General features: G+C 49.6%; 4 protein-coding genes across 4 annotated transcripts in view; 2 read left to right on the top strand and 2 right to left on the bottom strand.

The window, feature by feature from the left end:
- The window catches only part of STYXL2 (serine/threonine/tyrosine interacting like 2), a 22,478-nt gene extending 3,578 nt beyond the window's left edge, over positions 1-18,900 (bottom strand). The window contains exons 1-6 of the mRNA XM_033094144.1: positions 18,189-18,900; positions 17,380-17,510; positions 7,812-7,906; positions 5,640-5,871; positions 3,230-3,447; positions 1-1,090 (exon numbers count right to left, since the gene is read on the bottom strand). The exon at positions 1-1,090 is cut by the window's left edge and continues 3,578 nt beyond it. Coding sequence (XP_032950035.1) covers positions 1-1,090; positions 3,230-3,447; positions 5,640-5,871; positions 7,812-7,906; positions 17,380-17,489 — 1,745 coding nt within the window. The 5' untranslated portion in view covers positions 17,490-17,510; positions 18,189-18,900. The remainder of the gene's footprint in view (positions 1,091-3,229; positions 3,448-5,639; positions 5,872-7,811; positions 7,907-17,379; positions 17,511-18,188) is intronic.
- A 2,520-nt stretch (positions 18,901-21,420) lies between these two features.
- GPA33 (glycoprotein A33) lies at positions 21,421-41,356 on the top strand. Its single transcript, XM_033094014.1, has 7 exons — positions 21,421-21,617; positions 31,454-31,608; positions 32,164-32,380; positions 37,513-37,665; positions 39,433-39,552; positions 40,254-40,377; positions 40,828-41,356. The coding sequence occupies exons 1-7, from the start codon at positions 21,575-21,577 to the stop codon at positions 40,928-40,930; spliced, it is 915 nt and encodes a 304-aa protein (XP_032949905.1). The 5' UTR covers positions 21,421-21,574; the 3' UTR covers positions 40,931-41,356.
- Positions 41,357-50,356: 9,000 nt separating this feature from the next.
- MAEL (maelstrom spermatogenic transposon silencer) lies at positions 50,357-65,109 on the bottom strand. Its single transcript, XM_033093176.1, has 12 exons — positions 64,907-65,109; positions 64,571-64,663; positions 63,232-63,331; positions 62,151-62,306; positions 60,905-60,946; positions 58,676-58,800; positions 57,878-57,932; positions 57,616-57,757; positions 53,091-53,153; positions 52,178-52,310; positions 51,454-51,529; positions 50,357-50,902 (listed from the first exon to the last, which is right to left on the bottom strand). Exons 1-12 carry the CDS (start codon positions 65,036-65,038, stop codon positions 50,712-50,714), a joined length of 1,308 nt encoding a protein of 435 aa, XP_032949067.1. The 5' UTR covers positions 65,039-65,109; the 3' UTR covers positions 50,357-50,711.
- An 8,480-nt stretch (positions 65,110-73,589) lies between these two features.
- On the top strand, positions 73,590-128,257 carry ILDR2 (immunoglobulin like domain containing receptor 2). The gene is made up of 11 exons (XM_033092654.1): positions 73,590-73,620; positions 74,979-75,518; positions 88,469-88,801; positions 89,676-89,795; positions 106,655-106,711; positions 109,413-109,559; positions 110,779-110,955; positions 118,872-118,985; positions 122,791-123,007; positions 123,987-124,569; positions 125,766-128,257. Exons 1-11 carry the CDS (start codon positions 73,590-73,592, stop codon positions 125,799-125,801), a joined length of 2,355 nt encoding a protein of 784 aa, XP_032948545.1. The 3' UTR covers positions 125,802-128,257.
- The last annotated feature ends 13,516 nt before the right edge of the window (positions 128,258-141,773 follow it).

Here is a 141,773-nt window from a genome sequence, read left to right as displayed (position 1 = left end):
ACATCGGACATGCTCTTCCCACGATCGGCCTCCTCTGTGCCTGGCTCGCCGCTGCCGTCTCCTGCCTCCAAGTCTCTCTTGTGGAATCCGAATTGGATTCTTTTGATCTTCCACCTTTCCAGGGCGGTGAGTTTGTCCTTGTTCCTGCTGCAGAAGTTGTAGAAGGAGCTGGCCTCAGAGCACACACTCTCCTCGTCATCCTCTCGCGCCCGGCCCCCCGCCTCTGAGCCCACACCCGCCTCCTCTCTCCTGCTTCTGGAGTGGTACCTCCGGGCAGCTTCCTTCTCAGTCTCCAGGAGCCTCTGGCTCCACATGTCCCAGGTGCTGTCCGTGGACATGGAGTCGGAGCGCTGTCTCCCACCTCGGCTCTGGCTGCTCATCTCCAGCTGCTGTTTCAGGACCCGGATGTCACGGCTGCTGACGCTTTCCGAGGTGCTGCTCTCACTCAAGGTGTGCCTGCGTCTCCTCCCCGCGCAGGAACCGGCACTGCCCTCCTCCTCCTCTTCCTCCCGCCTCTCCCACGTCCGGCGCTCTGCTGCCTGGTACCTCTCGTTTCGGCTCTGCCACTCTCGGATGATGGTCTCCACATCCTCATCCTCAGACTCCTGCCCCCGCTCGGCCCAGGAGGCTGAGCACCTGCCGGGTCCACCCCGGGGGGCCTTGCCTGGGGGGAGGCTCTGCCCCTTCTTCCACTCCTCATAGAGTTTCTCCTCCTCATCTTCGTCAATGAGGGTGAGGGGCTTGGAGGCCCGGCTGGTCTTCCCCAAGGAGGAGCCGCTCAGGTGGCTGGTGGTGTCGTCCTCCTCCTCCACGGTGAGGTGCTGCACTCCTGCCCCCACGATGCTCCCTGAGTCCTCGCCCTCCTCATCTGCACCCCGGTCCCGGCCACAGTCCTCGTCCCTCTCCTCCATCAGCCTCTCGTTGAGTTCCCGGAGCTGCTTCAGGAAGCCGTCGTTGGGGTAAATGGCCCGCTTCCTGCGCACGGTCATCAGGGCCTCCAGGACGGCCATGCTGTGGAAAATCATCAGGTAGGCCACCACCAGCACCGCCGACCGGCTGACGCCCATTTCGCTACTGACCAGGACCTTCCCTGCAAAGAAAGCGCAGGAAATCATGACGCTGCCACAGCACATCCTGTAGTTTTCTTTTGTTTTTGTTTAAGTAATGTTTTGAGGTGCTGGATTTCATAGGTTTTCTTTGCCTCTGCTTTTCATCCATGCTCCAGTGAGGGACAAGCATCACTGTGCCCGTGTCACAGATGTCACACAGAGCAGTGAGGCTGCTCTGTGTTTGGGGAAACATTGTCTGCACCTGGGCAGAGACGGGGGTGGAGGGGGACAAAGGAACTAACCACTGTGCTCACTTTTGAAACACTGGCATGCATTTCTTTCTCCCCACCAAACTGAGCATGAGAGGAGGAGAGATTTAAAAAACTGGGGTGGGGGAAGAAAGAATGAGGCTAAGGTGAATGAATCACAGAGATGTGGAGTCTTGATGCTGAAAAGCACCTAAAGTCACAGTGGAAATTCACAAGTTCCCCTTATAAAATCCTAGATGCTGGATCATCCATCATCCAGACTCTGCTGGATGCTTCCAGTGACAGAGAGCTCAGTACCTCAGACACACACACACACACACACACACACACACACACACACTCACACTCACTCACTCGATATTTAGATCACTCTAATTTTTTGAGAATTCCTTTACATGTTAGGTAGGGCAGAGTATAACTTTCTGGAACAGACACTCAGGGCTCCCACGCTGCTGTTCTGGGCTCAACCACGCCCACATCTGCCTGAACCTTCCAGACAAAGGTCTTTAAAAAGGTCACCAGCATATTCTTCACTAAATTTTGTTTTTCTTTTCCTGGCTATTCTGGGTCTTTCGATCATTACTCGAAGATCGTTTCACGTTCCACGACTATACTAGCTAAACTCTCCCAGGGCAAACTTTAACGTATCAGTTTTTTTCTTAGGAGTTTGTGTCAGGATGAAGCAAGATACTTCAGGTTTGGACTGACCCTCAGAGTCGAGTGGGCCCCCACCGCCCTCATTCTGGGCACTGGGCCTTCACTGGTGCCATCTAAGCTTGCAATGGGGGTGGATATGTCACACAATGAACTCAAACTAACTTTTATATCAACTGAAACTTATATTTTTTAAACACTGCTACTAATTGTCACCTGTCTCTTATCTTGTAGCATATTTTAAACCTAAGGACAACTTTACAAATTCCTGCTAATGGTTTTAGTGGGTATAACCTGTTCTTGAAATTCTTGTAGCCTAACAGAAACTTTTGCAAGTCTGGACTCTACCATTCAATAGACCAGTTATCCCCTGGCCGCCCTGTCTGCTTTGCTTCCTTGGTAAACATGACCAACTCGTCTCCTATGCCTTCGTTCTAATGGCTGTTTAAAATGCAGCTAGGGACCTCCCCTGGGGGCCTCCCTCCAGGCTGCCATCAGTCAATTGGCCAACAGTCTTTCCGGATGTTTGTAAATCAGTTGAGTCCTGTCACACAGTAGGGGGGTGACTTTTATTAGTATATCTTTGCACCAGTTAAGACCATGCCTTTGTCACACAAGAGGTCAGAGACCAAGGCAAGACCTGAGGGGACCTTAAGGACCTGTAACGCTCAAAGGTGCTTCTGCCAAGGGCCAGTGGTCACTAGGGGGCGGTAAGTGGGCAGAATCCAAGCTGCTAAGGACCATCTATCTACAGGTTGGTGCTCTTCTCTCCGCCCACCTCCAGCTCAGGGCTCAGCTGTCCGTCACCACGGACCTCTCCTTAACGGTTGCCCAGGCCACAACCCACCACTGTAGGTTCCACAGTCTCCCTCCCTCCCTTTGGAGGGGGAGTCACAGGCCAGTGCACTTCCGGCCACCACTAGCCAGGCGTCCTCACAAGGGCACCCAGTCACCATCTCTGCCTCACATTTTTCTTTCCTTTCTTTTTAGTTTTTTTCTGCCTTCACTTTCACAGAAGTTTCAAAGGCCAGAAGCTCTGTCTGCATCTGTCATCCCAGTGCCTAGAGCAGCCTCTGGCATGCCAGCAACTCGATCACTACTTCTTAAATGAGGGATTGCCCTTTCCTCACCGCTCTGCTTACAACCAGACAGACTGCTAATCGTGGGGAGGTTCTCAGCACGTTCCGCCCCCCGCCCCCGCCCCCGTGTGGCTTCTCTGTGGAATTCCAGCGCCTGCAGCACGCAGAACCCCCTCACCTCTGTAGGTCAACAGGGCTTCGTCCAGGAACTCGGCGGCCTTCCGGAAGTGCTGGGAGATGTCCACCTCGGGAAAGTCGTCTACCTCCACGCCCAGGTACTGGATGTCCAGGCCGGTGTAGAATTCGGGCCCAGTGTAGACGCCGGTGCCGTGAGCAGCATTCAGGATGTGGGTAATTCCCAGCCTCTTCAGCCTTCCCTTGTTCACGGCCACACTCCTGAGGAGAAAGAGGCAGGGACGTTTGTTCGTTCGTTTGTTTGTTTGTTGCCAGAGTCAGAGCTAGAAAGCTGCATTACCCCCGAGATCAGGAGCCTGCTTCTGCCGGGTCAGGAGGGTCACAGCTGGCCAGGGCCTCCTGCTCTGCTACCCGATGCATCTGGGGCTCACTGCAAACATGGTTTTAAAAAGGGGGGGTGGCCAGTGACTTGCCCCAGTAAAGGCGAGGGGGCACAGGAACTGGGCAGGATGAACTGGAGAACAAGAACCATGTGGAAGGAAGCCTTTGAATGGTCTAGAGAGCTTGGGTTTAAAATCCCGTGCCTTGGGAAGAAACATTCATCAAGACACAAAAGTGCAAAGATAGTAATCGCCTTAGGTGTGCTTCACACTGATCTGGCATGCTATATTTTTCAAAGTCCTTTCACATGCATTATTTTATTTTATCCTCATAATAAACTGAAGAGGCAGACAGGGAAACTATTTTTATTCCCATTTGAAGATTATAAAAATGACTCAGAGAGCTTTTATGACTTCCCAAGACTACTGGAGAAAAAGACTCTCCTCGAGAACTGCTGATTCAGGTTTCTAGCTCAGAGCTCTTTTTGCGGCAGTAGAGTAAGGGAGGCCCCAAGGACAGGGCTACCCCAGAAGGAGCAGAGGCCTTCAGCTGGGGACAACTGGAGATGCCTGGGGTCCCTGGGGACCACGACGTGAGGGTCTCTGGGTCTACCGAGCTCATTAGAGATCACTTAGATTGGTGTCCAGCTCTGGGAAACGGGTTCTGGGAAGCTGATTATTCCATGGTGGAGAACAAGACCCAACGCCCACAGGTCTTTTCCTTCTTGTCCTCCTGGGGCCCCAAGTCCTCTCCTTTGCTTCGGGATAGATGGGTAATGACATCGGGAGAACTTCTCATTAGGGAGTCAGTGGATCTGCAACAATCAGGCCCACAAACTAGCCTATTGGTACCACTGAGGCACTTGGCAGGGCCCTGAAGGAACAGATGTGAGTTGTTTGGGGTTTGTTCTGGAAACCACTGATAAACTTTAAAAATATAACGTGTTTGTTTGTTGGTTGGTTTCCTGGTTATAAAAACAAATGTTTACTCTAGGAAATCTGTACAATTCAAAAAGAAACCTAAGGAAAATGAAAATCACTTGTAGAACCACCTCCTAGAGAGAAGTGCTGTTAACATTTTATCGTATTTGTTTCTAATTTGTTGCCTATGCAAAAGCTGTACACGCACACACCTGTATCACTCAGCTAGCACCATCGTGTATATATACGGTACCCAGCTGATCCTCTTAGTGTACTGTGAACACCTTCATGTCGGTAAATACATATACAAATCAGTATCGGGGCGGCCCGGTGGCTCAGGTGGTTAGAGCTCCGTGCTCCTAACTCCTAAGTCTGCCGGTTCGATTCCCACGTGGGCCAGTGGGCTCTCAACCACAAGGTTGCCAGTTCTATTCCTCAAGTCCCGCAAAGGATGGTGGGCAGCGCCCCCTGCAACTAAGATTGAACACAGCACCTAGAGCTGAGCTGCCGCTGAGCTCCCGGATGGCTCAGTTGGTTGGAGCGCAGGCTCTCAACCACAAGGTTGCCGGTTCAACTCTCACAAGGGATCGTGGGCTGCACCCGCTGCAACTAGAAAACGGCAACTGGACCTGGAGCTGAGCTGCGCCCTCCACAACTAAGAATGAAAGGACAACAACTTGACTTGGAAAAAAGGCCTGGAAGTACACTGTTCCCCCAATAAAGTCCTGTACCCCTTCCCCAATAAAAAAATCTAAAAAAAAAAAAAAAAATCAGTATCATCAGTAGCTGGGACTGTCCCGTGATATGGCTACTACAGATGTCGTTGGATGGTGGTGATTGTGGGGTGTGCTGGCAAGGCTCTGGGCAGGAATGGAGGCCCAGAGAAGGCACCGGGGTAGGGGCAAGGCTACGACAGAGAGCTCTGGTGGGAAGGCCGAGGGGCAGTGAGCCCGCATTTTGCTGGGGGGCTCTGCGTGCAGATAGGTGGGCTGGGCCTTTCTCCAAGGCAGGGGCTGGGTGAGAGGTCAGGTAGCACCAGCTGTCTGGATGGAGCTACTGGGGCCTTTGGTGAGATCTGGGGAGTTTCACCTCTCTCGGGCACTCCCCAGAGAGGCAGCACAAAGGGTCGTGACCCCCAGCAGCTAGACTCACTTCTCTGCTATGAAGACGTTGGGCCAGACCTCATCCACCTCGTTCCAGGGGGCCTCCAGGCGGTCTCCGACCAAGGCGCGCTGCAGGTCTAGGACAGAGGGGGTGTTGTACAGGCTGGTGTCGTCCATCTTCTCCCGGACTCGGTTGTACAGGTCTTCCACCATCAGCTGCTCAGCGGACTCCAGCATGCCCGGACACTCAGCATTGGCCTGCAGGCCCCGCGGCTTGAGTTCTAGAGGGGACAGCCAGCACTGTCATCAGAGAGTTCGGTCCTGGGGAGAGCCTGCTCCTGGCCCGTTTGCTGCCAGGACTCTGGACATGGGCTGAAGTGCCAGGAAGGACTGAGGGAGGCCGTGGAAGGCCCGGCCTGGGCCTGCCTGGACCCTGGCCGTCAGGACCAGCGGCAGTGCAGGTGTATAGGTGTAGGTGAGGGGAACCACGCCCCCTTTTCCCCCCGTATTTCTCTCCAGCTGGCTGAGAGTCTCTTAGACTGAGGTCCCTAAGTACCTGGCATACGCGTATGTCCGACTCATACTTACAACTCCCATGATTCCCCTACAAAGTAGAAGTATTTACTAAGTGAGTAAATGGCATTCTTTCCTAACATAATTCACTCTGTTACCGGTGTGACTCCTTTGCGTACGGAATGCAAAGAACCCTGGGAAAAGGAGAACTTTCAGCCCCACTTTTGCTGGCTCGCCTCCAGTACGCACTTGGTTTATGTGTCCGCTCCTCTTACCATCCGCTCCCCTGGGGACAGAGACGTGCGTCTCTGTCCCCAGCTCTCCCACAGGCACACGCTGGCCCTGGGCTCCAATTCCAGTCTCAAAACAGCACGCAGGGCCTTGCCGCCAGGCCAGAGAAGCTCACGCACCCATTGAATTCAAATTCTGCTCATCCACATCTCCAGTGGACCTTCATCTCCTCCTCCTAATCTATTTGCTCCCAATCTATCCACTTTCGGGGGAAGTAAGAGATTTCCTTTCTCTAAGAAGATCTCCAAGAACAGTGGAGAGCCAAACCGTCCCCCGCACCTAGCAGCCAAGAACATTGAGCAGAGAGAAGGAGAAAGGTGGTCCAGCAGGAAGGATTCCCTCTGTGCTCGTCATGTCCCCTTGCCGGCACCTTCTCCTTCCCTGATGGGTGAAAGCAGGACGCTTGGCCGGTCCATGTGACCCAGCCCAGGAAAACCTCTGTGGTCCCCGAGCTCTACGGAGTTTAAAGAGAGATGAAGTGCTCTGTGTTCTCCGCACTTGCACTTCATGTCCGTCCCCGGCTCTCCTAGGGTCTTACAGAGCAAGTGAGAGAGCGCCTCTCCTTTCCTCGCTTGCTCAGAGATCTTCCCTTTGCTACAGGTCAAAAGGAACGCTCCCCAGGGCCTGACAATGTATAGCATTGTCTTCCTGGGCCATTTGCATAGCAGGCGTTGTTCTGATCTTTCCCTTCCTGGTTTGAAGACAAATGTCCCAGCGCCTGCGCCCCGCTGGCAGCTCCTACCTTCCCTGTCTCCATCTCCGGGCCACACCCCAGCCTGTTCTTATGCGGCTCCCTCCCTGTATCCCCTCCTTCCATTTGTCTCTACCACCTGAGGTTTCTTCACAAGAACATGAGGCCACAGATGTCCCTTCTGAGCTGTCGGGTGTGTGGCCCAGACAGGCTTTCAGGAAAACAGAGGGCTCTTTGACATACATTTTACCCCTCGATCACTAGTGAGCAGGGCCATGTTTTCAAATATCACCTGATAACACTTTCCTTTCTCTGCATTGTTTTTTAATTTCCCTACGACCCTTCAGCCACTAAGACTACTGAAACTTAGGCCCAATACCCCAGAGGAGGGGACAGACCTAGAATATGAAGAGCCGTTGCTCAGCCTGTGGTTTCAGTCTAAATGTTGAGTGTTCACAGCAACCCACAGACTTGAAAGTGAAGCTTTCGAAGGCCAGAGATGTCTTTCTCAGAACGGCTAAAACTGGCTTTTTATTTATCAGGAACCAAAGCCTAAGGAGTGGTCCAGACCATGAAACGCAGAGCAGGGTGAGGCAGGATGGAAAGTCAGAGAAATTCCCCGTCACACAACAGGGAGAAAGACCCTCCCGAGTTGGCTGGTGCCGGAGCAATCTAGAGATGAGCCGAGGACACGCCTGACCCCCACCCGGCTTCTGACGGCATTACCTTCACTGATGATCCGTTTAGCTGCCACAGCCGAAGACAGGTGAATGGGATCCATGAAAATGCTTTCCGTTTCTGCCTCGGAGACCAGGGAGTACCTGAGAGAAGAGGGGATTCAGGTGAGAGGACTCTGGCAGCAGCTGAAAGGCAGGCGTTCTTTTTACATGAGAAACCTGGATCTGCTTTTAGCCCCAAGTGGGAAACAGTGCGAGAGAAAGGGACCCTGACAGGGCAGGACATGGGGTGCTGGGGCGCAGTGGCTCTTGCCTCCAGCCCAGAGCGGGCGCCTGTGAGAGCTGAACGACATGGTCGTCTGCCTTGTGGAGGGAAGAGGGTCTGTCTGCGTTCGTTCGGCGGGACTCGTCCTGACAGAGCCTGACTTTCTCTGCTGTGTTCCCGCCCTGGGAGGTCCCGCTGCTCATTGTGTTCTCTGGTCCCTGTCCCTCTGTGATCAAGACTATGGGATGCCCATCACTGTACCTGTACCAGGTCTGCTGGATTGGTGGCTTGGGTAGCTGCCACCATTCCCTCCGTACCCCGTACCTTCTCCCGGCTTGTAAGGCAGTGGGCTGGGGAAACGTGCCCGCGTGCCCACATGCACAGACCCCATTCTGACCACAAGGACTCAAGGGTCAGCCTGAGCCCAGTCAGGCAATGAAGTGACTGAGGCACATTTCGACGCAATTTCCCGGAAAGAATTCAGCTGAGGTGTCGGAGGGGCCCTTGGAGGAACGTGGTGAGTCAAGGGCAGAAACAGGATTAGGACCACAGTGGTGGGTGTCCCCCTCCCTGGGGGGGGGGGTCTCCTCTTTTCCAGCGTTGGGTCTTTTTTTACTTAGTCCTTCCTTTAGATCCAGAGAGGTTAAAAAAAGCAAAAGCGAGAGGCTCACAGCACAGCTTTCTGTTTCTATCACAATTCCCTCATGCTGTCCCTTTATATTCAACCCCTCCCTGCACCTTGCCCACCCCCCGCCGTCACTGATCTGTTTTCTGTCCCGACAGTGGCCTTTTCCAGAATGTTGTGTAAATGGAAGCATATATAAATGGCATCTTGTAGCTCTGGCTTATTTCACTCAGCAAAATGCATCTAAGAGCCATCCATTCTGTGGCATGAATCAATAACTTGTTTCTTCTTATTGTCGAATAATATTCCATTATGTAGGCACCTCAGGCTATTGCGGTCACACTGTCATGCTCCTTGAGTCAAGGCGGAATATTCCCGAGAAAACACTGATTCTCCCACTGCCGGTTGGTGGTGCTTTGGGTTCCGGTCTTCTCCCTCAATCTGCCTGCGACTGTTTACTTTCCAGAGTCCTCACACAGCTGCCGAAGGATCCTGCCCAGGTGTTACAGGGGCAATCCATGCAACAGTCCAGGGGGAGGGTGCATTCACCCCGTCGCCCAGAGCCAGAACCTCTGTCCCTGGGCTTTGTGCTCCTAAAAGTCGGAAGTCAATATGTTTCCTGATCCTCGTAACGGACCCAATTTTATCTTTATGGAAACCCGTAGGATCCGGTTTGGGTTCCTAGCGTTTAGAAATTTCCCAGTGATGTTCCTTGGTCTGTTTTCATCCATCGTGTTGGAAATGGATACCATTTTTGAGTCCCTTCTATGAACTGAATCCTGACAAAACTCTCACCAAATAGGTATTATTATTCCTGCTTTAAGATGAGGAAACTATAGCTCAGAGAGGTTAACAAATTGCCCAAGGCAGTGAGCTACAAACACAGGGGAGCCCTGCTCTAAATCCAGTCTTCTCTCCACCACAAGACACGGATACCATTTAGATCAGAAAAGGGAGGCGAGTCAGTTGGTAAAAGTAACCCCAGCTGGACCCCCAATCCCAACATAGACTTTGACGTCTGAAAAATACTTGTTGAAACCATGGGTGGATGATGGAGGGGGATGAACTGGGCTGAACTGAGCTGAGTCCAACTGAACTGAACACAACTAAAGTGAGCTAAGTTCAGTCGAATTGAGTTGATTTGCAGGGCAGTTCTCTTAGTGGACATAATAGCAGAGTCTACCCTTGGCAGAATGGTGTGTTCAGGGCTAGCGAGGTTGTAAAGAAAGAAATGCCTTCGCCAGGAGAAAGCAGTAGCCTGTGACTCTGCCCAGGACACAGCGAGACCTGCCCAGGCCACGTGAGGGACAGCACCATGTGACATCACCATGGGTAATTCCTGAGGGATTTTCCAGAGCGGTTGTGTAGGATCATGTCCTTTCTAGTACCAAGCAGTCCTGTGAAGAGAAGATGCATTTTCACATCAGCGTGACTGGGGTGTGGGGGTGGATTAGGGAAGAGGTGTGTGGGACATTCTCCATGGATGCTAGAACCAGAGAGGTCTTTCGAGGTCTCATTGCTTGGTGAAGGAAACAAAGACCAGAATGCCTGGTGAGGGGTGGGTGTGAGTTCTGCAAAGGTACAGACAGGTGGTCTTTACCCCTGTATTTCCAGCATGTGGAAGGTGACCAGGCAGCTTTGACCACTAAGTGAGTGGATGGCGAATGGACAGATGGATGGCACAGGCAGGGCGTCCACATGCCACCCTGGGGTCCAAAGCCCTGCGGTCTCTGGCCCCTCTCTTTCCAGCTTCAGCACTGGGTTCCCTCTGCCTCACTCCTTTCCAGCACCTGGTCTTCTGGCTTTGCGTCCTTATCAAGTTTCCGTCTGCCCGGGGACTTTGCAGGGGCAGTGTCGCTGCCCAGATGCTGTCCTCCCCTCTCTTCCCATCTTTCAGATCTCAGGTCAATCATCACCTGTTTAGGAAACGTCCTCCCTCATCTCCACCTCACCTGGCAGCAGCCTCCTTTCCTTCCGGCACTTCTATTAGCTGCATGTTCACATTTACTCATGAAATCATCTGATAAATACCTGCCCCCTGTACCAGACCACACCCTCCATGGGGCAGGACCTCGGGTGGGGATTCTGACGACTGTTGGGTTCCCAGCACCTGGCCCACATCTGGCACAGAGCAAAAGCTTAATAGATAATTTATGATTCACTGACTGGTATCATATTTAAAGGAAGGGGGCAGTTGTAACACTTAGCAACACATACAAGTGTTTATCGAGTATCTGCCACGTGCTCATTAGTTGGGCACTGCTGGGAGACCAGCAGCAAAACCAGGGTCCTGGCTCTGTTCTGTCCCTGCCCTCTGCCCTCCTGAGGCCAAAACATACACAGCTGTGGGGCCGGTGCTGGCAGTTAGCCGTTTTTCTTACGGTGGATTAAAGGTGGTCTCATACCTGTGACCCTCCTCACCTAGGAAGGTAGGATCTATGTCTACGTCCCTTGAATCTGGGGGTCTCTCTGACTGCTTTCACCAATAGACTACACCAGGGTGACATTGTGCCAGGGTCTGAGCCCAGTGTAAAGGGCAGCTTCCGCTTCCTGGCACTCGCTGTTCTCTCTCTGGAAGCCCTGAGCTGCCGCAAAAGAAGCCTGACGACCCTGAGACCACCAAGCCGGAAAGGCTGTCGGTCAGCAGTCGGTGCTGGGCTCCCAGCCAGCCGCCCACCCCGCCGGGAGCCTCTTAGAGGCGGATCCTGCACCCATCAGCGCCCCCACGCGGACACCACGTGAAGCACAGGCAGGCTGCCCCGGCGAGTCCGGTCCAAATTCCCCACCCACTAAACCGGGAGCAAAGTAAAATCATTGTCTTCAGACATTACGTTTTGGGGTAATTAGTAAAGCAACAGTGAATAACGAGAACAGGCTGTTCCAGGGCTAAGAAGTGAATTTCGAGCAAACACCAAGGCACTCTTCTCCCCAACAGTGATACAGAACCTGATAAATATCAGTGACCGACCCAAACCTGCCGCAGTTGACACGTAACAACAAAATCACGCCCATATGAGAGAGCGGGCCCTGCCCCGGTGTCCGACCCCGTGAACAGTAGGCCTGGGATTCAGGCCACACTCAGTTCTCATAACACTAGCGTCAGAGCCTCAGATTTCATAGCAATGTCACATCTCCATTTCAACAGGATTTACTAAGGGAGATTAATTCTTTCATTTATTAAAAATTAATATTATTTATCCTATTATTACAATAATTGTTTTGTTTCTTAAGGGTCAATACTATGTAAAATTGGGGGAGATCAAAACAGAACGCTGCCAGGGTAATTGGCCAGAATGCTTGGTTCCTGGAGGCTGACCAGGCGCCTCCTCCAGGCAGCCAGCCCTTCCTTGCTCCCACAAAGCCAGTTATCTTTTTTCCTCTGCCAGCCTCCAGGGCTCTGCGTTCTGTAATCAGTACTCCAAGCAATGGGCACAAGGTGAAAAAGACACAGGAGGAGCCCTCACCTGTCAGGTGAGCAGAAAGGTCTGGGGAGATTCTCAGCAGGTGGTGTCACAGAGATCCCAGCCTGGGCCTGTCCATCTGCAAGCCCTCCAACGGGCCCTCTTCCCTAAACAGCGTTACCTTCAGATGGTGTGGATTTGGTGTTAAGTGACACACACCGGGAACTGAGAATCTGTCCTAAACACACCTAACCTCCGAGGCTGGGCGTCTGATAGGGGAGCACTAGAATTAGATATGACGGAGAGCATCCTCCTTTCTTGTGGGTGGACAAGATGCAGTTCAGCAAACGAGCCAGCAAGCAAGGAACCCCACTTAAAGGTCCCACTCAGGACACTTTCCAGAAGACCCCCCCTCTGCAGCCCCACGCGGTGTCTATTCCTGCTGCTGATGCAGAAACGTGAGATCAGGAAACGAAGCTCAACATTGTCCAGCGTCGCACACAGGGTGGGGTTATAGTGTTTTTATGAGTCAACTGCTGTGAGAGGAGGAGACGGCCATCCGATGGCCATAAAACTGTTTTGCCACCGACGACGGGGTTTACGAGTCTATAAAGAAGGTGTGGGGGGAGGACCGGGGAGGACTTGGGGGAGAACAACATCCCTGCAGCGAGGAGCGGGTCCTTCGTTCTCCATGGAGGAAGCAAGGAGGAAAGAGACGAGACCCAGCTTCTATCTGCAAGGTCAGTGAGCCGGTGGCCCTGCAGGGTTTGATATATGACCATGTCAGTGCCGCCACTGCATCCCGGAGACAAGTGAGATGACACTCACACCCTGGTTAGAATCAGCAAAGGCCACCGTCCAAAGGACAGGCTGGGAAAGAGAGGGCTAGGATCGATGTACACCTCATTCCAGGACCAGAGAGAGGCAGCCAAAAAGCCTTGAGGGGGGACTTGAAAGAGAAACTAGTAAAGCAGAGCCGGACAGACTTCCTGACCCAAAGCAGAAGACGGGCGTAGCTTTCCTTAAACCTGTGCTTTTCAAAATTGCAGACTGCGACCCATTAGTGTATTGTACAATCAATTCAATGGGTCGTGGCCAGCTTCTGGGGAAAAAAAAAGAAAAACAAAACCAAGAAAGGACAAAAAGAATAGCACCACCCATCGTAAGGATAAGTATAATTTTGTTAAACCTTTTTTGAAGTTTTTGCTTACCTGCATACTATCCGCTCTGAGCTGAGGTATGTAAATGGTGAGTCCTACTATACATTATAGTCAGCATTGTTTGAAAGCTACCACCATAAACCAATTGACAGGCTGTCCAGACACAGGAGGAAGTGGAATTGGGGTCCTTCAACCCCGACCGCCTGACAGCTGATCACTTCCCTTCAAGGAATCCCCTGGAAATGACATGGAGGCAGAGCCCAGAAGACATGTGTTTCTTGATTTGCCTTTTGCAGAAAAGGGACAGATTTCCGAGCTCCCTCTGAGTGTTCGTTCACCCCAGAGAAAGTGACCATACTTCCAGGCTCCAAGAAAGGAGAGAAGTTAGTAAACGAAAGCAAATTGATTTTTAGCCAGCTGCTTCCAGCAGGCTTCGTGAAAGAACAGAGGCAGAAAAATCTTCACGGGGAAAAGAAATATAAAAGAGAAAGGGTAGGTAGGAGGAGCCATTTCCTAGGGCCAGCCAGAGCCGTCACTCCATGCCCCCAGGTCCTGCCCCCAGGTCCTGCCACACCTGCCACACCAGGCACTCAGACCTCACTGCAGGACAGGCAAGCGGAGCAGTTAAGAAACTTCACTGAAGGCGGAGGCGAAATGCCACCACAAGAGACAGCCTGAGCAGGTCACCAAGGAGTTCCAAATTCTGCAAAGGCTTGAAAAAGATCTGAATCCGAAGAGCCAAAGCAAGAAATGGATTTCGACTTGGAAAGAAATAAAGGGAAACAGAAAAATGTGACCCGCCTTGCACCTTTGCTGCCATTTCTCACTGTTTCCCATCTCCAACCAAGAATCTGTGAAGCTCCATCACACCGAAGTAATAGGCACTTAAAAAAACGCGTGTTCCCTAGGGCAGTATTTAAAATATATACCAGACTTTATTTATCCAGCCTACCATTAATGGGACAGTTCATCATGTTGTTTAAACATTCTATACCCTTAATGACTGTTAGCTGCTGGAACATTCTGGTACTTCTGGTGAACATATGTGTAATACTTATTTCTGTTATGAATGTATCAGGAGTGAGCCTGCTGGCTCACAGGACCCACATATGCTTAGTTTCAGTAGATACTACGAAGCAGTGTTCCAAAAGCTTGTGCTAACTTACGCGCGTATCAGCAATGAAAGGGGGTTCTGATTATTTCGCATCCTCATTAATATTTGCTGTCATTGGTCTTACTTTTAGTGTACTGAGTATATAGTAGTACTGAGTTGTGGTTTTAATTTGAATTTCTATACATCTTTTCGTATTGATTTCTAGCTTAAGTCTCCAATGGTCAGGAAACATGTTTTATATGATTTCAAGCGCTAACAGTTTGTTGATATGTGTATGGCTCAGTGTATGACGTTTTGGTTAAATGTGCCTTGTGTGTGTGACAAGAACATATAATCTGTAGTTGTTGGGGACATGTTCTAGAAACGCCGAGGAGATTCCTTTTGTTTATTGTTTTGTTCAAATTTCCCATATATTTTAAATTTATTTTTCAGTTACAGTTGGCATACAATATTACATTAGTTTCAGGTGTACAACATAGTAATCAGACATTTTTATACCTTACAAAGTGGTCGCCCTGATAAGTCTAACACCCACCTGGCACCATACATAGTATATTATTGAATATATTCCCTATGCTGTACCTTACATCCCTGTAACTATTAATTGCTCGTTGTAAAACTTGCTATATTCTTAATGATTTTTTTTGCCTCATTGTATCAGTTGCTGAGATTGTTTTGTAAAATATGTACATTTGAGTAAGATTGTGGATTTTAATTCTTTCTTTAGTTCTGTCAGTGTTTCATGTGTGTTGAGGCTATGTTATTAGATCATAGAAATTGAAAATGATTATATCTTCCTGGTGAACTGAACCTTTGATCTTTATGGAACTTCCCTCATTGTCTCTTACCTTAAAGTTACCTGTAACTCTCTCTTGTTACCTGTAATGCTTACCTTAAAGTCTTTTTTGTCATTAAGAAATACATCAAGATTGAACATTGTATGTAAGAAAGAACTTTCGGGTGTGGTTTCTGACTCATGGAGTTGTGGCTTACGGAGATCAGAGACCTATTAGGTTTCTGAAGGGATCATATGTTTAAAGAAACCGTGAGCCTTAAAACAGCCCTGGGCACACCAGTGTCCATACGCAGGACAGCCAAAGCTGTCTGTCAAAGCTGTACAGTTTTCAAGGAAGACACTCTCCAACCTCACTTCAGAAGTGGCCGTGGAGGATAATAAACAAGGAACAAAGGCACAGAGGGTGCAGCTAGCAGGCAGAGGGAACAACACACCCAGGAATGCCACCCCGACAGCCAAACCAAGGTCAAATCTAGGCGATCTCCCCACTTCTGGGGCAGAGAAGGTGGACAAGTTCATTCGTTATGTGCACTGACAGCTGCTGTATCTCCTACCACTCCTTTGATCAAATGGTCAGAATATAAGGTGCTGTGTTCAGACCCGGGGAGAAGGTGCACGTCCTCCAGACGACGGGTGTTTGAACTCACGGCTGGTAAAGGGGATTTTGGGTGGTCTCCCTTAGGAGGCAGTGAATGCGTTCCACGCGTGGGGACAAAGGGCACGTGAATATTAACCGCCTAGAGGGTAGACTGGCGCTGAGGCCGGGGTATATCACAAGCTGGGCTGCTCGTTTTCCTGGGCTCGTGGACCTCATTTTCCATCCTCCTCACAAGAAATCACGGCCTTGCTGAGTTCCCACCGATGGAACACGAGTGGAAGCAAAACGGCCCTTTTCAGGCCTGGCCCATGAAAACCTCCTGAGAGATCCCTCACATTTCTCCCCATGTTTCTTGAGGCTGATGAGCATGATTGCTTCAGCTGCCATTAAAATCACGGCTTCTGAGGACAGAAGGAGCCTCAGTTCCCGAATCACCGCTCAGGCCCTGCTCTGAATTCCTTTGAGTGAGAAGTCATGTCTGTTTGCTAGGGCACAGCACTGCCCTCTCGACGGCACAAACCACCTCTGCCTGTCTGGGGCTGTGCTGGGGCGGGGGCGGGGGGGCGGGGGGTACATTGAACATCTCTCGATCCAGACAGCTTTTCTAAGGGATGTCATGCCGGATTTGAAGGGTCGAAGCCACAGTCTCCATGTGGACAAAGTGCTGGCCCTGAGTGGTGAGCACCCCCACCCACTCCAGGGGGGAAGCCTTTCGAGCCCCAAGAAGCAGGAGCCAGCAAGACCCCAGGAGACCTGGGGGAAAGGGAAGCACGTTCAGAGGAAGTGTGAGGTCAAGTTACCTTGAGATATTCTAGTTGAGTCTTTCCTTCCCTTTTTACAGATAAGAAGACACAGTCTCAAGAATTAAAGTGGATTTTCACAGAAACTCAGTGACGGAGCTAAGATGAGAAGTCCCACACTCTTGCTTTAGCGGGCAATTAAGCATTCCTTTGATGTCTCATGGTTTTTCTTAAAATTTCATGAAATTTTTTCGTTCTACACCATACTGTATTCTCAACGATTTTATGTAAAAGAAAGTTTGACACTGTCATGAAATCAGGGGTCTCTCCAGGAAGGGGCAGCACGTCTATGAGCCCGGAGCTCACTGCCACCTGCCCCAGGCCGAAAGACACAGCTTGATCACAGATCGAAATGATCTCAGTAGAAAAGGCTGGTCTGGGCCTCTTCCTGTCCTGCCGCCCCACCTTCTCTCCCAGTCTGTGGTCCACAGCCCAGATGAAGCCTCAATCCTCACGAATCAAGCACGGCCCCCCAGGTACACCTGTCAGCCTCCTACCGTCCTTGGAGGTCCAGGCCCATTGTCCCGGCCTCCAGGAAGCCGCCTATGTCCCTTCCAGCTGTTCCTGTTTCCTATGTCCAGCTGTTCCTGTTTCCTATCCCCCCCCCCCGCTGCACCCCCCGCCGGCCCACCGCACACTAGACCCCAGGCACGTGAACGCTAACACTCCCTGTGCCCATCACAGGGCAGTCGGCTGGGGTGTTTGCCTGCTCTAGAAAGTGTGGCACAGAAAGAGCAGGGAACCATGTTGGTTGGATGAATGCACTTCGGGTGATTCATGGGGCTCGCTTCTATTCATGCTCCCCGGCCCACCCTGGCCCGGCTGGAGGGGTGTGGACCGCAGCACGTGCACACTTACTGGCTGGGGGAGGGGCTCCGGAGGTACCGGGCCTGCACGGCCCTCACGTCTGCTTCATCCTCTTCACCTGGGACTACCTGCTCCTCGTCGGGGTCCCCGCCAGTCGCCATGACAGCCGGCCCCGTCAGCCTCTGTACATTTGGCAAGAAAAAGGCGGGTAAGGCATCTGGTGCCGGAGGTTGGGAGGGGGGAAGGGTGTGTCAGTGATGTCACCTCAGTGGAACTAGGAATGGAAAGGCCATCACATGCTAATACCCTGCTGGCGAGAAGACCCACGGCCACAACCAAGTCAGACTCGGCCCCGCCAACGTTCCCAGGACAGCATGAGGTACAGCCTGGCCTGTAAAGAGCCCAGCCTGGAGTCTCACAATTTAAGAAGTGACAACTTGGTTACTTCCACAGACGCCACCAAAGAAATGGTGAGGGCAGCCAGAAATTTGCCTAACCTATACCTAAGGCAGTTGAAAACCAGTGAATTCCCTAGACCAGAAAGATCTTTCTGTTGAAATCCCTGGGCGTGTGTACTCATATACACGTGCGTGTGCGTCCACATACGTGCACACACACACATACCTGCACTCACACACACACCGTTAGTCTCTGTGGGGGAGGGGCAGCTTCAGGGTCCTTAACCGAGGCCATTGGTGTCCCTGCCTTCAGCGCAGGCGCCGTCCCCCAGCTATTTAGGAACACGAAGTCCCCAGGGAGCTGGTCCCAGACATGGCGGGGCCCTGACACTCAGGACAGAGCTGCTGCCCCTTGGCGTTAAGTCCTGGGCCCATGGGACAAAATGAAGGGAGTACACTCACCGCTGATCTGCCTGTATCTCCACACCCAGGGACAGTCACCCAAGGACTGAGGGACCGAGATGCAATGGCCAGACGCCTTGACCAGTGAGAAGGACCAGCTCTCGCCCGTCGTCCTCGGTGGTGCGTCTTCTCTGAGGGCAGGACAGCTGTTAAGAGGAAACCTTAGCTCCCTTCTAAATTTAGCAGCTGGCCGCAGCCCACAGGCAGATCTCCGAGGAAGGAATGCAGGCAGGCTCAGGACCCAGACCCAAAGCGGGGCCCACTTAACTCTTTCCCTCCGGGCTGATTCACTGAGCTGAGCAGCCAAGCTGGGAGGAGAAGTTCGCGCTTTGTAGAGGGAGAGACCTCAAGGAAAGCTTTTCTTTGGGCTCCCTCTCCATACTGTGCAGCATGGGTCTGCCTACTCAAGGTCCTTCCGGAACACAGTCTGAAGCCAAAAATCTAGAAGAATGAAACAACCTGTACCTCAGCCCCATGTCAGCTCAGAGGGGGCTGGTAAAACAATACCTGACATGCAGAGAGGGGTGGAACCTGAGAGGTGTGGGGAGAGCACCACAACGCCACCAGAGGGTAGGCAGTGCTTGTGACCAGGGTTAATTTCTCTGAACAGATGACGCTGGGTAGCAAACTGGATACTAGCCCTCCAAAATCCCTCCCCCATACTCACACCCCTTGGTGATGGTCAATTGGCAACCTTGTGTGATAAAAAATTCCATGAGCTTCATAAACTTCAGATGAGCTCACAACTCACCCTGCAACTCTACACCTCCGCCCACCATCGCTGATCAAAAAAAAGTCCAATAGCCCAATAGTTCACCCCCTGTGCCACACGTCCTGTGATTTCCCATCCATCCATCCATCCATCCGTCTGTCTACCCATTCATAAACACCTACTATGTGTCAGGCATTACGCTTGACCAAAATTAGTAATTACATAATTCATGCTTAAAATGGTCTTCCTTCCTGGCGAGGCGGAACAATGCCTGGCGCACAGTAAAATTAAAAATTGGCTGAAGAAATGAATGAGCTCACAGTTTATTAAGAAGAATGGGGCACACGTCAAAAATAACTCAAGCATAAGGCAGACTGTAATTGGTGTCCTGAGAGAGACCGAGAGCGCGCCGTGAGTTCAAAGGAGGGAAAGAGTCCTTCCCTTGAAGAAGTCAGGAAAGGCTTCGCAGACGAAGAGATTGTATCTGAGCTGGCTTTAAAGAACGAGTGGGATTGTAACGGCAGACACGGTGGGGAAAGGATTCCAGAGGGGACGCGTGGACAAAGTGCTGGGGCAGGAAAGTATAACCTCTGGGTTGCAGAGATGTCTAACTCGGTCAGAGCATAAGTCGCATATTTTGGGAGAGACTCTTGGGGAGGGAGGCTGTGGTAGAAAAGGAAGACTAGAATCTGTATACACAAAATAGCTGTGGAAGAAACTGACGACAGTGGCTGCCCCAGGGAAGTGGAACCAGGTGACTGGGAGACAGAATTGGGAGAAGACTAACTTTTACTCTGTGTTTCCTTTTGAATATTTTGAATTTTGGATGTATTCAGATGAATAAATGTTAAACAAAAAGTTTGTTCGCAATGGAACTGGGCAGAAGGGAGAGCCCAGTGCTGTTTGTCATGGAGGATGATTCTTCCTGTATCCCCCGCATAGAACCCCACCCCACCTGGCACGTGGTGGGTTTCGATTAGTTACTTTTTTAAGGAATGAATTCCCCAGGGAGTCCTCCTAAGAAAAATTATTAAATGACGCATAGATATGTTACCTTAAAAATAAAAAGGCCTTTCAGAGTGAGAGGCAATAAGCATTTAGTTGAGATCAATAAGAATGGCCATTCAGGACGCACTGATTCAGGCAGAAGCCAGACAGTGTTCCAACGAGGAGACAAAGGCCCGGGGTATTTGTGAGAGGCAGGAGGTGAGCAGTTTCATCGATAGACGGCAGGCGTGCGCAGATAACACAAGATAGTGATGTTAATCCTAAACATGCCTTAAAATCTCAGTCCGGTGGTCATAAAAACTGTTTTCTTGTTATCTCTGCAAACAGTTCTGTGGGACTCAATGCTGCCCTCGGCCCAGCCCAACGGTTATTTTGCCCTGTTTTAACGTTCCAAAGATTTGAAGCATAAGATGTGCAAGGCAGTTCTGGCAGGGCAGCCCCGGCGCCATGTAAAGTGGCTCCATCCACATGTTGATTAACAGTGGGAATGGTGCAGGAAGGGACAGGAGAGGCCTGCAGGCGCCATCAGGCAGGGCCAGGTGCATGATGACAGCCCCCAGCAGGGAAGGAGGTGGGGTGAGGGAAGGTGGACCGCCAACGCACTGAGAGAGACAAGTAAGAAGCTGGAGGAGTGAGGACTGAGGGCTTTGTCCGCTCTGTCCCCTCAGTGACCCCACCTGACCCTGCAGAGGGTGACATCTGGGCCACGGGAGTGGTGAACTAGAAATCAGAACACCACTTAGCAGCTGCGTGCCTTGGAGAACTCACTGAACTTCTCGGAGACGCAGATCCCCGCTTATAAAACACAGAATCCTGACCCCCGGCTCCCCACTTTGTTCCGACCACCCAGTCTAAAGGGGAGCGCGTCCCCTGGCCCACTTCGTTTTCTCTACCGTGTCCCAGGCTATGTTCTCCCCGCAGGACGCTCACTCTTTAAGCTGAGGAGCAGCCATCCCGGGTTGTCTGAGATTGAGAGGTCCCAGGGCCATGGGACTTTTGGTTTTAAATCCGGGACAGTTCCAAGCAAACTGAGCTGTGCAATCACGGTTTTCCTAAGGCTGCCTCCTGTGTTTCCTTGGGTACTGCCTAGCTCCTGACCCGCCGGTCGGCTCTCTGAGGGGAGAGATTTCCTGCGTTCTCACGACTGTGTCTCTATCATGGGGTGGGATGGCGGTGTGGACAGGAGGGGCGTAGAGGACACATCATATGCTGCCTTGGGGTGTTTCAGGGACTGTGGGTAACACCCTTCTTTTATTGGCTTCGGACCCACTCCTCTGAGATCAGTTCCCTTTTCATTACGAGGTGGCAATTTCCTGTCTGTTCGCCCAAGCCCACACCTTGGTGGAAGCCCAGGACTTTGTACACCTGCCCAGCAGAGAGAAGGCAGGGAGAGACTTTGGTTCAAGGGGAAGGTGTAGACGGTTCCCACTGGGGCCTTTGCTGGGGTGGGTGGAGCACAGGTCCAATCCTATAGGTGAGCTCACCTGCCAGTCCAGCTGAGGGGCGGGGTGTGCGGCCAGACTCAGCAGAGGTGGACAGGAAGGGGAAACGACAGGGACAGAAGGCTGGCCTGGCCGGGGGCTGTTGTAGCTTTAAACAGTCAGCCCAGACCTGTCTGGGTTCCGCCAGTTCCAGGCTGGGCTGGAGGCAGAGCACAAGCAAGACGATGGTGGGGACACCGTGGCCCGGGCTGTGGACACTCTGTGTGGGTGAGTGGGCTCCGGCCAGTGCTGGGCGGTGGGCAAGACGTGGGCGCTCAGCTCTGTCCCCCAGAGCGTCTCCAGGGAGGGGCCCCAGGGACAGCTTTGCTCCTGCTGGGCGGAAGGACACATTGTGTGTCCAGTCTAGCACCCAGAATCAGCATGTTTTTATTCGCATTATTAGTAAATGAAATTCCAGCCTATGCCTGGAATGAAGAATTCATAAATTCTCAAGACCATATTTTCTGATCCCAAATCAGAGCATAGGATCAGACACGAGATCTGACAATTGGGGAGAAGCATTTGAAATTGAGTTTGTCCTGGAAAATCAGGATGGATGTACCTAGGTATGTTCCGCCTTGGGATTTTCACCACTGCCTTAAAACCAGAGAGAGAAGCAATGGTCCGAGTGTTACATCCGTATCACATAGAGGGCAACTGAGGCAGAAAGACAATTCTTACCCCGTGTCATTCCCAGAGCAAGAGAAGACGTAATCCTTCAATAAATATACCAGGCTGGCCTTTTCCAAAGGCCCAAGCTCCTCAGCCTTTGACACTCTGGTCACTGAAAACTCGGGAGACGGGGAATCCCCAAAACAGAAATCAGACAGTCGCCGAAATACAGCTGAATCCAAAGCAGGCACTAAATAGCCAAGCCGCTGTGTGGGACCCACGGAGCTTCTCGGGTTAGGATGGAAGGCTTGCCTTAGGTCCTGAGAACGGGGAAGGGACGCTGAGTGAGGGGGCTGGGAATTTTAGAAGTACATTTAGTTCAGCGTATTTGGCAACACTGAGAACCTCACCAGCTTACAGTTTAGAAGCTATGGCAGGATCCAGGGATCTGGGAAGAAAGGAGAGGAGGTGAAGGGTTCTACCAGGAAACGTGGGAGTCCCTAGCTTTGGGACGGAAACTAAGGAGGCTCTGGTTAGAGCTCACCTTTCAACTTGCACAGGCAAGCGCCGGCCACGGGTCTGCCCACCTAGGCGGTTCTCCCAGGCCCCCAGACTCCCCCATCTGTCAAAGCCTGGCGTGGGGCCCTTGGGTGGAGGGCAGCCTTGTGCTGGGGAAGGGCTTGGAAATAGAACTGGCAAAGGTTGATTCCCTCAGGCTGCCTCAACCCCATCAGGTAGGCCATCAGTCATGGCAGAGGGGCCCTTGTCACTAGGTGAGAGGGCCTGGTTGGCTCATTCCTTCGTCCAAACAGCTCTTTACTGAGCATATCGTTTGTGCAGGCAGCCAGGAGGGCGGGTCTGGAATGCTTGCAGTAGTGAGGGAACCTGTGTCAGTCATCCGGTGACTGATCCAGATGGGAACAGGGAGGGAAGCTGAGAGGAAGCAACCGTCCTGCACGCGGGGGCCGGGGGGCAGGCTACTGATGTCGCCCACGCTGCCTGCCTCCCCCACGCCTGCATTTGTAGTCTAGCTGCAACCCATGCATGAATAAAAAGAAGGGATTTGGGTTTAGGAAAGAAAAACCCCAAGCAAAATGCTCATCCAGCTTAGAATGAAAAGTGGCCTTAATTTTGCGTTGCCTGGAGGGGTGCAGTTTGCCTCCTCCTGTGAGAAGGCACGTGACCCCTGGGTGACCTCAGCCAGTGGAATCAGTTCTTGGGTCTGTGTTCAGATACACAGACCGTGTGTCTTCTGCCCCCACCCCCAGCCGCCCCAGCCCAGGACCACCTTTGCCTCTACATCTTAGAGGAAGGGGCTGGAGCAGAGGGTGGAGGAACCCCGGCTCGGTGGCAAGCTCAGGATGTGCAGTTTTCCAAGTGGAAACATTTGGGGGAGAGACAGCCATTGCCATGTGCAAGTGAGCAATGAAGACCCTCAAAGGTCAAACCTCAGAGCAATCGGTGGCACTGCCACATGGCTCAGGAGAGGGAAGGTGCCAGAGTAAGAAGCAGGGAAGCTGGGGAGGGCTTCCGGGAAAAGGTGGTGCTTGAGTTGGGTTCCAGAGGACCTACCACCTTCGCCCGTCTTCCTTTCTCCATCTGAACTTGCCCAGAAATGACAGGTTTTGCTGATGTCCTGGGCAGAGCCACACCGAGCTGATGAGAATAAGCCCAGGACACATCGGACTTTGGGGAGGCAGAAGCTATCACAAGAGGTCACGGGGAGGGGACACACACAGAAGGCAGCCCATCCGAGAATCGCAGACCCACGCTAAAACCGAGTAAATGCCAGCCTGACAATTCTAAACAACGGCAGTGACAAAGTACTTCTCCCTCCTAGGGCACGTGCTCCCCCTCTCCTACTGAGGCACGCCAGCCCTCACAGGTACTGGTGGGGGCAGCCCTCGTCCTTCACCACCTTTATCGCAGGCCTGTCGTTCATCTCGACAAACCTCTGTTCCCTAACCTGTGACACGGACAGGATAATCCGTAATGCATAAAAATGCACGTTGTCCCTCCCAGAGGTTACGGATGGCAAATGAGCTTGTAGATGGAAAGTCCTTGGCAGAGAACCTGGCACAGAGCAAGGTTCGGTAAATGCCAGTTACGGTTGTGATGCTTGCTATGATTAGTGTGAGCAGGTGTCCATTAGGGGAAATGAACTAGACAGCTGTGTGCCCAGAAAGAGAGTCACAGTCACTGTGGACAAACCCGAAGTTGTCACCCCTCCCAGGGGCTGCTAGAAAACAAACGCTCCAACTTGTGCACAACACCAAGGCGTTTCCACTCCAGGAATTTTTTTCGGCCATGAGACTCCAGGCAAGACTTGATGTGACGGAAGGTACAGCTAAGGAACCGAGACTCCTAAAGAGGAACCCACCAGGGGAAAAAAATCCCTGAGCAGCTCTGCCCGAGTCATTCAGATCTTTGAAGATGTCACAAAAGCCCCACCTTCCAAGCACTAGAGGAAATTTCCTTGAAGCCTAAATTAGAAACACTTAGGAAAATATTGCTTTACTTAGAGAAACAAAGGAACCCATCATCCCAAAACATACCAGATGAAAAATACATTTTTTTCTCCCCCCATCTATATAAATATCAGGAAAGCCTTGGATGCTTGATCTGTGGTGGGGTTTTGATGGGAACAAAGTTTTCAGGTTCCTGGCCTTTTTGAGGCTCTCAGGATGTTTTCGAATCCTTCGCTGCGGGTCTTGGTCAGAGCCAACATCCCCAGGAGGGTAGCTTTCGTTAAATGTCGCACGCTGCCCCCTCTGAGATGCCATGTTTCTGTTAGTCACCCGGGCTCTGGAGCTCCCTGGGCCCTGCCCGGTCAGAGGGCGGCAGATCTGAGTCAGCGTCACTCGCATGGCTCAGCGCCAGGCACTGACCTGGCCCAGGCTGAGCGCCTAGGGCCCAGCCGGAGACGTGCCCATCTAATGGGAAGCAGATAAGAGAGTGTGTGGGCCCTGAGGGTGGTGCGAGCCTGCCAGTGCACTGCAAGACGGGCGACCCGGACCCCCTCTGCTCTGAGGCTGGGAGCCCTGAAGGCACTCCAGTCCCCAGGGCCTGGCTCCCGCCTGACGCCTGGGCAAACCCCACTGGAGCCTGAGCACAAGTCAGAGCCAGTGTTCGCAGGGAGGGCTCCTGTGCCTGGGGCAATGCGCTGTCTGCCTGCGGAGATGCGATGCAGAGATGCGATCCATCGGGAGCAAAATGGCCCCGGGCTGGTCCAGCCTCAGGGGAAGGATGTAATGACTGGTTAGCCTGAGACGGGAGGACGGTGCTTTGCGGCAGTGGCTAGCAGCCCTGGCTGCCCACTGAATCATGGGGAGTGAAAGTACAGCCAGCCAGGCGGCCCCAGGGCCTGAGAAACTAAATCCCGAGGGTGGGACCTGGGCGCCTCTGTGATTTCGAAAGTTCCCCAGGCAACGCGGGTGAGCACTGGAGGCTTAGAGCTCCATCCTGGAACCTGAGGAAGTCCCCTGTTCCTGCCTGGTACTGGGCCTGGGACCTGCAGCTCAGCTGTGCCCTGTTGGCCTGCGCCCGAGTCCCTGGAACTGGGCTGGCTGCTCATCTGACTTAAAGAGCGAGAGTGCCGTGGGGAACACAACCTGGGACGTGGTGCGAGGCAGGGCAAAGGGCCCCCCACTTCTGGCCACACTGGCAGTGACGTGACTCCAGAATTGCTCTGTAGGAGAGTCTTGGGGGCTGGAGTGGGGGGCAGATGGCAGGATTTGTCCCTAACTGCCCTGGAGGAATAGCGCCGTTTGTACTTGGCCTGGACGTGTGTGTGGGGTCATAGTGGAAGGCTCAGGATATCACATGGGGGGTCACACACCCCAAAACCAGCCGCTTGGCTCTGTCGCTACACACTGGCTTGTGTCAGTTCCCCCCAAGCCCCGAGCCCTGCACAGTGCTCCTCCCTCTCCCACTGTCTCCTGGTTCACTCCTCATCCCCCAAAGGCCCTTCCTCGGGACACCCTCTCCTCACCCCTTGGTCCTCTGTTACACCCTGTCATCGAATGTGTAACACTTGTAACTATGGAGGTTTTGCTTACATTTATCTGCGATCATTTATTTACTACCGTTTGACTCACTCACAGGACCAAACGCCAGGGGAGCAGGAAGTGTGTCTGTCTCTGCTGGTCACTCCCCACCCGTCTCGCCCCGGCGCCTGGAACACGGGCGCCCAGCAGCCATGTGCTGGGGGCGTCAGCGAGTGAGGGCCCACTCTTGAACCTCACCAGGCAGCTGGTCTGCGTTCAGGGTCTCCTCGCCTGCCTTTCCTCCCTTCCCTCTTTCCCCAGGCAGTCCCGGCTTCTCTCCAAGTGCCAATTTCCTAATCTCATTTGCTTCCATCAAAATGTACCCACCCTGAGTCTCCTTCTGGGGTTCAATGGAGAAGAGGGACTAATTAGGGAAATGGAGGGAAATGGACTGTCCTGCACGTTAAAGAAAGGGGGTGTCTCTCCCCGCCCCAGACATCACCAGCGCCTTCCCTCAGTGCTGGGAATTCCAGTAGTGGAGGGGACATTTGACATGGAGGTGAAGTTTAGCCCACGTTGGCAGCACTCAGGTTTCATCCTTGCCTTCTCTCTGCCAGCTGAGCTTGTCTCTGTACTCAGATCACCTGCCCAGAGCAGCACCTGTCACACTTGGACCCTGCCTTCTTCCTGCGGTGCCTCCCTCCCCTCGGCCACCCAGTGACCTTTGCACTGCTCTCTTGTTTTCTGCCTCGGTGAGTCAGGGATGCTATAAATGCCCAGCAGAACATGGCAACAGATGGACGTCCCCACTCGGACTGTCACAAAGTTCACTGGGAGAGAAGCATAAAACGTGGAGGGCAGGGCCCCATCAGGACTCTCTGCCACACGTCTGCCCGCCGACTTATTTCTGTCTGCCCTCATGGGAACTGATGACACCGGCTGAGAGCAAGGCTGGTCCTCCAGCGACCCGCCCCGAGCCCTCCTCCCCTCGTCTCCCCACCCAGGCTGGGGCCCTGCTCCATCTGGCTTCTCAGTCTCTTCCTTCCAGAAGCTCCTTCCCTACAACCTACAAGCGTGCTCAAGTCTCTCCATTTTCTAACCCAGAGGGGACTAGAGGAGCCTTCTCAGGATCCTCGGTCGCCCTCGGGGTCCACGTGAGCTCCTTGACACGGCGGACTGCCTTGCTATCTCCACTTCCTCACTTTCTGGCTGACTTACAAAACTAACACGGCTTTCTGGTTACAAGAGTACCGCACGTTTGTGGCAGAACATTTGGAAACTAAAAATGCACAAAGAAGAAACCCAAAGTTGTCCCCATGATCTCAGAATCCAGAGACAACTGATTAATCCTGCATTTGGGTGCATTTTCTTCCAGAATTTGCTTTCTCTCTGTGATGATGTAGAAGTGGGTACTGTCGTGTATATAGTTTTGCTTTAGCGCCTCATCTACACAAGTTTAACCTTGTGAATTAAATCCCTTGGGGACTATTTCAAGTCCCACCCCCTCTGAAAGCCTTTCCCTTACAATCCTTCTGGTCCACACACAGCCCCTGCCTTCTCCACCCCACCCCCCAACTCTTGCACTTAACCATTAATTAGGCTCCATTGTGATGCTGGCTGACAGTGACCTCTAACTGCTCCCAGGACAGGACTGTGGTGCGAACCACTCAATCAACAAGGTCTTATTAGCACCTAGGTCTGTGTAGACATCATGTGTGGGGGGAGAGGGGGGAACTGGCAAGTGGTGGGTACAAGAGAAGTCTGAGATATGGACCCTGCTGGAAGGAGCACGCTCTCTGGTGAGGGAAGGAGGCCTGCACACATGGACACACAGCAACATGAGAATTCTGTGTGCGTGGGATAGACACTGCCTGAAATGGTTCAGAAAAGCCAGCAAAGAAAACGAAAACTTGATAAGATATACACACCCCCTATGTTCGTCACGGCATTATTTACAGCAGCTAAGATATGGAAGCAACCTGGGTGTCCATCAGTACTCAATAAATGGATAAAGATGTGGTCCATATATACAATGGAATACTATTCAGCCATAAAAAAGAATGCTATCTTGCCATTTGTGACAACATGGATGGACCTAGATGGCATTACGCTAAGTGAAATAAGTCAGACAGAGACAGACAAATATTATATGATTTCACTTATTTGTGGAATCTAAAAAAAAACAAAACAAACAACACAAAACTTAAACAAACTCATAGAGACAGAGACCTAAGGGGTGGTTGGTTGCTAGAAGGGCGGGTGTGGCGAATGGGTGAAAAGGGGAAGAGGAATATAGTCAGTAATATTGTGATTAAGTGTGCACGGTAACAGATGGCTACTAGACATATTGTGGGGACCACGTCACAGGGTATATAAATGTTGAATTGCTATGCTGTACATCTGAAACTAGTAAAACACTGCATGTCAACTGTACTTTAAGATGATAGATAGATAGATAGATAGATAGATAGATAGATAGATAGATAAAAGGAATGCCAGCACCGTAAGGGTTGGGATGGTCCCGGCGGGCTCCCGGAGGAGGCAGGCATGAACACACCTGCGTTCGTTTTCCCGGGGCCTTGCACTAAACCAGGGCCTTAGGGAAAAGTCATTGAATCAACCGGAATTTACAGATTCCTAAAGATCCATGTTGAACGAAGAGTTCAACAAACATTCACTGATTTCACACCCCCTCCTCCCGCCTCTGGATCCCTCCGACCCGCAGCTGCCAGCCGGAGAGCCTACAGAGGCCATTTCCACCTGGGGAGATGGGACCAAGCAGCCTGCAGGTGTGAAGGGCCCCCCTCTCTCCAGAGACCAGCACTTTCTCAACCCCGGAGCATGTGTCTACTCCTCAGGCAGGCGGAGTCCCTTCTGGCCTCCTTAAGAACACGGTTTCTCTGAGCAAATGCATTTTCCTAAGTGGAGGCATTACTGCCAGTTTCCCAAGGGTTCCCATAATGTGCTGTGTATGCCTCAAGCAGCCAGTTCCATCAAGCATTTCATTATCTTCCGTGGATGTATTACTTTCCGGTTAGCTCTCAAGAGACAGTTTATTATCTTCTTAACAAACCTTAATTATTTACAAGCAATCATCGAGGCTTCAAGCTGGGTCTCCACGCCCCAACCCCTTAGGGAGGTCAAATGACCTCTCCCGCTTGCATCCGGGGCACTTGGCTTCCCCTGGCTGTGGCTCTTTGGGGCTCCTTTACTGGATTTTTTGGCATTTCCCAGCAATCTGTGGGATATAGGGCCTCTGACCAAGTGTCTCTGCTTGTAAATCCTACCCGTGTTTTAAGCTTGAATTCTCTACAACTCACGCACTTGCTGTCAAAGAGCATGTGTGAGCCCTCCGATGTGCGAGGGACTTTGTTGAGCCCTGGGGATGTGAAGATGAAGAAAACACGGCATAGCAGAGGAGGGAGACATGACACTAGAGAAGGCTGGTGAGGTCCGTGTTTACGTGCCAGGGGAAAGGGTGTGTGTGCTAGACACGTTAAGTCATTCTGCCTTCACAACAGCCTGAGTCAGATAATATTATCATCCTCATTTTATAGTTGAGCAAGCTGAGGCACAGAGAAGTCATTAAGTTGCCCTAGGTCACACAGCTAGGAAAATTAAGAATGAGGGTGCCAGCCTGGGCAGTTTGGCTCCAGCATTTGTGCTCTTGGCCACCCCGCCATACTGTGTGATCAAGGTTCACGAGACAGAAGCACTAGGAGGCAGGGAGTCATGGTAGCAGGTGCCACCAAGGACCGAGTAACCCACTCTGCTTGGGAGAGTTTGGACATTTTGTGTAGGACAATGTCCGTGCTAAAAGCGCTTCTGAACTATTAGTAAGTAGCACTTTATGGTGAATTAGCTTATCAGATGGATGCATCCAAGGAGCTCAGCCGTGAGAAGAACGGAGCAGAAGGCAGTGAGGAGGGAGGAAAGAGTACTTCTGGAGCATGGAGGGCACAGCTCTAAGGAGGCACCAGGACGGGAGGACTGCGACTCCCGAGCTGGGCAACTGGGCAGCAGATGCCCAACCTAGACCTGTACAAGAAGTACAAAGGCTGGTGATTGGGAGGCTCTAGATAGTTCTAGAATTTCTCCACTTGCTACTTTTCTAATCACGGATTAGAGGTGCCACCCGGGGCTCCTGTCTCACCCACTGAGCAAGGGTGCAAAGATCCCACAGAGGAGAAAACGAGGGCTGCAGAGGGAATCGTTAAACTTATGGCTAAAGCCAAGAGGAACGGGGTTTGTTTCTGACGGAGCTGCCAAACCTGCTGGTTACAAACAGCAGAAGCCTGAGTGTGTGGTGGGAACTGAGTAGGAAGAAGTCTCGCCCCAGGACTTTTGTTGCCAGTCTCGTCAGAACAGGAGGACTCGGTCTGAATCCGGGAAGGATCCCCAGTGACGGCTGTGGGCACCAGGGTCTCAGAGACGCGGTGAATTCCATCTAGGATTATGGAAAACGCGCGTTCCTCGGGCACAGGACCCGCCTTCCTAGGTCCTTCTCAGGTCTGCAGCCCGCGGCTGACAGCTCTACCTTTGTTCACGGCGTTTTCCCCTTTGTGAGCTCTTACTCACGCATTCATTTCAGCCTTTCCCCTCACGAATCTCTTAACAAGATGATTTTTAGCTCACTGTCATAACGCTCTCTAAAACTGATCTCTTCTTTAGTTACAACCATTAGCAACGACTATTCCTGTCTGAGAGTTCGCCCAGGGTGACAGTGGATGGTCATCTCTTGTGATTAACTTCTTACCAAGGATGGGCCTCACGAACAGACCATGGGACGAGAAAGCAGAAGCGCTTCAATATGACGAAAGGCTTCACCCTCGTAACTGACGGCTACTGAGCACTGATTGTGCCTTAGCACCCATTCCCAAGAGAGACGGCACTCAGGTCACTCAGTCTTCCCTCAACCCATTTTTCCAGCGAGGCTGCAGGTCCAGAGAGCACAAGTGAAGTGCTCCGCGTTAGGCACTCAGTCCGTTAAGGAGCGGGACCTCCACACGGTGCATTCTGGTCGCAGTGCCTGTGCCTTTCAACTCCATGCCACGCGACTTCCCGAAATGGCCACAGAGAAGTGGTGCGCTGACGTGGAGTCGTACAGATATGGAATGAAAGTGTCAAAGGGACATTTCTGAACTAGAAGAGAGGTGGGCGAGGAAAAGGACGGGTGGTGGGAGGTGGGGCTGAGGCTCAAGGCCAGGCGTTAGCCACTAGACAACGCCCGGAACTGGTCTGCATGCTGCAGGATGGGGGTGGGGGGTGGACAGAGGTCCACCTGTTGGTGTTCACCCCAAACGTGGAGAACAGCTGGTGTGTCGTGGCTAGGATGGCAGTTGTAGGGTCTTGCTGTGGTGGGAGGAGGAAAGATGTCACCGAGCACTCCCTCAGACGTCCCGTGGGCAACAAGCAGGTACGGCCATGTCATTTACTTCTCCCTCCCACTTCCCACTTTCTTTCCAGTCTGGGCGACTGTCAGCGCCATCTCTGTGGAAACCCCACAGGAAGTTCTTCGGGCTGCTCGGGGAAAGAGTGTCACCCTTCCGTGCCACTACCAGACTTCTTCCTCCGAACGAGATGGAGTTGTCAAATGGGGAAAGCTTCTCAGGACTCACACGGTAAGGGTCTTTAGAAAGTTGGGGGTATTGTGGAAAGGAGCACAGCTAGGAAGTAACTGAACTGGGGTTTGCTTTGATCTTAGTACCATGTTGTGTTTGGTGAATGATGTGTGTATCAATGAATAAATAAACTCCAGAGGCAAGAATTCAGTAAATAAAGTGGCTTGGAAGCCACGGGTGGCTGCCTAGCACAATGCCTGGCACGTAGTAGGTGCTCAGTAAATACTAGTTGAGTCAATGGGTGAGACTGGACAATGGAGTGAAATGGGGTGGGTAAGAGAGATGCCGGGGGCACAGGGGGAGTGTGCTGGGATCTGAGAAGAGCCCACTTAGCCACATGTGTTCCTGCAGTGCAAGCTGCCTCCCCGGCCCAGTCTTTTGATACTTTCATTAAGTGAATGTGCACGTTGTACGATGGGCACTGCATTCGAGGGCTGTTTGTCTCAGGGGTTGGTATATCAGCGCCCCTGGGCTGGAGCTGGGGGACAGGGGTGGTCAGGACGGGCTGGGAGAAGCCGTGCCAGGGCCTCAAGTGGCCTTTCTCCTTCCTCTCAGGAAAGCGTGTTCACCTGGACATTTTCGACCCAAAGCTCCATCCAAGGTGAACTGTATAAGGGCCGTGTCAACATTTCGGACAAGGTACAGCAGTCAGATGCCTCCATCACCATCGACCAGCTGACCATGGATGACAACGGCACGTATGAGTGCTCCCTCATGCTGATGACAGATCTGGACGGCACCACCAACTCACGCGTCCGCCTCTTGGTCCTGGGTGAGTGTCTCCATCACTCCTGGGAGGCAGGAAGCAGGTGAGGCAGGGAGGGGGTGCAAGGAGGAGAAGCAGCCTGGTGGTAGGACAAAGCCAGAGGCAGCAAAGCCTGACCAGGAGCTAAGACTCCTCCCCCGGCCCTGTCTGTCTCAGGGCAGGGGCACCGCGCCTCCTACTGGAACACAAGACGACTTTGGGTTCTCCCGGCATGGCAGACAGTTCCCTGGGGAAGAGGAGAAGGCCCAGGCGGATTGTCCCTGGGAATCAGCCTGGGAGACCCTGTCTCTGCTGTCCAGTGCACTTCCTGGACAACTGTCCCCTTGTTCATGCCGAACTTACTAAGGAGAAGAAATGGGAAACCCTAGGTCCTGTTGGAAAGATGCTCGCTGTGCCTTGCTTTGATGCTGAGGGCCAGTCACGACCCTTCCCGGTAGCGCGTCTGTCCCTGTCGTCGATTCAGCAATCAGCAGAAAGCGTTCACATCACCATCTCCTACCCCCAGACCCCAACAATGTGCCGTCGATCAGCTTCTACTGCCTTTGAAGTCCGTCCCAAGATGGAACATGCTTTTCACACAAATAACTTCGTTTTGGAGTTTATAGTTTGGGACGGCTCTGAACCATCACCTATATTAGTGTCTCCGTTTTGTAAATGAGGCTCAGCAAAAGGAGGCACCTGGCTCAAAGTCAAAGTTTTTGGGAAAACCTTAGTGAGCCCCAACTCTATATCCAACAGAAGAAATGGCCAGCACCCCGGGAGAGAGGGAGCAACACTTTAAACCAAAACGATGCATCCCTTTTCTCCTTTATTTTTTCCCCTTTGCACTACTTAGTGGGATATAATTTTTAATTGCATAAGGTGACTGCCTGGCTTTTTGAAGCATTGTAACGAGTCAAACAATATAGCTCTGGAGGAAGAATGACTGACCGTCTCCCCCCTCCTACCAAGGAAGCAGCAAATGGTAACACTGACTAGTATTCTTCCACACTTCTCTCCACGTCCTTTCAACACACACACACACACACACACACACACACACACTTTTTCTTTCCATTCCTTTTATAAAAAAGAAAGATCATATTCATATTATAATGACTACTCTGCAACTTTTTCTTAGTTTCACGCTAAGAAAACTAAGCGATCCATCCATACAGATCTACCTATTAACAGTATATAGTCCAACCCCTGGATGGTCTATGATTTATTCAAGTGCTCCAGAGTGATGGACCGTCTCATGCTGCTTCCACATTTTTTGGAAGGAACAATACCAGCATGCCGACATGCAATACCTGCATATTCTTTCACTGTGTTGTTTTTATTTCTATTGGGTAGATTCTTCAAAGCAGGATTTCTAGGCCAAAGACTACGCCTTCATTCCACGTTAATCCATAGTGGCGGATTACTTTTCTCAAAGCTCGTTCAACTGCCGCGAGCATTAGATGTGCCTGCCTGCCTGTTTCCCCACAGCCTTACCAGTACTGAACGCTTTCGATCTTGATTTCCATAAATTGCGTTAATTTGCTACATGAAAAAAAATTCAGTTCCGTCTATGTCAACATTTTAATCTACCATCCAGTAAGTTCCACTCCCACCCACCCCCGCCACCGCCCGCTTCCCGAGCTAGAACCTGACCTCGTACCGCCGGGGACCAGCAGTGGGAAATGAGGTCTGGAGTCTGTTCCCTCACTCTTCTCAGCCCACCACCTCTCACTCTGTCTGGCTCCTCGGAGGCCATGGCCAAGGGTGGGGGATAAAGGGAAAAAGGAAAAGGCCTGTGTGCCGCTTAGGCCACCTGCAGTTCTCTCCTGGCTGTCACAGAATCTCAGTCTCTGTAGGATGACTTAACTTTTCGATGTCCCCGCTCTTGCAGTCTGTAGCAGACGCCAGCTTGCCAGTTATGTTTTATCTCCCACGGCATTAACTTGTGTTCTGCCCTCCCTGGGCCCACGCCAACCCAAGGGCGAGGGACAAAGCAGCGCCAGGCCTGAATGTGTCCGTCTGCCCTCATGTGTCCACAGAACACTGCATCTTGGACACATCACTCATTGATAACTGCGATTCTTAACTGCTCTTCCACACTGAAGGTTTTGCTGAGGGTCTGGGACACTGAAGCCCACCCCCACCGCCCGGCCTGTGAGGGCATTGGCCATTGCATTGCTCCTGGGTTTTCACGGGGAGCTCTGAAACATCACCATCGTACTTTATCAGCTCCTAGCACCTTTACAGCTGTGTTTTAGCTGCCCCAGATAACATGTGGCGTGCTGTCATGTGTTTTCCTACCATTGAATCAGGGCCCCCGCTTCTCTGGAGGGCCCCCAGGTCAGAATTTCTAATGCATGGAAGGTTGCTGGAATGGAGTTTATTTCTGCTCTGCCCTCCCGTTCTCCCACTCTAGCAACTTTAGTCCAAACACAAATAAGCAAGTAGTTGTGTCAGGTGATCCTGGCCTTTTCAAAAATACTAATTTTTTAAAAATAAGAAACCGAAAAAGAACATTCTCCTATATTACGAAGCTGTGTTCTCCATGTTTCTTTCCAAGCCCCACGCACATGCTTATGTATGTACATAACTGACTCTGCAGCCTCACAAGTCGGTACTTTTCTCTTTTCGTTCCATGCCACACACCGCTTCCTGCTGTCGCAGCACTTGGCTCCTTGAAGCTCCATGCCACTGCAACAAGCAGATGCATGGTGCCCTGTTCCTGCACTGGGCACTCAGGCTGTTTCCAATTAGAGCCGTACATAATGTTGCAACGAAGCATCTTGTGTGCACAGCACCCAATTTTAATTTGCATTAGCTCCTTGGAGAGAGTTCACCAAACCAAGAGAACAAGGGTTTTATCTAGTTTCTCTTCCTCCTTCTCTCCCATACCCCCGGCTGAGTCCCCAGCTTCTCCCCACCTTGTCTTTCTCTGCGTAATTCTGTCTCCTGGCTCCCCTCAAACAACTCCCATCTTTTGGCAATAAGCTGGTTGGGGGAAAGCAGCAGGACCCCACTTAAGTGTGAACGTTTGGTTCCCCCTCCACTCCCACGGCTGCTGCATCTTAGGAGATGAACTAGTTAACTCCAAGGGCAAGGGTACAAGTTTAACGTGAGGTTATGGGACTCGTTAAGACCGCTGTTTTACTTTAAGAAAGAGAGAGATCATTCTGTACTATATGTTAAGAAATCCAGCATAATTATTTCTTAAAAAACAAAGTTTTCTTTCCAAATGGCTCTCCTGCAGGCCAATTTTTAGGCAGAAGGGCTTTCATTATGCGGGGCTGCCAACTCGGGCTGGGTGACCTGACAGTAAACTGAGGCGAGCAGGGCACTTCTGGACTGACCGCGGAGAGGCACCTGGCCTTGGGACCTGGCCCAGTCCCGGAGGGACCGGCCGTCCCCCAGCCTCTGGCGCCCCCTGGCGCCCGCGTAGGGAGTCGCAGGCTCTGCTGAGACCTCCAGCCATCGCGTCCCCTGCTCCCTCCCTGTCACTCCACTAGCAATAAGTTTTCAGTCCTCCAAGGCAAGTCCTCTTGCCTTCTCATCATCCAATGACTTGTGTCTGGGAGGGCGGACCAACCAATTGAGATTGGAGATCTCCGGGAGTCCCTGCAGTGGGTGGAAGGGCAGCTGGGCTAGAGGGATGAGGTGCATCCTGAACAGCTGCCCCCAGAACTTTGAGGGGAGTCGGCCCGCAGAGACTGCAGTTCCCTCTCCATGCTCAGGGAGCCTGCACCTGTGTGATCTGGATTGCAGAGTGGGCAGCACTCTTTACTGGGGCAGGCAAACCATCCAAAGGGGCATGTAAAGAAAGAAGCAGAGGGGACAGACCTGCCACCAATTGGTTTCAGAATAACCCTCTCCCTTGTGTGACCTCCCTTCCCACCCCCAAGGACACTGCCTGAGGTCGCAGGCATACTTTATGCTGCTTCTGGCCTCAGAGCCTTTGCACATGCTGTTCCCTCTGCCTGGAGGGCCCTCATCTCTCTCCCACCACTGACTATGGCCTGCGCCTCTCTCTCTTACTTCAGGTTGCAGCCCACGCTGTGACTGAGCTCATGTCCCTCGTCCGTGCCGTCCCTGTCCCAGCAGCCCTGCCTCTTGCCGAGCCATCATCCAATGGCTCGTCCTTTGTCCCCACTGCAGTGTCAGGCATACAGTCGGTGCCCAATGAGGTCTGTACGTTAACGGTGCCGAGGTGCTGAGTTGGGAGGCCCCAGCGTAAGGTCTTCAGGAATTCCGGGAGAGCCGGGCAGGATGTGAGTCATGGGGGCCTGTTGGTTTTCGTGCCCTCCTTTCTGTGGGCTGCGCCGTCCTAATCTGCTTGTCTGCTCCCTTTCATCCCTTTGGTCCTCACTCCCCCCACCAATCCCCCCCAGTTCACAGCTCTGCTCCTGCCAGGGGGCGTCCACCATCTTCCAGTCTCTCAGCGCATTGCATTTTATCAGCAAAGCCCAGGAAGAGGGGAACCCTTAACCCAAAGAGAACCTCCCCGGGAAGTTCCAGCTGGCGGGCTTTAGAGAGAGGGCCGTCCGGCTAACCCAGGGGAGGGCCAACTGTGGCCAGGTCCACCCACAGCCTGCTTTGACGTGACCTGCAAGCTAAGGATGGCTTTTCCATTTGTAAAGCGTTATTACCAAAGCAGAAGCAGTGACAGAGACCACGGCAAAGTCTAACATATTACCATTTGGCCCTTTACAGGGAAAGTCCGTGGTCCCCTCAATTGACAGGTGGGAACACTGAGGGGCTGAAGGACTCATGTCAAGTAGCACAGATGAGTCACTGGCAGAGGGCGCTTCTATGGGCAAGAGCTGTGGATCTGGGGTGAAAAGACGGGGCCCAGTCCCAGCTCTGCCTGGACCGCCGCCAAGCCTTCCCCTGGGTCTCACTACCCCATCTTCACAATGGTGATGACTAAACTAGCCGTGAGAAAGGATGCCTCCCACTGCACATGCTGCTTCTGTGATGGCGACAGGCCACTGAGGGGAGATTTTGGGTGGACTGATCCTGGACCATGACTTCTCACCTCGAGGCTATGAATTTCTCTGCCTGTGAACAAACAAGGCAGCATGTGTGTGTGTGGGGGGTGGGGTGGGAGTGGCTGTCACCAAGCCCCACCTGATGCCTGCCTTCTCTTTGGCCCCTCCCTGCAGTGCCACCCTCCAAACCAGACTGCGGCATCGTGGGGGACACCGTGATTGGGAACAACATCCAGCTGACCTGCCAATCAAAGGAGGGCTCCCCGACCCCTCAGTACAGCTGGAAGAGCTATGACCTCCTGCACCAGGAGCGGGCAGGCGCTCCAGGTAACAGGCGCCGCAGGGAGGGCGGGGCCACCACATCAAGATGCAGCTGATTGGCCAGGGCTGCCAGGGGAGACCTGGGGCTGACCAGTCATGTCTCCCTGAAGGCTGTCCCTTTCTCTCTACCTGCCGTCCACGGTGCGGTATCTTAAATCATCTCTTCAAGCACCGTTTTCTCATAATAATACCTATCTACCTACCACCTACCTCATAGGTTATTGTGAGAAAGAAAAATGATTTCACGTGAAGCACGTAGTGGAACCACATGCTAACTGGTTTTCCTCATTCCCCATAAGTCAATTCTCTGAAACAAGCTCGTGGGTGGGGTTTTGGTTTGGATTACGATCGTGTCCGAAAGTATACATCTGAGACCCAACTTTAATTCTGTGGCTCCACTCAAGGCTGGGAATTTCCTGTTCCCATGCCCTCTTCAGGCCAGTCCGTCTCAGACTCCCCTGGACCCCAGTTCCCCAAACGCGCCCCCTTTTCTGGCCACACCCCACCACCCACCAAGGCTGCTATGAGGGCCCCTCTTTCTCTGGGACGCAGGGATGGGGATGGAAGGTTCACTCACGGTTGCCAGGAGATCACTTTTGTCCCGGGTAGCTTGGTATTTGACTTTTTGGTCAGGAAACAAACTCAAAAACACCCTATATAGATATTCTACTGTCATCATGTTGGGCCCATGGGACACCCCGCAGGGACCCCTCGGTCTGACGCCCACTGGCGGCCCGGTGGCTGCCCCCAGTTCTCCTGGAGATAAGAAAGAGGAAGCCTGAGAGGAGCCCTTGGTTTAACTTCTGGGAGGTCTCCAGGGGAGTGCGGGTGGAGAGGGAGCAGGAGGCGAGCTGTGGTGTCACTGGGGGTTCTGAGAGGACAGGAGGGAAGGGGAGGGAAGAGCGTCACGTCCTGGTGAGTCCGACGGGATGAAGGCAGATTGGGGCTTGGGTCAAACCAGGATGAACTGTGTCACTCTACCCTTCACTCATTTGGGGGCAAAACAAAAAACTTCTTAACAGTTTGTAAACCCATCCTTTGAACCCAGAGCTTCACGTGCTGCAGGAGTAGGAATGAGTCAAGGAAGAGCGAAGGGTGATTTCTGCGGGCGAGGGGTGGGCGCGGCCTGCTGCCAGCAGCCAGGAGAATCTGGGAGATCAGAGGTAGCGGCCGAGCTGGCTGACAAGCCATGGGACTGGGGGCGGACAGGAAGTTGACCTCAGTGCCTCTGGGAGGCCAGGGAGTCCCTGCAGGAAGTCTCTCTCCAGCGAGGCACTGAGGGGAAGGCAGAAGGCCACGGTCCTGTGCGTTTCCCTTCTCGGCCACCGAGTGGCACCACTGTGGCAGAAATGTTCGTTTCAGCTGGATTTCAGGAACCACTAAATCCTTTCCAAGAAAAGGGGCTCGGGATCAAAGCAGGTCTTGGGGCATCGGATATGCACTGGTTAATCCCAGAGCAGCTTCTAATGTCCACTGTTTGCTTCGAGAACGGGAGAAGGGCGGTGAGACAGGCACTATTATTATTCCCATTTATCAATAAAGAAACCGAGGCTCCATGAAGCTACGTTCCTGGCCCAAAGTCACACACACAGGAAGTGGCAGAACCAGGCTTCCCGCTCAGGGTGCCTACTGCCTTGCAAGCACTTCAGACTCCTGCAGCCTGGAGGTGGGTGCTTTCTCTGGATCACAGGTGCCGTGGCGGTGCTTGTACCCACCCAGGAATTCTGGCCCGCGTCCTGGCCGTCTTCTCACCCGACTCTTCTTCCTCCCCAGCCGTGGGGCAGACCTTGTCTCTGAAGAACATCTCCTCAGACATGTCGGGGTACTACATCTGCACATCCAGCAACGAGGTGGGGACGGAGTCCTGCAATATCACGGTGGCCGTCAGACCTCGTAAGAGCTGCTGCGGGTGAAGGGAGGGAGGGAGAGCTGGGCAGAGGACAAAGGTCAGAAGATGACTAGCTTGGTGTCCAAAGAACCAGCTGAGAGGGGCAGCAGTGGCCGTGAACTGGCAGCCTCTTTAGGGTCCCCCACTGGCTGGGTGGCTGGGGTGACCTTGGCCAGACGCTCTTACCCCCGGCTCCCCTTGGTTCTTTGGAAGTAGCACCTAGGACTGGCTTCTGCAGACCTGCTGGGTCCGGCCTGCCCTTAGGACCACTCAGTGGGCAGGCGGGAGTCCCTGGAACCAGCTGCCACAGTCTGGATCCCATCCTTTGAGCTGGGACACTGACCAGCTCCGGGATAAGCTGAAGTAGGAACCAGCCTGGCTGAGAGCTGAGGATTTTCCTGGAGCCTGGGTAGCCCAGGGAGTATAGGGATGCAAAGCGATCGCCCTCTGACCTCGTCTGTGTCTCCATCCTGAAGTGTCCCCAGTCCTGCCTGGTCCCATCCTACAAGGCCCGGCCAGAATGCTCCCAGAAGCAGGCGGCTCTGCTCCCCGGGCTGGGAGGAAGACGGGGGCTCCCGGGGCTGGGAAGGACCACCTGTGGCACTGGCGGTGTGGGGCCCCCTCCCAGCCGTGCTCGGCTCTGGAGCCCGGGCTCGAGTGAGGGACATGGCTGGGGCTGAAGGTTCAGCTGCTCTGTCCCTTGCAGCTTCCATGAACGTGGCCCTGTACGCGGGCATCGCGGGCGGCGTGCTGGCGGCCCTCATCCTCATTGGTGTCCTCGTCTACTGCTGCTGCTGCCGGGAGAAGAGTGAGGCCGAGGACGCCAGGCCGTGAGTGCTGGGGCAGCCTGGTGGCACGGGTCTGGGCGGACTGGCAAGCTCCTCAGAGCCTCTGCCACTCACACCCTGGGGGACAGCTGCCATTTTTATCAGCCCCGTTTTATGGCCGAGAGCAAATGATTCACGCAAGTCTTACAGTGGCACTTCAGGCTGGACTTGGCTCAGGGCCCATGGGTCTCAGAGCAGGGCTTCCTGTGGTGCCCAGGCCAAGTGGGGCGGAGGCTCTGCCCCAGCAGGTCCCTCCTTGTCCGGTGCAGCCAGCATGTTTCCGTAATGCCCTCAGCTCACAAGTGGAACATGTCGGTGCCACCTTCCTGCCCTCTCTGAGCCCTGCCCTTCCGCCCAGTGTCCCTTTGCAGCTGGATGGGTGGGGTTGGCGGGTCTTAAGGAGTGCCAGGCCCAGCTCCGTGGGGCAAACTGTCTCTGTCCTCACTGCCGTAGGAACCGGACTATCTACCGAGAGCCTCCAGAGCAGCTGAGCAAACATTCTGGAGGGGAGCCTCTGCAGGAGCTTTCTGGAGGGGAGGACACGGAGGAGTATTAAAGGCACGGAGACCTGGAGAGCGGGGGCAGCTAGTCCCCTGACCACGCGGGCTGACGTGACCAGGGCCTGCTGGAGTATGGGGGGAGGATTAGGGGTTCAGTCCAGCCTCCCACAGCCCCTCTGCTCCCAGCCCATTTTCTTGACCCTTCATCCCAGCACTAATGGCACTTCCACCAGTGTCGGCAGTGAGGGGTGTGGCGAGACCTGGCTCAGGTGATCTCACTGGTGACTCACCTGCCCAGTGATCCCTCCCCACTGCCCGCCGCCCCCGGGACCAGGCCGCAGCCTCCACCTTCCCTGGAGCGTCAGGAGAGTAGGAGCTGCCCGGTCACTGCGCGCCCGGCACCCACGGGAGCGCCTGGCAGAGTGTTTGTACACCATATGTGTTTGTTGAATGAATGAAAGAATAAATGAGTCATGAAGGCCTCCCTTTTATCTAACTAAAGTGCGAACTCCTCGCTCCATGGCCCACGCTGGCCTGGCCCTGAGCTCCCTCTGCAGCCACATCTCCCACAAATCCCCTGTATATTCAGACACTCCAGGCGAGGACCACCTCCAGCCGTGCCACACGCCCCCCATGGGCTCTGGTTTCTGTTTGGCTGCCCATGCAGTCATCTCTGCCTGTCAAAACACCCCAGCTGCCCCTCCAGGCCTGTCTCAAACCCCTGTGAATTCTGGAACCCTGTCGGATCTCCCTCACAGGGGAGCAATCTTGTCTCTTTGTCCCACACCCATGGCGGGCCAGATGGCTCAGCTGTCTGAGCTCCTTGCCACACGGTCTGGGCCACACCTCTGCTTTCCCCGGGCCCGCAGCCCTCCTAGCAGGTACTTCAGCTTAATTTGAGAAACTGCTTTGATAGGGTAGTCTCCCCGACCCGACTGTGGCACAAAGACGACTCCCACCCAAACCCATTTGCTCGTAGGAGCTGACTGAAATGAACACACGCGAGCACGTGTGCAGGTGGCCCAGGTTTCTCACGTCACAGTGAATGCTCTCCAGGCCCGAGTAACTGACACACCCACGCTGCCTCCTGATCCCTAACCCCTGCCCTGCGCAGCCGGCTCCTGGCAGCTGCTACTCTGCTTTGCTTTGCTGGCTGGGGGTCACGCTGCCCTCCCCCCGCTGTCCCCCACCATTGGTGGATGGTTTCTTCCACCCTTAGGAGCCCAGGCAGTGTCATGGCTGCTTAGGCCTCATGGCCCAGGGGCCAGTCTCACCCAAATGCTATTTACTATTAAATAAACATTGTGTTTTCTGGATGGTCAGAGAAGCAACTCTGTCAACCTCTTGCCCTTTTGTGATATATTTTGTTAAATCCTCTGCTTCACTCAAAAGGCTGTCAGTGGAAATGCTGCTTTCTTTATGACGTGGGGTTGTTCCCGCGGGGTGGAGCCTGTGCCTCCTGGGTCTGTACCTACGTCCTGGAGGCCTCTTCCGCTTTCTCCAGAGGCAAGGCGACAGGGCTGAGCAGGGGAGCAAGGGCAGATCCTGTGGGTCCCACTGCTGTGGCCACAGGGGGTCAGACCATGTCAATGCAGCTGCTGGGACAGGACAGAGCCCTCCCTGCCTGGCAGTACCAGTGAGACACGTGGAGGAGAGTCATCGAGAGATGCCCCCGCCAGGACAGCAGCACCAACGCAGGAGTGGGCAGGGGAGGGAACCCCATGGCCACTGTCTCCTCCGCTCTCCCATCCTGCCCGCCTCCCACTGGCAGAGCCCAAGTAGAAGCCAGCTGGCGAGGGACTGGGCTGTGCCCTCGTGGGGATCAGCTTGTTGGAGCCCAAAGTGGGGAAGAAAGGGAGAGGACAGAGGTGGGGGCAAGGAGAAAGCTGGAAATGAACAATGACCTGCACCTCTGCCTTCAGCTACAACCCGCTGAGTGTCCAGGTCCTAAATCCCTTCACCCCACCCCCATTTCTGCCCCTTTTTACGGGGTGGGGATAAACACATTCTAGTTTCTAGGAGTCAAAGCTCATTCAGAGGCGACCCAGTCTGAGTTCCAAAAAAAGGAATTCCAGAAACACCCCTACCCTATTTTGGGGGCCTAAAGAACAAGTACCATCGTGTCCCTCCAGTTCCAGAAAACGGGGGGTTGATTCCTCCGATGGCTGGGCCTGCAGCTGCATCACGGAGGGGGACGCGGCTGGAAGGGACTGCAGGAGTGGCTCGTATGTGTGTGGTCTATACGCCAAACACATGCAGGAAGGTGTGGGATTCTGCAGCGCCTCTCCACTGGATGCTTTCCCTTGTATTTTTCTTGAAATAATCTCAAATTTACAACAAAAATGTATACGTACAATACAAAAAAAAAAGTTTCCTGAACCTTTGAGAGTAAGTTGCCAACACAATGCCCATCACCCTAACCATATATATTTCATGTGTATTTGCCCCTCTACATGCTTCTCCTACGACTCGCACGCAGCCATCAAAACCAGCAAATCAGCATCCTCAGGCCTCATTCACGTTTCACCCAGTTGCCCAGTAACGTCCATTAGAGCAAAAGAACCTACTTCAGAATTACTCACTGCATTCAGCTACCATATATGTACTTAGTCTCCTTCAATTTGGAACAATTCCTCGACCTTTCCTTGATTTTCATGACTTTGACGCCTGTGATGATTACAAGCCGGTTATTTTGCAGAATGTCTCTCATTCTGGATCTGCTTTTCCTCAGAGTTAAACTCAAGCGTCTTTGACAAGAATATCACAAGACGTAGCTCTTTTCCTTGCAGCCTATTGGGTGACATCGGATTTGATCAGCGACCTCTCCATCACTCTACAATGACTTGTCTCCCCATTGCAATTCAGAAGTATTTTCTGGCCAGGTTCTTAGAGGTTACATAAACATCCCATTTCTTCTTATTTTTTTTCATTTTTTTGAAGGAGTTAAAGTACAAGTTTATTTTAAATTATCACAGATTTTTAAAAAGAAGTCATAGAATTAGTTGGGTATTATTACATTATATAGTTTAAGTTTTAAAACATTTTTTTCTTTTAATAACTTCTTAAAAATTCACTTTCATTTTTTTATTCATTCTCAAAACACCTTAATCAAGGGACTTTTGAAACCAGGCATTAAAGGACAGCAGGAAACTTTTAATTTATTCATGAATTTATTACACCCCTGTGAACTCTTGCATTTCTGTTTTACCCACCGGGTTATAATCCATTGCTGTCATCATTTATGTTGATGCTCAAATTGTCTCCGAGTTGGCAGGGGGAGTCCCTTTCTAGGTGGCGTCTTTGACCTTTGACATGTCCGTATAATTCTTTGCACACGCCCTCACTTTCTAAGGTATCCCAGACTCATTTTTGTACATTGTTTCCCAGCCCTGAAATCAGCTTTCTCCAAGGAGCATTTGTCTCTTTTAGTGGCGAATGGTACCGTGGCCCCCCCTTACCTGAGGGGACACGTTCCAAGACCCCCGTGGGTGCCTGACACCGGGCAGCGCCGACCCCTGTCGGTACCACGTTTCCTCCTAACTTACGATAAAGGGCCACTTATCAGGCACCGTCAGAGACGAACAACCATCGCTAATAATGAACTAGACGTCAGGCGAGTGAGGTCTCCCTCCAGACACCTCACTGTCCTGCACTCACCCTTCTGATGACGCTGAGGTGACACGAGGCCGACGTGACAAGATGCAGGGAGGGAGGTGACGTGGGGCCGGTGACACGGCGTCAGGCTGCGAGGACCTGCTGACCACGTGACACGCGCTTTCCGGCTTCTCTTCGGAGCATCCGAACTGCCAGCGTCACGACCCCATTTACGAAGGACAATCAGACGCCGTGGCCACCAGCCCCGCGCCCCGGACAGCGGAGCTGACCCCCCAGAGGCTGTTTAAGTAACTCGGGGGGCGTCCGGGGCGTGGGGACGCGGGGCAGAGGGAGGAGCCACGTCCGGAGGGGCCTCGCGGGATTTCGTCCCGCCTCTAAGCGCGGGGGCGACTTAACACTTGTGAAGTGCTTGTTTCTGGAATTGTCCGTTTAAAATTTTGGACGGTGGTTGACCCGAGTGAACTGAAACCAAGGACGTGAAACCAGGGCTAAGGGAGGACGGCTGTGTGTAGTTTTCGTCTTTCGCGTGTTGCTGGAATCCGCCTTAGGTCCTTTTGAAAACAAGGTGGGTTTGATTAGCAATAAGTGAGAATAATGAAAACAGCTGGAGGGTTGGGGCCGGTTCGGTGCCTCCAGGGTCACAAAACCCAGGAGCGCAGTGAAGTCTCAGACGTGGAGGCTAGACCCTGGGCGAGGCTTTGGTGACAAAGGAGTGGCAGCCGTGGCCCAGGACGCCTTGGAAGGACCCGGAGGAAGAGAAGTCAGCGAAGGCGGTGCACGTGGGAGCCCGCGCGCGGCGCGTCTGCAGGGAAGCCCGGCGAGCGTGGTCCCCACTGGGCAGCGTACGGAGGCCTCTCTTTAAAAGTGCTTTACACACACCCGTCATGTTTCCATGGCGCCTTTTCCTCATAAAATCAACAGGAAGTCGTTCACAGTTAGCAGCCTTCACTGAACATACCTTATTCAGCGCGACAATTGTGTGTGTTTTTTAACTGAATGGAGACAGGACTTCCTGTTTTCAGCTAAAGTTCATCTCCCTCATTCCCCGCGGCCTTGACAGACACCTGTCCGCCTGTCCACCGCCAGGTGAGGGAGCCTCCCACCACTGTCAGGCTGAGAGCACATCCAGCCATGCGTGGCCCTCCCCGGAGCGCGAGCCACAGCTCAGGAGGCACGTGTGGCAGGAAGTGACATCGGCGTTCCGGAGGCGGAAATGGGTTTCTGCAGACACCTGGGCTCCTAACGGAGGCTGCTTTCCCTCCCTCCCCCACTTGGCAATCAAAGCCCGAGATGCTTCTGAGCGGTCTGCTGCGCTGCCCGGAGAGGAGACGGGCTCCCAGTGCCAACGGGAAATCGGTTCATGGCGCCCCACAAAGAGCAGACTGCAGCTGCTGCGAGTGGGGCTTTGCGAGGTGGACTCAAAGCGGCTCATCACGCCGGGCGTCCCGGAAGAGGCTTCAAGGCCCTGCTGAAATGCGAATTGAGCAACTTCCTAGAAAAACCAGCCTCGGTGAATCACAGCTCCTCAGTCTTCTCTGAACATCTTGTGGTTCCTACACACACACACTTGGGGTCGTCAGGGTGGGGACCTTTCATCAGAAGTTCAGGAATGGAAGCAGCATTGCTTTATACAGCGTAGCAGGAGGCTCGGCCCACCTCAGTGCTCACAGCCACACTGCCAGCCCGCCACACTGCCGCAGGTCACAGAAGAAGTGTGCTCGGAAGGCGAAGGGCCTTGTTAAGCATCGGGCAGCCGGTTAGTGACAGAGCCGGGGACCAAACTCAGCTCTAACTGTTTAAGTCCTGGGCTTTATGTGAGGCTGTTTTCTTTCAGAGAGCGATCCAGAACCCCTAAATAAAGGTTAGTTGCTTAAGTACACACAGTTCTACATCGCATGAGTCTCTGTCTTTCCCTGCAGGAAAAACCTACGTGGTTTATCAGCTCAGAACAGCCTTCCTCCTCCCACCGTTACTTTGATCTTCCTGCTCCCACTTGTCTCTCACTGGCTTTTATCCTCTCCCTTATGAAATGAGAAACATCCTGCAGTCCCTCTGAATCGCTTCCGTGACCCAGGAGAGCAATGTGGCTTGGCACGTAAGAGGAGGCCAGGCAACGGGCAGGAAGAAACAGTGCCAGCTCCCTGTACGGCCCAACGCCCCAGGAATAAGACGAGACCAAAGGGGGGTCAGTGTTGACACAGAGAAGACAGAGAGTTGGGTTTAGTGAGGCTTGGATGGTGCCAAACAATGAAAGAAACAGTGCATGAAGGAGGTGAGAATGTATGCAAGGGAGCGATCGAAACGCTTGATTATAATACTTGACTTCTCACAGTAAGGAGCAGAGTGAAGACAGAGCGTGGTGAGAGGGAGACGTGACTGAGTCAGTGGGGTGTCGGACCCGTGTAATAGAACTGTTGAACTTGGGGTGCCAGGAGGCATGAGCTAAAACCCAGAGGTGGGGGCAGAGCAGAGGCCGCGTCACATGAAATGCATGGCGGGTGGTGCGCTTGGTGGTGGTAAGAACCAGGCCATGACCGGGAAGCTGGCTCCTCACCCAGCTACCAAGGACAGCGGACTGAGGCGAAGGAGTCCAAGAACTGAGACATGGGGGTTTGGAAAGATCGTCTCCATGGAGACGGAAGTCACCGAGAACCATGGCAGGAGGAGCAGTGGAGAGTGACGGTGGGCCCAGCGCTGAAAGCACCCAAGACAGAGCGGGAGTGCTCTGGTGGGGCAGCAGGTGACACGGCCTCCTGGTGGGACACTCCGACCTGGAGGCTTTCAGGGCGGCGGGAGGGGCAGTGGTGTTTCAAGAGCACGGAGGGGCCGGGGCCACTGTCAGCTGCAGGCCCGGGGATGGAGCAGCCGGCAGTGGGCAGGACTGAAGGACGTGGAGGTGGGGTACTCTGAGAGGGGACATGCGGGGTGGGGGGTGGGGTACACGCACAAGAGGACATGCACAGGGGGATGCACCCACACTGCCCCTGGGCTCCAGATGGGGGGCTTTATGGGATGGGGAGGGCTGGGAGATGGGGCCAGAAAAATGTACTGAGCTGTACGGGGGTTCTAGTGTGGGGGAGAGGGAGGGGCGCTGGGTGGGAGGGGGCTGTGGGGTCCTGAGCCACGTAACACTCGCCAACCAGGCATGAGGGGACATCTCATCAGAGCATTGAGAGATCACAGGAGACCCGGGAGGCAGGGTGAGGTGGTCTTACCCGGAATTTACCGGGTGCCGAGAATAGTCTAAGTGCATTTAATCTTTTAATCCTTGTAACGACCCTACAAGTTGGATGTTGTTATCACCACTCTTACATGAGAAGCACAGAGAGGTTATGTAATTCTCCCAAGGCCACACAGCCAGTCAGTGGTGGAGCCCAGATCTGAATGGGGACTCTCTTCCTCAGGGCCCATGCTCCTGACACTAATGTGACACAATATGTGACATTTGCTGAACGCTGACTGGGCACCATCTCTGCGCCCAGTCCTCTGGGAGCTCCCTCAGAGGAGGGGATACAGTTCATTCTTTTCTCTCCTGCACCTGGTGTGATGCCAGGTATTCAGAAGGTGTTTAATAAATGTTGGAATGAATAGTAAGTAAATGAATGCATGAATTGAATGAATGAATAGATGAATAAGATAAACAAATCTGACTTTGAGGAAAGGTTGAAGTTGGGTTACAAATGAAATTGTCCTTTTGCCAAACAGATATTAAAAACTTGTTAGTAAGTACAACAGGGCGTAAGAGCACACAAATAGAGTAGATCAGGAAGTCAAGAATTAGGCCTAAATACACACAGGAATTCATTACATGGCGAGTCAGCATTTTGAAGTTAGTGTGCAAATGTGGATTATTTAAGAAGTGATATGGGAAACTGGTTAACTACCTGGAGAAAAATACAATCTGAATCCACATCTCACACTGTCACCAGGATACAATTCAATGGATCAAAAATTAAACTATAAAACAATGAAATCCTAGAAGTCTAAAAAGCATGCAACACATATATTTTTCATCTCAATGTGGGGAAGGCATTTCTAAATGTAACATAAAGCACCAAAACATAAAAGATTGATAAATCTGACCAACAACAACAAAAAATTTCGGCATGGCAAAAACCACAATTAATAAAGATAAAAGATATGCAGTGAGCCGTGATAAAACATTCAGAACTCCTATCATAGATGAAAGGCTTCTAAGAATCAAGACAAACAACTTAGTAGCACAGTGAACAAAGGACAGAAACACTTAACAAAAACGAAGTACAAATTACTCTTCCACGTGTAAAAGGTCCTCAGCCTCACTCATAAGAGAAATGGAATTGAAATTATGCTGCAATACCATGTTTACCGAGCAATCTGGCAAAACTCAATTCCAAGTCTGTTAACACACTGTGTGGTGCGAGTGGGGAAACCCTCGCACGGGTGCAAACGTACACACACACAGGACATCCATTCAGCTTGAGGAACAGCAGAGGAAGCAGCTCCACTGCACGAGCCCAGGGACGGGCCACACCCACACGATGCGAGCTGCTACTGTGCGTGTGGCTACAAGCTCCTGCTAAGAAGCGGGAAACGAGAATGCCACGGAACGAGCTCCCAGGGACATGAAGTGGGACAAACCAGGGGCAGAACAGTTTGCTACCATTTACAGTTTTGGAAAGAGAGGCTGGAGAATGTGCGGATGTGTGCGGATGTGGGGGACCGGGTGTCATGCCTGTCATCCCAGGGACTCCCGAGGACCCTCTATCTTTTGAATGTGTATGGCAATGTGGTACGTATTCCACGTAACAGCAGGGACAACTGAAAGGACCATCTCTCTGTCTTCCAGCTGGGGAGACAAAATGGACAAACACAGTGCTTGACTACGTGGTGGAAGTGTTAGCTGTCCCGAGAGGCAGGCATGACGTTATGCTTGGGCTTGGCCTGAAAGACACAGCTAGTGGAAACTGAGGCAGGAGCGAGCTGCTGTCTTACTGAAATAAATGGAACTGGAATGAGTGAACCAGCCTCCAAGTTCAGGTAGCACTTAGGCCTCCAACAAGTTTTTTGTTTTGTTTTGTTTTGTTCTGGTTAAAAGCAGGTGACTGAAAACGTGAGGAGTTCCACCAGCATGACAGACTCTGGCAAAATCAAGGGTCTACTGTTACTCGTTAAAGGCTTTTCAAGAGCTCAGCGCCCTCCTCTGTGGCCTGTTCCCATTAATGCAGCTGTGCCTGACACCACTGTGCGCCCGCCAGCGGGAGACAGAAAATGGATGTGATTTTTCGCCAGTTCTAGTACAAACGGGAGGTACTCCCGGGCTGTGTGGGCGGACTTGCTCTCAGCTCCTGGGGAGCCAAACTGATTTCAATTGCCCCCCTTATCTGTCATCTCCAATCAAGAAACGGACTTTTTAGATTCTTCAAACCATGATGTACTGGGTGACTAATTCCCACGGTGGCATCCCACTGAGGCAGGACTAAAAGTTGGGGGGTTTCTTCTTCTGAAAGCTGAGTAAGGACACAAAGTTCCAGTTCAGCAGCTGATAAGGACACCAAATGTCCCGAGACGGCATGCACAACCCTCTCCTGTCTTTATTTTATAAAATATTAGGTTGGTGCGAAAGTAATTGCGGTTTTTGCATTTATTCTTAACCTTTCAAATCGCAATTACTTTTGCACCAACCTAACACATCATCTCATTTTGGCTTCTCATCCTTCAAATGACTCCTTTTGCCAAAGTCAGCATGTTTTAAAGACTTCAACAACAAAACTTTATTTTTGTTAAAGGCTAATTTTCTTAGATACTTGCAATGAAAATAGCCTGCAAGTCTCAAGAGAAAGGTTCTGTATGTCATAATGGGAAGAAATAGATAAACACTATTTAAAAACCTTTTGTAACAGATATCTCATACCTTTATTGTGGAGGAAAAGATGATCAAAATATAACATTCCCAAAAGCACAACTCTGAAAACGCCAGCGTTGATCTTCCAGGACTCGAAACTTTAAAGGCGTTCCCATCATACAGTCAGGAAGTAGAACAAGCCCTCCAGAAAAAAGCAAAAGAACGCCCAAATCTTCTCCAACCACAATTACTTTTAATCTACGAAACAGGATTTCCTTACAATTGAAGTCGTTTTTCTAGTCGTGACATTGATCACTCGTGTGACCTGTGTGTTTAATATGACTGTAGTCAGGAGGGAAGCTGGGCCTGTTCTTTTTCCAGAACTGAAACAAGTACCGTCAGTCAGACAAGGAAGAGAAAGGTTTGTACCCATCCTTCTGGGACGTGGGAGGTGTGAGTGCGGTCTCACAGCTGGGGAACCTGTGCATATTGCCGGAAGAGCTGGAGATACTCTCTAGTAAGCGTGTGATCCCTCTTCCTCGAATACCGCTTTTTTGGCCGGAAGTCTTCACTCCGGAAGGGCAGTCACCTAAGATATTGAAAACGCAAGAAAAGCAATGTAGCCACTTCACATTTTATTACAAGGGGATCCCCGACCGAGCACGAGCATCCTGTAGTTGGCCTTCTGCTACACCGTGAATCAATGGGGATCAGTAAGAGATTCTCAGAGGTAAGGCAAAGGCTGATACTTCTTTTCGCCTTTAGCCCTGGAAACCGTGACCGAGGGTCTTCAGGCAGCACTGGGATTTCATGTCACTAGCTTTTAAACCTTCCCATATCCCGAAATATATCATCACATCAAAACTGTAAAATTATAGCTGCTACAAGAACAGTTTTTATTTAAATGCCCTGAACAAGCCTGAAGAATAAGTTAAACTGTATCAAAGTGACACAAAAATGTACACATACACATTGTTTCAGGTGACGATGCCAAATAAAAACCCCCACTCAACCAGATCCTTACGTCCGAAAATTAATGAAGAACGTCCGTCCATTTAAACACCAGACCCTGGGATCTTAATAAGCTGTAAGGTCCTCTGCTCTGTGATGTGCGTTCTTATAAAATGTTAAGGTGCTTACCAATAGGTGTGATTGATCTTTGTTCCTGATTAGAAGAGTTGAAAGGAGAGAATCCGGGACTCTCAAACCTTAGCTTCTGTAAGTAACAAAAAGAAAAAAAATGGGGGAAAATGCTTATTATTAATTATTGGAGCATCTACTACGATTTCAAATTACTCTTTAAAGAACACAAATTAGCTCCCATGTTTCCAATGTCTGATCCCCTTTTAAAGAGTAATGCTGTAGAGGGGGCAGAGGGTGGGCTCTGGAGGGGAATTACAGCCTGGATGTAGCAGAGCCTGGAATGAACCTCAGGAATTCCAGCTGCAAAGTCGCTCCCGACTGCCAGGCTGATAGTGAGGGTGGCAGGGAGGTTAGACAGCTTTTACTCAAACCCTGAATTGCATGTTACGCATTTCCAGAGTAGGTATTTTCAATTGTTATATTATCTACATTCAGATATGTAATTTTTGGAAGAAATGTCTGCATGTATTTTGATAAAGACTAATCGTCAATTTTAGTTTCCTTAAAACTTTGTTAAATATAGTGGGAAAATCTACCAGGAAGGAAAAGGGCTTTATGCAACCTCCACCTGGATTAAGAACTGACATTCCAGGAGGATTTTCAAAAACCCTTCAAAGGAAGAGAGAGAACGGGAACAAAGGCCTGGGCATGGGCGCTGCTGGCCGGGACCACCCTGAGAAGGGCCTAAGAAGAGGCCAGCGGCGCCCCGTCCACTCCTTACCTGGTAACGGCCTGCATCCAACACGACCATCTTGGGTGTCACGCTATTGCTGGCCTCGTAATCCTGGAGAGGCACGTGAGCCTCTGTCAGCTGGATGCCAAAGTGAGTGGCCAGAGAATTACTGATGCAGTACCTTCAAGAGGGAGGAAGAAAGACTCGTTACCAGGTCCCCACCTGAGTCATTCCAAGAACACTCATCCTTGAAACATTTCACATAGAAAGCACGTGAGCGATACTGTTCTAAACCGGGGGAAAAGAAATTTAGTGATTCTGAGAAGAAACCGGAATGGTAGCAATGAAAAATAAAACTGGTTGCCACTGGTATTTTTACTCAAGTATTTTCATATATTTTTAACCCTTAACACTCTGATTACCAGGTAAAATGTCAAGTTCATTATCAGGGAATATAAATGAGGGCAAGATGACCAGAATTCTCAAATGTTTAAGGCATGGAGAGGGCAGCATTAGAAGCAAAGCTACCCCTGTAAAAATGCTTACCGATCTTCAGAACCAACAACCAGCAGCCAGAAAGGGACCAGCAGCACCCAGACACCTGAGGCCCCTGTGCTTTTACAAGCAAACGAGACGAAGAGGGCCCCGTGTCTGAGCACCTGCACAGGGCCGTGCTGCCCTAACGACAGTGGGGTCTCACCCAGGAGCCTTGAAGGAAATTTCAGTAACTGCTGAAGGTTCACCCAAACCGCTAAGGTGGTAACTCTGCCAGACAAGTTAATGACATGGGTGGAATAATAAAAGTAACATGAAAGAGAAGCCCACTGTGTTTTAAAAGAGAATTGTGGGGAAAGCAGTGAATACTGATTCACCCCACTTGCCAAATCTACAGCAGGCAAGCAGGCGAGGACGTCTGGGAAGAATGCGGCATTATGAGAAGGGACTACTTTCTTCAACTTACGCGATTTTCTTGCAAACAGCTAAAGCGCAGAAGAGAATATCATTTTCTTCATGCCACTTGCACCTGTATAAAAAAAGGACTTTAATGTCCCGCCCAACCACAGCGGCACAGCTTAGGCGTTCTTACACGCCAGGTATCTAACTTACCTAGTGGAAATCATTTAAGAAAAACTGACACCGTTAGTCAACGATTAAGGTTTCTAATTGAACACACCAACATTTTTTTAAAACAGATTTTCTATGTTACCTCCTTTGCTGCAAATTCATGGCGCTATGCCAATCACACATGACCGTAACAGGTAAGTTTTACATTCAAGTAAAATGAGTGTTCCAGACGGATCAGTGACGGTGGTGAAAGCACACACCCTCAGGAAATATTTACCAGCACTGCTCTAGGCATTGAACGCAACACAAAAACTCTCTCCACACGAAACTGACTTCTAGTGGGGAAAACAGATCGAAAAATACGTCGGATAATACCAAGTAATGCTGTGAGAGGATGATACGTTCTAAGGAGGGAAAAACAAAGAGAACGATGATAGGAAATGTTGGAGGGGGTGAGGGCTCAGACCAGGGGTCGGGAGAGGCACCGGGGGAGTGTGTGATGGAGACCTCAGGAGGTGACGCTGGAAAGGAAGTGAGCAACAGCGTAATTTCCTGATGGAGCCACTACAGCCGCATGTCTTCCCAAAGACTGCATAGTCTGCTGACACTCAGACAGCCCTGAGCACATAATACCAAGCTGGCCTGAACTTGGCAAGAATCTTCACTTAAAACTACCAACTTGCTAAACCATTAAGTGTACAAAATCAGTTATCTGCACTTAAAGAAGTTACTTAACTGAAAGACTGTCTAAAAACAAGATTAAGAATTTCCCACTGCTTTTCCAAAAAGTGAGTCAATAAATATGATTCATTAAACTCTAATTCTAAAATGAAACCTTAGGTTAAAATTAAATCTAAGTTCTTACATACCCACGTAGAATCAAGAAATTTTAATTTCCAATTAGTTTTGCTCCCTGTCTAGAACTTAAATCCCAAGAGTATCCACCTCCTTATACACTTCCATTGTAGATCATATTTAAAATGAAAAGCAACTGAAAAACACTGCATTCCAGAATTAAAAGAAACAAAACAATAAGCAAACAACAAAATAAAACCATACAAAACTCTGACCCCAGGGAGAAATGCCTCCAAATCAACAGTTACACAGCTGACCCAAGAGCATCACCAGGTTGGGGCGCTGACCCTTCCCACCCCCCACGCAGTTGAAAATCCTTGTATAACTTTTAACTCCCAATAAATTGCAGTTGTCCCTTGGCATCCACAGGGGGTCAGTTATAGGCCCCCCGCGGATACCAAAACCAGAGGCGGCTCAAGTTCCGTATATGACGCGGTGCAGAACAACACCTGCAGTCGGCCCTACCGGCCCCGGACTCCCAACCACGAATCAACAACAGCACAGGTCTTCACTGAGAGTATCTGCGTAGAAATGGACCCTCACAGTTCAAACCCGTGTTGTTCAAGAGTCAACTGTACTGTGAAAAATGACACAGTTTTGATCTGTTTTCACTAATACTTATCCTCTTCCTCCAAATCATCCCAGCAATCCCTCTAAAACTGTGTCATGTGAAAAAAGGATTCATTCTAAAAATCTGTCCAAACCCAGAACGGCTTTGTTAAGCTATTACTATTCACTTTGCGGCCCCAAATCGAGCTCCAACTTGGATGCATCTCAAATATGTTTCTTTTAGGGAATCCACGCCAAAGTTGTGGGGTAAGGTCACGAGTGACTATGTCTTCTGAGTAAGTTCGACGCCAACACCCTCGCATGTACTAACCCAAACCAGAAAGGCCTTTCCATCTGGACATTTAAAAACCTTACATTAACTCCTGGGTTAAAGAGAATTGAAACTAGAGGGGTTTTTTTTTAATGACAAAATCATATGTCAATTTATAGGATGCACTGAAAGCAATGTTTAGAAGAAATTCACTCTACTAAACAATTTCAAACCAATAAACTTGGAAACCTATATAAGATGTATTTCCTCAAGAAGTAGAAGAAACCCAAACTGATCCCAGAAGAGTTAGAAAGCCTAATCAAATCATCTTCCCTAGAAGAAACAGAGGAAGTGATCGGGGAACTGCCCCACAAAAAATTGCCAGTCCCAGACATGGAACAGCCTGTGTGAGGAAACTTTTAAAACAGACGTGAAAGACCCAAAAGCACATTAGAACAAAAAGACATCTCTTATCTTGTCTTTGGAGAGAATTCAACATTATAAAGATTTCAGTTCTCTCCAAGTTAATTTACACATTTAATGCAATCCAATGAGCTTTTTTATGGAACTACATTGGAGTGAGTTATACTTCTGACTATATTTATTTTGTTTAAACCATGTTATTGCATCATACTTTCAAAAGATAAAATCAACAAAGATGGCAAAAACAAAAATGTAATAAAATTACTAAATGGACTTAACTGCACTTCAAATGAGTAATTTAACCACACTTAAAGGGGAAGGAGAAAAACCCAACCCAAATAACTTTTGAACAAACAACTTTGACTATTTACCTTCAGCCTAAAAAAACAACTGAAAGCAAATTCTGAGCTGTACTTAATATGTCTATTTACAGGGGTGTCACTTAACAATTCTGAAACGACTTTTAATGTATTCTAGGATTGAACAAACACAGAAAAATGCTAAGTGCCAGGTCTTTCACTCAGAGAAGGGAAATAAAGAAATAGAAAAGTGGAAATGAGAGACCTTGGTGGTGGTGGATTGGGATTGTAGGTTTAGTATAAACTCATGGTGAGATGGACCGACCTAGCTACATAAAAATGCAGGCGGAGGGTGTGTACATACATCTATTTCCGAGTTCTGTCCACTAAGGGGAACTGGAACCCATGATGCCCGAGTAGGAATGAGCACAGAGAGCCTTTCTCCTGAGTACTCTCCTCCAGCTACCGGAACCAGGCAGAGCTCCATGGGGAAGCGGCTAATACAAAACTGGACCAGGGCGAGCGGAGACGAGCCTGGAGCACATGGAGCCAGAGAGCACAGCACACTCAACAACGAAGAGGCCCTGCCCGAAGGACACAGAAACCACCGCTCGGAAGACGTTCCCACCGGCCATAAATGGAACAGTCTGAGCCTAAAATAAGTCGATAGTCACAGATTAGAGCTCACAGAATAGAACAGGACTCCATGAGTTCACACGCATGCAAATGAATGAAAATAATAAGTGAGTGAAAGGAAGAGCTCTTCCTTACAGTAGGATGCCAACCAATAAATGTAGAAGGACGAATCGGATTAGAAAATCACCATCTCACAAATATAGTAGTAACAGAGTCAAGCAAAAATCATCAACGGATGCTAAAACTAGCAGATTAAAGTTTGAGAAATAGAATATCTACCAAATCTCAAAATATCTCCCCACAAAACATTCCTTATAAGGTGATGAACGTTAACTTTCCAATGGAGAAACCTGGCCGTCGTTATCTCAGGTGGTCCGACTTATCAGTAACTGGACCAACGGGCACCCGCCTCCTGATAGGACACCAGGGGAAGACATCGCTTTTGCGCTACTGCTGCCAAAAATATATAAACTCATCATGAAGAAACACAGGCAAACTGAGACAGAAACGCTCGAGACAGTAACCGGCCTGTACTCTTCACAAATGTCCAGGTCATGAAAGGGAAAGAAAGTTAAGACTGAGGACCTAATCCAGGTTAAAGGAGCCTAAAAAGACATAACGACTAAAGGCAACAGGAGATCCTCGGTTGAATCCTAGGCTAGATTTTCTTTTTTTTTTAATGCTATAAAAGACGTTATTGGAACAACTTGCAAAATGTGAATATGGCCTTTAGGTTTGATGATAGTATTGTATCAATGGCAATAGCCTGTTTTGATAATTGTATTGTGGTAATACAAAAACCTTCTTCTTAGGAAAATCACATCGATATTTAGGGGTGAAAAGACACCATGACAGCAACTTATTCTCAAGTAGTACATGTATTTAGAAAGTTATAAAGAAAATGTATTAAAATGTTAACAATGAGGGAATCTGAGAGAATGGTATATAGGACCCTTTTTTGTGCTATTCTCGCAACTTTTCTCTAAGCCTTAAATTATTTCAAAATGAAAAATACTTCTGCCAATTTATTTCACTTACATATTTCTTACATGTAAGTACAAGAATTCTAAGTAATAAAACGTTTGTCTGAATAACTACATTCTTTCATCAGTATAGAAATTCTCAGTGATAAAACATGGTGTCAATTTAATTAAAACTGACATTTAGTATTTTTTGTTTTTTGTTTTTAGTGATAGACAAAGTAATGATGTATCCTACAATCAATGGAATCTTACATTCAAGGAAATACAATGATTCCAGGATTTCATAGAAATCCTGCCTCGATTTTCATAGAAAAATCCTGCCTACAAAGGCAAAAACTAATCCTATCCTATTTTCTCAGGGCAGAAGAGAAGTCACAATCAGAGTCACAAAATGCCCACACATGCCTTGTGTTGCTAGAATAATCCCACATGGCCACATCCAGGAGGCTGCGAACCCAGGTCTTGGAGGCTTCCTTGAGGAATTTCTGCTGGTAGATCCCCACAACAAGGTCCTCCACCGTGAGAAGTTCCAGATCTTGCCTGACTTCTTTCATTGGAAACAAAAAAGAATACAATTAGTGAATTTAGGTACGCAGAATACGTACATCCCAATGGAAACAAATGCAGATACTCCAATGGCCGTGAGCAGGGACCCAGTGCTACTCACCTGACGCCCTGGCCATGTGCTTCAGGCACCAGTTAACTCTGGCTCTATCATCAGACTGGAGAAGAGAGAAAAATCCACTTGCATTTTCTCCTACTGTGAGTTACTTTTAAATTAATGCTCTCTTTTCAAACGGGGGGGCGGGGTATGGGGGGCAGGGAGGAGAGAAGGGAGAGACTGAAGAGTTTGTGACAACTATAAAAACGAGCAACGTATATTAGAAAAGACGACTGCTGTTAAATACAACTAGTAACAGTTATATTGAAAAACAATGTTAAAATACTTTTTGAAAATTCCAGTGCAACTTAGGGTAGGCAAATGAAGACACTCATGTTCAGAAAAAGATAATCTATTTATGGTGGCACTAATACATAGTAAGATTAAAACCCAATTCTTCAACTCCTGTCTAGAAGAATTTAGACAAACAAAGTCTCTCTAACAACTGAAAAAAGAGGATTAAGGGATTGCTGCAGAAACAGTTTTGAGTAAGTGGTCATCTTGCTTAGAAGAACAGGCATACAGACTAGGACATACATTCTTCAGGGTAAAAAGATATTGAAGATAATTCAGAAGGAGAAACTAAGCACATGCGATATACCGAAGTAGAAATACATTCAGCTTTTGCAGTTTTCAAAACCCCTCTAATGTCAGAGACATTTAGAAAAGGAATGACACCTACTTACGTTAAAAACAATTCACAATGAACACGTTTTAACACGCACAGTAAATATACAGGCAAAAGTTCTTTCTTTGGGTTCCTCTCATGGATCTTTTGATATCTAAGTGAATGCCTTAAATTACCTTGCAGTAGATAGGTGGCCATTTCCCTGGGTTTGGATGAATAAATCTATAAAGGTTTTGTAACACTGTTGCTTGGTCACGCCCAGATTCAAAGTTTGAAATAGGAATCTTGTGACTAGAATCACCTGAAGGAAATAAACAGGAGGCGGAGTTTAAAATTTGACTAAAGTATTATGGAGTAGATATGGACGCAGGAATACAGAAAGAGGCTGGTGGGAAACTGATATTGAAGCACTTGGGCCGAGCCTGGTTATGGTTACTTTACATATTTTATCCCATCATCTATGAGGTAGGTGATAGATACATACTAGAGAAGAGACAACTGGTCACAGAAGTTAGTGCATTCCAGAGAGCTAAATCTGACATTTGGGGTCATTGATCATTTGGGCATTTACCAATTCTGGAAGACGAGATTGAGAGGCTGAGAAACTGAGCAATTTTCAACAGACCCAGAGCTAGTATGAATTAAAAATATTACTCCAGTACTACTATATGTATAAAAAATTCGTAATAAAAAGTATTCAATTGTCTTCTGGCTTCCATTGTTTATGCTGTGAGTCAATTATAAATTTTGCTGATGGTAATCTGTCCACCTCTCCCACCCTCACTTTTTGGTAAAGATCAATTAGAAACGGATTGATTATCATCAGGTCTGAACCCAATTTTAATCCTGAGACTGGATTAAGGCAATCGGAGATAGCTAGGGACTCCAGCTTTCTGCCAGAAGAAATCTGTCTTATTTGGAGAGAAAATAACAAGTTTTCATATGTACTGTTCAGCACTCAATTAAAAATAACCAGACACATGAAGAAATTTGGTAACTTAATTAAACATCAAGATAACCAACAGACTATAAAAATAGACCCTAAAAGAAAATCCTGGGATCAGTTACCAGACATAAGACTTTAAAATAACAAGGCTTATTATTAATACGTTCAGGGAAATAAAAAATAATTTTTATATTAATATTATAATAATAGAATAAAATTATTAATATTATATTAATTTTTGTTAAATTATACATTAAATTTCATAATTTCAGCATAATCACAAAAAAGAACCAAATATAAATTCAAAGACTGAAAACACATTCGTCAGGACAACAAACTTAACAACAAAATTAGGTAAGTTAATCTCAGTCATTGATATAAATGCACAAAGATCATGAAGCTAGTCCTTACTTTCTTCTAAAGTTTTATTTTTTTATATCCAAGTCCTTATTTCACCCGGAACTGACTTGCATATGGTGTGAGGCAGAGATTCAGTTTTACTCTTTTCCCACGTGGATAATAACTTGTCTCAGCCTCAGGTATTAAATAATCAATTTATTCTCCAATATGTAGTACCACTTGTATCATATGCATGGGTCTTTTTGATTATCTTATTCTGTTCTATTGGTCTGCTTGTTTTTCAGTGTCCAAATCATAGTTTGTGAAAAAGTCAAAGGACATAACCAAAAATGAATCTAAAATATTTTCTTCATTTATAAAGAACAGCATTATAAGTATTACAAAATATCTGATTATGGCAGATTTAAAAAACTTATTTCTAATTTCAAATACTTCTATAGCCTAGCTGTCTACATTGTTAAGTAATAAAAAATACTTTTAATCAAACAATGATTCTTTTGAATTTTAAAAACAAACCATGATTTTCATTCTAATTAAACAGGAAACTGGTTAAAACCTTAAAACCTAGTTTCTAAAAAAAAGAATTCAGTTCAAGAGCTTAGGTATACATAGGCACGTCCTTTGGTTGCAAAATACTTAAAACAAAAACCTGTTTTACTCATGTGAAAAATCAATTCAGAGTTCCTTTGTCTGTTTAACACTATCATTCTGTCATTTTTGAAGCATCGTATTTTTTTTTCTTAGTTTTGAATGGCCATTCCTATAAATGGCAAAAGATATAGCTAAAATGATATCCTTTAAAAGCCTTACCTCTGTACCTGACCAGTAAAAGCAGCTGACCTTGTGGCCAAAGGACATATGCAGAAAAAAAACCCCACAATCCCAGATAGGAAAAGGGATGTTATCCGATAAGTCTGTATAATTTTCAAGTTTTTAAGGATCATATACACCATCTACCACTCCTATGAAGAGTCTCCAACAATTAACTTGAGGTTATTCTTCCTCCCACTTATGTGTTACGTGTTTGTTTAAAGCAGTGAGTCTTAACCATGATGCACAGATACAACGCCTGGAATCCACACCGTTCCTTTATACTTACTTGCAGCCTGACAATGAAACCGAAATCCTCGTGGAATTTCACCTATAACACAAAATACTTCGTTGAGAGAAGCAGAAATATGGAAACTCTCTGGATCCTATAGCGGTATTCCCCAGGACAACCAAGTCATAACATGGGTAGCTAACTGTTGCTGCTATGTGAAAATACAAAATATCAAACCTTCATAGCGGTTTTTTAAACCAAAGGTATAATGACTATCAAAGAATTTTTGGCATACTGTCTAAGCTACTTTAAAAAGCAAGTTATTCCTTACAGAGAAAGAAATACTAGGTAAAGAAACCTTGTGCAAAAGGAGTCTTAGCAAGGGGTCCATGAATGGGTGTCAGGGTTTCATGAGGCCCTTGACAGAGCGAGGCATATGGTTTATCTATTTCTCAGGGGAAAAACGTCTCCAGATTCTTTCTTTCTAATGTTTTACAACCATATGGGAAAAGGTAGTTATTTGACTCATCCTAAGCAGCAACTTTCACAAGTGTGAGTGGATGATTACTTTTTCTGTCATCTAAAAACAAGAGAAAGTTGTGGGCTGTCTTAATGATTTTTAGAGCAAACGAAAATTAAAGACAAAACTAAAGATGAAGTTCTTTCCCCAAACTCTTCTCCTTTACTCTTCTCCCCACATATTTCTCCCACTTACCTTTAAAGGTATAATGTTTCCTTAACTACTGTCTATCCTCTTGGGAACTGAATCGAATCCCATGACTTTGTAACTAATTGCTTTTGACAGGAAGAAGAGCCCATTACGTATAAGGCTGTTTTGTACCTTCTCATGTATTCCTCAGAGCAGCTCTCCAACAGGCATGATCCCTGTTTTACAGATGAGCTAATGGGTTCAGGAAGGTTAAGTACTTGGCGCAAGGTTACAAAGCAACAGCAGCTTAAAAAACAGTGACTGCTGAGGTGAAGGACAGGGCAAAGAAATTCTTGAAAAGAGCCAAGGCATAAAAAGCTTTTAGAAAATTGACATGTAAAGCCGCAGGTAAGCCAATAGCAGGCTTTCTACCCTCCCAACACTGATGCTTACCTGAGGTTAAAAGCCTAAACCAAAAACTCTGTGTCAACACTTCATTCTTAACAGCTTTTCAACCATTATTATGAAGTCTTGTTACATTTTAAGAACTCCGCTGTGCATCAGCTTTCAAGAAAAATGTTAGCATTATCAAATAAGGTCAAGATAAAAACCATATTTTTTAAGATCCAGCATTTACTCGGCCTGGCTACTTACCCGGATGTATAAAACTGTGGAAATCCGCCGTAATACCTTCTTGGAGAGAATACCTAACACAGCCTATTTCACAAGGGAGAAAGCGCTGTCCGCAGTGAGGAGGTAGCTCGCCGTGGCTAAAAATGTTCAAAAAATAAAAAATGCCTCCAAGGAGAGCTAAAAAATAAATAAATAAAATAGTGAGACAACATGATCAGATGAGCATCTCAAAGGCAGAAGTTTTAGAACCACTTTCCTTGTGTTCCTATATGCCTAAAAGAGCTGGAAAACAGAAAACCCATCAGCCGTGCCAGATAAACGAACAAAGTGTTTACAATTACACTTATCAAGGACTAACGGTGTTAACCACTCTTTGCATGAAGCCACAAAATTATTCAAACTTGCAGACCACTCTATATAATTTAGCTATACGTAAGCCCCGAATCTCTGGAAAGATTTAAGAAAAGCTGTGACCCATATTCAACTATTCTAAGGCTTTGGGAAATAAAGTCAAGTAGAATCAGTGTAGAAAAACTGTGATCTAAACTATGACAATTTAGTTCATCATTTATTTTTTATCAATATACACAACTTATAAATTCTCTAAAGGAAGAAAGAAATGTGAGGATGTGAGAGGGGTCTGATTTACCAGGACTAATCGCACTTAAGGCTGATAAAAGTTTCTCAATCTTCAACAAAGTCAGAACACAATTAATAAAAGCAGCCAGAGGGGACTAGGAAGGACTTTTACTAGTGTTCTTTTCTAGGCTGACTCACTAATTCATTTCTACCTTTATAACTTAAATGTATTTAAGTGTCCAGCTATAAACACTTAAATCCATAAAGTACGCTTCATAACATATGACATGGTAGAAACCAAGACACTAGATTTTTGTGAAAAAACACAACTCTCCAGTGTTACTTCAACATATGCAAATTACCCGATCTCTTACAACTTTAGTGCCATCATACTTGAACACCTATAGTCAATTACCTTGAAATGCAGGACCACAATGAACAGAACACATACTTACTGATCGATACATCATAGTATCTTGAGCGCCCAAATTTATCTAAGCAAAACATTTTAGGATTACTCTACCTTGATCACTTTGTAGAGACAAGCTTGACATATCTGGGGGTGAAATGTTCTGCTTTGGTACAAGCATGGCTGGCCTCCTCAGTGGGGTGGACACAGGTCTCTAAAAAGGAAGAGAATGATTGACCACGTACTTAAACTCTTAAATTTAGAAAAACAGCTGCAAAATTAAGCACGCAGATTACTTTGATCACCTCTCTGGGCCAATGAACCCCATGAGTAAATACACACAAATTTGTCAATGACACCAACACTGAAATGCAGACAATGGCAAAATCTATAAACATTCCGAATCACAAGGTGAGTGGTAAACAATCGATTCAACTGTTGCTGAAAGCCCTTTGCCCACTACTGATAATCTAAACTAATCCTGCTGAGTCACATAACATGCGCCAGTGCAGCAGCTGAAAGAACATTATTCACCAAAATACTCTAATATTGTTTGGATTTTACTTCACGTAAAAACCGGATGGTGCTGATTCCAAGTCTCAGTGAGGTAAACATACAACACGGCTTACATTTTGAAAGGAAATGTCTTCTAAGACACCGTAGTAAGAAAAAGGGGGGAAAACATCAAGGCTCCCAAGTATAACTAAGCACAAATTCAACCGATTAGAGCTTCTACTCAAACATAAATCCAGAAAATAAAAACCTCTCAAACCTAAAACAAGCAAAGCTCTCTTGAATTTCAATCCCACATTGACAGTTTAAAATAAGGATGGAATTTCACTATGAAAGAAATGAGAGAACACGACGGGGCGTGGGGAGAAGACGCCACAAGTACCCTGCGTTTTCTTGATACAAATCAACAAGAGAACCAACTTCATTTCGGACTCTAACCTTCTACTACAGAAATTTACCCAAATACACTCTGTTAAACTCTTACCTGTAAGGCACACAAATATTTGTCAACATCTCAAGTCCTGTAATATCAATATTTTAAACACAGCAGGGGGCCTGGTTCTGGGCGTCACTTAAAGAGAGAGACGGGCCTAAACGGCTTTTAAACATCCAAAAAAAAAAAAGGTTCTTTTTATCATAAAAAAGGTCCTCTAGCACAAACCCCAAACACCACCAGTCCCGTGGCGGATCACGGTTCATCGGCTGCAGGTTTCCTCCTGGGATTTTCCCTGGCCGTCGCCACCGATGACACCAACGTGTGCCCTACTCATGGGGCCTGTTGGTTGTTGAACAGGCATTCTGACACCAGGGGAGAAAACGAAAACCTTCCAATCTTCTCTGGACTCATCGAAACCACCCAACAGTCCGCCCTTGACATTCTCCCGTTCGCTCCTCCAGGTGCCTGGGCGCCAGGCGGCGGCTGGCCTCGGGAGAACGTTACCTGTTTCTCTGAAGGCCCATAGTCCTTTCCCTGGGCGGCCCTCCACTCTCGAGCCATGTCTGCGTATTTCTCCTTTTCGTCCTCCCTCAGGAGCTTGGGAAGATGGAAGGGGAGACAGGAAGAGAGGCGGCGTGAGGCCCGAGTGCCCGGCCCGCGGGCAGGGGCCTGGGCATTGCAGGGCGGCGGTTCCCGCGGCGGTTTGCCCCGGCCGGGCACAAGGGGCTCTCTCCCTCCAGCAGGGGCCACGGGGTCACTGACCTCTTCGAGGTCTCCTTCCCTCCCACCTCACCCTCGCCTTTCCCAACTGCCCGCCCCTCGCACCCCCTTCGGCCTTACCGCCCAGTCAGCAGAGCAGTAGGGGATGGCATCCGCCACGCGAGCCACGGGCAGGCCTCGCTGCCGCAGTTCGGGGATCTTCTCTTGCACGAAGAAATAGTAGGCATTCCGGCTGGCCTTGCGGTTCGGCATGGCAAGCGTGGTCAGGCTTCGACCGACCTGAAACACGTCCAGCCACCCGCACCCTCGCCGGGCTCCCGCCCTTAGTAACCGAGGCGGAGACTGCGCGCGCAGCCCCCGCACCTCTCAGCCAATCAGGGAGCGGCGCGCAGCCGCATTGGCCTCACTGGGAGAAAACCAGCTGGAGAAGGCAAGATCCCTCCGCGTGCTGCGGTAGGGGCGGAGCGTGGTTCTGAATGCAAAACATGCTGATTGGCTGGGAGGAGGCGTGGGCGGGGGTGTTGTCACGCGGAAGGCATCGCGCGATTTCTGTGCTTTATTGCGTAATATGGGTCAAAGTAGGTAGAGAAAGGACGGCTAGCGAGTGCTTTAGTTCTTCCACGTTTTGCAACTGGGAACAGTATTGGGTAGGGGGACAGAGTGAGGAACTCGACTGACAAACAAGATCTGTTTCCTCAAGAAGTTTACAGTCTAATGGGGGGAAAGATGACAAAAACAGGTGACTCAACCAATCTTGTTTTGTCTTTCCCCTTAAGTAACATTTATTACTGTTGCAAAGAATATGTTTTTTTTAAATGCAGTTTTTAATAAGGTTAGGGAGGAAACACAGTAAAGGGGCTGAAATTTAAAATAATGTCCTTCAATAAAGTTTTACAGATTTCCTCATTTCCTCATAAAGGTGTGGTTCATTATTTTTAGTTTTATTCCTAGAGCATATTTGCAACTACTAGTATGAAAAGTTTATTTTTTTTTCCATTATATTTTCTAATTGGTTACTGCTGGTGTGTGCAGAAGTTACTGATTTTAGTGTTAGTCTTGTGTGTTTAGTCACTCTGGTGAATTCTTTTTCACTGGTTTCAAGTTATAGCTTCTGTTTTGCTTCATTCAGTGACTACCCATAAATTTTTATGATACTTGTTTTAAAACATGTTTTTTATATCAAGTGGTACAGTTAATAGGTATCCATATCCACTCTTCCCAAATAGATAAGTTTAGAAAATCACTGCTTCGCCTCACTTGCTCTCCCATGTTGATTATATCTGGGATTTTAGTTCCAATTTGATGAGTTTTAACGTGTACAACTGTGAAATCATCATCACCATCAAGATAATGAACATATCCAGCCCCAAAAGTTTCCTCACCATCACCTTACGCTGTTTGAAGTTGCCCACAGTTCACTGATGCTCTATTCATTGTTTCCTTCCGTCGTTTTGTTTAATTTTGCAGTTTCTATTGCTATTTCTTCATGTTTACTAATCTTTTCTTTTGCAATGTCTAATCTGTTATGAATCCCATCCATAGTGTATTTTTTTTTCTATCAGATCATTTAGTTCTCATCTATAGAATTTCATCTGGGTCTTTTCCATATCTTCCATATTTCTACTTAACATGGTCTATATTTCCTCTACCTTCTTTAACATGGTTAGAATGTTATATAACAGCTATAATCTGGAGTATAGTTATAATTATTCAATGTCCTTGTCTCCTCATTTCACCATCTGTGTCATTTCTGGGTCTGTTTCTATTGATCGATTTTTCTCATTACCGGTATTATAGATTGTTTTGTCCTGCTTCTTTGCAAACTTGGTAATATTTGATTGGATGACTGTGGTAAATTGTACCCTGTGGAATACTGCATATTTTTGTATTCTCCTAAATGTTCTTGTGCTCTGTTCTGGGACAGAGTTACATTCTTTGGAATCAGTTTGAGTCTAGTTTTTCCTCTTTTTGTGGCTTGCTTGAATGCACTGTGATTTGGAATCAGAGCAACCTTTAGGACTCATTTTCTCCTCTGCGGATAATAGCCTGCTGAGTACTCTGCCTGACAACCCATGAATTTGGCGGTTTTTCCACTTTCGTTGATGGAAACAAACTATTTCTAGCTCTGTATGAATTTCAAGGATTGCTCCTTCTAATCGTTTCAGGTTGTTCTTTCTCTGGCACAGTGTGGTTTCCTCCCACACATGCACTGATCAGTATTCAGGGGGAGCTTCAAGGGAGACCCTCAGCAGATTTCCAGAGTTCTTTGTGCTGCACTCTCTCTTCTGGTCCTTTGCCCTGTGAACTCTGGCCTACCTAGACACCCAACTCCACCTGCTCAACCCAGAGAGACCCTAGGGCTCTGCCTAGTTTACCCCTCTTGATGCTGCCTTCTGACTCTCTCCAGGCAGCAACTTGGGTCAATCACAGGGCTCACGTTGTTTGTTTCTGTTCTTTCAGGGGCTACTCACCTCTGCTCCCTGATGTCCAGCGTCTGAAAACATTGTTTCATATATTTTGACCAGTTATTCAGTTATTTCAGACTGCTAGATAAATTAATTTGGAACAGAGTTAGCCATGTGAAGAAGTGAAAGAAGAGCATTTCAGACACGGGGAACAGCATATGTGAAGGCTTCAGACAATGAAGAGCTTGGAGTCTCCTGAGAACAGACGGCAGACTGGTTGGTGTTGCTGCGGAGTATCCAATCAGGTGGAGAATGGTGTGTGCTGCGGACGGCGTAATCTGCAGGGATTTGGGTATGGCCAGCGTCAGGAGCTCAAGTATTACTCTAAGTATGTGGGGGGTCATGAAATGCTTTAAAGAAAATCGTGACATGGTTCACAATTTAAGAAGATCAGTCTTGATGTTATTTGGAGAATAGGTTCAAAGCAACAAGAACGGGCATGGGAGACAAGATAGGAGTCCAGGGGAGAGAGGATGGTGACGTAGAACAGAGAAGCGGCAGCAGACATGGAGGGGAGTGGCAGGCTCCAAACTGTACTTTGTGGAAAAATAGAACTAGCTGATGGACTGGATGTGGAAGTGACAAAAAGGGAGGAATCCTGGAGTTTTCCCTTGAGTAACCCAGTGGCAAGCGGTGCCTTTTTCTAAAACAGCAAGAACTGGGTGAAGGAGGGTAGTGCTACTGCCAAAGAGGGCCCAGTACTCCCCATAACCTGCTCCTTCTTTGATCCAACTAATATTTTGGTCAATCTTACTTAAGTAAAGTCCTACATAAACAGAACAGTTTTTCCCTCTTTTCAACCAGATAAATCTTCCTATTCAGAAATGCTAGAGGGTGGCAGGCTTTGATCGGGGTGGGGGGGGGGGCGCGTGCATGGCAGGGGCGGTGGGAGGGATCAAGCTTTCTGTTATGGACACGTTAAGTTTGCAATACCTATTAGACATGCAAGTGGAGATGTCAACAGGGAATTGCTATCTAAGTTTGGAGTTCTGGGCTAGAGCTAGAATTTGGAAGTAAGCCACATAAAGATGATATTTAAATTAATAGCAATGGGTGAGATCATGTTGGGGGAGAGTGAAGAGAGAAAAAAAGCCTCCAGGATGGAGCCCTGAGGAACACCAGCATTTTAGAAGCCAGTTAGAAAAGGGAAATGAAGTAAAGGTAACTAAGAAGGAATGTCTGAAGGAGCAGGGAGAAAACCAGGGAAACGAGAACAGATTGTTTTCTGGAGGAAGTGCTTCATTCATTCATTAAATATTTATTTTAAGAGTCTACTGAGTACCAGCCTCTATTTTAGGCACAATAATAAATTGAATAGAACAAAGCTTATAACATAGTGAGGAAGGAAGGCAATAAAGAAATAAACAATTATGTATATAATAAGATATCTGCACATTTAAGATATCTTATTGGACAGTAAGTCCGCTGAAGAAAAATAATGCAGGATAAGGGAATAGGGACCAATGGAGGGTGCAATTTTAGGGTGGTCAGAAAAGGCCCTATTTGAGGAAATGAAATTTAAGCAAACACCAGAAGGAAGTGAGGGAGCAAAGTAGGAAGATGTCAGGCAAAGAGCATTCAGGCAGAGAGAAGAGCACGTGCAAAGACTCCACAGTGGGCACATGTCGTGTATGCTTCAGGAATAGCAAAGCATGACTGTGGCTGGAGAGAAGTGAGTGAGGGGAAAATTAGAGAGGCTACGGGAGAGGGAGCAAGGGCCAACTCATCTAGGGCTTACAAGGCCACTGTAGGGACTTAGATTTGAATCTAAATGGGTGACAAGCCACTGGAGATTTAAATGGCTACTATATATATATATATATATATATATATATATATATATATATACACACACACACACACATATTTATACATATACACACACACATACACACGCGTGCACACATGAAGAGTGAGTGTTATGAAAGCCAAGAAGACACAGCCTTTTCGGAGAATGCTTTTCCTAATGCTAGTGTTTTCCTGACGCTAGTTTCAGTACAGGCCCCAACATGGTTCAGAGTCTACCCTCCAACCTGTGCTAATAATAATTGCAACAGTTGTGGCTCTGACCTCTGTGAGATCTGTGCTTCCTTAACAACTCTTCTCCAAGCTGCTCTTTAGAGATGCTCAAAGGTGTTTATTATGTGGTGCTTTGCCAAAGCAGAAAGGGGAGTTTCCAAGTTCCCCACCATCTCCAGATATCGCCCAGTGCCCGACCGCATTCCTGAATAACTCAGCCTGAAGTCTGCTGGAGTCCTTTGCTCGCGCCGTACACCTGCAGCCTCTGTCAGGTCGCGTGCATTCTACCTGCGTCTCCCGGCAATGTCTCCCTCGCTTCTGTCTGCTTCCCATTCCTGCTGCCCCACAGCCGAGTTTCGGAGCCTGAGCCTTCCTGTGCTCTTGTCATGAGCTCTCACGTGGGAGAGGTGTCTGCTTAGTGTCTCTCTTCCCACAATCCATCTCTACCCTGTGGCCACAGGAACTCGGCGGGATCACAGGTCTGATCTTGTTCTTCTGCGTAGGTACCCACATGGGAGGTCCGTCGCCTGGAGCGTAAGGCCAGACTCGTGGCCTGGCCGCCATGGTCTGACCTCGGCCTGCCTTTGTGGCCCGATTGCTGAATCTGCCCTTTGTGAAGCCATAGTCCTGGCACAGCCCCCACCCTCACCTGTGCCTGTTGCTGGTACATCTGCACTGCCTCCTGCTCCCTGTCTGCTTTGAGAAATTCTGCCTAGATCATGTTTAAGTCTTAGCTCAGGGGTCACCTTTCCAGGAAGACACCTCTGAACAGCACTCCTCGTGGGTCACTGACCCCTCACCCTCTGTTCCCCCACCGTTCCTGGTACCATCCTAATCCAGGCCCTGTCACACTGTCACATGTAAACACCCTATGTCTGTCTCGCCTCCACCTAACACGGCAGCTCCACTCACCCGTGTGCTCCGGGACAGCAGGGGCTGTGACTTATTCATCTTTGAATTCCTATTCATCTTGAATTTCTAGACAGCCTCGTTTCTAGAATACAGTTGGGTACAGACTAACGAATTCAGGGAAGAAAGAAGAAGAGAAGACGAGGGAAAAGGCAGAAGGAGAGTCCCCTGGAATGGTCTGTAATTAGTTCGACAAATATATATTGACCATCTCCGGGTGGGAGGCACCCGCTCAGAGTTGGGCTGCGGCACAGAATGAACACTTTTAGGAGAGAGGTCAGGGCCGCTGTTCCTTACCCCTCGCTTCCGAGAGCCCACGTGACCCTTCTGTTGTTTGTGCTGCTTCCTTTTGTGATGCTCAGGGTTCTGGCCTTCTTGTTTCAGCTCCCCTCCCTGCCCTTTATCTGGGGGTGAGGTCCCCCAGTGACATCCCTGTTCTGGCTCACTTCCTTCCCTTAGTTTCCATCTCTGACCTCTAGGAGGACGTGTGGGGCTGAGAATAATCTTCTGGCTTAATCATCCAGACCTAGCGCCCGAGGCCTTGATAACATACAGGAAGACAGATCCCCACCCTTCATCTTTCCCCTTTTGGCTGAAGGACGCTGCTTGACCACTGGAATCTGCTCTGCTGCTTATGTGGGGGGCTGTCAATGCCATCTAGTCTCCAAAGCATGCTAACATGCAAACCAAAACAGAAACACAAGCCCAAACTGGAGACAGGGCTCTGAAGAGAGAGGCGGCCTTACTGCAGATCTGGCTCCAAAACTCAGAGAAATGAGAGCTCAGAATTCACTTGACTAAACTGCTCATGCCTGAGCCAGAATGGGGGCTTTGTATCTGGCTGAAGATACAGGCCTGGCAAAACACCTGTCACCCTCTCTCCTTCCTCCAGGGGTGTCCCAGAGGCTGAGTAAATTGTGGCACAGCTGTAGCTTTCGTCCAGCAACCTTTTCTACACTGCAGAAATATGAGAGCATATAGAAAATTATAAAGAAGAAAATAGAAATGAACGACAATCTTACCGACTGATAACCATTGTTCCTCTTTTGTGGTTTCCATGGCCTCTCTTAAATGCATTTCCCATATTTGAGACCCTGCTCTAAATATAATTTTATGTTCTTCCATGAATTTATGCTCTTTTTTCTGCACATTCTCCTTGGCCAGACCTCTGTGGGGAAGCATTATTAGAGACCTAATGCAGGGGGAGGCCACCCACAGATGGGGGAGGAGGGTCCAGGTCTCCGGGCAAGCAGATGTCGCCTAATTCAGCACTGAGTGCCATCATAGTTTGATCTGAAGCCTGAGACAGCAGGTTCTTGCGTTAAATCTGCTTCAAAAATGTGGAATTTTCAGCACATTCTCCCAATCTTTTACTTATTATACACTTACCACTGTTCTTGGCAGTACAGCTTTTTTTATTTTTTGGCATCATTTACTTTCCCTTTCCATTTAAGGCATTTTCTTAATGAAAGCACTTATCCCTCAATAGGAAAAGGCTTCCAGATTGAAAATGTTTCCAGTTTCCAGGATAGGTTGCCTCGTGTCTGCAGTATTTAAAAAAATTTTTTTAGTTCCTTGCTTTTAGATTTTTAAAAATTTATAATTCACTGAAGGCGGTTTTGAAAACATGGGGTACAGGGAAGATAACAAATCCAAAAGGTAGCATAAGGGAAGGAAATATGAACAAAACTTGGATAAGAAACGTAAACAAAATAAATCAATAAAAATAAAATAAAATGGTACAGAAACTCTGGATATATTTAAAACCGTTGAATTGTACACTGTAAATGGGGAATCGTATGATATCTGAATTATATCTCCAAGCTTTTTTTAATGGTACAGAAAGAAGGGGGGGTGAAAAAGAAATGTGCTATCTGTTTAAAGTCACACCTCATAGATGCCTCCTAGAAGTCAAGACCAGAGAGGAGAAGCAGAAATGCGATGGTATCTATGTGTGCTTTAAAAAGACCTGGGTAAGCAGGATTCATGTGCATACATGCCTGGGTGCCTGCAGTGAAATCATGCTTTAGGGAAGATTCAGTGGCATTATATTTATAACCATGTGGTTGCTACCAGCGACCAGCGTGTCTCCTCACGGTGGTTCACTTCTCTTTTCTCCGTGTCCTCGTTCTGCTCTGAAATGGGCAGCTTTGACAAAGAAGCTTGTTAGTCCAGCCCCCTCCCCCAGCACACAGTGGCGTCCCGGGTCCTGCTCTGGTCCCTCACAGGCCTGTGTTCTGACATGTTTGTCTCTGGTCGCAGCGTGAAGTTTGAAGTGGTGGGGGTCTGGACACTCCCTCTCTCTACCTGGGGGCCTGGTCCCATTTGGCCAGGATAAATGGACAACTGAAGCGTCACTGGATTGGAATCTGTGGTTCATTCCCAAACATCCACTCAACAGCTTCTCAGGAAAACAAGAAAGGAACTAAGGAGTGCTTCTTAAACTTCAGCATGCTTCAGGAGCCCTTGAGGAAGGCCGTTAAAATGCAGATTTCCAGCCACCACCCCACCCCACCCCAACATTCCTGACCTCCTAGTTTTTAGTGGAGCTTGGAATCTGCAGTTTAGGCAAACACGTCAATGTGCTTCTGATGCTAGAAGTTTGAAGAGCACCAGGATTCTGGAGTTCCCCTGCCATCACCACCAATACAGCAAAATAATACCATTGTCCGGTCCTCCTTCTGTCTCCATCCCTTAGCTCCAGGTTCAACATCGCTAGATGCAGCCTTCAAGTTCCTCTGAACCCTCCACCACTTTGGCAATAATGCCCGCGTGGGGATGGGACACACACCGACCTTGACTTAGTCCCCTTAGCCTCTCCTCAGGGATGGGCCGGGGCCCCGCCCACTGGGGAAGAGGCAGTCTCCACCAGCTGTCTCTCCAGGTAGAAGACCGCCATACCGGGAGGGTGCTCTGCAGAAAACCCTACGCCTCACTCTGGCACAAGCTCTTGCCCAGTCCCCTGACCCCTTGCGGACGCACGTGGGCGCAGACTCCAACCACACAATGACAGCTCGCTTCCGTGGGCATTCACTCTTCACTTCCTGTGCACAGCCAGGTCCCCTCCACTCAGCCCATTACCCATTTCTCAGCTTTCAGGTCCCAGTTGTGCATAAAATACCATGGTCATGCCTGCTTACATGCTGAAGACCTCTCACGCTCTTTGGTGCACTGTGCACATGTGCACGAAATGGCAGAGCACAATACCAATGCATCATCCTGGCAATCCTTTGGTCTAGACGCGCCTTTCATGGTGCAAAGGGCACATGTTTTGGAGTTAAAAGACCTCAGTTGAACTCCTACCTCTGCCCTCTGCATAACTACCTGATCTTAGGGAAGTTAATTAAATCGTCAGGGCCTGAGTTTCCTCATTAGGACGAAATGAGAATGCCTGTAAAATGCTTAGGACTATGCTAGAACCTAAGAGGAAACCCACAGATTGTAGGTACCTCCCTTAGTTTTAGTTTATCATTTTTGTATACGAAAGTCCTCCAAGTGACTCCCCCACAGTGTATTTGTTAGGGTTCTTAATTGCAAGCATGAGGAATCAAATCTGACCAAAAGAGAGGATCTATGAGAGGATACTGGGTGGCTCACAGAGCTGCCGAGGCCGAAGAGCCAGGTGCAGGAAGTGGGCTGGGACCCAGGGAGGGGACACATCCAAGACCATGGCCACAGTCACCCATCAGGGCAGTCTGGTGGCCGGACCACTCCACAGCTGCCCCCTCGGTGGCAAAACCGATTCCCTGCCGTTTCTGCTGCTTGCATCATTTGCTCCAGGTTCAAAAAGCTCCGAGGACAGGGTCACTGGCCAGGCCTGCACCCTGGCTGCGGTGGCCAGGAGATGGCTACCGACGTTTTAGCTTCTATAGCTGGAATTCAGAGGGTATTCAGAGGTCAGGCAGCCATAAAAGATAGTCATTTGTCATCCTTTCTGATGTCCTGTCTCATCCCCGTTTCACATATATATTCATTCCTAAGTTCTGAGGGTACCTTCTCTGTATCTCCATTATCACCTCTGCCTTGTGTTACTACCGTGTTTCCCCGAAAATAAGACCTAGCCGGACCATCATCTCTAATGCGTCTTTTGGAGCAAAAATTAATATAAAACCCAGTCTTGCATTCTATTATAGAAGACCCGGTCTTGTATTCTATTAAAATAAGACCGGTCTTCTATTAATTTTTGCTCGAAAAGACGCATCAGAGCTGATGATCCGGCTAGGTCTTATTTTCGGGGAAACACGGTACCAGTACATGTTATGAGGTGGATGGTCCGACCTTCCTCCCTCTCCTGGACTGGAGATGGGGCTCCGTGACCTCCGGAAGTCTGTCTTACTCGTCTCTGTAGTCTTGGTTCTTAGCACCTAGTAGATGGTTGTTTGTTAACAGACACGTTTCTTGGTTGTCTCTCAACACGAATAGACTCCTTTCACACACACACACACACACACACACACGACACAGATCCGTTTAAAACATGGAAATTAACCCGTGTCAACGTGTCCCACAAACTGTAAAGTGTTGGACAAATGCACTTGATCTTAGCCAAAAGTTTGAGAAGCCATGTGCTGGATAAATATAAGCCGATATAAGTGTTTATTTCATTCTATTTTTACATATTTTCCATTAAAGGGCTGCGTGCCCGTATCCTACCTCGTAATGTTTTCACAGGAGGATGCTGGGACGCAGGATTCCTGTCCACCTTTTCCAATTCTGCGGAGCTTCTTGGTTCCTTGCACGTCAGAAAGGGACCCAGACAGCGGGCCAGGGGTCCAGCCCAAGCCAACCCCCTTGCCTAGGGGACTTGCTGACAAGTTACCCCAAGTTCCTGCAGGTCCCCGACTTGGCCGTGCCATCCCTCTGTCGCAGTCCGGGCTGGCCGGAGCCACGTGCATGCACAGGCTCCCCTCCCTGCATCCCTCCCCCGGTTCCCCCTGTGCACTTGGTGACTCGGCGCTGGCCGCGGGGGCTGGCACGTGACCCAGAAACTTTGGAGGCCGCGGGGCGGGCGGCGGGTGGCGCTGCGGGGCGGGGAAGTGGAGGCCGGGCTCCCCCGCGCGGCGGGTCTGCGGTGGGGAATCGCCCGCCGGGCGCCTGGCGTGCGGGAGCCGGAACCCGAGCGGGAGCGGCCGCGCGCGTGGGCCCGGCCGCGCGATCCGCCCGGGGCGGCGCCCAGGGACGCGGACACCCGCTCGCGCCCGCCGCCGCCTGTGCCACCTGGGCGCACAGATCTCCACGTTTGTACCGCTTCCCACTTTGCTCAGTCCTTCATCTGGATGGGAAGTTGGGGAAGATGGACAGGGTCGCGCTGGCGTGGGTCGCTCTCTTCTGGCTGACAGGTAAGACGCATTTCCTACGGAGACCAGTAACTTTACCTGTATTCCGCAGTGGTGGCCTTGTCACCCCACCGGCCCACCCCCAGGGCCCCCGGTTGTGCTTCAAGCTGCTTAGCGGGCTGGTGTTAAGTGGGGGAGGGGCTGTGTGTGTGTGTGTGTGTGTGTGTGTGTTAGGAAATGGGGGAGCCAGGCGGGGGAGAAGCCCCATTACAAGTGAGACATGGAGATGCAGGTGTCTGACCCATTGGAGACGCGAGATTGTTCTTTGAACGTGCATTTCCCTTCCACACAACGGTTCTTCCTCCGTTCTAACCTGAGTTTGTAATGCTGGGAAAAGCATGGCTGGACACAACGGAAGCTTGCGGGAGACTGATTTAAAATTCAGGGAACTGGTGTTGGGGAGGTGGGGGTGGAGAAGCGTCTCAGTTCTTTGCCTGGAGAAGCCAGGGACCCAGGGGCATTCTCAGGGGAGCCCCGGCTGAAGAAGGAGGTGCGATGGAGGCTTGACTGGTTGTGGAGTTTGGGGCTCTGCTCTCGTACTTGGTACCTTTTGGGAAGCGGTCCCCTAGTTAGAGAATACCCTTCCTCTGCCCAGTAAAGATGATTTGCAGAGATAGTCAGAAGGTAGGGCTTCTCCCAGCATCAGACTTCACTCCTCCAGCTGGGTCCTCCTATGCCCCCCCTTTTTGTGAACTTTCTCCCACCCTCCTGGAGTCTGGAAAGGCTCTTCTTCCTAATGTGGTCTCCCCACGTGAGGATTCTGTGGGGTTGAGGGGCAGGTGAGCAGCACCGAGAGATTCACAAGGCGGCCCTGCTTGGGGAGAGGGTCTGAGGAAGGTTTGGGTACTTTGGACGGGTTCTGAGACCGTGACTGTGGAGCCGGACAGATGGAGGACAGGGACAAGGGATCAGAAAGGTTGTGAGGGCAGGAGAGGGCAGGAGAGAAAGCGGAAAATAGCACCAACAAATGAAGTTTTGTCCCCCGAAGATTTGGGGAAATCGAGTCAGTAGGATAAGGGAAACAAGTTTAAAGTATCTAAAGCAAGTCACTGAAAGAGGGCAACATACATTTAAGAAGAAAAGCAAAAACCCTACTTCCAGTGGCCTCAGAATAAGATGTTTCATTGCCTCCATTTTTTCCCTATTCCAAACAGAGGGCCCTAACTGGCCTTGCCCCCCGCTGGGTTTAGGTTGGGGGTGCAGAGTTAGCCCCTCTCTTGGCTGCTAGGTTCATCCCTCCCACATTAGTCAAATATGAATCATCTCTAATTTCAGGGTTTAGCTGATCCACGCCTCCCCACACCCCTGGCTTCAGTGCCTGCCACTTCCACCCTCTCTGACTCTGTCCTTAATTTGCCTTCTCAGTTTTCATACTCCTGGGGAACTTTGGCCTTGAGCCTTTATCACCACTTCCCCAAACTCAGCGAGGCATCTGGGGAGGGGTCCCTGAGTCCGAGGAGCAGCTGGGGAACACTTGGCCCTCCCTAGATGGCTAACAGCTTTTGTTGTAACGGAATGGGACCACTGGCCGGGATCACAGGCCATCCATCTAGTTTAGCTCCCCTCACTTGGTAGAAATGGAGGCCCACAGAGGTGATATGCGCGCGGCAAACCCAACGCCAGGCAGATTGGGGCTCTGCTAAGCTGCCTCTCTGGGGTTCTGTCTTGTTTGTGTTTCGAGGGGAGGTGCTATTTTGTCTGTGCCTGCTTCCAGCTGCACCTGGAGAGGCCAGCCCCGCTGGAAGCAGGCAACAGGTTAGCGATCGGGGGACGTCAGCTGTCAGCGGCCGCGGGGCTTCCGAGCTCTGCAAGTGCGGCTGACTCCCTGGATCCCACTGAGCACCCGCTGGCATCCCGACCCCAGCTTCTGCTGCCCCCTCACCCTTCACAGCTGTCAGTTGTGCGCTGGACAAGCTGCTGTCAGCCCGAGCAAAGTAGAGGCGCAAACAATGGCGGCTGGGGAAGGGGACAGGGAGGGCGAGAGCAGCAGTCAGGGATGAGGTGGATCCACACTGGTCGTTTACAGGGAGACCAGGAGACGAAAGGTAAGAAATTTTGGTCCAGCCCCATCAATGAAGTCTGTCTTGAGGGGGTGGTAGAAAGGGAGGGAGAAAGGAACGGACAGATTAAAAATGAGCCAGAGGCCCAGGAAGAAAACACTCCTTCCCCTCTGTAGGCTCCCTCCCTTTCTCCTCCCCCATCTCTTTTTCTCTTGCTCTCCTCCCATCCCCCGCCCTTGTTTCTCTCTTTCAGTGCAGGCGGAGCAATTTCTAATCTACACTTCAGTTTTTTTCTTCAGGCTCTAGCAGCTCTAGCAGCTCCTTCCTTCGCTCATTACTGAAAGAAAGTCCGGATGTCTCTCTGCTGCACATTTAGCCTGATGATTTCTTATTGTCATTGCAATGGTGCTTCCTGTAATAGATTGTTTTTTGTTATTGTTTTGTTGTTATGAACAAAACAAAAACGATCACCAGCTGCTGTGTTAGCAACAGGTGCCATCTAGCAGTAAGACTGGAAGGAGGGTTCACTCTTTCTTTGTTCCTGAATATGGAGGTTTCATCCTCTCCTGGCTGCGGGGCTGTGAGAAACGCTGGAGCTGTGTGACCAGGAAGGGAGCACACGCTGGGAGCAGGCGCTGTGTTCGCTTGGACACGCTCTTGGGTCTCTCTGTGATGAAGACTGCTTGCTCCAGTGGCATTTCTTTCGGTGCCTTTTTGGTTTCGTTCGTTCATTTGCTCACACCAGCTACAAGCGTGCATTACATTCCTGTGCTTTCTAAGTATGACGATGATAAGTGCTGAGAATAAAGAGATAAAAGACATGGCTCTTGCCCTCAAAGAGTTGTTAGTCTAGCCAGTGACTCAAGTGAGTTTTCAGGTAGGTTTGACATGGCGGTCAATCAAGGTCCTCGCTGCCACACAGGTGCTCCGAGAGCATGGGGGAGGCACGTCCAGCCAAACCTGGGGCCTGGGGAGCAGTTCTGAGAAGCCTCGCAGAGGAGGCCATGGGAGCTGAGGCACATTCACGCATAGCCTGCTCCTGAGCTTCTACCACATCCAGTCAGTGTGTAGGGTTCACAGATGAAGAAGGCACAGTCCCTGCCTTCAGGGCTCGCACAGCCTGATGGTGGAGACACCAGCGATGGGCCTGCGGACACACACAACGGCGTGGCCTGTGCAGAAGCAGTCCTGGTGGTGTGTCGTGGGAGCCTCCAACGGGCTCCTGCCCCAGCCTGCAGCGGGAAGGGGGGATCCACGCAGATGCCTGGCCACTGTGTGAGGACACACTTGGGCATGGAGAGTTAAAACGCTATGAGCCCTGGAAGAGTCACTTTCAGGGACTTCTGACACCTCAGCTTCCGTGATCTCCTTTCCCGTCCCGTACACCTTTCGATTTCTCTCCTCCTATGTTCTTTCCCCCATGGAAGAGAAGAGACCTTATTCACCCAGAGCACCTTCTTTCTACACTTTATCACAGCTCTCCGTACTCCCCACCCCCCCAGCCTGGATGCTTCTCTCTGGAGCAGGACATGGGGGGCTTGTTTCAGTATCGTTTAGATACTGAATAGATTCATCACCCTTTAGATTTTAGACTCACACGATTCTGCTGGCTGGCAGAGACTTGGGTATCAGTACTAGTAGTCTTCGTGTAGTGCATAGTGCTAGTACTGTGCTAGTAATGCAAGTACTTAATGCTTAGTATACGGGTAGCAGTATCAGTACCAGCACTTGGTGAGTGGGAGGAACCTAACCCGGGAGTCAAGAAGTGGATTCCACTCCCATCTCCTCCACAAAAGAGCTGTACAGCCGTGGGATCTGGGTCTTATACAATCTGCTGAATGAGATGACTTCGAAAGTCACGTCCAGCTCTAAGGTTCTATGGTTCTTAACTCTTCTCCAATTATAATGAGTGGGAAATCAAAACTAAAAGAGTGACAGTTCCATTCTTCCTTTATAATCCACCTGTGGAGGGCTACTGGGAGCCCAGTTTTCTTCAGCTTTTCCCTGACCGTGAATAACGGGCATGAGACACTCCAGGTGGGAAGGGAGAGCTCCTGTCAGGACTCTCACAGGCACTGATGGGGGAGCACCCAGTGTGTGGTGAACAGGACAGGCTTTGCTCGGAAAGACTGAATGTGCCATACTGGGGGCGGGTAAAGCAAGGCGAGCCCTTTGGACCAGACGGGATGAACCCTACTCTAACCAACATGGCCCCAGAATGTCCCTTCTCATCTCAACTTTTGGTTCCAGGACCCACTCACCTCTTCCCGCCTTCCAACTATTTCAGCGTTTATGTATCTTTTTCCCCCAATCAGGAATAAGAAGAAAGGTATGATGTACTTGCTATTCTAGCTTACGTATAGGCTATAATGCTTTTCTAGGAGTTAAATGGCTTTCATTTATATTACCCCTTTCTGAGTCAGTATGGCTGATATGACCCATGTGCTTAAGAAGACTTAGAGGTGATTTGTCTAAGGCCATGGTAGCTTATTGACGAAAAGAATAAGAAATAGTGTCCCAGACTTACTATGACTTTTTGTTTCGAGTGCCTGAATCCACGGGAAGCATTCTTTTCTGGTCAAGGTGGTCAAACTACAAGTGCTGGTTGCAGTGAGCGTAGCTGGTGTCTATTTTGGGAGTTCACAATAAGGGTAGTGGGGCTTGGAGCTCATAGAACTCAGGCGAATATTGTCTATTGTCGGCGATGTGAGAAAGAATAGGATTTCGCATTTCGAATTAAATCCTGAAAGCTACAGGAAAGGAGTGAATGAGGCCCGGGAGGGCAGAGGATGTGACCCGGTGATGGCAGATGCCGCTGGCATGTCAGAAGCCCACTGGGGAGTAGAGGCTGGTGCCGTGTGCCCGGGAGCCACACAGGATGTGGCTGTGACATATGTATGCTCATGACCTTGGTCTTCAAGGTAGCTTTTGGCTCTCTGCAAATGAAAGAAGTCATTTTGGACGACAAGGGTTCTCTGTGGGCCAAGAAATCAGGGAGAACTCCAAAGAGCAGGCAGCACCCCCAGTTCTCTGGCAGTATCTGGAGCCCTGCGGGAACAAATGCTCCAGACCAGGATAGAACCCTGGCACTCAGCTGGGGTCCTGCACCGGCACCCTCCATGCAGAGGGCCACGGAAGCAGCTCGTCCTTAGAAAGGGCACCAAGAAGGTGCACACCTCACGTCTCACACTCCTTTGTCCTAACCTAGTCATACGGCCACAATTAGCTGCCAGAGAGGGTAGGGAATGTAGCCTTTGGGTAGCTAGATTAAAACTGGGGAACTGGGGTCGTGCTGTTACTAACAGAAGGGGACAGGTAGCGTCTCAGTCTACAGCGTGCTGAGTTTGAAGTGCTTGTGGAACCTCCAGGTAGAGAAGGAAGTTGTGTATTTGGGTCTGGAGCTCAGGTGACATCTAGATGGAAACACAGATAAAAAGTTGATCAAGGTTGACAGGAGCTTTCTTCCAGGAGTTTTCTCTGTGCGAAGAGGTGGTCCATCCCAGAAATCTGACCCACCTGAATGAACCAGGTCAGTTTCCAAAGTAGCTCTGTCCTGCGGGGTATAGACTGACCTCTCCAGTACTGCTTTGGTCCCACTGGAACCGCAGGTAAGCCAGCTAGACACGAACTCATTCCAGGTCTCTGGAAGATGAGGCAGATCAGACAGAAAGGAGATATGCGCCTGGCTTTTATCCGCACAGTGGTGACAGAGAATGGGAAGGCAGGGCTCAGTGGGACACACAGAACATATGCGTAATGAATGGCAAGCTCTGTCTGCATAAGGACCAGAGCACTGGCAACAAATAATAACTAGGCCACGAACAAAGCTCTCTGGGCAGGAGGGGCACTGGCATTTGCCATAGATAGCCCCGTGGAAAAGGGGGCAAAGACTTCTGCCTTTGGGGACTTTTGGGGACAAAACATCCAAGAATGCTGTCATGGTTTTTAAGTCTCAGAATGGTCCATCTGGTCACCTTAATCCTGACATCAGTCAAGCAATCAGGTACCAGGGTAGCAAATAAGAGAAACTGATTCTGGCCAATTGAAGCAGGAAAGGACTTTACCAGGAGGAAGCTGATTAACTAACAGCACCGATGGCAGAGCTGAAGAATCAGGCTTCCACATTAGATGAACACCAAGGGAACGTCTGCTAGTCTTTGTAAAGTCTTTTGATTTGATGTTTTAACCCACAAATGTGAAGAAGATGAATGGTTCCAATTTTGGGGCTGAGGGAAAGATTCAAGCTGCATTTTCTTTGCCTTTAAACCTTGAGCCTGTGGTCAGCATTTCCCCACAATGTTTTGCTCCCACCCTGACAACGCTACTAAGGGGTGGACACGCTTTTGCTCCTCGTCTGGACTCTAGACCAAACCTAGAGGAGATGCTTGGACACTCCTTAGTCATCTCTGACACTTAGAAAACCTGCTCATCAATCGTCCCCACAACAATGCCTTAGGAAATTGGGACATGTTAAAAATACGAGGACAAAAGATGAATTTCTTAAAGAACATCTAATTTGAAGGCAGAAAGAGGAAGATCTGTATTGTGATAGTGAATGAAGACAAACCTTAGGCGTCTGAACGCCAACATACACTGGGGAACGGGCAGTTCTGAGGTCATGTCCCACTTGGGGCGCGTCACGAGTTAAGGGGTGGGGGAGCTGTAGTCACAATTTCTAAAGATGCTTGTCTCTAACAGTGATAATTTTCCATGACCTTTAGCAGCAATCTTTGTCTCTCTAAAGTGGGGCTGTGCTTCTAGATCTGCCTCGCAAAGATGTGGCAGGAATAGCTTACAACTGGTGGGGAAAAGGAACTCGCTTTGAAAAACATGAAAGCGCTAAAATAAGAACAGCATTGCTTCAGATACTGCTTTTGTTATTCTCCCAAGAACACAGTTCTCGGGTACAGAATCCTTTTCTTTACATGAGAATTGGGACAGGACCTTATTTTGCCACATCCAGGGAGGTGGTGTCTCTACTTGGAGCTCATGTGTCCTGGTCTGGTGACTAGCTGAGGTGGGGGCCGCTGCCGCTCTGACCTGTCACCCATCCCTCTACTTTCAGGCAGCTTTCCCGAGATATTAGCCAGAATCCATTCTCTGTGCTGGGGACCACCTGCTAAGAAAGGCCTTTCAGATTCCCTCCTTCATTTGTTCCTTCACTCACTGGTGCATTCCACATTGTGTGAGCGTCAGCTCCATTCTGGGGCTGAGCTGTGTGTGTGTGTGGGGGGGGGGTCCTCCAAATCCTGGAGTCCTCCAAATCCTGGTCCCTGCCCTCCGGAACCTTAGCGTTAGAAACCAAGCTTATATCGAATCTCTCAAGTTCAGGGACTGGTCTCTTAGACCTGTTTTCCCAGAACTTAACACAGTGTTTGAAAATGTTTTTGATCGAATTTGAACTGGATAGTCAAGGGCAGTTGCCCTGTGGCGAGGGGGCACGATAAAAACTGAAAGAACGGTCTGGTGGTCTAAGAATGACGACCCTCTTTTGTTGCAAATGTAGAAAAGCACCCTTGAACACCATCTTCGATGCGCCATCGAGTGTGTCTGGGGTCAGGAATCCTAATTCTTACACGTGTGTTCTAGACAGCAGGATCCCTAACCTCACTTCACTTCTTTTTCTGCCTCTTGCTGTCTTCCCTAAGCTGTCTCGCTCCGGTTTTCTGCAATGGTTTTTCTGCAGTGGTTGTTTCGGTTTGTAGGAGGAATCACAGATTCCTTTTGCACTTCTGCACATTTCTTCCTAAGAGCCTTGAAGCAGAGGTCCCTTATGATGTCAGCAGTGCCTGAACTCAGAGCCCCAACAGTCCTGCTGGGCCTGTGTGCGCGCTCACTCGTGTGTGCACGACCCACGCCCAGGGCTTCTCTCCATCGGGCTCCCTGAACTTCTTCAGTTACACACCCCGACGTTTCCCCAGCTGGAGGTCATAACATACTTATAGTTCAAGAATGAAAAATATTTTAGTATGTCTGGCGTGTGCTTGGAGCCAAATCACAGAGAAGACCTTACATGTCATGTCAAGGCACTTAGGTTTTGTCCTGGAAGGAATGGGGAATGAACGAAGGCCTTAAAGCAGAGAACAGACGTGATGACACATGTCTTAAAAAAATACTCTCGGTACAAAAAACGTGGAGAGGGTATCGGGCTGGACGTGGGGAGCCCACTGAGGAAGCTGTTATAAAACCGAGGAGGTAACGAGGGCCTGTGTGACATGATGGTGAAGAGCTTTGGAGCGAGTCGGCCCGGGTTCACAGCTGAGTGTCACTCGCCAACTCTGAGATGTTGCAAAGAGACCTATGTTCTCTGAGAACCAACGTCCTCATCTCTAAAATGGCCATCAAAATAATATGTACCTCCTAGGATTGAGAGATGCATTAAGATACTATATGAACAGTGCTTACCACAATTTCTGACACATAGGAAGCATTTTATAACTACTATCTAGTAGCCGGAATAGATATTTGATTTGAGGGAGTGACCATGGCAATCGAAAAGTGTCAGATCTGAGACAAGTATAGACGTGGTGACCAACCGAATGTGGTCAGGGACAGAGGGAATTATCAAAGTTACGATTTCTCTCTGAGGCAGTAGGAGGGGGTGGATTGGTGCAGCGCTGGCAGAGAGGAAGGACCGGCGTAAGCAGGAGTGGAGGTGGGAACGCAGGAGATTATGACTGGGGTGGCCACAGGCTGAATTTGAAGTGCCGGATAAACTTGCAGGCGGGGCTTAAGAGAGTTGAGGACGGGAGACATAGTAGCTGGGAGTGAGTGCGAGTGCTTAGAGTGAAGGCACAGGTGGATGCTTGTACAAAGAGGCGGAGCACGGTCCACTCGTTTACCTGGCACTCAAAGACACTCTTCTTAGCTGCGCAGAGTCCCGCCTAAGAAGTCCTAGGTTTCTGGCCTCTGACAAGTGGTGAAATAGAAAAACCAAGGACACGTCAGGTAGGACCCAGCTCAGGACTAATCCAGCCCAGGCCAGATCTCTGTGTCCTGGGGGCCTACCCGTCTTCGTCCTCACCCCAACTCGCTCCTGTCTCTGAGAGGCCTAATCTGGGGGAGGAGAGGGGTCCCATGAAAGGTATTGGTCGAAGCTGGGTGGGTAGCAGCATCACAGGTTCAGATTTGGACCCGTCCTGGGTGAGGGGTACAGGAAACAATACCCAAGCTTTGGGAGAGGGGCTGGCAACAGGGCCCAGGGAGCAGGCTGGAGCTCACAGCAAGACTTCAGTCCCAGTGGGGCACACAGATTGCAGATCAGGCGGAGACACAAGTATAAGATAAACAGGTTGGGGGAAGAGATGCTGCTTCGTGGGGATACGGAACGCAAGCCCTCACCGAGATCCAGGGTGAGGGCCAAAGAGCAATTCTAGACGCCCCTTCCAGGGGGAATGGGGTTCCTAAGGCGTAGGAGTTAGGCGCACTCACGCTGCAGTTTGAAGCTCCTAGAGCTCAAGCAGGGCTTGGCGTTTCCGGCTTTCTTATGGCCCTCAGAGATCCAAAAAGCTGACACTTCCTTGAAATTCCAAGTGCTGTCCTCTGCAGCTCTGTCCTTAGCTCAGAGTCCCAGGGCTTCCACAGGACCTGCACACACACACACACACACACACACACACACACACACACACACACACAGGCTGACCTCCTGTCTCTGACTTCCGGGTGGTGCTAGGTGAGCGTGTAGTGATGAGCACACACAGGCACGGTCCCTGCTGAGGTCCTAATTCCACAGTCTCATAGTCCTGTGCCGTTCCTGCCACCTGCCTGTACACGCTCAGCGCCCACACCTGCACGTCTGTGCTCCCCCAGCTCTAGGTTTATAGCTTCACAGGGGTTGACAACAGAAACAACTACACTTACTGACCGCTTACTCTACTTACCATGTGCCACGTTATCCTACGTGCTTAGGGTGAAATCCTCTCTCACCCTCACACAGCCCCATAAGGCGTACCATTATTCTGGCTGGACCAGGGAGGAAACGGAAACGCCTAAGCGTTGAACGATTCCTCAGGTCGTGCAGCCAGGAAGTGGTAGAGCTTGGACGCTAGTTGAACACTGACTCCGAAATCCCGCCTTCAAGTATCACGCCGTAACGAGGCGGGTGTTTCCGAGAACTTGTGCCTTGTTCTTTGGAGCATGAGGACTGTGTGTCTGTCATGGAAGGAGCTGAGAACCGAGTGACCTCTAGCAGTGATTGGAGGTCCCAGGTCTTGGTCAAGTGGCCAGCGTCGTGAACAGAGGACAGAGCTGGGAAGGGGGGTATTCTTAGTAATCATCTAATGATCGAAACCCCACAGATAACTGTCTCAAGAAGAACCACAGCCACCCCCAGCCCTTTTGTGCTGCAGCTGTCTCCCTTGCTGGTTTGATTTATCCTAGAAAGGCCAGGAAATGTGATTTCCCAAGTTCGCCTGAATAGGGAGCAGAGAAGAAAGGGGGTAGGGTCAAGAGCACAGCAATGACGGGAACAGTGCCCGTCATTGGTTCTCTGACCTCGGCCACTGCTAACAGAAGTCACTTCACCTCTCTGTCCCATTTCTGTGCCCTGGAAAATGGGGAGGTAAATAGGGTTTGAAGAAGAATCACCAAGTTACAAAGTAATGCAATGGAATGTAAGGCGAAACGGTGAAGAAATGTCTTGTCTTAATCCAGCTGCACAAGTTAGGGAGCATGGAATTAACTCCGTCCACATTTGGGGGTGGTGGACGGAAACAGTAGAGCCTGGGGACTGGGCTCCTCCAGTGAACTTCCAGACGGAAATGATTTGTGCCTCGATGGGGCTGATTTATACAATCTGGCTGTAGTCAGACCTACTGGTGGTGGCTGGTCATCCAAGGGGCCTCAGAATGGTAGGTGAGGATGGATTCGTACATGAGAATTACCCTCAGGCTCTGCTCCGGAATCTTCTATGTAGGTGAACGGCGACATCACACTGGTTAACAACCCTTTGCAGAAGAGTCACGAGGCTCATTTTAGAGGTGGGCGTTCTCGAGGGACCCCATGAAGGCCCTATTTGACGCCAATGCTATTTTGCTAGTACCACGCCTCGATGACTCATTTAACCAGTTTCCTAGAAATGCCCGTATTAATAATCATTCATTTGCTCATCCCTTGCTTCGGTTATTCCATAGGTCGCTACTAAGTGCTTGTTGGGTTCAAAACACTTTAAAGGTCACTAAATCTCAAGTACTCTGTTGCATTCATGGCACAGAGAGCAGAAGCCTTTTCTCCTCACAGGAATTAGAACGTAGTTTCTCAAAGTGCTCTCATTCAGGAGAGCCCCTGGTCTGGGAACCAGAAGCTGTGAGAACAAACATGGAATCCTGACCTTGTCGAGGATGCTTGGATAAAGACATTCCTAGAGAAGAGTATGACTGAGCTGAGAGACAGTTTGCTTTGCAGGACGTCACGTAATAAAGGACAGAGTAACACTGGCAGGAATAAAGGACAGAGGTGCCTGTGGAAACTGGCCCTTTCCTGCATGTCCCAAGTCCACCTGTAATTCTAGGTGAGACTCTCTGCCTCGAGCTACCGAAGCTGACTTGACAGGCTCCTGGATTCATTTCCGAACCTCTTTGTCATATCCTCTTCGTATTTCTTTTTTTTCTTTTTCTTTTTGCCTCTCATCATAATTCTGTATCTGCTTCTAACCTCAGATCAAGCGGGAAACTCCTGATTCTCCCATTCACCTGAGGAAGTGGTGTTCCCTTTGCTTGGCATTTCTAGATCTTACCATTGAGTTCATAGTGATCCTTTGCCTCTCAAACACTCCCCTGGTCTTTCATTCACTGAAGCTTCCCTCTCTTTCTTGGACACCAAGCCTCAGGTTGGATCTTTTCACCACTTAAACTTCTCGTCTGCTTTCTAGCCTTTTCCCCTCTTTTTTGATTACCCTTCAAAGTTTTTAAAGTTAGCCTGCTGCTTTTGATCTGAATTTCTCCATTTCTCTCAAAGCCTCATTTCCCCTTCATCTCTGTCCCCTTTGCTTGATCACCGCTAGAAGGGAAGTCTCTTCCTCCTGAAGTCAGACTTCCTGGCTTCATTGTCCTTATTGATCAAATATTTGTTGATTGTCCTTATTGATCAAATATTTGTTGATCAAATATTTATTGATCAAATATTTGTCCCACAAGCCAGGACAGCAAGACAAGACACATAAGTCTGATGGGGTGACAGGCATGAAAATAAATACTTGCAAAGTTATTATAACAAATGTCTAGAGGAGAATGCTGGGGATACTGATGGCACAAAGAAGGAAGTGACAAATATGTTGATTGGTCAGAGAAGGCTTTCCAAAAAAACCTTTGAACGGGGTTTTGAAAAGTGGTAGGGTGTTTCCCAGGCAAAGAAGTGAGGAAAAAGCATTCCAGAAACAAGGGACATCATCTGCCAAGACCTGGAGGTGTGCAATAGCATGTCCCACTTGGGGAAACCGCTCTTCTTAGAGGTTGGTGCTCAAAGAGAGAGAGGCTGGGAGAAGAGAGGCTGAGGAGGTAGGAGGAACGGGATGACAGAACGCCTTACGTGCCTCGCCAGGAATTTGGGGTTTTCTCCTGAAGGCCACGGTAGACGAGTTAAAGGTTTTCAGAAGAAGAGCCCTAACAGTCAGATTTCGAAAGATCACCTGCACTACAGTGAGGAGAAGGTGCTGCCTGCCGGCAGCTGCAGGCAGGGAGCCCGGACAATAGACGACTGCAATGTTACGAGCAAGAGGTGAAGAGAGCGTTAAAACAAAAAAGTGGGGTTAAAGAAGAGGGGAGAAATATTAACGGTGTTGAGGGAGGACGCTGACATGACTTCATGCCTGATTAGATACTGGGAGTGATGGCAGTTTGCCATTAACCGTGATGGAAAAACAGGGAGGAAGAGGTGAGGTGAGGTGAGGCGGGCGGCATGACCACGTGGGGAGACGTGAGGTCCAGGACTGAGACGTGTTCGTTCTGTTTCCAGCCATGGCGGAAGGCCTGCAGGTCACAGTGCCCGACAAGAAGACGGTGGCCATGCTCTTCCAGCCCACGGTGCTTCGCTGCCACTTCTCCACGTCCTCCCATCAGCCCGCAGTCGTGCAGTGGAAGTTCAAGTCCTACTGCCAGGATCGCATGGGGGAGTCCCTGGGCATGTCCTCTCCCCGGGCCCAGTCTCTCAGCAAAAGGAACCTGGAATGGGACCCCTACTTGGACTGCCTAGACAGCAGGAGGACTGTTCGGGTGGTCGCGTCCAAGCAGGGCTCCACCGTCACCCTGGGAGATTTCTACCGGGGGAGAGAGATCACGATCATTCACGGTAAGCCCCTTTGAATCTTGGGAACGGGAGGGACGTACGTTCCATTCTTCCCAGACAGGGCATGTCAGCCTCCCGGCCTTTCTGTCCCTCAAGACTTTGAGTTGATGGGAGATGGGAGCATCGGGAAGCCTTGGAAATTGCTTTCATGAGCTGGTGAGGTAGAGAAGGCGGAGAGTATAGTATCTAGGGAAGACACAGAGATGAGCTTCGGGAACAGTCTTTCCTGAGCCTGATCTCTAGTCGGTGGCGCTTGTTGTCAGAACGGAATCGGGATGGTTCTAGTGAACGAACTTCCTCAGTCAGATATGTTACACCTTGACACCACAGCCTGGCTGTCCCTTTCCCACACTCAGTTTCCCAGACTTCCTCTGCTGGGAGAAGGGACATGTGCATACGAGTGACAGAGCCAGGTAACATGCCATGGCCCTTGCCCCAGGTAGCTTTGTCTCAGTTCCACCCTTTCTCCTGTTCCCGAAAACTTTGGACAAGAAAAGGTCTGAAGAGTCTGATATGACCTCTTTGAACTTGGAAGAACTCCCGTGAAGCCAGCTCATTTCCAGGAGTCCAGAGTTCTGGAATTTAACCGGCTCCCAGGGGCCTCTGTTGGCCTGCTTGGTTGCAAGCAGTCTTCTATTCCTGGAGCTGGCCTGGAACGAGACCAGATTCTGGTGGTGGTCTGTCTCTCGCCTCAGGGATGCTAGCTTTTTTTGTGATTTTGTGTGTGTGTTAGATAACGCAAACATCGCACCAACCACCATCCAGGTAAAGAAACAGAGCACTGCAGACAGGCCCAAAGGGCCCCCTTCCCTCCCCCACTGTCAGGGTTCCTTTCAGAGGCAGTTTTGGGACTGGGTTCTTCTCTTTGTGGTAACAGATGCTGACCTTCAAATTGGAAAACTCATGTGGGGAGACAGCGGACTCTATTACTGTGTCATCACGACGCCTGACGACCTGGAGGGCAAGAACGAGGACTCTGTGCAGCTCCTGGTGTTGGGTAAGCGAAGACAGGCGGCCGCCCTCTGCGGAGCTGGCTGGGGCTGTTCCCTCTCCTGCGTCTCCCATTGGTGTCTGTCCACAGGTTGCACATGTGGTCTTTATCTCGTGTGCCCACAAAGTGGTTGTAGAGTACTGTGTCTCCCCGAAAATAAGACCTAACTGGAAAAGAAGCCCTAGCATGATTTTTCGGGAGGACATCCCCTGAACATAAGCCCTCCTGCGTCTTTTGGAGCAAAACTTCATAGAAGACCCGGCCTTATTTTCGGGAAAACACGGTATGTTCTCTAAGAGAAGCGGCTGCCTTACTTACGTCTTGTTTCTTGGAGGCGGTGGCCCCCGTTTCAGTGTTGCCCTGAATGTTTCTTCTGCTTTCTTAGGGTTTTTTTTCTTTTCTTCCTTCCGGTTGCAGCTTTAACCCTGATTGCTCTCTGCTCTAAACTTTACTTATCTTTTTATATGCTAATTGTTGAAGAAAATGCCCCAGGCCTTTAAAGTGGGGTAGAGACCATTGAGAGAAAGGAATTCACTGGTGAGCCAGGACCTCCTGAGACAAGCAGGCACCTTCCCATCTGACGTCCCCTGAAGACAATCCTAAGGAAAGATGGCCCCACACTGGGGAGCTTAGTAATAAAAGGTGGCAGTGAAAAGAGCTGCTGGGGAAGACGCTAGTGTTTAACTGGAAGGCAAATTTCCTGAAACCTGAAAGTGTCTGAGTTATTCTCAAAGCAAATATATCTGATCCTCATTAATATTAATTTCTTTGTAAACGAAAGCTCGTTACTTTTGGCTGCCTTTCCTCTTTCGTGGATTGGAGGAATGTCGGTGGGAGAGGACCTCCTTGTAAGAACTGAAAATTGAACACGTATTTCGTGCTCTATAAATGTTGGTTGGACAAAGAAATTCGAATGAAACACAGAAATGAAGAAGAGAAACTACATTAATTGTAGGAGAAAAGGTAAACGCTTGAAGCCATTTGTCAAAAGAAATTACATTTTTTTGTAGTTTTCAAGAAACCAGGTGATAACAATTTAGGGGACTATTTGAGGGTGTTTTCTTTTAAAGGCAAATGAGGCTGAAGGTTAATTTTTACCTTACTTGGGAAACTCAGTGCTCAGGGAAAAAGTGGAATTTGCTACTTAGGATTTTTAGTTTTACTCTATCGTGACTGTGTGATTTTGGCAACTCGACTGTTTGGCTTCCTTAATTTTATAGTTTACAAAATGGGTTAAGGTAACAATTATTTATTAATAATTAACCTGTTAATTACTAATAATGAACCCTTATTAGAGGGTCGACATAATTCAAATACATGTACTTTGAGTCCAATATATAAAGCCACAACTGCTGTGCTTTGTAAAGGAATGGGAACTATGACAGCTATTGAAAGGGAAATAAAAAAGGAAAAGGCTTATATTGACATCATAAAAGAATACAGGGAAATCAGACTTGGGATCTCCTGTCGATCAGAAAGGAATAAAAATGATAAATTTCTCTAATCACACAACACTAAAGGCCAAGTTTGAAGGAACAAGTGGTTCACTGAGCCTGCAATTAGCTAATTGTAAACACAGTCAACTTGGCCAGTGCAGTATGTGTAGAGGAAGTAACTGCCTGTGCAGGAAAGGAGGCCAGGTAAAAACCACTTTAAAGAATTCGGTCCCAGTTCTGCCAATGCAGGGAAACGAAGAGTGAGAGCTTTGTCATCTGAGGATGTGCTAAGCGTACAAAGGATATTCCTCTCGATCCAGACATACGAAGTCCCTGGGTGAAGATGCTATCCTCCGGACAAAGGGAGGTGGGTGGCAGGAAGGCTCACGTGAAAATGGTCACCAGTGATGGGACAAAAGATGAAGAACAGAAATCAGTATCACTTTAAAAGACTCGTAAAGGAAAACTGGGGAGGCTGCGAATTGGCTCATCAGAATAGAAGGAGCACAGCTGGGGGAGAGACACACATGCCAGGGTTCTCAGGGAGGAGAAACACAATTTTTCTATGTTCCACATGAATTAGGGATGTGCAAAGCAAGACTCATTTGCCATGTAAACTTTGTCAGGCAACACTTGTTGTATTAGTTATTGAAAGACGTAGTTATGACATCTACATGAGTTTTCCGGATGCATAAAGGACTGTAATTTACTTTCCAAATGCAAAATTCTGAGTCTCCTTTGTCTTGACACCCCATTCTAGAAGTTTTCAAAATACGGTTGCAGTTTTAAAAATTCTAAATTATTTGAGAGTTATATCGTGCAGGCCTGTTTGTTTGGTGTTCTTTTTATGTAAGACCAGGAGAGCAACCTGATTTCTGAGGTCAGTCCCAGGAGCTGAAGACCTCAATGGAAGTAAGTGGGTCGACAGTTTGCTAATTTGAACCTCCATGCGCCAAGGGTTCTGTCACTGAAGTTTATGGGAGAAATGGCGGGAGAAACTGCTCTAGGGAAAGAGGACTTGGAGCCAGGAAGGAAGTGAAACCGCATGGAAGAGGGATTGGAAACGTCCTCTGTCCGTGTGGCTCGATAAATCTAGAACCAGGAGTGGACGTTACAAGGGGAGGGAGTCCCTCTCAGTGTAAAGGAAGAACTGTTCACAACTGGAGACACCTAAAGATGGAATGTTTTTTCAGGAGCTGTGATTTTATGTCCTTCAGAGGGCGGGAGCTTTCTTAGGAGTTACGTCAGGCTTTCGTGCATAGGAAAGGGTGTTTAACTAAGTTACTCTCGAGCTTTACATCAATTCTCAAGTTTTCGGATTAAAAAGTAGACGAACGTGGGCGATGTTGACTAGCTTGGTAAGTGAGAACATGACCTCCCAGGAACTCGGTCCTCGTGGAAGAGATAAAAGAGGCTACAGGTTGGTTACAGGATGTGCAGGGTGACGGTCACTCACGAGGAAGCCAGAGGGAATAAACGGTGGTCTTCTGCCTTCGGCCAGGGCTAAAAGGACTAAGCCCACCAGAATGAGAAGAAACTATTCATGGTAGCTCGAAGGAGCTGAAACTTTAGCTGTTCTTGGAGGTGATTACAAAATAGAGAGAAGAAAACTGGCTGGAATTTCAGATGAGCGATCAGTAAAGAAAGATGAGTGAAAGGGATACATCAGAAGCAAACTTAAGAAGAATTTAGTTTTCTCGTTATCCTCACAAAGGTGGATAAACTGATGGAGCAAGATTGTGAAGTGTCTTCTATGTCAGACTAAGCAGTTTGGACTTCATCCTGTAGACTTTGGGGAGCCGGTGAAACCTTCACAAAGGACTGAAATTAGACCTTAGGGTCAGAGCGATAATGAGCGGCGGGGTAGACAATGCTTTGGACAGGAGGTGCTGGGACAGAGAGGGCCGCTGGGGCAGCATGGATGAAAGGGTAGGAGATTCTGAACCAGAGGGATGAACTGAGAAGAGACAACATAGAAATGTTTCTGAGATGGAAGTGATGGACCTTGGTGACTAATGTATAAGAGGAAATAAAAGAGAGGGATGAGTCAAAGGGACACCATGACTCCTCGCTAGCTGGGCCACTGTTCCATCAACTCAGAGAGAGGACACAGGTTGGAAAGCAGGTTGGGAAAGGAGGAGAATGAGTTTGGTTCTTGACATGTTGATGTGGAACACCCAGGTGGAGATGTCTTGCTGACAATTAGAAGTGTACGTCGGGAACTCAGTGGAAAAGCGAGAATTAGAGATAATAGATCTGAGAGTCAGGAGTGGTAGTCAGAACCATGAAAGAATAGATGAGTCACCCAGGAAGATTACGTAAAATGAAGAGGGACAAGGAGAGCACCTACCGGTCTTATAATCTAGTCTTACTTCATGCGAGTGGTCACACTGGCACCGCACGTGCTTGTCTTGATTTCCCCACATCAGAAGCTTCTCCGGAGCAAGGGACCCTGAGCTCTTCCGAGACAAGAACCAACTCTCACTCTTCTTTTTATCTGCAATGCCTTGCAGAGTGTCTACAATAAAGGAGCCTGAGAGCATGTTTCTTTGTAAAAATGATAAAGGGGCAGAACCTGTAACTAACTCTTACTCTGTGCCTCTTACGTGTTAGTCAGTGGTGAGCATATACATTTGCCAACTTGTAAAGTGTCAATACAATAAACACCTACAGTCTCAAGCGAGGTAACGTGGTCCAGTCTCATTGGTTATAATTCTTTATCCGGGTATTTAAATTACTACGAGTGATAGATCCATCAGGGACTGTGGTGGAAAGGAACAGAAGTAGACACTGCCTAACTTGAGCAGAAAGGAATTCGTTGGAAGGATATCAAAATTGCAAGGAAGGCTGGAAAATCGGACTCTGAAAAAGGACAGTGGTCTATTAGGGTTACACTTGTTAGCGTCTGTAAAGATTAGCCCGAAATCTCAGTGACTTACTACAGTAGATTTCGGGTACTTCCTCTTGTCACAGATGTGAGTAGCAGGCTTATCTGGTCGCTCCGTTCCAGCTGGTGGGGTAGGGGTCAGGCTTCTCCGTTGTTTGGCCCCGGTGTATTGGAGACCTTTGCTCCCAGCTGCACAGAAGGAGAGAATGAGACAGGTCATGTGGGACTTTTTTCAGCACCAGGACTGACAGTGACGTGGGTCACTTCTGCTGGTATTTTGTATGCGCCCAGGAAGAAAGTACAAATGTTTTGATGAACACAGCACATTCCCTGCCCTGCCAGAGATGCTCCAGCGTCTGTGCAGCAAGAATGAAAAGACAACGTCTTTAGGGCTCCATAGCCAGAAAAAAATCGACTCAATTGTGTTTTTCTGATCTTGCATTTTCCCATTCAAGAATCAGTCTCACTCATGGATACAGAGAACAAATGGAGGGTTGCCAGATGGGAGGCTGGGTGAAAAGGGGAAGGAATTAAGATGAACAGGGATGTAAAGTACAGCATAGGGAATACAGTCAATAATATCGTAATAACTGTGGATGGTGTCAGATGGGTAATAGACTTACCAGGGTGATCACTTCATAAGTTACGTAAATGTCTAATAACTATATTGTACACCAAAAACTAATATTCTATGTCAACTGTAATTGAAAAAAATTAAGACAAAAAAGAATCAGTCTAAGGAGAGAGTCCAGTTGGCCAGTTTGGACAGGTGTCCACCATTGTTTAGGCGTAGGAGATCGGGGGCTCTCGGTGGCTAGTCTAACAGGTATGGAGATGAAGTCATTCCCCAAAGCAAACGGGGGCACCATTACAAAAAAAGGAAGAAAGGATGTGAGATGCCCCCAAAACAATACATTTCCACCAAAGGAATGCCGTTATGAGGTCTACTCCTAATATTAATGGAGACTGGTAATAATTTGTAGTTCACAAAAGTTTTCTATAAAAATCTTGTAAGGTAGGAGAGCAGGCATTCTTTTCCTCATTCTCCAAGTGAAGAATTTAACGTTTGGGTTTTGTTAACTACTACACCTTGTGAAAAAAGGGTCGCTGATCAAACGCAAGTGTTTTGGTGCCTAGCTTCATCTCTTTCCACAAGACCACCTGCCCTGTCTATATTAAGAAACTATAGAATGCTTCTTAGAATGTGGTCATAGCTTCAGGTCAGGGAAAGCGAGTTTTTACTTGTACTCAGATCAGCTTGAGTATTTCACCTGATTTCTTAATGAAGTGGTTTATAACCACTGGCCGGAGCCCTCATTTCAGAGGCACAGTCGTTCTTTTCTAGCTTGCTACCTCCCCACTGAGCGTGACCCTCCTTTCCCCAAACATCTGAACCACCTACAACGGCTCTGGAAGCTTCTTTCAGAGGGTTCAGAAATACCCAAAGACAAGTGACTCAGAGAAATGCAAAGATAACCGCTGATTTACCATTAAATGCAAAACTCTACGGAGCACTCTTGAATACTTTTTACAATTGATTTTTTTTTTTAACTTTTATTTATTTCAAGTGTGTTTTTCCAGGACCCATCAGCTCCAAGTCAAGTAGTTGTTTCAATCTAATTGTGGAGGGCGCAGATCACAGTGGCCCATGTGGGGATAGAACCCGCGACCCTGGTGTTATGAGCAATGCGCTCTAACCAACTGAGCTAACCGGCCGCCCCTGAATATCTTTTTGATGGTTCAGAAGGTGAAGTTATTATGAAGTGGGAAATGTACACAGTGTGTTGGGTGCTTTGAGAAGACAGTGACAAGCACCTTAGAAATATTTAGACAGATGTTTGGGACCGCAGGGCCCAACAGGCATAGGCGCAGAAGTGGGAGTGTCCAGAAATCGGCCGCCCTGAGATTAGGCCGGGGTCTAGGATCAGTGGCAAAGATGGACTGTTTACAACCTGGAACCCCGCCGCTGTCTGCTCAGGAAAGTTCCCTCGGCAGCTCCAGCTGGCAGGAAAAAGACTTCCCCACTCAGAAAGGCTCAAGCAGGGAAGTTATTATTTTAACACCTAAAAGCAACTTGCCTTGTCCTTCCCTCTTTCTATGGACAACGTGAGGGCCTGACTTCTGCTTTCTGATCCCCCATGTGGTAGCTTGTTTTTGGGCCATCAAGTAGAAAAAGGAGGGAAAGGGCCCTGGCGGAAGTACGGCTGGGTGCACATTCCGGCCTCTGGCCCGAGAATAGAATGAGGGGCCATAAACCAAGGCACGTTCAAAGCTAAGAAGATTTTCCTGATGGTAAATAACAATTTGGGGAAATTGTGGTTGATTGAGGAAAATTATAGAAGTTACATCTCTGACAAGCTTTCGACATGGAATAGGTTCTCTTGTCCTAGGATAACCAAGATGGCTTTCAGAGTCCTTTCGATGATTTTGACTTTATTGAAAAGTCTACAGTTTGCAGAATTAATTTTCCATATAGGGTGATGCCTCAAGTACTGTTTTAGGGAAAAAAAAAAGTGATGCATGTTTTTTGTAAAAATTTCCAACAAAACAGAAAAGTACAAAAGAAGAAAATATTGCCTAAAATCTCACCGTCCAGAGCTACCTGTTGTGTTCTTCAGAACTCACTTTGATTGCAAGGGACAGACACTGACCATGGCACAGGGGAACTTTCTGGCTCAGGTAGCTGCTAAGTCCCCGTGTCTTCCCAGCTTCAAGCCTGGCCAAGTCCCAGGGTTCAGACTGTTTTGAAGAACGCTTGTCTCCTTCGTGTGACTGCATTCTCAGGCAGGGCCTCTCCACGGGGCAGGTGTCCGTGGGCTTTAACACCTTCCCCTCAGGAGGATAAAACGTCCTTCTCCAGTTTTGGGGGGCACTGTGCATTGGCCCAGGAAGCAGCACACCACCAGCCTAGCTGGACCATCTGAATTGAAGCGAAAGGGGAAAGGAGTAGCTTCCTGAAGGGAAATGGGGCAATTGTTTCCAAATGAAGAAGAAAACCAGGCAGGCAAAACCAAGCCCTGCTAACAATCGGCGGGCTACATTTCTGCTTATTTATAGGCCAAAGGCGGTGCTCTTCCAGGGGACCAGAAAGAGGTCTGCTCCCGGGTAGGGGCTAACTCGGGGTTGCTTCTCCCCTGGGAAGGTCATGGCATGGAATTGTCTTTCTGTCATGCTTCTGTTTTCTTCCATCTCCTCCTGTGACTTACCCAGGAGTACAGTACATACTACCTGGACAAGGGGTGAAGGAACAGGTGTGCCTGAACTTGTTTTGAAGTCAGGCTGTTCACAGTAGCGTGCCTGGGATTGTTATTCTGGTCTAAAATAAACCATTCGGCCTGTCAGAATGAAACAGCCATTCAAATGTAACAGGAAATCAGGGCAGTCTTGGAGAGGTCATCTCCGAACTGGCTTTAGGGATGTTTGAGGGGACGGGTCTCAGGCTGCGCAGAAGTGCTCCAGCACTCGTCCCGATGTCGGTACCACCTCCATTAGGACCCCACTGCACCCCCATTCCAGGACAGTAGTTTCGGCTCTTTAGAAAGGCTACTTGTTGCCAAGGCTCCCCTCCCCCTTCTCTCCTCTATGCCAGCCCAGCCCGGCTGCTAACCAGGGAGATTTGCTGATTAAAAGGGCTTTAGCTCCCAGAGTTCCCATGGCAACAGCCTCCTTGGAGGTCTTTGTTGCCTGGTAAAACTTTGATCTCTGAGAGTGACTGCTGCTGTTTCTCTGGAAGATTTACAAACAGAGGAAGGAGGAGAAAGAATTGGAGGTGAAGAAATGAAAAGTTTACTCCCGGCAGAAGGGAGAGGAATTAATTACGGAGCCACATTCTGGCCATACAATTGGGGGTGACTCCCCTGGAACACCTTCTGATTTGGGCTGCGCCCACATTTTCACGGTAGACTCCTATGCTTCAGATGTCCTGGCCCCACAGGAAAGACTGAGAGTGGAGCTGATTCTTCGAGGACGGCGGAACCATCCTTTCTGTCTTCAGTAGGCACCTGTCCCTTCAGATTTCCACAAGAGCCATGGCTCCCATTTCTGTCTTTCCAGGGAGACAGACTAATGAGTGAGCTTTTGGGGCCTCAGTCCCACGGCCTTGTCTCCCAGCCCCCTCTCCTAACCCTGGCCTTCTCCACCCTGAGCTTCCCTCGATGTCTCTACTGGTCTTGGTTTTGAGAAGAACCAGAAAACTGTGTTGAAGGGATGAAGGAGAAGGAAGAGCCAGAAAAGATAGCCAGGCATCAACTAGAACCTGACTCCGGTTGATGAGGGTCCAGAACAAGCATCTACTGGAGATGGACTGTGGTGGGGGCTGGTCCCTCCAAAGCCTGGGGTCAGGCCCTTGCTCTGGGCGGGCGGCGCCCTGCGGCCTGCCGGCTTCTCCATGGCATCGCTGCTACCTTGCTCGGATACACACGTGTGGCTCCAAGTCTGCTTTATATTTAACTTATTCTTTAAATCTAACCAGCATTTTTGTATAGTCCCTAGCACAGTAAGGATTCAGAATAAATACATGACACTGTCTTATCCCTGTAAAGAAAACAAAAAGTCACTGTTTTGGTAAAGATAAAAATTGTACATTTGAAGCAATTAGAGAATAGTACAAGAAAAGATTAAAACTGTATTTGATATGAAATATCTAGGCTAGTGATTCTCGAGAGGGGGCTATTTTGCCACCCCCGCCCCTCCCAGGAGACATTTGGCAATGTCTGGAAACATTTTTGGTTGTCACAACTTGTGGGGTGCGGTGGCATTTAGTGGGTAGAAGCCAAGGACGCTGCGAAAACACCCTACCATGCGCAGGGCAGCCTCCCACACCCCGCCAAGAATTACGTGGCCCCAAATGTCCATAGTGCCGACGTTACAAAATCCTGAGCTTGACCAAAGGACAATATGGATGCAGGATGAAGTACACTGTGAAGAGCATGGTTCTGGGGTCAGATATCCCGGCACCTGTGCGGCAGCATAACCTCAGATACGTCAGTGTTGCTGAGTCTGGTTTCCTCATGTGGAAATGGGGAAGGAGTAATAAAAGTTAGTGGAAGACCTACTGTGAGGACCAAATGGCCCACGACAGGAACTCAGTAAGCGTGACTTCCCTTCGCTCACCCTTCCCTCCCCCACACCTCACTGCCACTGTGTCATCCCTGACCTGAGGGAACCTCTGTGGGGAATTCTGCATTCCGGGACTCCTGCTAGAGCCCATCTGCCTGTAGCTGGTCCATAGGCAGAGGCTTTCGAGCCCTCTGGGACTCGGCAGTCCTCTTCCTACTAGAGTCACGTTTTCTCAATGACATCTGTGTTTTGCCTTGCCAGGGGTGACCCTAGTCAGCCCTGTGGGAATCTTCCCGCTAGTGGATTTTAGGACACTCTGTCCCCCACGCTGCCTTCTGGCTGCTCTATTTGGTTGCGGTTGGAAGCCCTCCCGTTCCCAATGGAAGGCTCTGAGTCGATTATAGGGTGTTTACCACCTAAAGACAAGGATTAGGCCGCTAGGCCGCACAGGCCTTTCCATGTAGTCTGGAGAGCTTTGGGGAGCACCGCAGTCCTGGACGAGGATCTGGGTGGGCCTGGCAAGACGCGCTGCGGGGACTTTGTAACTTATCGTCCAAACTAGGAGACGCTTGAGAGTGAAAGGGGGAGACGTTGAATACTTGACGTCAAGATGACCGGCATGAACTGGAAATGTCTGGGCAGAGCGGTGTGATGGTCACCCCATCTTTGGAGATGCCCCCCTTGAAGGTTCTCCTTGATTGACAAGCACTGACGGCCCAGAGCAGCTGGGGGCAGCTGAGTGTCAGCTGGCCTCCGCCGCTGAGCCCTTGCTGTAGCTGGCATTTTCTTCACGGGGCTTCGGGTGTGGGCCTCCGCATTCATTTCCTTGACCGAGCAAGGGCCCGGGCCAAAGGATGGTGCCTTGCGAATATCTGTTCTCTGAGAAAGTGGCGCTAAGATTCGTGCAGGGCGAGGGAGGGACGTCCCGTTTAGGCTCTTCCAGCCCTGGGTTGTTCAGAGAACAAACGGGGTCTTGGAGGCGCCGTTGCCCGACGCGCAGCCCCCAGGCCCCCTCCCTCCCCTGCTCGCGCAGCCTGCATCCCGCCTCACTATTTTTGCTTCACTTGTTGCTCATCACTGTGGGAGGAAACTGGTCTTCAATTAGTGCGCATTCCTGCAGCCGCGGTTGCCGTGGTTACCGGCGGGCGGGGAGCAGCTGGGTCAGCCGCCAGCCTCATTGTCGTCGTGGACCCGGCGGCAGACGTGCGAGGCCTGGGCGCGGGAGAGGGGGTGTCACCGGGGAGTCGGCTCAGCCCTTGGAAGCCAGTCAGGAGACAGTCGTTCCATTTTTCTCCAAAGCCAGCTGCCGCTATTCAAGTGTGGAGGTTTGCGTTCACACCGGCCGTGCTCTCGGTCTGGGAACTGTTTCAGGGTCGGAGCCCCTCGCACGGAGAGGGGGCTGCCCACGGAGCGGAGGGCCGGAACGCTGACAATGCATCACTGCCCAGCTGTGAGCCCTCCGCCTGGGCCTCAGGCCGCCCGGGCTTCGGGGTTCAGGAAAGGAGCCATCCTGGGTATCTGTGTGGACATCTCGAGGGCCTAGGACAGGCTGACAGGTGGAGCACCGTGAGCGCAGGCAATCGCACTGGAATCGCACCCAGAAACTCAAGTTTCCTCCGCCCGTGAAACCCCACCCGCCTCCACATCATTTTTGGAGTCCAATCTGGCTGTCTTCTGCATTTCGTCTCAGGCCAATTCGAACATGTTCTATTACTAATAATAGTTTACATCTGTTCACTCTCTGGGGGCAGGGGGATACATCGCTATAGCTGTGCAAAGGCGGAGTGCTCTGCAATCGTTTAAATCAGTTTGGGAGTTTGTAACAGCAAATGGCGAATGCTTTTTAATGAGATCGCACTGTGTTAGGACGACCTAATCATTTTCTGGTTGCACCTTGAAAAGGTGCTGAAATTTTCAACCATCTCTAACATTTCCTACACCCCAAAATTATCCTTTAATTACATAACTAGAGCAATGATGCCACAAACACAAACAGGTTTCAGGGTTGCTCTCGGCAGATACTAGGAGACTCAAAAGCAGTTGCAACAGTTTTCTAAGTTAAGGATAAGCAAATCTTGATGGGGAGGGAGGTATTGGCAAAAAATACTGTGTGACTGAGGAAACATTCTTAACCTCTCTGGTTGCTGAAAATATAGGGTGGATTACAGATTAGATGACCTCTGAGATCTTTTCTAGCTATACAATCTGCTTCTAAATTCTCTGTGAATACAAGAAGTCAGTGAGTTGGTGCCAAGCTTATAATCACTGCCAAAAAGCCGGAAGCATTTATTAACCGTTAATTGCAGATGGTCCGATACCAGTAATTTATAGAGCAAATGCAATGTCAGAACTATTCAGTATAATTTAAAGCAAGCTAAAATGCAAAAGACAAGAAGGAAAAGCACACACATGAAAGTGTTCCATACATAGTATGTATGTGTGTGTGTGTGTGTGTGTGTGTGTGAAAGAAAGGGAGGCTATCTTCACATTTGTGATGGATAATCATAAACTATATTTATTGAATGCATGGTTGCCATGGGAATACAGAATACAAACAGGAATGTGTGTGCCCCTGGGAAATTTCCAATCTATTTGGGATTCCAAATACTAGCTATAGAAACAACCTTACACTTTCAAGGGCCAGAAAAGGGCACCTGCTCTCCTCAAAGACTTAGAAAAGAAACATTGTGGAGGGTTAGATGCTGAGAGAACAGGAAGTAGATACAGTACATCCCTGAAAATGGATCCAGGGCATCTTAGGGAAACTTGGCAGCAGGACAAACCCCGCGTGTGTATTAAAGAGAAGGAAGAAGGGAACCGCAAGGAGCTGGGGAAGAAAAGCACCCTCGATTATCAATGCACATATTCCTGTGTACAGTGTGTTACCAAACCCCAGGAGGACGCCAAGTTAGTAAGTTCAGAGAGGTCAGCAGTGGTGGCATCACAAGGACAAAAGAAACATCCTTGTCCTTTGCACTCTGAAGGCTTGGACTAACAATCAGGGCTTGGACTTAAGTTCTAAGAGTAGAGACACGAACAATCTTTCTGGCTAAAGGTTGTACGCACGTCTTATCTCTGTAATGGCTGCCTTAAAAACACCCTAGTCTGGGGGTTTACAACTTACAGGGTGTGGGTGGGGTGGTACTTCTGTCCCCCTAGATGGCAAGATGACATTCTGAGATGTTCCAATGCCTGGAAGATGCTCCTGGCATTGAGCCCTGAGCCCAGGGGCGCTAACCGTCCTCCAGTGCATGGACCAGTGCTCAGTGAATGAATGGGTCCTTCCTCTGCGTATCAAGAGCCTGTTTCCACCTGGGATGGACAAGAGCACTGTCAAGAGTAGCCAATCAGAAGCCCAGCCAGGAGCCCAGCACACTCCACGGTGGGGCTTTGCCACTGGAAACGCTGCAGGGTCCTGATGGGTGGTGAGCTGCTACTTCCTGCTGGGGACCCCAGGCAGAGAACGCAGTCCCCGCCCTGAAGAGCTCTGTCCTGCTGGTGGAGGCACACGTGAAAGAATCCTCCCCAGGACGTGTTTGTGGTGAAATATGCAGAGATAGGAGAGAAGCGGGAACCTGGCACAGACGGTGCCTCCAGAGGAAGGCCCCAGGACAAGGAAGAACCAGATAATCAAAAGGCAGTGACCTTAGCTGTCCTGTGACACAGAAGCAGGTAACTAACACTGAGTTCCAATGCACATACTGTCGGACAAGCTGTGTGAGCCTCTCCAGCGGAGGGATCTCGTCTTGCTCCCGTGTCTCCTCCACCTGGCACAATAGACGTTTCTTTGTTGAATGAATGAATGAATGAATGAATGAATGAATGAAATGGAGACATTCCAGAAGTGAGCTGCTTCTGAGACGTACGCACACAGAGTTCAGTTGGGGAAAACGTCAAGGTGTCAGGGGCAGAAAACAGTAGCAGCAGGGAATTCCGTAGGCACGATATGGAAGCTGCTTTACCCGCAATGCATGTTTCTGCCCTGATCAGTCAACCCCAAAGCATGTGAATGTTTTTGCCTGTGCAGTTTGTGACGGTGTGAAACTGGCACTTGTGTGTGTGTGCAGTACAAACAAGTACTATGCCTGATTGGCTTGGTTGATGCATGTGGCACGTTCTTAAAAGTAATGGATTCTGTAAGGTTTGGGGAAACCTGTTTGAGTGCTTACAGGAAAACTGCATTTCCTACTGATAGTTTGGACTACAGTTTGGAAAGAGAAAATGGGGCCTCCTATGGGCAGCACCTGTTTTCCATCCTTTTCTCAGACATTAAAGGGACTCGTAATTACCGCTCTTAAACTGAATCCTGGGAGAAGGACAGTGACTCACGCGTGCTGGTAAAAGTGCTGCTGAAATCAGGAATGTAGTTAGTGCAATTGTTTAGACTCTCTAAGATCAGGCTTTTACTGGATGTGATGAAATAGAATAGGAAGAAATGATAGAGCATTTCTAACTGGCGACGGCATTTTTCAGGAATAATTAAGCAAAGAGATGGAAGCAAAATGATTTTCAGAAATATAGGATTCCAGCATAAATCCACTTTTCAAATGGCCCTTAGCTCCCCAAAAAATGTAAGTCACGGTGTAAAAGCCAGAGACTGTGCACTCTCTCTAATGTTGACATGATACAGCGGTATGGTCTGCTGTCCCCAAACTCCTACTGTGTTCAAAGTTCAAAAGACACTTAATCTCACCCACTGTACACAAGAGTACACTGTACACAAGAGTGTGTCACCCATGCCACCCTGGGGCTAACTGCACAGGTGCACTATGGGAAGCCATCACCGTGTTCTGAAGCATCAGCTGTTGGCTGTGGTTTTAGGGAGGAGAAGGTTGATTTATGTCTTTCTGCAGGAGTGACAAGCTTTGTGAAGCTCCTGTCCATATTACTGATATCACCTATCCTCATTTTAATTTTTTCAATTACAAATGTAAAAAAAAAAATTTTTTTTAAGTGAAAGCCCCTTCAGTGTTCTTCCACAATGCCCTTGCCACAGAAGCCAGAAGACCTAACAATTTGGATACAATTTTGGATACTGTTGCAATTTGGATCCAAGTGTGGATACTGTTGCTTTCCGATTTGAATTTGAACCTAGGTTCCTGGAGCTTATATTCAGCAACATGCTGGGTGTAGAAGCAAGGTCAGATCACCGTCAAGGTCACCAAAGAGCCTGTGGAAAAATCCAGCTTTTGTGTTTCATCTGCCCATAAATACATCTGGGTGGGTCAGGGCTTGCAAGCACGTGATTTCTGGGCTCTACACAGCCCCAAAACATATTATGTATGGCTTGTCCTGTTTTTTTGTTTGTTTGTTTTTTTAAATCTATGAATCAACTGCCAACATTTGAAATTCAGGGTATTTCATATAAAAATCTGGGGTCTGGCTAATCTTGAAAAATAGGAAGACCTGCGACCCTGAAGGCAGAATTTTTGCGGGGCAACAACTGGCTGGATGTGAGTAGTAGCAGACACACCCCAAGGCACCTGGCCAGCTGCACTTACATTTAAATGCATTACCTGCTGGCCCTACAGACATCTAGGTGCATGTGCAGCTCTGATCACTGAGTGTCAGGTTCGAGAACTAACAATTTTTGCGGGGGGGGGGGTGACCTACCGTGAACTGGCCAAACCAGGGCGCTCTGAGAGTAAAAAGAGGTGCTGTGAATCGTTACAAGAGGACACCCCGCATAAACCGGGACTGTCCCAGCCAAACCGAGCTGTACGGTCTCTCTGTTTAGGCACCGCGTCATTGACTAATGAGAAAATCAACACCTAGGACGAGGAAGGGATTTGCTGTGGGGATCACCGAGTAAACGAACGGCTAAGCTCCCCTGAGGACCCGGCTCGCAGCCCGCTGCTTTCTCCTGTGTAATAGAACGTGCTCTGTGCAATATGTACGAGCACCACTGCTCCTTGAGTGTATGGATTTTTTTCCAGTTAATAAATAACACATAGCTAATTTCTTGTGAGAACGGACAAATTGGTAGCTTCCCTCATCAATAATATTTCTAGTATGAATGTAATTAATGATAGGCTATAGCACATCTAGAGATGTTTAAAACATTGGTAGACTTGAGAACTAGAAAAGAAATGCAAGAAAAGGTTCTTATTTTACTAGATACAATAAGAGAGATACTTAGAAGTGCTATTTGTCCAGATTTTTAAAAACACCATTAAGTCGATAACTGGCTTGTTAAAAACACTGTATATTGATTGACTTCTTGATCACCAGTTATTGGCTGGGAACTAACAGTATTATGTCTTTAAGAGATGTCCAAGATCCCAAATTCCCACTGGTCAGCTGTCAGTTGCCTTGTTGAGTTTCCAGGAGATACTTGTACAGAGAACAATCCAGGTGAGACCAATGCATGCTCTTCATCACTTGCTCAGACTTTGGCCCCCAGTCCCTGTCTCGTGTCCCATCCTAGAGGACTGGACTAGCCCCCACGTGAACCTGAGAGTCACCTGTCAGCCTCCTGTGGAGGCTCAGGCCAACGGCTGGCCTGAGAAGTGTCCTGCGGAAAGCCTATTCACAATGACCCCTTGGCTCCCACATGTCCTTCCAAGAGACCTTCCAAGCCGCAGGTCCTTCTCACCATGTCAGCTGCAGACGATGGAAGACAGACAGAGGAAGCTCTTCTTCCCAAAACCACACCAGAGCTAGCCTGAGTCCCCCACTCCAAGCTTCCTTTCCCTTAGAAGGTACTCTGGCCTGCAAAGAACGAACCTCCTTCCCCCATCTTCCAGGGTCTTGTTTCCTGAACAGCCCTGTGCCAGCCAGAGCCTGAGTGGCTCCCGTTGTGTCCCCAGCCCTTCAGCTCCTGCGCCACGTCACGCAGAAGGCCCTTGGGTCCCTACAGCACCAGCTGTGGGTGCCATATGGAAGAGCCATACCACATACATATGTGCAGAGGATTTCTGAAGCCAGAAGGAGTGTAGACAAGCATGGAACTGATCGAGCTTTAGCTTTTCCTTGCCTTTGAAAATTTTTAATGACTGAAATATCTCTAGCCTATAAATAGAATCATGTAGTGAGATAATTCCGAGTTGAAACCGACTGCGTCTTTTTGTTTTGATGTGGACACAGGACTGGGTGTGGGCGTCTGAAAATGTAGGTTGACCGTTTGGATACAGAAGGGTTTGACTTTCCCATCCAGTGTGTGGGGAGGTATGTACAAATGAAAGAAGACGCTCTAGCGAGGTGTTTCCTATGTGAAGCAGAGACTTCCTCCTCCTGTCACTAGTTGGGGAGAAAGTTCTGGTTTTGCTTCTGTCTGGTTGAAGTGCAGAGTTCCCGGAGATGGAGGCCACAGCTGGCTGGGGAAGGTCACTGTCCTGACTGAGTGCAGCCCAGTGACGTGCCTCACACACCACGAAGAGCAGGGGTCAACGGCCCGCGTGGGGACGGCGCCCCCTGGAGCCAGGCTGCGGGCTGTTTCCCTCTCAGTAACCTCTTCCCTCTTCTTTCCTCTCCACCTCTTCTAGGCAGGACAGGGCTGCTCGCTGATCTCTTGCCCAGTTTTGCTGTGGAGATTATGCCAGGTATTCAGTCATTTAACTCCTTATTTGCTTACTCTGCTGTCATCTGCCTTGCTTCTGCATTAGTCACCAACTGCTCCTTTCATTTATTTGCACATTTGTCTGTATATGTCTGTGGTCTTTTCCAGGATGAACTGAGCCCATTGGAAGAGCCTTTCAATTGTATTTCTTCTGTTATTAGGCCCTTGAAAGAAAAACGGTAATTAAAAACGAGGCGGAGATGGGGGCCCGTCCTTCGTGGCAGGCACACAGGCTCTTCGGCCATCTCCACGCCTGTCTGTGTCTCAGATGCACCCAGAGACTTACAAGCATCCTTCACAGAGTTATGACCTAGCTGCATCCCTTATTCCCTAAGTTACACATTTACCCCTCCATGATTAGAGTGCAAACATGTTACTCTGCGTTGCTTTTTGTAACTTTATTAAAACGTTGTTTTCCAACGGAAGGGATGCATTTCTCATCTCCCCTGAACAGTGCACACCTACAGACCTACACTGCTTTGTTCACAATCTCAGGGGCTTCTGGGGCTCCTACGTCCCTGGGGTCTGGGCCATATGTCAAGGACACCTGCCCCAAATGCACGCCTCTGTCTTTGTACGTAGCTTCAGGTGGACGGAGTAGCCAAGCCCACGTCAGTCTGGTACAGCCCTAGAGCCCATCTAGGAGGAGGCTCGGAGAGAACAGGGATGGCCCACCGGGGAGGACAGATCCACACGCAGGGAGCACCAAGGCTTTTCAGTCTTGTTTGGAGGGTTTCAGCCAAAGGTGTAAGAGCTGCCTGATAGTTAGTTGAGAGCCACAGAGAGGTACAAACTATTCCTGGCTGCTGCTTTGGACTTGATTCAAGTTTAAGAAACATCCACAGGCTTCACACTGAGTTTCACTCACTATTCTTCCAGGAATTCTCCTGGTCCTTTCCCATTAGCTGGCCAACCCAAATGGAGACGTTCTTCTTACTCGTGTTGATCCCAAGGACACAAATAGATGTCTCTTTGCAATTCCCCCTTATCCAGACTTGCATCAATTTGTACTCATCCCACCAAAAGGAAACAATGTAACATTGCATGGCCTCAAACTAGATGTTATTCCCCCAGTCCCAAGAAAGAGTTATTGTGTTTTTCATATCTGGTCCTGGATGCCCGAATTTCCCTCCCTTTTGACTGTAAGAATCCGTCCATGGATAACATTCTGTGTTTCTGCAAGGTCACCTGGTGGTTTTTTGGCCTGAACTGCCTGACCCACGTGAGCTGTGGCCACCAGGCCACACAGCTCACTGAATCTTCCCGACCCCAGTCAATCTCAGGCTGCACTACGTTATGTTATTTCCAAGGCCCAGGCCAAAGCCCTCAGCTGTCTGTTGTCCTCAGCAAGAACACTCTTCAAGCTGCTCTAGCCAGGTCCAGGACTTCTCCTCTCCTCGCTGAAGAGAGGGCGGCCTGGTTAACCTGAGGGTATTTCAGGTGGATGGATGAGCAAGGAGGGACATTCAGGGGACAGGAGTTGTTTGTTTTCCGATGAAACGGTCTTCTAAACAAAGGTCAAATAATGTCACCATTATCACAAAACCCTCTATGTAACAAAAAATGTCCTATTCTCGAGCTCTGAGTGGATGTCCATGTAATGGAAGGAGTATTTAATAACCAAAATTTAGGAAAAACAATGTGTTCTTGAAGTTCATTATAAAGGGGTTTTTGGTAGATGGCTTTCAATCAAAATGAACTGCTTGAATCTTCTGGCTTCTAAAGGACATCACAGCTCAGTTCAGTCTGTCCCAGGCCTTCAGTGGGAAGTTGGGTCCCAGAGCCCAGTCCCAAAAGTAGGACAGAAAGCTAAGTCATTCGAGGGCCATGGTCATTTTTATCTAAGTCAAATGGAATTTGTTTCTTTTCTCTTCCCCTTTCAGAAGGGCAGATGAACTAGAATTGCAGCTCTGGCAGAGCCGTGACTAGGACAGACGATAACAAACAGAGCCTTAGACACATGCCAGCCTTACCAGTCTTCAGAGCTGAGCCACGTTAGTCCGTGGCTGTGCTGGCATGGTCAGCCTGAGTGTGACCAAACCAGGCCACGCCATCCTGGGGGGTGGGGACAGCGTCTTCACTATCGGAGCACTGATGGATCTCAGCCCTGAGGCTGACTATGGGAAATGTATTACGGGGCGGCCGATCAGCAGGAAAGCAGATGGATACAGAAGGCCCGGACCCCTCAATATGTTCAGCATTAGACCATGTAGACGCAGAGAACCTTTTCTCAGGACTCACGCTTTTAGCGATGGGATTAACTTGACTACCAAAGTTACGTATTCCCCAAATCCACCGCTTCATAGCTCAGCAAACGAAGGCCCCCTCTCCGCAGCCACAAGCCTTTCTGCTCTTGTCCCATACTCGTTCTGATGCTACAATGGACAAGGTCAACCCTTTCCCCAGGAGGGGGCCCCGAAACCCCACCCCAGGGCTTTGTGTTGGTCATGCTGCGTGCTCAGTACAACCTAGGTAACCGTCGTCCCTCTTCCCCCGCCCCAGCCCTGGGGAGTCGCATGGCTCACGGTCAGACTTCCTCCCGAGTGTGGGGGCTCTGTGCCCCATCACAGGACGCTTTCCTCCCCAGGTCCTTCCCACTTATGCCCCTTCCCAGGGAGACTCATGAGGGTGGCCATCCCGACGGCGGCCGCCTGGAGCGTGCGTTTCTCTGTGCGTCCTTCCAGAGTGGGTGTTTGTTGGCCTGGTGATCTTGGGGGTCCTCCTCTTCTTCGTCCTGGTGGGGATCTGCTGGTGCCAGTGCTGCCCGCACAGCTGCTGCTGCTACATCCGCTGCCCGTGCTGCCCGGACTCTTGCTGCTGCCCTCAGGCCTGTGAGTAAAATGCCCAGTGGGGACATGCGGCCACCGAAGGAACGTCACCCTCCATCGGACGGTTCTGTGCCCTGAGTTCCTTCTCCATCTCCTTCCCTTCCACCCGAAGTGTTGGCCATTTGGACTCCAGAGCTGACCCTTCCTGTGTCCCTTCTCCCCTCCATGCACCTCTGCGTGCTTCCGTCCACACCCATCTCCCTGGCATTTGACTCCATGGATGAAAGGAAGGGCAGGATCAGGATGGTGAGGCCGAGGCTTGTGCCCACTCCTCGGGCGTTCAAACCAGGGGAGACCCCCCTGCTCATGCCACTCACAGGCACAGACGGTTTACAAGCAGCGTGCCAACCGCAGCCCGTCGGCACCCTCCGGCCACAGCTGCGCTCCATTTACACCCAAGACAAAACGGTCCTCGTTTGGGACATGCAGTCTCACGTCACTGGCCAGGCCCGTGTAGGCATGAACTCTGGCAGTCCTGCCAGAAAGCAAACACATCTGGCAGGAGAGAGACACGTGGATGTTCAGTATCCTCAGGAATGAAGCAGTTTCCAGGAGTCGGGATATCTGCTCCGCTCCTGAGCTCACGGATCAGGGCCAGATGTGAGCCCGTTGTCGCTTCGCCTCCCTACAAGAGGCTCAGGGTCCCCTGGAAGCAGCCCTGGGCAGCCCTGGCGCTGCGGCCACCTCCCGACAGTGTGGTTCAGAGTGGGCCCCTGCTGTCCCTGGAGAGGCCGCTGTGACAGCTCCCAGTCCCGCTGAATTACTCAGTGAAGGCACTAAACGCTGTAATTCCTGAGTCGTCACCTCCTGGTGGAGCTGAGGGAGTCCAGGGAGTGGGGCAGAGTGGTTCTGATGAAGCAATTCAGGCCTAGGAGAACACACACATACACATGTACGCACATGCACCCACAGGCACATGTACGCACGGGCACACGCACATGGGCACACGCACACACAGGCACATGCACACACAGGCACATGTACACTCAGGCACACACAAGCACCCACGTGCACAGGCACACACGCACATGGGCACACGCACACACAGGCACACACGCACAGGCACATGTACACTCAGGCACACACAAGCACACACGTGCGCAGGCACACGCACACACGCACACATCCGGGAGCTCCCTGAAGCACATCCTTAGGGATCTGGTGTGAGGGTTGTGGAGGGTGGGACGATATAATCTCTCTTGCTCTTCGTCTCCCTCCACAGTGTATGAAGCAGGGAAAGCAGCCAAGGCCGGGTACCCTCCCTCTGCCTCCGGTGTCCCCGGCCCCTACTCCATCCCCTCTGTCCCCTTGGGAGGAACCCCCTCATCTGGCATGCTGACGGACAAGCCGCATCCACCTCCCCTGGCACCAAGTGACTCCACTGGAGGAAGCCACAGTGGTAAATGTGGTCCCGGCTTCCACTCTGGTTCCTTTCTCACGAGAACCATCAGCTCAGGGATACATCGTTGGAAAACGGTTCTCTCCACTCCAGAAATGGGATCCTTCCTGTTGTATCAGATGCCTCTGGAGTGTGGGACAGGCTTTCCAAGGGCTGCAGGACACAGCTGCCCTGCTTTCTTCCCAGGCGCCTCAGTAACGCAAATGATACGGAAAAGAGGCAGGGTACCAGGAACGGTCTGTTGATCATCCAGTGAATAAATAGTTTGCCATCCCCACCTAGTGCTCTGTGAGGACGGAGAGTGGCCCTGTGAGGAGCACAGGCAGCGCAGGCCGTGGTTTGTCTGGCAGGCAGTGTGGTCCAGCCAGGGAGAGAGGATGAGCCTTTATCAAGGTACCGTTGGGTACCAGGAGTTCAAAGGAGAGAGGCCTGGAGTGGTTAGCGAGTCTTCAGGGAAGAGGTGAGGCTTGAGCTGAGCCTTAAGGAATGAGAGGATTGGGAAAGAAGAGTGGGGGACGCTGAGCACCCCCAGGAAGGCAGCCTGGTAGGAGCCAGAGCTGGGAGAACACGTGTGTGTTTGACTGTCCAGCTCGTCTGTGCAACCCCCTAATATGGTAGAGCCCTGACATACCCCCCCAGAAGACCTGGGGCTTGGTGCCATACCCAGTGAAAGCCACCAGGCAGAGCCCTGAGTGGAGAGGTGACACGCTGACAAGGTGAGTGGTACGTGGGAGAGAGTGGACTCAGCCCCCTGAGCTGTGACTGAAGTTGTCCTGTGGGACGTCTGAGCATCTGGATAGAGGCAAAGGAGCTGCAACGAGTGGGGATCTGAGAAATACTTTGAAAGAGGAAGCAACCGGCCGGGAATGGGGGTGGGGGAACGGAGGCCTCAGGATGTGCCAAGCTGCCCGGTGGTGTGTATCGGAGACAGAAGTGAAGCCCCTGTGAGCAGAGCTTGTTTGGATGATGCGATTGGCCCCGTTTAGGCATGATGAACTAGTGCCTACCATGATTGGCCAGGACGGGGGGCATTGGGGCGTCACACTGTCGCTTTTCTGGAGGCAGTTGAACAGCGTTGCAGAGTAGTAAGGCTAGAAGTGTGTGTGCGGTCGATGTAGGAGGCGATTTTTAAATCCCTAGATGGGTGAGTCACTAGGGTTGGTAAAACAGACTTGTCTCCCCTGGAGGCACCTGGACGGCCTTCGGGGGGGTGGGGACAAGGACCCAGCCCACTCAGCAACTGTCACTGCCCCACTGTGCAAAGAGTGGATCTCCTGAGTGAGGAACTGGTATGTGTGCTTTTTCTCTCCCCGGAACTATGACTAGCATTCTGACGTCTGAGACCAGCCATGAGTCACAGACTGAGAAGTAAAAGTTGATGATCACGACACCCAGAGAATTAGAGAGATCAAGAAAAGACAGTCCACGTCCCCAAAGCATGGGGTGGGCAGAGGAGACATTTGTGGAACTCGGCTCGTCCTCTCGGTGCAGCTTCCCCCTTTGCCCACTCTTCTTTCTCCCTCCTTCCCACTAGAACCCTTTCCCCGTACTTTTTATTTAATGATTCTCCTAATAAAATGAGTCATATTCTTAGAAAGGCAAACACTTCCTCTCTCCTGTTTTCCACCTTTTCCCAGTCCCTGCTGGCTGCAGTTCAGTTGTTTTGGCCCCATCCTGCCACACTGACCGACTGCAATGAGAAGTGACTTGGAAAATAGGAAAATTTATGATTTCCCATAGCAAGAAATGTCCAGGTAAAGTGGCTCTGGGGTTGGCTCACTGGACAGTTCAAGTGGCATCAGGGAAGGACCTCGTTCTTTCCATCTTGTTCTGTCCTCCTGGGCTGACTTTCCTCGTGTTTCCATCATAACTGCCATCTCTCAGGCATTAACGGCTGCAGAGATCGCAAAAGAGGTGAGGACACTTTTCCAGAAGCCCTTCCTCCGTCCGGCAGGCTTCTCCTGGTAGTTTTATGGGCAAGAATTGTGTCCCAAACCCATTGCTAAACAACATGGGCTGGGTCTAATCAAGATTCATCTCTTAGGCCAAGACACCCATTCACCTTAGAAATGAACAAAAGCAGGGTTCTTCACGAGAAACAGGGTACGATGCAAAGCCAATGTCAGCCTCAGCTCGTCTGGCCGTGTTATCATTATGTGGCTCGTGGGTCAGGACAGAGTTTGTGTTTTCCACCGGGCCCGTTTCTGTACTCACGGTCTCGCGGCCAGAATTCTGGGTGACATTTGGCCATTTCTCCTGGAAGGAAGGTGGTTTCCACCACCATCCCCTGCTGATTCTTCTTTAAAGCATGTCAGAAACATTAAGAAATGCTGATTAGTAAAGATGTAAATTTAGGCTATTTTAGATTTACAGGCTACTTCAATTTGGAGGAAAATCATCCAGCGACAGTGATTTTTCAGATCACGTTTGTACACAATACTCTTGAACACTCTGTGTCGTTGGTTTGATGAGCTATGTATAGTACAGCCATTTGGTTACCGCGTGGGGGAGAGAGAAGAGGCACCCCGATTCCTCTCCCCTTCTTCTCGCAGCTCGTTGAGACCTGTCACAGTAAGAGACGGCTGTCTGCTCGTCCTCGGAGGCTCTGGCTCCATCCCTCTCAGCGTGGTCACGTTCTCTCTTTGTGGACTCTCCCCACCATACCCCTTTCCCACCTCCCATCTGCAGCCTCCCTTCTCGAGTGATTCCTTCCTGTCAGCGTACAAAACACGCTCAGCCCTCTCCCGTTCAAATGCAACACCCATTTGCAAAACCCCGGGGGCCCTCCCGGTGCCTCCTCTCTCCCCTTCGCCTCTGCACAGCCCAACTCCTGGAGTTGTGACTGTCTCACAGCTCCGTTGGCTCTGCTCTCATCCAATCCCCACTGACTTCCGTCTAGCTGGCTGTCGCTTTCACCGCTCCAGAAACCAGCTCCTGGCAAGGTCGCCTTCTGGCCGACGACTCCAATGCGCTCTCTCTCCTCAGTCTTCGCCTCCCTTCGCGTCTCTCCAGCACTGGCCACCCTGACCCACTCATCTGGCTTCACCTTCCTCCACACTGTGCTTTGTAAGACACTCTCCTACCTCTTTCGCTCCGTGCTGGCTGTTCTCCCTCTGCGCGTGGCCCAGACGCCGGGGTCCCTGTCCTGTCCGAGGTCCTCTCCCTGGGAAACCTTATCCACTCCCGCCTGCACCATCAGCGATACGCCGCTGACCCTGACCTCCCCTCTGCTCCTCAGGCCCACGCGTCCCTTCTGGACACTTCCACCCGGATGTCCTGCGAGCATTTCAAATGCAGCCTCTGGGAAAGTGAATGAATCTGCAGTTTGTCGACTTCAAAGACATGTGTACCTTTCTTATTTCGGTGGCGGGCACGCTGTCCACCTGCTAGCCCACAGCAGAACGCTGGGCTTCACCCTCTTCTCTTCTTCGCCCTCACTTCCCTTATCTAATTGGTCACCACATCCCTCAGCTTGTATCTCAAAATACCCTTCCGTTGGTTTCTGTTCCTCCAGTTCTGCTGCAACTACCCTAGTTTTTGCCGTCATCATCTTCCCCCTGCGTTCATGGGATGAGCTCCTACCTGAGCTTTCCATACCGACTCTTGCTTTGCTTGAATCCGTTTTATTTTCACATCTACCTGGCCTCCACTCATCCTTCTTGCAAAGGAATTGAGTAGGCAAACAGGGTTTTGAAATGTCATTTTCAAAACTAATAAGGATGTGTGTCTATATATATGCCTACTGTATGCATACAGAGAATATGCAAATTTTAAGCGTCACTTCTCCCACAGCTGAGCTGCTGTCACCATGGGGGTGGAATCTGGCAGCTGTCCCATCATCCATAAACAGCCTTACTTAGCTCATTAAGCTAGGACATGCAGAAAAAGGCTATATTCATGGGTATCTGCCTTACAGACATCTTTTGCAAGTTTTACAAGCTGCCTTTGGCGGTAGAGGGGAAATTAACTGAAAAAATAGTTGAGCCTTAATGGGTTCAGAAGTATTAGCTCAAATCCTTCAACAATAAGAAATTTTTAAATTGTAGTTTGGCATCAAAATGAATAGCCCGGTATCCCCTCTCCAGCAAAACCAAAGTCGGTGAAGATAAAGGGCCACACCCAGCAAAGGTCCGGGACCAGATTGAACTTGAAAAGAGAAATAAGTCATCACCTACCCTAAACGGAAACATCACGGGGGGCGGGGCGAGTCATTTTCCAAAAAATTGCTGCACTTTGGCCAACGGTCGAGGACATTTCTTATTAAAATATCACCACACATCAGAGAGTACCTGATCTTCAAATTACAGATCAAAATCAACCAGACACCATTCGATTTATTTTTGAATCAAGAAAAATGTAATGAATGCCTATAAGTCTTCCCTCAAGGAATTTATGGTCTAGCAGCGCAATTGCTGGGGGCTAGTGAATGGAAATAGAATGAGTAAAAAACTGCACTGCAGTATTTGATACTATTCTCTGGTGCAGGCTCAGAGAATCTCTGCTTGGAGGGATTAGGAAAGGTTTTCTATGCTCCTGAGAACATGTGGGACACGGCTGGATCCCACCAGGATGAGAGAAAGACCTATAGCATGCCACAATCGAACTTAGAGCTTACAATAAAAAATGAAATAATAATAATAATAAACCAACTCCTTTTCAAGGGAGAATTGCCTAGCTTTTTAGCTGCTGGAATCAAACAGATGATACCTCTAAAGCCTAAAGATCAATACTTGGCCTCTGTCCTTTTTGACAAATGAGAGGGATTGAGATTTCTGAAGTCGTGGGCTGTTGTGACCAACAAGTCCCAGCTGAAGGTGTCAGAACAGTGGAGTCTCTTTATACTGAAAGGCAGAACTACCACCTTCATTTGAGGCTGTACGTAGTGACTGTAACTTTTCAGGGATGTGATAACTCACGCATACATAACCAAACCTGTCTCATAACAAGGCGTGGCATCTGTGATGATGACACAGAAAGCAATGTAAGCTCCAGCTCACCAAGAGGGGCCCAGCTGTCGCTGGGTGGCAGCCATCTCTTGTTTGTTACTGAATGTTTACCATAACAGTGCTGCACGTATGAAGAACACCTAGATAAAATCACAGCTACGGGTGGAGCAGACCCCTTCCCGAATGCCTAAAAACATGCGAGTTTTCGTTCCTTAGAAAGTAATCATCAACAAAAACAACAAAACTTCCATAAACCTTGATGCCCCTCAAGCTACCATTTAAACCTTCTCCTTCCTGGTCAAAATTCTCCAACAAACAACCCATATGGCCTTTCTGCCTTACTTTGTAATCCCTTGTAACGTAATTTCTATTCCTGCCTTCTCATTCATTCATTCATTCACTCACTCATTCACTCACTCATACAAACACATGTTTTGAGCATCTGCAATGTGCTAGGCTCTATGCTAGGTGCTGAGGATGCAGAGCTAAACAGAGAGAACTGGTCCTTGTCTTCGGAAAGTTTAGCCCAGAGGGAAACTCTCCCAAAAAGACTCTTGGAAGAAATCATTAAGCCCACCTCCAGCCCCAGGCTGCCAGCAATCCAGCTCAACACTTCGGAAGTTCCTACTACGTGTATAGCACGGCCTCGGGTTTTACACCCCTCTGGAGTGGTGAAGAGTCCTATCCCTCAAGAATCTTTGGGAAGATTACACATTTCTACAAATAACTTGAAACAAATTAGAACATATTGAGGGCCATAACATAAGTTCAAACTAAATGATTTGTAGGTTAGGAGCAAGACGGAGAGAGAGAAGATATAGAAGTGCCGTAGCTACGAGAGTCAAGGAAAGCCTTTGAGATGAGGTGACCTTTGAGCTGCCCCCTAACAATTACAAAGAACTCAAAAGGCTCCACTGATTTGGGCTCTGCTGTCTTCTTTAAGAGAGTATCTAAAGGGTGGGAAGTATTAGGTGCATTTTATAGACATGAAAACTGAGTCCTGGAGAAGTCACCATTTATTTGGGGGCCCTCGATAAACCACTGGCATGTCTACAGGATGCCCAGGTCCCCACTTCCCAACCCTGTATTTCATCCGTCAGACGTAACTGCCTCAGAACAGACATAGCAGCTTCGTAGGATAACTGCATTTTTAATTGAAAGGTCTGTACTACTCTGTAAACGCCTCTGCAGCGATGGAAGAGTGTGTAGCTTGACAAAGAAAATCGTTTCTGCTAATAATTGCTTCTGCAGAAGGATTATGGCTCTAACCTTTAGGAGAAAGTGTCACTAAAAAGCATGTGCTGAGATTCATTAATTTTTTTTTGTTTCAGTAACTCCACAATTTGAGATGAATGCCCCCCAGGCTCTCAGATAGAAAACCAGAGCACCTGCAAATGGGTGTGTGGGCGTCTCCTCAGTCTTCAGTGCCAGGGCTGTGATTAAGGAGCTGCAGAATATTCTATTTCAATCTCCCATGTACATAGCTCTGTGTGTGTGTGTGTGTGTGTGTGTGTGTGTGTGTGTGTGTGGGGTGGGGGGGGCGGGTGCTTTGGCCACAGCCAGGGTAACATGACCAGAGAGCAGAAAGCAGGGTCTCCTTTGGAGGCGCGTGCAGTCACGAGGTGCGGTCATGTGGTTTCCTTATGGCATCTGCCGCACTGTGGGAAGAGAATGTTGGAGCTGGGTCACATGCTTCCATCCTGGGGTACAGACCTGATGGACTGGAAGGTAGGACCGTGCCTCGGGCCACAGAGCCATGGCCGCCTGAGGGCACTTCCTACTCTGTGCTCTTTCTTTCTGTCTTTCTCGTCTACCTCTGCTTCCTGCCTGTGCTCCCAGACTCCAAGAGAGGCACGTGCCCAGTGTGGGTGGCCTTCGATCAGACGGCGTGCCCCCAGCCCTGCACCTGCCAGCGATCCCTGCGCAAGTTATGAAACCCCTCTGCGCCAAAGTTTTCTCACCCACAAAATGGGGCTAAAAAGAGTCCCTTCCTGGGGTGGCTGCAAGGACCAATGGCCACATGAAGCCCTTAGCACAGGACCTAGCATGTCTGCAGTGCCCGATACATGTGGTCTGTCACCATTATCATCCCCCACCCACCCATTCCCTCCTCTCTTTTTCCCTCTTTCTGTTCTCTGTGGCGACTGACCTGCCCTTGGGGCTGGCATTGGACTAGACGGATACTTAGGTCACGTGGGGCGTCGGCAGCTTTTGTCTCTGACAATATGAGTGACGGGAATGTAGGCGGTGGTATTATCAACCATGCTTGGATTTTGGTTTTTATTAAACCCTGAAAAGAACACCTGCTTGTATCCATATAGCAGCAGGTTGAATTACTCGTGACTGAAATATGGTATTCCCTTTCCTAAAAGGAAAATGCTAAGGAAATAAAATGAAACCGTACTGAGTCATCCACGTATTTGGCACCTCAGTTTGTACTAATGCATAGATAGCCTCTCATCTAATATTAGCTCAGATGGACCCCTCCGTGATGGAATCTGCAGCATCTCCCAGGCAACCAGAGGCTCTCAGGCCACCTTGGTCAAGCTCCCTGACGTTCAGGTGTCCGTTTTAAAGTTACCTGTGCTCCTACCAAGTAAAGGTGTGATCCTGACTGTAGAATGATCTGTGCCCTTGGTCTAGAAAGTGGTCTTTTTTTAGTGAGTCTACTCCACTGAGCTTTGAGAAGTGGAGCCGTAGGAGGTGGGGAGATGAGAAGCAGAGGTTAACAAACGACTGAAAACAGACTGGCAGCAAATTCCAGTGTTCACCTGCTGGTCCTCCTTCTAATGGCCGACCTTATAAAGGGGACCTTAGGTTGGTTCCATGTGTATAAATATAGATTCCTCTGTCTGGGTGATTTCCAAGGGAGCTGTTATACGTGGGAACCATGCTTTCTAGTGGGTGAAATAAACGGAGGCCTTCTCCTGCTGACGCTTCCGACTCACCTCCCTGTCCTTCTCTCAACAGTTCGCAAAGGTTACCGGATCCAAGCTGACAAAGAGAGAGACTCCATGAAGGTCCTATATTACGTGGAGAAGGAGCTGGCTCAGTTTGACCCAGCCAGGAGGATGAGAGGCAGATGTGAGCACCCGTTAGTTTTCTGTGATCTGTGCAGCGTGCAGGAGGTCATGGCTAAGGGGAAGCTTGGGGGGTGGTCCGCCAAACTTGGGCAGCCCTTGACGTTCAGGGTCAGAACTGGCAGGGGTGCTGGTGACACCATCCCGAAGAAAGTCATTTCGCGTGTACAGAAGGGAGAAAACAACGGGCTTCTGGTGCGAAGGGCCAAACAGCCATGTCCCACCCTCGTTTATGCTGGGTCTTTCCACGGGGTGGTCGGTATTTCTGGCACTACGCAATCCTGGGGTTGGAAACATTTTCCTAAAACAAGCTTTCCCCACCACCCCTTTTAAGATACATTCAAAACGACACCTTCACAGGTAGAAGTTTAGGTACCAGCTTTTTCCAACACGGAGGCCCTAGCATTGCACAACAGTCCAACAGCTGGTGACTTGCTGCGTGGAAGCCTCCACGGAGGTGAAAGAACAACTCTGCCAAATGAGTCTCACGGAAAAGAGACCTTCGGTCCGAGAAGCCCAGCGGTAGAGACTGAGGGCTGCGCACAGAGGCTGCCCCGCTCATCAAAAGAACGTTTTAATTACTGAGTCTGCAGGTGGCAGGGCCCCAACCCTTCACCCATCCACAGCCCTTGGAGACTGTGGGGCTGACACAGCCCATTCTTTGGGAGTGGATTCCAGACTACCATTCATGTGGAGAGGTAGCACAGGGCCAGGCTGACATGGACGGCTCATTAGCAGAGGGAGCTGGCAGGCGCGGTGTAAGAGGAAGGCCACCTCGCTTTTCTCTTTGAACACTCCTCGCCCTGGAACCAACAAGAGACGTGATGGAATTGTTGGGGAGACTGCCCCGGACCAGAGGAGCTGTATTCAAATGAAGGACAACAGAACCCTCCCCGTTTGCAGTTCTAAATTCGTCCCGTCTGAGTTACATCCATTGGTGCACCCTCCCACTGCACTGACTATAAAAAGCCCATCTCCAGATTGCCATGTCAAGAATGCAGATGTCACTGCACTTGATGAGCTAGTTGTAACAGTGTTGTCATGGATCCCTGGAAGGGGACAGAGACACAGCTAGTAGGTGATCAAGGAGAAGGAGCCTGTGAAGGAAATCTGTGAATCTCACAGCGCGGAGAAAAAGTTAAAAGCTGCTCTTAGAAGGAAAAGATGGGTCCTGCTTCAGGGGATGTCTCCTCTCTACCTAGGTGACAGCGTTCTTCGGGCTCTGTGTGCTCCTAAGGTAATGGAATCTCAGAGCCCAAGGGCACCCTGGAGGCGGCCTGGGCCGACCTCTGCAGTGGACAGAAGCACAGAGGGCTGACGTGACAGAATCAGACGAGAACCCAGTTCTCTGGCTCCCATCCCATGCTCGTCACACGAGAAACTTTGGAGCCAACTGTGGATGGTTTCATGGCTTCGGCGGCGGCTCCTGCCCAGAGACCACAGTCGTGTAGCTTGTAGGACGTTAGGATACTGGAGCTGGAAGAGACTGAGGTTGCTGAATCCCCCTCCCTCGTTTCACAGAGGAGGAAAGGGAGGCAGAGAGGGAAGTAACCTGCGCCAGGACTCAGTGCCATCGCCAGAACTAGACTCTGGATCTCCTGGAACCTTCTGGCTGACATTACAACAACTGCATAGACATGAGGCGGGAATATGGTTCAAGTGACTTGGAGACATTCTATCCCTGAACAGCACAGTAACCCCCAGGGGGGTCATGGCAATGGGACGCTTTTGCTGAGGGGAGCGCATGGTCCCAGGCTGCAGCAGGGAGTGACAGATTCTAGAAGAAGTGGAGTTTCAGGGTCAGGCTCGTGAACCCGCTAGCCGGTAGAATCCTCACTTGCCTTGCCCCTTGTAAGGCGGCGTTGCTCTTACGAAGCTTTTGGTCTGGAATCCCAGTGCAGGGATCAGCAAAGTGCAGCTCTCAGGGCACATATGTTCCACCTCCGTTTTGGTAAATCACTTTTACTGGAGCACAGCCATGCCAGCTGCAGTCACAGATATATTATCTATGACCCCTTTCATGCCACAGGACAGAGTTGAACAGTCATGACAGTGAGACTTGCAAAGCCTAAAATGTTTACTATGTGGCCCTTTACAGAAAACGTTTGCCAGTCCTGTCCTCGAGTTACAGAGTTAGGTGTCTTGGGTGTTCACGGTCAGAATGGCAGAAATTTTAGAGCAGGATACAACCTGGATAGTCCATCATAGAAATGGGGAAACAGATAGCCCTCAGTATCTGGAGAAATAAAAAATCTCCACTGTTCCCTGAAGTTTAAGGAAAGTTCTGAACCAATGATGTGATTTTTCAGGAGTCACACTTGACTACGGACAATTGTCACATTTTAAAGTTCTCACCTGTATAGTTCCCAGAAGATTGAAATTCATTGGAATCATGAGAAAAGGAAGGTTCTAGACTTTATTCATCAAGAGTATGAGTTATTTTCCTTTAAAATAGGCACTATCACTCTCCTTAGGAGGAAGACAGGTTTAAAAATTAGATTATAATCCCAAACCAACGATCACATGACCCACCCAAATGGCATTCCCGGTCAGCCCTGTGTGCTGCTAAGACAGGACAAGGAGGCTGTGTGCCGTGGGGGAGGACCTCCCGCCCCTTTGCAGGTGGGAACCAGCAAAAATTCTCTGCTCCTCCAAGGACTGGTGGGGACAGGGAGGAGAAGAAATAGGGGCAACCTCAGGCCCTCATCTGTGCCTCCCACACCCTGTCCTGGCTTAGCTCTCACTCAACAGCCAGACCTTACACGTTGTAAATGTTGATTCTGATAATATTTTGAAGTTCTAACCAAAGGATTTTAGAAAACAAGGGACTTGAATTACATTACAAATAGATTCACTAGATTTATTTTTTCAGTAAAATGAAATTCAATCCATTTCAAAGTTCTATAAATTAACAGGGTTTTTTTTGTTTTGTTTTGTTTTGTTTTTTTTCAGATTGTAATTCTGGTCCTTTTGCACAAGTGCTTTTGCAAAAAGCTACCTGGACCACATTAGGAAATGAGTTAGCTGTGACTAGCGTCCTCCCCCCACCCTGCTTTTACAGTTTGGGGCTGGGCCACTACAGTGGAGGCCCACAGGCCATAAGTGCAGCCAATCCTCCCTTTGCTTCCTGGTCACCGTGGCCACGTACACCTGGATTCCTCTTTGGGAGGGGAAGGGCTCTCCCTCAGCCCTAAAAGTGGACATGGTGCCATCTGGGGAGGCTTTCCGGGTTCTTGGATGAGCTTCCAGAGGGAGTTGGATGGACAGACACTAGATACGCACAGGCCTTTGGCCCTGTGGACTCCCTGCTCTGTGGAGGGGCTGGAATGGGGCGTCTCACAGCAGGGGACAGTCCTGGCCCTGAAGCTCCATCTTGGGACTTAGCCACCAGTAGGGAAGATTCTGTGATCTGGGGCATCTCTCTCTCTTCCCCCCGTTGGGTCCACATGCCTGGGATCCCACAGCTCATCACAGAATAACCCGAGGAAAAACACTTGAACAAGGGTGCCTACGGACCAGGAGGAGGCAGCTGCAGAGAAGCCTGCCGTAGAAGGAACGGTAACAATTGTTTTCCTGGTCTAAGAACAGAGCGCGGAGGGAGCCGCCCTCTCTGAGGGCAAGTGCGCTTCTAACTGGAGCCAGTTCCTGCTGCGCTAAACACACCAATACCACAGCTCAGGTCCACCCGCACCTGGACAGGCCGAGGCCCTCGCGTGGAGTTTCCCAGAGGCACCCGGCCTCAGCTCTGGTCGGAGAGCCTGCCCTGTCTCATGTAGAAAGCTCTGTCATGCCTGGTTTTGTCCCCGCAGATAACAACACCATCTCAGAACTCAGCTCCCTACACGAGGAGGATGGCAATTTCCGCCAGTCTTACCATCAGATGCGAAGCAAGCAGCTCCCCGTGTCCGGGGACTTGGAGAGCAACACTGACTACTGGTCGGGTGTCATGGGCGGCGGCAGTGGGCCGAGCCGGGGGCCCTCGGGCCTGGAGTACAACAGAGAGGACCGGGAGAGCTTCAGGCACAGGTGAAGGGGGCCGTGGGGGGCAGCTGTGGTGCTGGGCATGAGGGGCGGGAGCGGGAGGCCGGGGGCCCTGAGGCTGGCTTATTGGGGAGCCGCTCTGTCTGCCGTTCTCTTTCTGTGGGCTTTTGAGCACCCCCTCCCACATGTATGAAGCAAGGGGACACTCGTGACACCATGTGTAGAAGTCGTCAGTGAGGCCCTCTGATCCCGTAATGCACCTGTGAACCTTTCTTGGCCCTTCTCATGTATTTCATCCTATAGCCTGTAGAGAATTCTACCATCTTCTCCATCATTTTTGATCATTTGTTACGTGAAACATAAAATGCCAAACACGTTATACTGTTGCATTTGATTCTCATAACTCTAAAAGGCAGGTACTATTTATTAATGTCCCCATTTTGAGCTAGGGAAACTGACACTTACAGAGGCTAAGGGACTCACCCGGGTCACAGCGCCAAGGAACGGCTGAGATGTGCGTCCACGTTTGTACAGACCTTCCCACCAATAGCACTTTCCTCACTCACCTGTCCTGTACCTTCAAGGCCAGGAGACACTGCCTTTCTCTCAAACCTACCGCCCACAGGGGTCCCTCTGGCCTGCTGCCCGGAAGTCACCTGGCAGTCAGTCGAGAGAGGAAAAGGCCTGTCTGTCTGTCACCAAGTGCCTTGGAGGCTGTTTGGGCCACAGCTGTGTGGCAAGTGACCCCCACCCTCGCCGGTGGGCTTGAGGGTGTGAGCGGGGAGAGGTGGCTGTCAGTCAGAGGCCACATAATGACCAGAAGGCCCCACGACATGTCCCATCACAGTGTTTCCATGCACACCACTCCACTTCCATCCTGACAGCGAGCCGCGACACGGACACGGTCGTCCTCCCTTCACGGAGGACGATCCTGCGGAGGGAGGTGCGCAGCCGGCTGGGACCCAGGTCTCCGGACCCGGTCAGTGCCATTCGCGGCCGCCTGACGGTGTCCCCTCTCCCGCAGCCAGCAGCGCTCCAAGTCGGAGATGCTGTCGCGCAAGAGCTTCGCCGCGGGCGTGCCGGCCGTGTCCATGGACGAGCTGGCGGCCTTCGCCGACTCCTACGGGCCGCGGGCGCGCCGGGCGGACGGCAGCCTGGAGGCGCGGGCCGGGGGCCGCCTGGAGCGCGCGGAGACGCGGGCGCGCGGGGGCCTGTTCGCCGACGGCCCGCCCGAGGGCTACTCGCCCGAGGGCTACTCGCCGGAGCGCTACTTCGGGGCGCGGAGCCGCAGCCGCGAGCCCCTGGCCGACGCCGAGCGCGCCTGGAGCCCCGAGGACGCGCCGCTGCCCCGGCTCGTGAGCCGGCCGGCCGCCTGCGAGCACCCGGGCCGCGGGGGCAGCCTGGAGACGCCGGCCCGGCGCGGCGCCCCCTACTACGCCTGGTCGCCGCCCGCCACCTACCGGGCGCGCGCGCCGCGGGGCGACGCCGGGGACGAGCTGGACGACGCGCTGCCGCCCTACAGCGAGCGCGAGCTGAGCCGCGTCCCGTCCCACCGCGGCCGCGACCTGGCGGACAAGAGGAGAAAGAAGGAGCCCGCCAAGAAGCCGGTGAGGCCGCGCGGCACACGGTCACGGCCAGGGTCACGGCCACTGGGGGGCGACAGGAGGGCGGAGCAGCCGGTGGGAGCCAGGCGGCTGGTGGCCCACGTCCCCGTGTAAGGACAGGTGACGTGTCCTTATGGAGAGCCGGAAAGGGCGGAAGTCGCAGGTCACGCGTAGATGGAAACTGCTGGGTCATTAACGACCAGCCTTAAGAAGCCTCTGGGGTTGTAGGTGCCATTGTCACCGCAGGCCTTTAGGGGGGCTTCTGGGGCCTGCGTGCAGTCCGTTCTGCGCATGCCTACAGCGCATCCCTCCCCGTCCCCAGCCCCTTTGGGGTGAGGTTTCCGAACCCCCATCAAACTCCCAGAAGAGTCCACATCTCAGAGCAGGGTAGTAGTCACTGCTATTTACGAAGGACCGCAAGTACTTCTTTCCTCCTCTGACACTTTATCGAGTGGAAACTCTGTGCTGTGCCCTGCGCCTGTGAAAGAACTCTTTTGGTCCCCGCCGTTGTCTCTTGTGGAAGTGGCCTTATAAGACGGCTGCTTTCTCTCTAAATGTCACAGGCAGCACACTCTGTTCTTCAGCCCCCAAATGTGAGCTCTGGACCTCCGAGAAACGTTGGGGGACAGTCCCAGGGGTCCACGGTGGGTCACCAGGGTGCTTCCATAACCTGGAGGCCATTCTCCAAGCCCAACTGCTTCTGCCCCTCCCCCCAATTACCCTGCCCCTCCTACCATGTTGTTTTCAGGATTCCAAACTGGACATTTTCTTTAGTGTGTAGTATGGGGAGAGGACATGAACAGAAAAAGGTTTCGACATGATTCTTCATCTCTCTAAAACAATCAAACGTCTTTTGTGGCTTCTAAGTAGAGAAGTGGAAAGACCAAAGTATTGTGAGTGGGGAAGGAAGTTTCAGGCGAGGTCAGGTTTGAGGTACACCATCCACACTAGCTGGTGGGGGGGGCTGTAAACATTGTCGTTATCCCCAAAGACGCGAGAAGTTACTCTGTGGCCATGGAACTAAGTTCTTCCAGATATATGTTGGCTTCTGCACCACCTGAGTCTTAGGAACGGTGGTCAGTCACAGGCCTAACGAAATGTCCTAAGAGCCAGGGTCTGCCCACACCCCCAACTGGGTTGGGTTGGGTTTCTTTAACTCGCGTGTGGCCTCATGTTGGGTTCTTTCTGCTCTTCCCCAGAGTGACTTTCCAACCAGGATGTCCCTCGTGGTCTGAGGTTTGTTTGAAGACATCTCTGTGGATGACTAGAAATCCGAAGCACACGACGGGACCAAGAGCCAGCAGGCCCAGGACCTTCTCTGGCCACCTCCTTGGAAGGTTTGCTGATCTTTGCTTTGGCAAGGGACGCGGGCCAGCCCGAGGGAGGCTGACGCCAAACCTCAGCGCCCATCTAACTCGTTTGAGAAACTTCTCATGAAAATGACTACGGGTGAAAACATTCCCACACACGGAGTGTCTCGCCCACGGAGTTCATCCCGCCCAGTCTCCTTAGCTGAACCGGGATTCTTTTTCCAATTCTGAAAGGGCGTTAGCTCAGGACTGCTAGGCTCCAGAAAACGCGTCTGCCCACAGTCTGCGTTTCTGTACCTCCTGGGCTGTGCTTAGAAACCGAAGAATTTATTATTACCCTTAGAAGAAGGCCTTCTCCTGATGGTGGAAGATAGCTTCAGGCTAAATATACGTTTTATCCCCATCCCATCCCACATATGAGTCAATGACGGTTGTTACCCTAAAATCAGAAAGCCTTCGGTGAGCTCGGTGACAGTGACATGCTGGATGGTCACAGAAATCACTTCAATTTTCTGTTCTGAATGACATTCTTGAATTGGCGGAACAAAACGAAAGAGAGGATAAGTGCCTGACAAGCTGTGTGAGCGGTACTCCTTTTTCTGTTTCGAGAATGTAAACAACGTTTGGTCTTTCTGCTGCACACGGCGACGTCTGAGTCCTGGACGATAAGGGCTCTCCCGGCCTCCCCTCTCCTGGACTTTCCACAGGTTGGTGCCACACACAGAGTCCTGCCTCCCTCTGCCCTCTGAGTAGGTTGTCATCAGGTGCCTTTTGATCAATGCTTGAAAAACACACAGATAAGAGAGGAGGGAGAAAAAACAGGAGAAAGCAGCAACCAAAATAGAGAAGAATGAGACAGAATTGCAGGGAACGGGTGTTCTCATCATATTTGGAATGGGGGCCGTCTTCCTCACACACTGCACCCAACCTTCTCTGGTTTTGTACTTCATTTGCCATGACGTGTTTCTGCCACCGCAGCTCTGCCAGGTCCACGACACCAGCTATGTGAGCATGCGTCTCTTGGTCTCCCTGTGCTGCCGCTCTAGATGCTTTTGGAAGATGAGGGATATTGCTCTCTCCAGAAGAACTTCCTGTTCTCACACCCTTGCCTAACAGAGTGGTTTTGCCTAAATCGATGCTAGATCTCTCTGGACTTTGTCATTTGTACAGATTGCAAAAAATGGCCCCAAACTCTTCTCTTCTCATCAAGTACAGTCTGTTTCTCCAGCCCTTGAATCTGGAATTGGCCACGTGGTTTGACTTGGCCAGTAGCCCAGTCACAAGTGTGACACAAGCAGAGACTTGACACATTCTTGTGCGTGGGCTTGTCCTGTCTTGCTGCTCTTGGGATCTGTGCAGTCACCACCAGGCGAGTAAGCCTGGGCTCTCCTGCCCGTCACGACCTCAGACAGTTGACTGCAGACACACACGTGAGCCCAGCCGAGACCAACAGAAGAACTGCCCAGCTGAGCCAACCCAATTGCTGATTCCCACGCAAGACATGAGAAGTTGGTGCATTCTTCAAATGTTCATTTCTCTTCTAGGAAAACTGACTGTTTCTTCTCGTCTGACCGTTCGGCCCTGAGTCCCCGACTCCATCCAACCTTAGGAGTTTCACGGTCTCCACTTCCTTTGACAGGCTTTAGTCAAAGCTTTTCACCCCATGCTATCATGGTGGGACCCATGGTTGGGTCAGAACCCTGGAGAATGACGCTGTGTGGCCTCGCTGTCCCCAGCCCCCACAGTGGTCCATTCTCTACCTTTGGATCTATGGACGACCTCTGAAGACGGTTTCTGCTTCAGCATCTCCTTGGTCTTCTCCTGGGCCACCTGAGCAGAGCCAGGCCCTGTTCTCCAAGTACCATTCCACTGGTACCCATTTCCTTCATGGCATTTCCGAAACAGTCCCACATGTGCCATGAGATAAAGAGGTGGCTGGGAGGGCAGGTGGATGTGCTGATGGCACCGTGTGGAAAACAGCACGCACGGTGGCGTTGGCCTGTGCAGGAGGAACCAGGAGGACAGTTCAGCTCAGCGCTGGCACTTCAAGGGCTGGAAGACACAAGCCATACCCCTGGTGCTGAGTGTACACTTGCTGGTGTCCCTCTGAAAGCCTCCATCTAGTCTGTCTGTTTGGGCCCCAGTTCAGAGGGAAAAGATAATTGAAACATTTCTTAGTCACCAGCTTTGGATTTCAACTTGCTCAGGCAATTCTGGAGAATACTGGGTCACTGCAGTAGCTAGTATCTCTTCATACTGAGTTCCGCGTCAGGTTTCTCACCACCAAAGAGCCCCATAGCACCAGTGGCAAAGACCGAAAATACGGCTTTGAGTAGCCAGGGGGAATGTCTGACTTTGGTGAAGGCTGAGGGGGGCAATGGGAAAGAATGGCTTTGGAAGCCTGCAATTCCAAAGACAATAAAACTACAGACAATAAAAAATACGAAGAGAACAGGCTGCTGAAATAGCCTGGGGGGGTGGGACCAGGGTGTCCTCCGCAGGGCTGTATAGGTCACTCAGACTTCCAGGCCTCCGTCGCGAGAGAAAACAGTGGTTTCTGGGGCTGTGGACAGCAGATAACGCTGACCAGACAAGTGAAGGCAGAGTCGGCCATCCTCGGCACCCCGGCTTTTCTCAACGTCCCTTCGTTTCTTCTGCTCTGAACAGTGTGACCTTCATAGGAAGTGCTTGTACGTGTTAGCGTCCTTCCTAGGTTTCTTTGGGTACAAAATAAGTCTTGTATAAGGCATGGTGTCTGTCCATTGGGACCCTGCCATTGAGTAGGGGCGGTAAGACATGCCCAAGGAGGAACTGGGGGGCGGGGGTTATACACATTCTATGAAATATTGCTATGGATAAATTACAACACACCCAGAGAATTAAAGTTTGTTTTTTTTATTTAAATGGTTATAGTGTGCTATTTTAGTGTTGTGTGTGTGATCCATCCATCTTATTTGAAGATGTGTTCAGTGAGCTGAAAGGCCAGTATTAAAGAATCTGAACTGAAAGAGGTGAGTTAGGCTGGAGAAGGTGAGAGGCGCAGACGCAGCCGGAAGCTGTGTGAGCTGCTGCGTTGGCCTGTGAGTCACCGTGAGTGGGGACGTGGGGGGGGTGTGGACGTGCGGTGTGTGGATGCAGGGGCAGGAGGTGGCCCCTGGTGGAGGAGCTGCCTCTCTGGGCTGTGCACAGACCCATGAGGAAGCGGGGCACCGGCCATGGACCCGTGGAGCCTGTCAGCTGTCCCATCCGAGCACGCTCACGGGGGCTCCGTATCTGCTGCTTGGGGGGCTCGGCTGTGCAACCGTGGGTGCTGCTGGCCTCCCTCACCACACAGCCAAAGTCCTGCAGAGGCAAGGGGCCTCTCATCGCCCTTCTCAGGACCCTCATTCTGCACCTGGCACAGGGCGCTGTCCACAGGGAATGGGCAAGGGGCTGCCACTCACACCCGAGGCGCCCGCGCAGAGCGCACCGAGCCATGCCTGTCACTATTTCTCAGTAGTCTCAGACCGCTCACAGGTAATCCGATTAGACCTGAGGCAGCCTCTGGAAGAGGCTGAAGTCACAGATATTGTTGTAATCCATCTCCCCCTTTTCTCTGTGGATGGAGAAGTAAACCATCGCTACCGTTACTGAAGTCACAAACCTAATTAGGTCTTTACACTCCGAGCCTATAGGTCTTTTCTGTTGGATGAGTGTTGCCCCAAATGGCCTAAGCGTACAAGTTACTCGGCTGCTGTTACAAATGTATTGTTGGGCCCTGCCTTGGACACTGATCGGGTAGGTCTGGAGCTAGGATCTGTGCTTTGCACACGCATCTCAGGAAAGCCCTGCGGTCAGACGCAGTTGGGAAGTGTGTGTGAGATCACACCCCTGGTGGACCCCAAACAGTTGGTTCTGAGGCTTCCTTGGGTTTTGAGAGCTCTTCCTCAGACGCCCTGGTGAGGTCCCTCTTACTCCCTTGGGGCTGGCAGGGACACGCACCCAGGGAGTCCGGCTGTGACAGTGGTGACTGGCTCCCCAGGGGCCAGGGGCCAGAAAACGGGGAGAGGCAGAGAGAAAGGAAAGCCAGGAGCGCACCCCAGGAACCTCTTCTAGATGTTTCCAACCCGAGAACAGTGATCTGTTGTGACAATCTCAGATTTGACAACAAGAATTACAGGTAATTTTCTCATTCCCTTGATGTCATTCTGAGCAAAACTTAGTTCGTGAATAGAAAGAAAAGAGACCTTTAGGGAAATGGCAAAAATAAATCGTTTTTTGAAGCATTCAAATTATCAGTCTGGCTGATCAACACCCACTTCTACCTTAAGATCCAAAGTGGGGTGGGCAAGAATACTAACTTCTACATTATATATCCTCCCCACAGCAGATTTAAATGCTGCCGGAATCTTACGGGAGTTTATGATTGATTTATAGGCTGCAGAGATCCAAGTTCACCAACACAGGGGCCGAGGGTCCTGCCAGGATCCTGCCTCCCAGTCACCTGGAAACTGATCACTGAAGCCGAATCCAGGGCCTTCTAACGCGAGAGTGGAGCAAGGCTAATACTGAGCCGCTGTGCACAGCAGCCTGCGCTTTGGCCCTGCCTGAGGGTACCAGGAGGTCCATGCTAATCCGATTTGTATGATTTTCATGGGGGATCACTGTTCACAGACCACTTTCACACGCATTATCTCACTGCGTCTGTGACAGAGGCAGGGCGCATGTGTGGTCCCATCAAACAGAATGTAAAACTGAGGCTGAAAGAGGCTAAATCCTTTGCCTATTAAAATGCTAGAGCCAGGCCTTCTGACTGTCTGGCCAGGGTTCATTCCAGTCCCTACAATTCCCAAAGGACTGGGGTCTGGCTGATTCTCTGCACAGACAAACGTCAGGCGAGAGGAGTCCTGGACTCGAAGCTCACGCACATGCCATCAGTGGAGTGAAGCTACCGTGTTTCCCCGGAAAATCAGCCCCAGCACGATTTTTCAGGATGACATCCCCTGAACATAAGCCCTAATGCATCTTTTGGAGCAAAAATTAATATACGACCCGGTCTTATTTTCGGAGAAACACGGTGTGAGGACAGACTGCTGCTGGCTGGTCCCACCCAGCTCCGCCCCCCACCCGCTGATGGAACAGGGAGTCAGCTTCACGGAGAGGAGTTCCAATTTCATTAGCCGTACCCTGAGGGGGGAAGGCTTTGACAAAAATGGGCTGCGGATTTTAGAATCCTTCTTCAAGAGAAATTTTGGAGCCGAGCCAAAGTACAAATTCATCTGGACTCAGAATTCCGGGGGTTGGGGGTGACCTCTTAGAAGCCAACCACCTGGCATCTTCACTGCACTTTGGAGTATGAGGTAGACCTAAGAGGGGCCGGAAACAGAAGGAGATAATGCGGCCATTAGAGGTTTTGTCAGAGTTAGTGGATGGAGCTGGACCTATTCTGGGAAGGCTGCAAGAGACACAAGTTCTCTCTGTGGCTTTAAGGAAAAGCTACGTTGTCAGCAGAAGTATTAGACTCTAGCCCGGGAGAACTTTCCTTGTGGGAAGAAAAAGGGACAACGAGGGGTCAGAAATCTGCTTCCTGACAGTCACCTGCCCAGGTGTTTTTGTGTCTTGTGCCATTGTCCACGGCATCAAAGCTGGAAATGTTTGTTTCACTTTTGCTCATGATTTTTTTCACTGTCAAACATACAAAATGAATTTGGTTGTAATGTTTCCAACTAAATAAAGCATTTTCACCTACATTTGTTGTCAAGAACTCACAATTAACACAACTATGTTTACTCGTGATCTGACATTCAATGACCCCAGCAGGAAAAAGAAAAATCATACAACACATGACTGCCTCAGATTGATTTCAGTCCTGTAACAGAGGAAAACATAAATACTGTGGGACTGACAGAGCATAACGTATATTTTTGCAGATTTGAAAAAGCTATGGCCTGGATAAATTCCTGTCCGCTCTGCACAGACTGGCTCACACTCAGGAGATGAAGAGAAGAAAAGCTGGTTGGACACGGCGATGGAACCTGGCTCGTTTTCCAGAAAGGCACACACATTTGCCTGCAAGGAATGGCACTTGGGGAAGGGAGGAAGGAAGCTATTTGTGGGAGGACATCTAAAATTCCAAAGAGATTTGAAAAACTGCATCGCATCCTGCTTAAAAGAAGGCAACTTCAAACCTTCGCTAGCACACTTATTCAGATTGCGATTTGTTATGCTTCCTCAATCCGTGGGTTGGATTTTTCCATCAATTACGGAAAACTCTCAGCTGCTAACATATCAAATATTTCTTCTCTTTAACCTTTCTTTTGAGAATTCCAATTAAATGTATGTCAGACTTTTTCATTCTGTGCTACATATCGCTTAAAGTACCGTCTGTATTTTCATCTCTTTGTTTATCTGTGCTGTATTGTATGTAATTTCTTCAAGATTTTCTCCCAGTTCACTGCTTTTCTATTTAGTTGGCGCTAATCTCCTTCCTTTGAGTTTTAATTTTAATTAAATTTTTTTCATTTTTAGAAGTTTAATTCAGTTCTTTTTCAAATCTGCATGTTCACTGTTGAGTGTCTTGCTCCTTACTTTTATATAAAATTCTTGTTTCTTTGCATACATTAAATATACTAATTGCATATTTTATACTCAGTAGTTCCAATATCTGCAGTCTTGTGTCTAATTTTGAACTTTGTTCCTACTGCTAAGTCTCACTCATAGTTTCTTGTTTCCTTCTATGTTTTACAGTTTTTGATTGTGAATTCATGTTTGGTGGAATGCCATACTTACCAGTGCCAGTCAAGAAAGATCTTTCTGCTTTTTAGCTGTCCTTTCTCTCCAGAATAACTCCACATATACATAGCAACCCTAGAAGGTCCAAGACGAATGAGTGAGTGTGTGAAGAAGGAATGGAAAGGCTAAGTGGGAAACATCTGGAAGGTACATGCATTTCTCGCGAATGCAAGCCTCCAGATTGGAGAGCAAGGAGCTTTAACTTTAGATATAGTTCAGAGTTTGATCACTGTAAAAGAATCACTATTCTAATTACAGAAATAAAACAACTGGGGGAGAGGGCGGTTAAAAGTGACCAGAAGACCATTTATTATTTAAGAGTGACCAAAGAAATTATGACTCTAGATGTCATAGGATGGATTAGAATTAGGCAACGGTGGAGAAAAATAAATTATTTGACGTTTACACCCTACTAATTCCCGTTTGTTTAATGTAAAAGTCATAGTTTTAAATATGTTCAATTCAAGAAATAAGTAGGCTGATTGCACATTCTGAAAAATTTTGGCAGAGACATCCTAAGAATACTACTCCATTTAGGTGAAATTATATTTTCTGCTGACGTGGTCTTAAGCTTATGGGGTGGCCTGGATGACTGACCGAATAGGGCAGGAGGCCTGGGCAGCAGCTGGGTGGCTGGCAAGCGGCTCAGAGAAGGGGAGTGAGTTAGCCTGAGGCGCCACCTAGTGGCACACAGCGGAGGGCACGCCTCTGGCGCTCACTCTACAGGACTCAAGGCGTTGAGTTCACTTGTTTGAGATGGATTCTTAAAAAGCCTTGTATGAATTCACTTTCGACAAATCAAATAAGTGCACTAGGAGTTCTTTATTTAGAAGTGGTGAGTTATTCTGCATGTATTGAAACTCCAGACCTTGCCACATGACATTTTTAGGGAAGGTTTCTGTGGGTACCACGTGGGGAAAACCTCCTGTTTCTTGCTTGGGAACAAGTGGGAATGAGGCAGGTGTCTCCCTTGATTTAACACTATTTGAAAGTGTGTTTTTGACCCGATTGAGTGATAAGCACTTTCTGAAGTCAGGTTGGACTCTGATGCTACAGAAGTCGAGTGAAGCCAGTTTCTGATTAGCAAGCAAAACTTATGTCATTGAACTGTGCAACTTATGTCACTCTCACTGTCTCTAAAAAAAAAAACCACAAAAAACAAGCAGAGAAGATTCCATCGTCTCTGCTACCAAAACACTTTTTTGAAAAACAAGCCTTGTTCTCAGGAGATGTTTTCTTATATTTTGTTTACGTATCTTGTGCCGCATCAGTGGACCCTCCATGGCTCGCTTAGTTTCTTCCTGAGATGTTCAGTCTCCAGCAGAGCAAAGCCAGAGAGATATATAGGCTGAGTTCTGCTTAGCACTGTTCCTGGAAAAGTCCTCTGTTCAACTGAACGGAACTTCTGTAGAATGGACATTACTTCCACCCACCGTCCCCAAAGCCCCTTGGTATTGGTGCTGTGATCTAGGCAAATGGTTTTTCTCATTCATTCATGCCAGGGAGACGGCCACGAACGTTTCTTTCCTTTTGCGGTGGTAATATTAATAAAACATATTTTTGACAGCAAATGACAGAAAGCCAGCTCTGACTTGCTTTAAGAACAAAAAAAGAGGGGACGGAGGTGGTTTATTAGAAAGATGCTGGGGTCGCCTGCAGGATGCACGGAGAGCTTGGGAACCGAGGGAAATCTGGGTCTCCATGTGGTCAGATTCTCTCTGTCCATCACTCAAGTCTACTTGTCTCTGTACATCTACATTCTCCCCCCAGGGAGGTCAACCTTCTCTACAAGGCAAGACTAAAGCCACTAGCAGTCCAAGCTCATGTGACAGACATGTGAAGGGCCTTCCTCCTGGGGACAATCCTGGGACAGGCTGTGATTGGCCCACCTTGGGTCACGGGCCCATCTTTGAGCGAATCACTGTGGCCAGAGAGATGGCAAGTCCACTTATGACCAGGAGGATGGGACTCTGTGAAGACTGGAGAGTGGGATCGGCACGTTTCCCCAAACGAGAGAGAGGTGTTATTAACAGAAGTGGGGAAAGGAACGAGCGAGGGGCTGACAAAACACAGCAACTGCAACAGGTACCCACGATTGCACCCCGAAAGATTCCTCTCCTACAGTCACAGAGCCCTGGGCACCAGGGAGGCTGTTTCCACAGCAATTCCGTGAAAAACCCACCGGAGTCTTCCACCTGCCACCGTATCTCCCTCGTTACATACAGCCTGCTCATTCTGAATTTAGGATCCATCTCTGTCACCGCCTCAGTTAGGGCTTTCGATCTCTTTCCTGGGTTATTCTAATACCCTCCTTTCTTCTCTCCCACCTCCCATCCCTAAGAGTTCTCCTTCTACTTTGCTGCCGAAAGTTCTAGCAAGTTTCAAGAAAAATACTTGGTGTTGGGCAAGGTGCCTTGTCCTCCTCTAAGTGCCACAGACCTGGGGACCTCCCGCTCTCCCCTCCACCTCTTCGTTCTTTTCTGTACAAGCAGGACAGGAGAACTCCCCGGATCCACGAGAGCCACACGTGAATCAGGCCACACGTGACAGCGTAAAGGTGAGTGCTCGCACACCACATGGTCTCTTTTCTGGTCCCGTGTCCTCTCATTTCCTGTTCTCAGGGATGTCAGACTTTGTGCGTCCTTCTCTCAAGGGAGGGCACACTTGGGTAGCGTTGTCCCTCTGCCTCTCGGCTTCAGACCAAAGCTGCGCCTGTCACATGGTTACTGGAAACCCTGCATTCGGGAGTTGTGTGTCCCTCGGAGCCCTCAGGTGACTTGTGATCATGTAGGAGGCATTGATCAGACTCCTGCTGCTTGACAGGACATTTGTTGACCAAAAAATATCTGTACATGTAATGGGAAGTCTAGAGATACAGGTTTCTAGCTACATGATTTTTATATCATACCCCAATGGCAAGGAGAAGAAGGATTGACCGTAGTGTTTTAGCTCATAGAACGATCACTATGGCAACGGGAGTCTGAATCATCACTATGGAGACACAGTGCTTGAAATCATGACTAGAGGGATTGCGTGATTCTGTGGGTGAGGATTCTGAGAAAGGTAAACAGGTGTGTTACAGATGTTTCGAAACGACACTGGTTCTGGCTCAGTGGAGGTTACCGCCTCGCTTCTTCACTGTGTCAGGGAGGCTACAGACAAAATAGTTCAACAACAGCAAAGATGAAGACGAGCACAAGCTTTATTTGGTCCCTGCCACCCGTGAATGCACCAGCCACAGGAGTGTTTTACTCAAAGAAGCTAGTGCCCGGTCTGACACGCATCACGACGTACAAAGTGTCCTGGCGCCCTGGACCTCCGATCCCCGGGTGGCGTGGTTGTCGGGAGACTGCTTCGTACACTTCTGCACGACACTTAAGGCCAAAGAGAACTTACACCTGGTCGGCAGTGGGGCTTGCTGTTAAAGGGAACTCTGCCCAGAGCGAGAGCTGTACTCTTGAGCCTCGGCAGGCAGGTCCTCGACTAACATTTCACTCTCCATCGTTTTGTCATAACGTTGAGGAGATGCCCTAGGAACTCTTGCTCATACCAATCAGCCTGTGGTAAAACAGGTTTCCTTAGACATCCTTTCGCCTCAGTTCCAAAACCTATTGACAACGTCAAGCCAGAACACTCCAACAGGCGCTGCGTTCCAGCATTTCTGCAGGGGCTGGGAACTCCCACCTGGGGAGGGCCCAGGGCTCCGAGTCGGTCCCCCTTCTAACCCGTAGGAGGAATGTGCATGCTCCGGTGACCTCCAGCGCACCCCAGACCTCGGCGGTGGCTGGCAGGATTGAGAACCACAGAACCCGCCGGCCGGAGCGTCCTGGAGGCCGGACGAAGGCACCTGATCCTCTGCTGACGACCCAGCAGACGTCACCGGCGAGCTGCAGCCGCGCGCCCCAGCGGCCTCTCTTCCTAGGTGCTGCGGCGACGTCTGGGTGGCGGTGGGGACCTGCTCTGCATCTTCGCTTTGCGTCTCCGGTGCTGCGCGCAGCGCCGCCCTGACCCGCAGAAAGATTACTCCCCCAAAGCCGCCTACCCGCCCGGTTCCTGCAGGAGGCGCGCTGCCTGGGGACCCCGATCTCTCCGGGGCCACCCTGGGAGCCGGGCGCCGGCACCAAGGGCCTTCCCGCCGGACCAGAGCCTCTGGGTTCCAAACCTTGAAGGAGCCCAGGACACACGTGGGTCTCGGGCCGCGTGATTCCACGTGCGCCAAGGCTGCCAGGACCGAAACCAGCATGCGATTGCCGGGCAAAGGGGCCCAACACCTGCGCGACGTTGCTGCCAGTCCCTGGGCCGCTCGGGATGGAGCATCCGCTCTCTCCGCGCAGAATTATTTGGGGCTGCTCTGGAGCGCTCGACGGGGACACTTTGGGGACAACGGGACTGGACCCAGACTTCCCAGGCTGGCGGTAGCTTGAGATGCCGGATGAAGGCTGGGTGCCCACAGGGATGTGGAAACCCAAGAACCTAAACTGCCTCTCTATAAAGAAGTGGTGGGAAAGCTGGTACCCAAAATCAGAGAACCCACATTCCAGCCTTTCCTTCCTCACGTGACCCTCCCGACTTTTGTTTGGAATAAAGTCGCGCAAAGTGGCCCACCAGTGGGGGCCCTCCACGAGCCCACTTTGACCCAGCAAAATGAGCATGGGTCAGCAATGAGCTCTTTTGAAAACTTAGAGGAAAAGGAAAAGTATATAGAAACACACATCAATTAACGAAAATAAAAATAATAAAACAAGACACCCAAATAATCAAGGAACTAAATTGGAAGTTTTAAAAAAGCTGTCTTCTTCTCCACCAGAGCCGGCTCAGATGGTTTCACCGGGAATTTGCTCATGTTCTCAAAGAACAGAGAAGCTCCCCACTCCCTTTTTCCAACATTGTTTCAGGGAATAGAAAAAGTGGGAAAGCTCCCCATGAAGCGGTGTTTATACCCAGACAAGACAGGACTAAAAGTTTTAGGTTAATATTACCTATGACCGTAGATGCAAAAGTCCCAACCACAATATTATCAAATCAAAGCCAGCAGCGCATTTAAATAATGCCTCACAATCAAGGAGGATTTATCCCAGAAATACGAGAGCGATGGAACATCAGGAGAAAATCAGTGTAATTCACACCAAACAGGGAAAGGAGAAAAACCATTCAATCCTCTGAGTAGACCTGGAAATGCATTTATGCACTCGATGCTAATTCGTGGTAGAACTTCCAGCGAACTACAAGTAAAAGGTAGGTTCCCAAGTGTCCAGCCAATAACCATTCTTACTGGTGAACCGGGAGGCGTGCCATGACAGTCAGAGGCAAGGCAAAAAGATGGCCTATTTTTTGGGGGGGTTCTGGCCTTGAGCTGTTCAGTCTGGTTGCCTGCCTGTGGCCACAGGTGGTTTTTTCATTGTAACTACAAATTCAGTTCCCAAGTCTCACTAGCCATATTTCAAGTGCTAAGCAGCCATATGTGGCTACTGTATTTGATAGCCCAGCTCTAGAACATTTCCATCATTGCAGAAAGTTCTATTGGATAATGCTCGTCTAGCCAATAAGAAGAAGAAGAAGAAGAAAATTAAGTAAGAGGCCTCAGGATTGAAAAGAAAATGCTTCCCTAATCTGCAGACAATAGGATTGTCCACAGAGAACATCTAAGAAAATCTGCAGATAAATGACTAGCACTAATAAGAGTTTAGCCCTCAGCTATCCTGTTGACCTTGAATTCCATGCCTGGTACGGTGCCAAGGGCTTTCATGTACTCTTCCTTGTTATAATTTAATTCTTACAACAACCCTGAAGTAAGTACTACTATTAGCCCCACCTTGCTGATGTGGAAACTGAGGCAGAGTGATTAAGTAACTTGCCCAGAGTCATAGAGCCAGAATAGGAAAAGTCAAGGTCAAACCTCAGGCCGAGATGGCCCCAGCTTGCCCTTCAACACAATGCTCTTCTGCCTCCACTGCACCAACAAGACAAATGAGGTAACACAGCAGGGGGGAAAAGATATCTTTGCAACAAAAATTTTTTTAAAGTTTTTGTTAAACTTTAAACAAAAGTTTAAAGTTTTGTTGCGCTTTAACAAAAATTTTAACAAAAATTTTTTTAAAGAAATTAGGCATGAAGCAAAGAAAAGATATGCAAGACTGAGCGTCTTACCTTGAGAAGTGCTGGCTCTTGCTGTTTCCGGCCAGGGTGGAGAGTGGGCACAGACCCCAGGAGGTGGCCCGGAAGCTGTTCGGTACAAGGGCCGCTGTAACCCCCGGCAGTGATTTCCAACAATGAGCCCTGGCCAAATCTACAATTCTCTGATCAACTTCCTTCCCTGAGGTCAGGTTTTCTGGGGCAACAGTGACAGCAAGTGTTTTTCTGGATGAGCACTTGTGGCTTTCTCTCCTTCCAGAGGGTGAGGTGTGAAGCCTAGACTCCATCCAGCACGGTCTCTCCATGTCATCAGCTCCAGTGACAGTGCGTCAGTTTCCAATCTCCACCTGCCGGGCGTGACAAAGACCTCCCACTACTTGACCTCCATCACGGTACAAAACTCGTTTCAGCACCTTGGAGAAGCTCATCCACATTCGAGTGGTGGTCAGAGGCTTCAGGCAAGTGCTCCAGCTTTCATTTTGGCTCGCTGCTTCCGGAGGTTTGAAAGGGCTCCTTTCCAACGGATGCGGTTTTTTAACTGGTGTTTTGAAAAGCATAAAGAGCGGGCCCCTGAATACCTCGATATTATGGTGAGGGCTAACTTCGTCCGCAATAGGAGCTCCCCGGGCCATCTGCTCTGTCTCACTACAGACTGTCTGCAGGGTCCTTACTACTGCATGGGACCAAGGGGGTCTTCGCCGTCGGGGTCCTGGAGTGAGAAGAGGCAACAGAATGTGAAAAGAGATGCTTCTGAGACTCCCTTCAAGACACAGAAACACCCTGGGGGGACCAAAGAGGCTGTGCCCACAGGTGGCTGCCTCTTCCTGTCCTTGGAAGCTCATTAGTGGTCCAGCTCTGCCCCAGATCCTTGCCTCTTAGCTGACTAGTAACCCCGACAGCACTTTTATTCTCAGCTGATTGTCCTAATTCTAAATCTTCTCTTCGTTATAACAGTATTTACACCTACTCCTCTAACTGGGGAAAGGAGAATGGAATTGCTATAGGACAATTTTGTAAATAGACTTTAAAAAACTAGACTAAGCTAATATTTGTTATTTACACTTTATCATGTACAAGTACAGTTGGGGCTTCTAATCGGCTTCCATCTGTGTTACAGGTCATCCCCCGCCCCTATTTCGTTTGTTCCTCTATTTTAAGACTCACTAACTCCAGAGAAATGCTTTGATTACGTTAATTACAACCCTGAGAGTATCAAAACACATGGAAAAAAGCAGTGTTCACTGTCCAGTGTTCTTGGGGTTGCTTAGGTGTCTGTCACTCACCAGAATCCCTACGTGCCTTCCATTTCTCCCAGTCCTAGAACTTTAGTCTCCATGACCTTCTGAGACAAGGGAAGTGTACAGAACTCCCTGTAGGACTGTTATGGACTGAATGTTTGCACCCCAGCCCCACAGGTGTATGTTGTTAAGCCCCAGTGTGGTTGTGTTTGGTGTATTTGGAGACGGGGCCTCTAAGGAAGTAATTACGGTTACATGAGGTCCTAAGGGTGGGGCCCTCATCCAACAGGATTTGTGTCCTTCAAAGAGACTCCAGAGAGAGCGACCCCTACCTCACTCCCCACCGCCCAGCAGCCCACCACCCCACCCCACCCCTGCGCACTGAGGAAAGGCCATGTGAGAATAAAGAGATGGAGCCAAAGAGAGAGGGCTCACCAGAAACCAAATTTGCTGCCACCTTAATCATGGACTTCCAGCCTCTGAAACTGTGAGGAACAAGTTTCTGTTGTTTAAGCCGCGGGGTCTGTGATACCTTGTGACTCTTGAGCAACGCAGGTTACAGGCACCGACCCCAACAGTAGAAAATCCGCTTATAACTTCTAACTCTACACCCGGCCCTTCCAATACCCCGATTCAATCAACCACGGATTGAAAACAGCGCTTTCGATCCCCGGCTGGGAATGTGAAAATACTGTTTTCCATCCTTAGCTGGTTGAATCTGCAGATGCGAAACCCGTGGATACCAAGGGCCCGTTGTATTTATTGTTTTCAAATCTGCCTATAAGTGGACCTGCACAGTTCAAACCCGTGGTGTTCCAGGACTGACTGCACTTACAAAGCTTCAGAGCGTTTGAAGCTGGGGCCCAGGGATAGATCTGCATTTCAATAAAACTTTCAAATGTCATCCTATGTAGTGTATGCATTTAGAAACATTATTCTGAAAAGGGCTACAGAGCTTCACCGGACTGCCAATGGGATCCAAAAAATGAGGCACGAAAAAGATTAAGAACCAATTTGCCTCCTCTGGCGGATATAAAATAAACCTGTGTGCTGTCTGGGCAATAGCCTATCCAATGTTTTCGACCGTAAATCTTACCAGGACGGAATACATTCTAGTCTATACCCTTCAGCCACATTAAAACCTGTACATCAATACAGATATAGATGCGGAAGAACATTATATGCAATTTTCTAAAATATTTAATTCTAGCAGTGGGGTGTGAGAGTCACTAGATGGCATGGTATGCCCATATGTACCATAGTATTCCGTATAAGTATTACAAGTTACCATTATAATGGTGAGCTCAACGGGACAACTGAAAATATTCTCAATAATATTTTCAAGCCGGACTGTAAAAGTCCTTCCCAGCAGAGCAGAGCTGCTGAGTCTGAAATGGGAAGAACTCACACAGTTGTTGACAGTGCTTAGAGAGGCTGGTGAGTCCATGCTAATAAGTGGAATAAAGTCCAGCAACACATATTTCTGCTGTGCTAGGCACTAGCCAGTGTAAAGGAGTCAGTGGTTTATAAATAGGTCTAAAGAACCTAAACGTCCGATCTGGGAGAAACAATAATAACAATAATAAACAACCTCCAGATTTGAGACATCTCACAACTCCACCGACCTCCACTCTTACTGCCCCAAACACCAGTGCTTCGTAAAATACAGAATTGGGAAGAAATAAGCAAGCCGAGACCAAGCTTTTATGAATATATAAGTCAAACAGCCGTGAAAATGAGCTTCTGGGAGGGCTTT

This window comes from Rhinolophus ferrumequinum, chromosome 22, assembly GCF_004115265.2.
Source record: "Rhinolophus ferrumequinum isolate MPI-CBG mRhiFer1 chromosome 22, mRhiFer1_v1.p, whole genome shotgun sequence".
Taxonomy (NCBI): Eukaryota; Metazoa; Chordata; class Mammalia; order Chiroptera; family Rhinolophidae; genus Rhinolophus; species Rhinolophus ferrumequinum.
This window is presented reverse-complemented; position numbering and strand designations above follow the sequence as displayed.

Bases quoted from the DNA above. Each gene is read 5' to 3' on its own strand.
- GPA33 (XM_033094014.1), top strand. From the start codon at position 21,575: ATGGTGGGGACACCGTGGCCCGGGCTGTGGACACTCTGTGTGG. The intron at 32,381-37,512 runs GTGAGTGTCTCC...CCCTCCCTGCAG, and splicing joins CGTCCGCCTCTTGGTCCTGG to TGCCACCCTCCAAACCAGAC. The intron at 40,378-40,827 runs GTGAGTGCTGGG...TCACTGCCGTAG, and splicing joins GAGGCCGAGGACGCCAGGCC to GAACCGGACTATCTACCGAG.
- ILDR2 (XM_033092654.1), top strand. From the start codon at position 73,590: ATGCTAGAACCTAAGAGGAAACCCACAGATT. The intron at 73,621-74,978 runs GTAGGTACCTCC...CCCCTTGCCTAG, and splicing joins TAAGAGGAAACCCACAGATT to GGGACTTGCTGACAAGTTAC. The intron at 88,802-89,675 runs GTAAGCCCCTTT...TTGTGGTAACAG, and splicing joins AGAGATCACGATCATTCACG to ATGCTGACCTTCAAATTGGA.
- MAEL (XM_033093176.1), bottom strand. From the start codon at position 65,038: ATGCCGAACCGCAAGGCCAGCCGGAATGCCTACTATTTCTTCGTGCAA. The intron at 63,332-64,570 runs GTAACGTTCTCC...CTTCCTTTTTAG, and splicing joins ATGGGCCTTCAGAGAAACAG to AGACCTGTGTCCACCCCACT. The intron at 60,947-62,150 runs GTAAGTAGCCAG...TTTGTGTTATAG, and splicing joins CCACAGTTTTATACATCCGG to GTGAAATTCCACGAGGATTT.